Genomic DNA, 130,272 nt, shown 5'->3' on the forward strand with positions numbered 1-130,272 from the left:
ATAAAGACAGCCAACTGCTAGGGAAATGCTTTATCCTGGCTTTCAAATCCTTTTCTCATTCTCCAAAGACTCAGGCATCCACCTCCCTTCCCAGCCCCTCCTAGTCTACACCCCTGCTGTCCTGGGCCCCACCCCAGGCAACCCTCTTTCCCACACAATTTGTGACACTACTGTCCACTCCCAGAGACACAGAGGAAATCAGCCACCTCAGAGACCAGGCAGACTGGTGCCATTCCCACAGCCATCAGACAGTCCCTTCAACACCAACCAGCCGTGCTGGAAGCAACCCAAGAGCCTCCAACGCCCAGTGACTCCAAACCAGAGCCTCCTGGGGGCTTCAAGGCCAGAAGGACCACACACAGGATGTGCACACCCCACCCGTGGCCTCCTCCCCACCCAGACCCCACACAGACACCCACACAGTCATACCTCACACACCATGCTGCTATAAACAGCAGACCCTCTCAGGGTATCTGCTCCCAGCCAAAGACCGTTGAGAACACTGCACAAAACACTCCCAGAATCCTCAGAGCCTCCTGTCTGACCCATAGCACAGTCAAACACCTTGAACTACAACGGAAAAGAGGTGTAGGAACCTAAAGCAAAAAAAAAAAAAATCACCTTCAGGCTACATAACCTCATAGAACAGAGAGAGAGAGAGAGAGAGAGAGAGAGAGAGAGAGAGAGGGAGAGAGATTTTCAGACCCAAGCTAAAAATCAGCTCCCATCCATTCAAGATACTTGCTAAACATGTAGCTTACTTCTATAACACCAACACTCAGGTGATAGAGTTAAGGGCAGGAGGATAGTGAGTTTGAGCCCAACCTGGATATATAGAGATTTAGGCCAGTCTAGGATACAGAATGAGACCATGGTTGGCGGTGAGCTGTGGAGGCAGTACTGGGGAGGGGGAGAGAGAAGAGAGAGAGAAATTAGCATTCCTTCTTTAGGTCAAAGCAAGAAGGAGGAGATCTAGGATCCCACATTGGACTATGCACCTAATGGAGACTCCACAGGCCTCTCCACCTCCCTCCTGGCTTTCCTGTCTATGATATGCAAACTTCTAGGAAGCTTTAGTTGGCTGAGAAAATGTCACAGCTCAATCCCAAGACTCTTATAGCTTCCACAGTTCTATACCCATCGCCCGGAATGGTATCTGGCCCTACCGTCTCCCTCCCTTTCCCCTCCACCCCTCTGCATGCTTGCACACACCAAGCACACATTCATGAATGTTGTCCCCACTGGGCACAGTCTGTTGTTCTTGGTCACAAGCATGCCACTTGTGGGTACAAAGCAAAGTGTCAATGGCCAAGAATGCCATGGGGCCACAAGTCTTTAAAGCCAACATTTTGCCCAGCAAGGACATTTACCCTTTTAGCCTCAAGTCCCCAAAGGCTGAAATTCAGCTCCTGCTGCTTCTTCAGACCCCTCACCTTCGGGTTTCTGCAACCCCTGACTCCGTGCTGGAAAATATGGCATAGAGAACTGGACAGGTGTAATCTTGAGGATGCTGCAGGAAAACAAATGAATGCATACTAAACTCTGAGCTCTCCTCAAATGTGTCTTCCTGCAGAATCTTTCTACTAGGAAAGAGGCTGCATCGGACATTCTGTAAGATGTCATCAGATATCATTGCATGGTACCACTCTTGCGTTGGGTACCAGAAAGGAACTGATAAGAAGGATTTCCCATATATTACAATCCAATCATCCCCTAAAGAAAGAAGATATCTGTTCTCCCAGGTGTATATTAAATGTGGAGATACTGAAGTAAGAACTCAAGAACCCTCATGGGGAAATGAAGCTCCAGTAGGAACAGGCATGGACAGAAATGAGACCAGGGAACATAACCAAATATCCTAGAGAAGACCAGACCCAGGAATGAGGAAGAAGTGCTTAGGAAATACTGAGAACCACAGAACTACACCTGGGCCATGGCCCAGAGCACATGACAGAGATCCAAAAGCTGTCACTGGGTGGCTACTTAGAGTCAAGGCCCTCTTGATCTTGCCTTGTTTAGATAATGTCTCCATAGTTAAAATCACTTTAGGAAGTGGGCAGTGACATTTGCTAAGGCCCCATCCCCAGTGCCGTCCCCTCAAATAGGTCCTCACTTCCTCCTTGATAATTTGCCATCTTATTTGGACCCAAGCTTTATGGCTTTTATGGTAATTAGAAGAATCTTTCTTGTCCTAGGTCTAGAAGGTCCCCAGGGGCAAACTCCTCTTGATTGCTTCCTCATATCATACAAAACCGTTAGTCAATAATGACAGCTTCATGCATGGCACCCGGGGTGAGAGAGACGGGATGGCGAGAGCAAGAGGGAAATCCCTAGGAGTCCTGGTTCCTCGACCCTCAGCTTCCCCCACCCTTCTCATCTACCTCCAAATGCAAGGTCAGCGTGGAGTTAAGGGCCATGTGTCTAGATAAAATTTGACATTCAAGCTGGCAGACTCTTGAGACGGCAAAGAGACACTGATAATAACCACACTAAGGCAACCGGTGACCGTTAGCACTGGCCTGACCCAGGGTATTTGATCCCCCTGGGTTGTGAAGCTCAGGACATCTTCCCAGGGATAGCTATGGGGACTTTGCTTTTTAAAGAAAAATACATTCATTTTCATTACAGAAAGACTTCTTTCAGGGAACTTTTTGGAACTCCCCTGGGTTTTCTCTCTCTCTCTCTCTCTCTCTCTTCTTTGTCCGGAGTCTTTATAAGCAAATGGAATTAGGTAGGAGAGGTAAACACTATCAACCTTGAAATCCGCAAATTTACTGTTGCTTTATTGGCACTGTTTCCCTGAGTGGATTCCAATTAGTTGCCTAGAAATGGAGCAAGCAGAAGTAAGGTAGAGGGCACGGGTCTATCACCTCTGCCTAGATGGTCCCATGTGCTAACAAGAGGTACAGAGATGTCTGATGGGTCCCGGCGTGTCCTCACCATCCTCATCCTCACCTATCTCTTCTGAGTATGGACCATTCCCTGCACTGAAGGCTCCAGGACATATTCACAGGTCTGGCCTCTTGCATACATTCCTACCAGCTCCTATTTTCCCAAGCTGCTTCAGCTATGTATCTTCTCCAACTGACTACTTACTCCCCGACTCTGGCCATCCTGTATAAAAGATCTCTTGTTCCATAGCTCACAGTGGGTCTGCTACTCTCACCAACCCTGGTGGCATGTGAAGTGAGCCACCTGTTTAAACACCAGCATAGGTGTAGGTGAGCTGCACACAAAACTACAGCACCCTCCCTGACTCCCACTCACCCTGGGAACTGGAAGGAAGCCCGGGGCATCTCAGGCAAGGTGCACCTGCGAGTAGGAGTGGAATCCAGATTCCTCAAACCAAATCCCAATCCTGCCACATCACAGCTACTTTAGGCAAATCAGTAGGGTTCTTCCAGGTAGAGTTTCTGCCTTGTTCTATCTCAATCTGCAATTTCCAACTGTACCCCAGGAAAACACACAGGATGTCAGTGTCATTCTCTTCCACCAAACAGCTTCATGCCAGCCACAAAATCTACCTCCAGACCTCAACATCCAAGGATAAATGCAGAGAAGCACCAGGCAGAGCAAGGGAGGCTGTAGCTCCAAGGAGAAAGTGTCCTCACATGGCCTTCTCAGCTACCTGGCCAGCAAGCTTCCAAGGGTGCATTTCAGCACAGAGTGTCGCTTTTCAAGATGGCCATCTCTCTCAGGGACAACCTTCTGTGTGCTCTCCCGGTGTCAGCAATCTGACTCACAGTCCCCAACCAAGCCCAAGCTCGTCCTGCTTCTTCAGCTCTGATGAAAGATTAGTAGCTGCTCAGCCCAGGTTTTCCTTGCTCCCCTTCCCATGAGCACAGATGCTTCAAATCCCTGCATCATTCTCTCAGCCCCAGACGGCGCTACACCCTTCACTCTGATAAGCATGTCTCAAGACAATGCCAGCTTGTTTGCCAGCTATCAGACACTTGTGCAGCAGACAGACTCGCTTTGCCAAGCCCTCGGTCCAGTTCAGGAGCTTGGTCCCAACTTGTTTCTGAAGCAGGTAGCAATGGAGAAGCGGCACTTCCATTCATTCTAAGGATTGGGTGGTGAGAGGAGGTGGTAGGGGGAAGATATCCAATAGCTAAGCATCTCCAGAAGAGCACTGGGTGCTGATACTGAAGTCCCTCTACATCTTCAGAAGGCAGCCTGTGGATCAGATGCCTCACCGTCTGCAATATGGACCCATTCCTGAAAAATCATTGAGCAAGCACACTCATCCATGGAAACCCAGACAGCACAACAGGAACAGCCATCTGCCCATAGGCCACGCTTGGCACTCTTGGGCCAGATTCTGCTGCTGGCTTCCTGAGCTGATCTGGGGCTGGTTTGTACTTAATTTAATGAGGGTGATTTACCCCCTGGCACTTTCTGGATCTTGAGCAATCTATACTCCAGAACAGCTTGGAATTTGGCACTCTGAATCACTTAATCTCTGCTTAGAAATGCCCTCAAAAACTTCTTGCCCAAGTCTACCCTTCCACTGTCTAAGCCTGAAGTCAACCAATTCTCTACTTAGCGACAGAAACCTCGAACCTTTGCAAAGAGATGCCCAGTTCCAGGCTGCTCAAGACCATGCTTTTCAAAGGGTAGCTCCCAGACCACCAGCAGCACCAACACCTGGGAACTTGTTAGAAATACAGATGGTGCCCTGTACCTTAGACACAGCAAATTAGAAACTCTCAGGATGGGACTCAGTGGTGCTTCTATACACCCTTCAGGTTTAAAAACCTCTGGTTTAGATTCATTATAGACCTTCCTTCCTTCCATCAGAAACAGAATAGGAGGGCAGATAGATACAAGAGGCAGGAGAGCCAGGTAGATCCCAGGGGCCCTGCCACACTGCAAGACAATCACTAGAGGTTTAAAATTTTTAAGAAGGCTCTTTGCAGTTGTTTAAGATGGAAGATAGCCACTGAGTGATGGTAGCACACACCTTTAATCCCAGCACTCAGGAGGCAGAGGCACAGGTCAGCCTGGTCTACAAGAGCTAGTTCCAGGACAGGCTCCAAAGCTACAGAGAAACCCTGTCTCAAAAAAATAAAAATAAAGGTGGAGGAGAGCCTGGACTTCCCCATCCATCTGTCCCTCCACGAGCCTGGTCTGTGCTCAAGAAGAGCCTACCCATGTGTCCCTGCAAAGATCACAGCTTGCCTACCACAGAGCAGATGTTCCTAAGAACTGAGCCATTTTAACAGAGTTAATGGGCAGCCATAAACTGTCAGCTGGAACCATGCGGAGGCTGCAGAAGAGATGCGGCCATTTGGCCTGGACCCCAGCATGAGAACTAGGTGTGTGCTCCCTCTGAGCTAGCATGCAGGCACCAGCCCAGGTCAGGAAGGATGCACAGGGCTCCTCCCTTGGCCTGCTCACAGTTCAGACTACAGCCGGCTTTTACCAGTGAAGATGTCCTGAGCTAGGAGCAAGGAAACTGACCCTGGCTTATCCAGCCACTTTAACAACAACAATAACAAAGTCTGGAAAGAACACCATACCCATTCCTTGCTATCCCCTGCCCTCCTGTCCTCTCAAGTTCTGAAGCTCATCCCAGTTAGAGCTCTGTGTTCATTAAGGAAAGCAAAAAGGAGCGACACGTGTATAGAAACTAAACTTGATTACTTCAGGGGATCCAGCCACCTGGAAAAGAGCCCCCTCTGGCATCTTGTCCTCCACCTCCCCATGACAGCCCCCTCTCCAGTTCTCACTTAGTCTGAACACCAGATACCTTACCATTCTCTGTGTGGAAGCTCGGCCAGGGTCTCTGTCCTGAATACTTGACCACCAGACCTGCAGTAGGTCTCAAACTGTGCCACCCAGCAGTTCACTGGCGCTCCCCGCATGCTTTAGCTACACCCACCATGCCCACTTGTTTCCACAACAGATGTCCAACTAAAGCAACATCTTGACCTCTAAGAAAGTGCCACTAAAAACCAATGCATCCATTATGGTCCAGTTCTCCAAAACGCTAGCTAGACCTTAACAACAAATCTCAGCAAACAACAAGGCGGGGGGCAGGGGAGCAAATTCAGCTTTTTAACAGGAAGGCAACAAGAAAGAAATTATCCAGGATCTGGCAGTGAAGGGGCCTAAATTGTTTTAAAATATTCAAATGCTGATCTTTTTCAGGAATTAAAGTTTTGGCAGAAGAGCTTGTCTGTATAATAAGAATCGATAGCACTATGGATGAGGAACTGACTCCTGCCAGCAGACTTCACATAGGATATTTCCCAGGGAAAAAAATTGCATCATCATCATTTATGGACCTTTGAGCCAACCAGGGATGTAGGAGGCCACAAGAGTTATGAGGAAAGATTGGAAAGAGGGTTGTATAAAGGAGCAGGGGCTGAAATACAAATCCTGTCACCACCACCCACTGGAGGCCCCTTCTAAACCCATACTAGTGAGAAGAGATATCTAGAGGATTTCAAAAACCTTAACTGGGGGGGGGGGAGATGTCACCGAGTAAAGGTGCAAGCCCTACAAGTCTCACATGGGAGTCCTGTGCCTACATCTGTAGTCGCAAGATGACCCTCCCAACACCCAAAGATAGTGTGGAGGGCAGAAACAGTCCAAGAAACCCGAAGCTCATCAGATAGATACTCGGCAGCAGCTACAAAACCTAGCAAGTTTCCAACTCGACAAGATGGAAAGCCAGAATCTACTCACTCATGCACATGCTCCCACTCACCATCAGAGAGAGAGAGAGAAGAGAGAGAGAGAGAGAGAGAGAGAGAGAGAGAGAGAGAGAGAGATGCATCCTAAAGAAAATCTTTACTGGGGTTCTTAATATTGGGAGACAAAGAGACAGGGTGTATATATAATTCACTTGTGAGAAAGTAAAGATATGCATGGCCCTGGGGAGGCAGATGGATGGAAAGTAGACAAGAATGCATAGAGTCCCCAGGAATTGAATATTATCCTGGAAGAAAGCACCAGAACTGGTTTCTTGTGGCTTATCAGTGGAGTTCACCTAAGGTTGAAGGACTATTTAGACACAATAGGACAGAATAATATAAGATTACTGGAACCTGCAGCAGGAACTAAAAGAAGCCACCATTTATGGCCATAAGAATACAGACACAGGCAAAGAATCATGACAAATATTGCCTTATAGTACCCGGCATGTCCAGTGGTACTGTACCGTACCTGCCACAGGCTGCCCATCATTCATCATGCTCAAGCCGAAACCACGTGCCAAATTTAGCCAGTGTGGTTTATAAACGTAACGTTTTCCAGCTCCATTCACCACCTCATGGTGCTGACCTGCCTCAAAACCATTTGTGGTTTTGATTTTCACTGACTATATCTGTGCTCTGAAATACATCATCAGAAGAATGCAATGTTTATAACAAACAAAAAGTAGTACCATACAGGGGTCCTTTATTAAGGTTCTTGTCCATTAGAAATACAGCCACTGGTTCAAGGGATTTGCAGAAAGGAAGTTAGCGGAAATCTCTGAAGAACTCACTGTTGGGGGAGGCTGCTTGTTTGTCCCAGCTGCCTAGAACCAAAATAATCACACAGAAACTATTAATTAAATCACTGTTTGGCCCATTAGCTCTAGCTTCTTACTGGCTAACTTTTACATATTAATTTAATCCATCTCTAGTAATCTGTGTATTGCCACGTGGCTGTGGCTTACCAGCTAAAGTTCTGGTGTCCATCTCTGGTGGGGCTACATGGCTTTTCTCTGACTCCGCCCTTCTTTCTCCCAGCATTCAGCTGAGTTTTCCCCTCCTAGCTCTCTTCCCCTATAGCTCTGCTATAGGCCCAAAGCAGTTCCTTTATTTATCAGTGGTAATCACACCACACAGAGGGAAATCCCACATCAACTCACTGTCCACAGAGGAGAGAGCTCTGTGCACACAAGGCTTGAAGTCACTTAGGACCCTTCCTATGCTCTCTTCCCATCTCTGCTTCTGATTCTCCTACCTCTCTCTCTGTCCCTGATGGTGCTGGAGCATCCCTTCTAAGGTTCCATCCCAAAATAAAGGGAGATTAATATCAAGTCTAGTTCAGAATTTTGGTGAATATTTGTCTCTGGACATTGCAGTTTCTGACGTGTTGACAGTATGTACCTTATAGAGTCTCCTTCAATTCAGCAATATTACACCCATAGGATAGCTTCGAAGTGACAATGAGACACAGAAAAATGCTCAAGTTGTATTTTGATCATACCACGTCCTAACAAATGTCTAGTATAAAGGCTCTGATGGAGAATCGTATGTACCAGTGTAACTAGGCTAAGAGGTGCACAGATGGCTGATTAAATGTTACTCCTGGTTGTGTCCATACAGATGTTTCTAGTAGAGATTAGCCATTGAGTCAGTAGACAGAGAAATGTAGATATACTCTCGCCATGTGAGTGGGTATTACCAAATACATCAAGAGCTAAGGAAGAACAACTTTATTCTCTATTTTCTCTGGAACAACTATACAAATATCACACACACACACACACACACACCAACTGAGTTCTCAAGCTTTCAGATGGAGACTGGATTACCCTGTCAGGTTTCCAGTTCCCTGACTCACACATGGCAGATTATAGGATTGCTTGGCCTTCACAATTGTATGAAATAATTCCTACAACACATCCTACTATGCATCAATGGATAAATAGAAGTGGATACCTCCTCTTGGCTCTGTTGTTCTGGAAAACCCTAACTAACACAGATGCCATTGGCTAAGTGCTTACTGGAACCAAGCACTGCTCTTTCACTGCCTAGAATAATCCTCAGGACAGCATCCCTGAGCCACAGGCTGCTCTCACCACTTCTCGGCAGAAGCTGGAACTAAAAGGGTCAAAGAACCTTCCAGATGACACGCGATTACAAATGGAAGAGCTGAGACTGGACCAGTGTGCTCTGATACCAGCGCCAATGTGTTCATTATCTCAAATTCAGCGCAATCTGTCACCAATGATTCCAACACACATGAACCAGGAAGTAAGTGCTCCCATGTTTGTTCGCATGTAACTAACTTTCTGGGGAATTTATCAATTTAACTTCCTATCTGTATTCTAGTTCGCTAATATGACAATAAGAAGAAATGGCCTCTCCGCATTCCCTATAGGCCAAGCCACCTTCTCTGAAAGAACAAGCCCCGCGCAGACCACTCAGAAATGGACTCTCAGTTCCTACTGGGGACGAGGATGTGCAATGTGAAGGGTGCTCCTTTTCTCTGTTCCCACATACTTTAGAGTCATAACTGTGCTTCAAGGAGAACATCAGATTGGTGGAGTTGGTCCAGGTCCAAGACAAATGTTTGGTGTTTGTTTTTAAGCCTGGCCTCCCGCGCTAAAGACTCCACATAGGGAAACCAACTTTCACAGGCATTCCTGGGCACAGTCACAGAGCTGCTTGGATGGAGGAAGACTTTCTTCATCTGTTGTTTAAGGACCCAAGCCTAAGGACTAGGGATATAGACCAGTCAGTAAACAGCTTGCCTAGCTCACACAAAGCTCTAGGCTGGCTCTCCAGCATCACACAAAACCACACACAGAGGCACAAGCCTACGATACCAGCACTCTGGAAACAGAGACAGGAGATCAGATATTCAAGATCATCCTCAGCTACATAGTGAGTTTGAGGATGCCTTGGGCTAGGTAAGACCCTGTCTTAAAAGAAAAAAAAAATCAAGATTAAATTCCAAGGCCCTGGGTTCAAACTCAGGAATGAGGGGTTGGGAGTAAAAGAGTCATATGATGACGGCACAAATCTAGTCAACTTTGAATAAGGTAATCCGACTTTTAATCACCTGCAAGTCCTGCAAAACTATGAGTAGAATGGATCCTTTCTAGGGGAAATGATCATTTAGTTTTATAGACTGGAAACAAAGGCGAGGTGGCCCTGAGGTCCTGGGTCCAACTCAGCCTCTCTACAAATAAGCCCTAAGTATGTTCCTGTTTCAGTGAAATCATGACAGGTGCCAGTGACCACAGCAAGTAAGGTTTTGCCCAAAGCCCTTCAGACGTCAGCAGTCTGTCAGGTCTCTCAGACAGAGAACACTGTGGTCACTAGCATTTGTCAGGGTCCTAATAATCAGGAAGGTATTTCGAGACAGTTTATAGAGAATGAGAGTTGGTCTCAGGATCTCAAGGTCCAGACTTGCCCTTACTTTCTGAGGCCCAGATCCATATCTGTGGATTCAGATCAAAGCAGTGCCTACATAAATGGTCATTGTGAAGGCTGCATGAGACAACACTGGTAAATCAGCTTACAACATTTAGGCTATTGAGTATCAATAGTAAATGTTAAATACACGTGCACTTAAAGTATAGCAATTAAATTTGGGGCTGGGGAGATGACTCAGTGGTTAAGAGAGCTTGTTGTTCTTACAGACAACCTGACAACCTGGGTTTGGTTCCCAACACCCACATGGTGACTCATAGTCACCTATAACTCCAGTCCCAGGGGATCCTGTTCCATACTCTGACCTTGATAGTACCAGGTACACATGTGGTGTACATACCTGCATGCAAGCAAACACTCATACATATAAAATAAAAATAACTTTTAATTAAATTTCAACTTTATTAAAGCTGCCTTTCTCCAGGATCTGAAGCACCAATTTAAATCATTATGCTCACATTTGTGAGGGTTCAAGAGGAACACTGATGGACTGGAGAGATGGGACCATCAGCAAAGTACTTGCCATGCATGCATGGAGATCTTAATTTGGTTCCCCAGTACTTTCATTAAAACCTATGCAGGGAATCACACCACTGTAACATCAGTGCTACATCAGAGGTAGGTGGACCCCAGAGTTCTCTGGCCAGTCAGTCTATCGGAATCAGTGACCCACACACACATTCAGTGGGAGACCCTATCTAAAAAAGTGATGGAAAGTAGATGAAGAAGACCCCAGTGTCAATCTCTGGCCTCTGTGAACAGAAACACACACATGCACACATGGGACACGCCCGAACAAATACATACATACATACATACATAAGCTATACATATATACATGCAAAAGGGAGGAATGCTGCGTTTGGACTTCAGGGAAAGTATAAACAGACATGTTTTCCCTATTCTTTCCACTCTCTTCAACTGAAGATAGTAGATTTGAATGTTGACTTTAATATCAACTTGTCACAAGTTAGAGTCACCTGTATAGGGAGACCTGAAGAATTGTCCAGATTGTCTTGATGATTGACTGACTGATTGATTGATTGATTGATTGATTGATTGATTGATTGGGAAGACCCTACTCAAAGTGTGTACTGCACCTTCTAATAGTAGACTAGAGTTTTGTTTTAAAGAGCATGGCCAAGGGAAAATTATTCACCTCTTTGAGCGTGGCATACCCTCTTGCCTGCTCAGCCTTCCCTGCTGCTGTTGATGATGACCCTTCAATGATATAAAAACAGCACTCCCAGGCTTCCATCCCTGACTAAGCACCAGCAGCTCTCCAGGAACCTTCCAGGCTTCCCATGACGAATTGAGACCGCTGAGACACCCAACACCAGGGACTGAGCAGCTCCAGGGTTGTCGGCTTCTCTAGTGTGAGACAGTCACTGTGGTACTGGTCCAACTGCTGAGAGAGACGCAGCCTCTGGACCAAGCGACTACTGAGTCCTCAACCTCTCAGGCATGGGACAACTGTTGTTACTATTTTAACATAAGCTGATTTAGTAAATTCTTTATGCATTTTGTTATCCTATCAGTTCTGTTCCTCTTGAGAACCCTGACTAATGTGTTTTATATATAAAGCGCATGCCCTGAGGGCTAGAGAGAAGACAGATAGCATCTAGAGGTGGTGTTTTAGTTACTTTCTCCCTCACTGTGACAAAACCCTGACAGATGCAGCTTCAGGACGGGAGGATTTATTTTGGCTCAAGATTTCAGGGAATGCAATCCACCATAATAGAAAGGCCTGGCATTGAGAGTATGCAGTAAGGCTTGTTCACATTCTAGCCAATCAAGAAGCTGCAAGCTGTTTCTTGTACCACAAGTGAGCATAACCTCCAAGGCCCATGTTCATTGACTCATCTCCTGGCTAACAATGTCCCAAAGATTCCACAACCCCCCCCCCCAAAAAAAGCACCTCCAGCTGTGAACCTACTCTTCAAATACAAGCGCCCATGGGGGACATTTCAGACTCCAACCTTAACAGACACCAGCGCCAGTATCATGGCGTTTTAGACAAATCTGTCTGACATAGTAACCAGCATTAAAATGCTTCAGTGAGAATTTCATGAGCACTCTTGAATATCTAAAGAAATTGAAAGTCTAAGTCAATTTTTAAAAGACACAAAAAAACAAAAAGACAAAGAAAAACCTATAAGTCTGAAGACAGAGCCATTTTAAAAAATATTAATAATGGAAAGAAAGTAGACTGAAAAGTGCACAAGGATCCAAGGATATGAGAAATAGTAACAAAACAAAAATATTAGGGAACAGGAAACATTTATGCTATCAGAGTCCTGAAAGGAGAGGAGAACGAGAGCAGAGCTGAGAAACACTTGAAGAAATAAGAAATAGTGGCTAAAAATTTCCCAAACTTAGTAGAAAATGTAAATTTAGATGTGAGAACCCGAGCAAGCTTAAAAAGATAAACACAGAGCATCTATTCCATGCCATATTGTAGGACAACTACACACAAGACACACAAGGCATGACCCTGCTGGAGGAAGCAGCACTCTGCGGAAGGGCCAGAGGGTGATAGTGGTCTCTCTCTCTCTCTCTCTCTCTCTCTCTCTCTCTCTCTCTCCAGACACCAGGAAGGACATCAGAAAGTGGGCTTATATTTTTCAAGTGTTGAAAGAAAACAAACCGTTGACTCCTGACTCTGTGTCTAACAGAAACATCCTCTGGAAGGATGTCATGATGTCACACGATGAGAGCTGAGAGCTAGTCACCAACAGGCCCCAAGGAACAGCCAATAGAAGTGCTCTAAGTGAGAAAGACTACTAGTAAGGGGGAGAATCTGGGAAACAGAGTGGGGTAGGGAGGATAATGTCTACAAAGCAAATATTTAATGCAGCTGTGTCAGAAGAGAGCAAATGTGTGGAAAGAAACACCCGTCAATGTTTTCTTCAAAACTGGAAAAATGACCACAGCAGTAGTTTTGTAAACAGCCAGATGTGGAGGCATACATCTGCAATCCCAGCATTCCGAGCACCAAGATGGGAGACAGAGACTCCCTACAAGAGAAGCACCTATAAACTTGAGAGGCCGGTGTTGGGGAGTATTATTTTAACTAGGCAAAGATGTGTTACATTGTTTATGCCGCAGAATCTTACTTTAACTGTGAAAAGGTGTGTTACATTTGTTTATACTGCATTTATTTCACTATTCAAAGATGCATTTGCTTCACCTTGCCTGCCTAAGGTACCTGACTGGTCTAATAAAAAGCTGAACAGCCAATAGGTAGGCAGAAGAAAGGATAGGCAGGGCTGGTGAGCAGAGAAAATGAATAAAAGGAGAAATCTAGGGTGGAGAAAGGAGAAACAAGAGGAAGAGAGAGGAGAGAACGCAAAGAAGCCAAGCAGCTGCCAGAGAGACAGACGCGAAAAGCAGCGAAAGTAAAATACACAGAAGGAAAGAAAAGTACAAAGCCCTCTGGCAAAAGGTAGATAATAAGAAACAGGTTAATTTAATTTAAAAAGAGGTAGCCAGAAACAAGCTTAAGCTTGGCTAAGCATTCAAAACTAGTAAGTCACTATACCATGATTCAGGAGCTGGTTGGTGGCCTTAAAAAAAAAGGCCTGGGACAGTTGGCTCTTCTGGAGAATTCTGTGTGACCATACAAGAGAAACCTTGCCTCATGAGTTAGAAAGAGGGAACCAACTCCTAAGTGTCGTCCCTGAGTTTCACATGTACACTTGGCACGCCCTCACCATGGCAAAGGTATGCCCACCCTCACAATCATAAATTAATAAATAATTTTTAAACAGAAGAAAACGATTAAAAATAAGATAGAATATAGAACAATTCAATACCATCATAAACCAATAGAATCCAGCTGACATTTATGGAACATCCCACTCACACTGGAGAATGCGTGTTCTCTTCTTCAGTGACCACAGATCATTCAGCCATCAGTTAGACCATGTGCTGGGCTGTAAAACAGACCTCAGGAAAGGTGAACTGAAATCACACAGACTGGATTCTTCAACAACAATGGAATCAAACTGGAAATCAATAGCAGAAAGGTGTGGAAAAACAAACATCTACAAACAATCTATAGTTCAAACAGGAAATTCTAAAGACAGAGAAAATGAAAATATATTTTAGTGAATGAAAATATGGATTTGTTGGGCCTGTTAAAGCAGTGCCCCAAGGGAAATTTATAAAACTAAATGATACATCATTTTTCTTAACGTCTCTTTGGGATGTGGCACACATTTATAATTCCAACACCTGAGAGACTGAAAAGGAAAGGTTAAAACTGGGTGGTGGTGGCACATGCCTTTAATATAGCACTCGGGAGGCAGAGGCAGGTGAATCTCTGTGAGTTTGAGGCCAACCTGGGTTACAGGACAGGCACCAAAGCTACACAGAGAAACCCTGTCTCTAAAAACCAAACAAAAAAAGGAAGACTAAAAGGTCAAGATGAACCTGGGCTATATAGTGAAGCTGTGCGTGTGTGTGTGTGTGTGTGTGTGTGTGTGTGTTGGAATTGATAATCTAGGCTGTTCAAAAATAGAATAAAATGAAGAAGAAGAAGAAGAAGAAGAAGAAGAAGAAGAAGAAGAAGAAGAAGGGAAGGAAGGAAGGAAGGAAGGAAGGAAGGAAGGAAGGAAGAAAGAAATCCAAAATAAAGTAAAAGGAATTTGGTTCATCGTGGTTCTCAACCTGTGGGTCCTGATCCTTTGGCAAATCTCTATCTCCAAAAAATATTTGCATTACGATTCATAACAGTAGCAAAATTACAGTTATGAAATAGCAACAAAAACACTTTTATGGTTGTGAGTCACCACAACGTAAGAAACTGTATCGAATTAAAGGATCACCGCTTTAGGAAGGTTGAGAAGCGCTGGCTTAGAGGTTACAGAGGGGCGATAATTGCTCTGAGCCGGGGGTAAGTCAGCACACGATGACAGGGAGCACATGGGAGAGCAAGCCACTCATTCGGAACAGTGGCGAGACAGTGCAGAGAGAACAAGACTGGTATCCCACAACCCCTTTGAAGGGCACACCCTTTATGTGACCTGAAACATCCAAGGAGATCACATTTAAGGTTTCACAACTTCTCAACAGCACCAAGCTCTGCTTCAACAATGACGGCCACTTGAGAACAGTGCAGATCCAAGCTATGGGAAGGAACAAAATAAGGACAAGAGCATAAAATCATGGAACTGGTAAAAATTAATGAAGCAAAAATCTAGTTCTTCAGCAAATCAACAAAGCAGGCAAAGCTTTAAGACTGACCCATAATCAGGGCTGCCACGTGTGGCCACGTAAGTACTCAAGGGCCATGCCACAGCAGGGATTCTCCTGATCTGATTGCCCTGGGCAGTTGCCCAGGACCATGGAGTCATATGGGCTTGATCTGTGGCCAGGGTCCGTATGTGGGCCTGTGGCCCTCCCACAGCCAGGGCCAGTGTTAGTGTCCATGGTACCTGTCACCATCAGGAGTCGTATGGATACCTGAAATCTGGGTCCCTATCTTGGACCATGTTGGGCCCTGAGGGCCACCCTGCAGCCAGGGTGATGCCAACACAAGTGGCCTGCCCTATCAGTCAGGGTCATGGTGCCATCCCAGTCTGGGTCTGTGATGATATCCATGGCCTAAGTCACCACCAAGGGTCACACTGATGCCCAGATTCAGTCATCAACTGTGGCCATGGTAGCAACTAAAGGGTGTACTGTGGTTGGGACCATGACAATGTTGCCACCAGTGATCATGGTGTTAACCAGCAGAGCTTCTGCCAGGGACTATGTCTGAGTCTGCGGCCCTACCGCAGCCAGGGCCTGTATTGATGTCCATAGTGCCTAGAACCATAGAGGTTGTATGGATGCTCAGGATTGGGCCCCCCCCCCAGAGTTTAGTTGGGGCCCAAAGCCCACCCTGCAGCTGGGGTGATACCAACCTGAGTGGCCCACACTGCCGCCACCTAAACAATGGTGACATTCAAACCTGGGATGCTCATGAGGCCCATGTCTGTCTGTGTCTGTGATTCTCCATGGCCAGGGTCTATGTTGATGTCTGTGGCCCATGGTGCCACCAGAGTCCACATGGATGCCCAGTGTCTAGACCACAATCTGTGGCCACATTGGTGCCCAAGAGCTGTGCTACAACCATGGCCATGCTAACCCAGGTGGCCTGCATTGCCACACTGGTCCATGTTGTATGGGGCAGGGCTGCTGCCTAGGGCTATGTCTGGGTATATGGCCCAGCAACAGCCAACATCTGGATTGATATCTTTAGCTCCATTGACACCGAGTACTGTGCAGATACCCAGAATCTGGACAGCCACCTGAGACCCTATTGGTGTCCGAGGCCCTTCTTGCCTCCAGGGCCATACTGGTCTGGGTGGCCTATGCTGCCACTGGGGCCTGGTGATGTCTGGGCCCGAGCTGCTGCTGAAGTCATGTCTGGGTCCATGGTTCCTGCTGCAGCTAGGATTTGTGATGATGTCCATAGCCCATCTTGCCCGCAGGAGTGGGGAGGGGGTCATAGAAATCATGAATGTTGAAATCTGAGGGCCATGTTGATCCAGTCCCACCCCTCACTGACCCTGGGATGGTTGGCCTCGCCCCTCATTGGACCCTGCAGCCGGGAAGCTGGTTCCAGCCCCATAAAAGAGCTGGCCCCTACACTCAGGAGAGATGACTCCACCTCACACCACAGGATTGGGAGAGCTGGCTCCCATGTCATGGGCCTGGGAGAGCTAGCTCCACACCTCACTTAAGGGGTCAGTTGCAGTGGCCCAAACCGACCAGCTCAACTACCACCTATACCCATATACTGGGCCTTTGATTGGCCCACCCTAACATCTACCACATCTATGACCTGCGTGTGTGCAGGGACTGCTCCTACAACCAATAACCACGGAATCTCCATGACTCAGGGCAACAGCAGGTTATCCAAGGGGAGTTTCACTGAGGGTCCAGTGATGATGGTGTGTAGAAGGCCTTGAATCAGACCAAAAACTCTTTGTGATGAACATGTTGTGGGCAGAGCTGGCCGGACAGAAGGGTGTACTGTGTGACATGCTGCCGTACCCTGTGCTGCTAGGATGAAGGAGGAGGTGTTGGAAAGACAGAGGAGCAAGGTGGGGTTTTTGTGTGAGCATTGTTTTGCTTTTCATTGATTTTGGGAGGTTCTTGGGGAGGATGCTGCATGGGTGAGGGGACTGGGAGGTGAGTGGGATTGGGGCGCATGATATGAAATCCCCAAAGAATCGATAAAGAAGAGGCGCCAATCTGTCATAACTCACTTGATACAAAAATTTAATTTAAATAATTTTACTACTATTAAGGAAATATTATTTGTGATTTTAAAATTCCAGAAAGACAAATTTCCATAGCTAGATGGTTAGAATTCTGCCAGACATTTAAAGAAGAGGTCGCACTGAGTATATCCATTCTAGTCCAGAAAGTCATAAGACCTCAGAACTGCTGCTCAGCCCCTTTCATGAGGTCAGCATCCCTTGCAAACCAAACCAGAGAAGCGCAGTACAGAAAAACAAATGGAAACAGATATAAGCACAGTGGCCCAGACCTACACTAATATGCTTCATGAATATAAGTGTCAAAATACTTAGTGGAATATTAGCAAAGAGAATTAAGCAATAGAGGCCGAGCATGGTAACAATTTCCCATAATTCCAGCCCTAAGAGGTGAAGGCAGAAAAACAGCAAGTTTGAGCCCAGCCCAGGTTACATGCCAAGATCCTATCTCAAAAAAACAACAACAAAGCAAAACAAAAACAGGAGGAATTCAGCAATATTTTAAGAAATGATGCACCTAACTAGGCAGGGTTTATTTCAAATACACAAGGCTTACTCAACTCATGCCAATGTCACCTAGCATGCTTTATGAAGACAGAGAGAAAGAAGGCATGGAGTTGGATGGGTGGGAAGGTGGGGAAGATCTGGGAAGCGAGGAGAGAGTAGAATCATGATCAGAATATATTGTATGAAAAACAATCATTTTAATAAATAAAACGCATATATAATGAAAATATAATAAATTCAATCATTTAAGTTTATGCCTGGAAGACTTGGAAAACAAGAGTACACAAAGAGAAGTAAGAAAAATTAGAGACAAAAATAAATGCAACTGAAAACAAAATTAGTAGAGAATTTTTTTAGAAAAGGCTAGTTGTAGCGGTGTAAACGAATGCAGACAGATTGTAAAAATATATATAGTTTTAATGTAGAAATAGACTTACAGAACCACCGTTCCCGCGGAGACCAGGAAAGCAGAAGAGACAGCTCGGAGCACGCTCGCCAAATTTATAGGCAGACATTAGCCCGAGGCGAACACGCCCCCTAAGGGGCGGGACTTATCCCTACATCTCCCCTTTTTGTCTAAATAAGACAGAACTAAACCAAATACAACTACATACAATAACAACAAATAATAAATATAACAAACAATATTGAGAACAAAAGCTTTGCTAAACATTCTATCTCAAGGAGTCCAAATAATGTAAAGAGTAACTACAATTATATAATCTTCAACTCAGTCAAAGATCTGAGAAGGGAATAAACACTACTCAACAAACGAGATATATCCAAAATGTGCAACAATTGACAGAGACAACTGACTACCTGGGCAATCACCCAAAGTCTCGTTTGCAATGTTGAGTCAACCAATTTTGGCTAAGGCCTAACATAACTGACATACCATTATTAAAGGCAAGGAACTTTTCAAAACTATCTTACCCTGTCTTGGCAGGATATGACAGTCCTGTTTTATCCATTGATGCACGCTCTGTATCTCTGTCAGTGGTTGAGGTATGGGCATTTCTTTGCCCAAAGGCCAGTTCTGCCAAATAGAAGGGCTCCAGGTGGAGTGTCTTTGATGCTCAACATTCTCTCGGGAATAGAGCGGTGTTGCCAGGAGCAATTGTGTCTCACTATCACGAAACTCTGAGTTAGATTAAAGGCCATTTTCTACAGTTCTTTGAAGAGGTTGAAGATTATCTATCTATACTGAGTATAATCTCTATATATCTAAAGAACCTGATTAGTCTGATTATAAATGACAAACTTAGATGACTATTTATCTATATAATTCTCAATATCTATCTAACTTAAAGACTAAGACAATAAACAACTGTGTAACAAATGAGGATAATGACCTCCAAATATAAACACTGTACAAATATACATTGTAATATGGCAAATATATATCAATACACAAACATTATATAAGTATCTTAATCAGAGGTAGAAATGTACATTGCAGTATGGTAAATATATACAATATATATATATATCAATACAATATATGTCAATACATAAAAATGTTTTAAACAGACATAGAAACATGCATGCATACAATAGTCAATATAATTTAACTTTGTTTCAATATACAAGAATTGATACCAATATATTTGTCTAAAAGCAGTAACTCACAATTATAAATCTATTATCCCATCATTCCCTCTTTTTTTAAAAAAAATTGATCCCTGAGCTTATAAAATTCCTCCCCCAACCTCCCAACCCCTAAATGATGTCCCTAAACCCAGGGGTAAACTTTACTGGGAGAGGGGATGTCGTCCTCTAGAATTACTTCCAGCTGTCATGGGAGCGACGTTCTTTCTGGGGGATCCTGTGAAAGTAAAATGATGGTTAAATTTCAAGATCAATGTCTTTTAAAATTGCAAATAGTCTCTGAGTATTTTGTGGAGGTCTGGCCAGAATGTTGTACAAGTTGTGCACCATTTCAGCTAACCAAGTTGGGATCGTCTTGTGCAGCTGGTATCAAAAACAGGTCTTGTAGTAGCGCTATCAGTATCAAGACGTCATATCAACCAGGTAGAGTTGTTGTTGTGGGGCCCCATCTTCTTCCTGGAAACTTCAAATGTCACTTCAGGATAAACTCATTGTTCATTGTGAAAAACTTAAACATTAATCATATAGACATATATAGACATACATATATATATTCAATGAAAGGCATGATAGATATATTCAATGAAAAGTATGATAGATATGAAGAAAAGCAAAGATGTTTTCTAAACTCATATTTCTTTCTGTCCCATATCATGGCTCTTGACATGAGACAGAAACTCCAGAAACTCTGGGTTTTTCTCTTACTAACAGGCTTGGAATTGGAGAGGGACTGAGCCAGAGTCCAACTTCAAAACCAGCTCTATATATTTATAAAGAAATGTTTAATAAGACATATAAATAAAAATTAATACTTACAAAATGTGTCCATCCATCAGTAATTAAATATTCAGGGTCCCTCAATTTCTTTGAAGATGAGTATTTTCCTGTGGAGATAAGAAAAGAACCCTGCCTCCAACCTATCTGTATTTCGTACCATCAGTATGTTCGCCATCCTTATGAAAGAATTGTTATTTATCTTTTCCAAGTGGCTTCTCTTCTTCAAACCGAACCTTTATTAATTTTGATGGTATCCACAATTTTTCCTCACCTGTGGAGATAAGAGCAAAACCCCTTCCCCAACGTAGCACATATCCTGGCTTCCATTGTGAGGTCAGCACATCCTTGAAATAAACTGGTTGATTTAGTTCAGTAGAATTTTCCATTATCCAATGTCTTTCTGCAGCCGTTGTTCCCTTCTCATTAGCGTTGAGAAAATTCAAGGTTAACAAAGCATTATGTAGCCTATTTCTGGGGGTGTTTTCCACCCCTTTCTGTTTGTTCAACATATCCTTTATAGTTCGATTTGATCTTTCTATGACTATTTGACCTGTAGGATTGTATGGTATACTTGTAACATGCTTGATATTGTAATAATCAAAAAACCGTTTCATTTTCCTAGAAACATAAGCAGGACCATTGTCCATTTTTATTTGTGAGGTATACCCATGATAGCCATGACTTCTAATAAATGAGTGATTATTGAATCAGCTTTTTCTGAACTTAAAGCAGTTGCCCACTGAAAGCCTGAATAAGTGTCAATGGTGTGATGAACATATTTTAATTTGCCAAATTCTGCAAAGTGGAACACATCCATCTGCCAGATTTCATTCCTTTGGGTGCCCTTTGGATTAGCCCCTGCAGGCAGTGGCGTTTGGTTATAGAAAGAGCAAGTAGGGCAATACTTTACAATCTCCTTAGCTTGTTGCCATGTAATTGAAAACTCTTTCTTCAAACCTTTGCTATTAACATGATGTTTTTTATGAAATTCAGAGGCTTGTAGCACACTACCAATCAATAATTGATCAATTTCTGCATTACCTTGTGCTAGAGGACCTGGCAGACCCGTATGGGATCGGATGTGTGTTATGTACATAGGGCAAAGCCTGTTCCTGATCAAATCTTGAACCTGGAGGAACAATGAGGTTAGTTCAGTATCATCAGGTATAAATTCAGCAGTTTCAATATGTAAAATAACTCTTTCTGCGTATTGTGAATCTGTAACTATATTAATAGGTTCTTTAAAATCCCTTAGCACCATAAGAATGGCGTATAATTCCGCCTTCTGGACAGAATTATACGGACTTTGTTCCACCTTATCCAAGTCTTCTGATTTGTAACCTGCCTTCCCTGATTTATTGGCATCAGTATAGAATGTACGGGCTCCAGTTATTGGAGCATCACAGATGATTTGAGGAAGAATCCAAGAAGTTCTCTTTATGAAGTTAAGCCGCTTGCTTTTTGGATAGTTGTTATTAATGTCCCCCAAAAAATTAGCACAAGCTCTTTGCCATGGTTCATTATCTTCCCATAATTTCTTTAGTTCATCAGCAGTGAAAGGCACTATAATTTCTGCTGGGTCTATGCCTGCTAGTTGACGAAGTCTCAGCTTGCCTTTTATAATTAACTCAGAGACTTTTTCCACATAAGTTTTCAGTTTCTTACTTGGTTTATGTGGTAAAAAGATCCATTCCAAAATAATATCATCTCTCTGCATTAAAATTCCTGTAGGAGAAATTTTTGATGGTAGTATGACGAGAATACAATCGAGCTCTGGATTCACCCGGTCCATATGTGCCTGTTGTAATTTTTCCTCAATCATTGTCAGTTCCTTTTCTGCTTCAGCTGTTAATTCTCTGGGACTGTTTAAATCTTTATCACCATCCAAGGTTTTGTACAAATGAATTATTAGATCAGGTGTTATCCCAATAGCTGGTTGTAGACTGGAAATGTCTCCTAACAGTCTTTGAAAGTCATTAAGAGTCCGTAGGCGATCTCTCCTAATTTGTGCTTTTTGTGTCTTAATTTTTTGCAAACCTATTTTATAACCTAAATAATTAACAGAATCTCCCTTCTGAATCTTTTCAGGAGCAATTTGCAATCCCCATTTAGGTAAAAGTATCTTTATTTCTTCAAACAGTCTCTTCAAGGTATCCATGCTTGAATCGGATAACAAGATGTCGTCCATGTAATGGCATACTATAGATTTGGGGAATTTCTTGTGTATTATTTGCAATGGTTGGTTCACAAAATATTGGCACAGGGAGGGGCTATTTAACATACCCTGGGGGAGGATGGCCCAATGGTACCTCCTCGAAGGTTGAGAATTGTTATAAGTAGGCACTGTGAAGGCAAATTTTTCTCTATCTTCTTTTTGCAAAGGTATAGTGAAAAAATAATCCTTTAAATCAATAACTATGAGAGGCCATCCTTTTGGTAATAAAGAGGGCAAAGGAATTCCAGATTGCAGAGGGCCCATAGGTTGAATAACCTTGTTGATGGCCCTGAGATCTGTCACCATTCTCCATTTACCTGATTTTTTCTTAACCACAAATACAGGAGAATTCCAAGGGCTGGTAGATTCTTCTATATGTCCAGCATCTAATTGTTCTTGTACCAGCTGTTCTAAAGCCTGTAACTTTTCCTCAGCTAAAGGCCATTGCTTTGTCCATATTGGTTTCTCAGTCAACCATTTTAGAGGCAAGGCTCTTAGTATCTCTGAAGGGACATCAATTGCTTGTTCTTGTACAGCCCGAATGGCCGGTTTTCTCCGTTTGTAATATCTTTTAATATTATTCTCAGAAATATAGGCTCTAGATTTAGCAGGAATGTTAATTTCGGTATTCCATTGTTGTAATAGGTCACGACCCCATAAATTCATTGCGATATTGGCTACATATGGCTTTAATTTTCCTATTTGTCCCTCTGGCCCTATACATTCAACCCATCTCGTGCTCTGCCTTACTCGAGATAGGGTTCCAATTCCCAGGAGCTGAACATTTACATTCTGAAGAGGCCAATACGGATGCCAAGATTCTGGGGTAATGATACTTACATCAGCACCTGTGTCCAGCAGGCCAGTAATAAAAATGCCATTTACACACACTCTCAGTTTAGGTCTTTGATCATTTATAGAAGTTTGCCAAAACACACGTAACTTATCTTTCTGATCATTATTGCTTGTAACAGTAGGCATGGGGCTTCCTAATTGTCCTGATGAGGCACGTTCTCTGCAGAAACTGGATATGACTGAACCATGTTTGCCATGGGGGCCTGTGAGGCCCCCCCTCTCACGTTTCCCGACTGTATCAGGTTGCCTTGTCTATCTCTTGTAGACCTGCATTCATTCGTCCAATGTCTGCCTTTTCCACATCTTCTACATAAACCTGAAGGCTGAGTCCTCCTATTCCTGTTATTTCTAGAAGGTGCATTAATATTATTATTTCTGAAAGATGCATTATTATCATTATTATTATTTCTGAAAATCCGTTGTCTACAATTCCTTTTCATATGACCCATTTTGCCACAATCAAAACATTTGGTATTCTGGTGTCTCCTTTTACCATTGGAAATTGCTTCTTCTACCCATGCTTCAGTGCCATAATCAAATGTATCAACATTGAGTGTATGCAAGACCCATTCTTCCAAAGGCGCTGATCTGAGCTTTAAAGGCCCCAAAATCCTTTTGCATTCCACATTTGCATTTTCATAAGCCAAAGACTCAATCATTATACGTCTTGCTTCTGGGTCAGATATCCCTATTTGTACAGCCTTAGTTAATCTTTGTAAAAAGTCACTAAAGGGTTCTCTCTGACCCTGTTTAACTCTGACAAATGATTCCATTCTCTGTCCTGGGTCTTGTACCCTGTCCCAAGCCCTTAAGGCTGCTGTAGTACACATGGAGAGTGTGTTTTCATCCAAATTAGCTTGTTCCTGAGGGTCGGAAAAGAGCCCTTCACCTAGAATTTGATCTAGGGAAATGTCAATTCCCTTTGCTTTTTCCTGCTGTTCTAAGAGTCTAGCCTCTTGCCTGAATAAGCATTGCCATTTCAATTGTGGTCCACTCTCAAGTACTGCAGAGCTCAGCTGGAGCCAGTCCGAGGGGGTTGCTCTGCTTGTCGTGGCCCAAGATCTTAGCATCTCTTTAACAAAGAGGCTTGCATCCCAAAAGTCATGACAGCCTGTTTAATTTCCTTGAGGTCATTCATACGGACAGGCTCCCATGTATCCTCTTTGATGACCCTAGGGTTTCTGGAACCAATCACCTTCTCTGTTGTTATTACTGGAAAGGCAGGTAGAGCTGTAGGTAGAGCTTTGTGGAAATTGTCCCGGAGAGATTTACCCACAGATGTAGTTAAAATTTGCCTTTCTACCCTATGCTCTTCTTCATCAGAATTTAGAAATTCCTCAATCTTTTCAATTCTATTCACCATTGCCTTCTGCAATGTCTGAATCTCCTGTCCAGAATTATGTTCCAAAGCCTTCATTGAGGATTCTAAAGTATGAAGTTTGTCCGTTAGAGATAACATCTCATCTTTGGACATAATTTTTATGGCATAAACCGTGCCTTCTTGTATTGACAATCTTTCCGTCAATCTGTCATAAGCTTTAGACAAAATCCGATTGTCACATTCAGCAGATTTGATTCTCTCCGTTAATGTTTCGTTTCCTACAGAAAGGGACTGAATCTTATGGTCCAGATCAGCTGTTCCCTCTTCCATAGTAATGAATTTCTCCTTAATACCAGCCACTAATGTTTCAGTTCCTACAGAAAGGGACTGAACCTTACGATACAAATCAGCTGTTCCCTCTTCCATAGTAATGAATTTCTCCTTAACATCAGCCTGGAGAACTTCAAACTGATTCTTGAGAAGATTGTTATCAGCCTGGAGAACTTCAAACTGATTCTTGAGAAGATTGTTATCAGTCTGGAGAACTTCAAACTGATTCTTGAGAAGATTGTTATCAGCCTGGAGAACTTCAAACTGATTCTTGAGAAGATTGTTATCAGCCTGGAGAACTTCAAACTGATTCTCGAGAAGATTGTTATCAGTCTGGAGAACTTCAAACTGATTCTTGAGAAGATTGTTATCAGCCTGGAGAACTTCAAACTGATTCTTGAGAAGATTGTTATCATTCTCAATTGTTTTTAAGTGTTCAATCTCTGCCTTAAGAATCCTGGATTCATCTCATAAAGACTTTATCATATTTCTATTATCAAACCATTTGGTGCCAATGAAAACTACGAATCCCAAAAGGATCCATAGATGTGGGGTGATAGACACCTCTTGTAAAATCTCCCACATGGTACAATTAAAAAAACTGTTAAATTCTTGAACAGTAATGTGTTCAGACATTTTATTTATAAAAGAAAAATTTTTTACCTGCAATGATCGGTCCTGCCAGTGGTGGTTTCTGTGTTTTTGGAGCCTGTCCTAGAACTAGCTCTTGTAGACCAGGCTGGCCTCGAACTCACAGAGATCCGCCTGTCTCTGCCTCCCAAGTGCTGAGATTAAAGGCGTGCACTACCACGGCCTGGCAGGCCTCAAACTCACAGAGATCCGCCTGCCCTTGCCTCCCAAGTGCTGGTATCAAAAGTGTGCGCCACCACTGCCCGGCCAAGTCACTTTGTATCAGACCAAATCTGACGCTGTGGCAGCTTCTGTTGCAAAACCGCAGGTACTTGAGCTTCTGCTAATTCAGGCAGTGGGGTTCCGCTGCAAAACTTAGCCAAGGCAGGCAGAATGGGCCTGTGTGGCTCAGTATGTCTCGGACTCGGCACTGGGGCCGGAGTCACGAACTGAAAAACAGCACCCGGGAGGGTGCTGTGTTAGCTAGCGGGCTACCCGCTTAAGTCGGGGGCAAAATAGCCCGATGTTGGACGCCAAAATGTATCGGCGTAAACGAATGCAGACAGATTGTAAAAATATATATAGTTTTAATGTAGAAATAGACTTACAGAACCACCGTTCCCGCGGAGACCAGGAAAGCAGAAGAGACAGCTCGGAGCACGCTCGCCAAATTTATAGGCAGACATTAGCCCGAGGCGAACACGCCCCCTAAGGGGCGGGACTTATCCCTACAGCTAGATCTTCGAAAAAGTCAAGAAAGTTAATAATTGCAGTTAGACTTCCTGACGGGGGGGGGGAAAGAGAGAGATTACACACTTTACAGTATCAAGACTGAAGAAAGGAACATCACTACAGATCCCATGAACATTCAAATGATAATAATCCTGAGCCAGACATGATGATGCACTGATGTGGAATTCCCTTCTGTATGCTGTGAATATGTTTTATTACCATTTGTTAATAAGCAGAAGGAAGGAATATTTCCCAATTTATTTATGATGCCAGACAAATACTGAAAGAAGAGAAAATTATAGGTCAATACTTATAAACATACGTGCAAAAATTGTCAACAAGATCCAATTCAACAGAGTTGGAGTTACCCGAGGTAGCTATTCTCAGTTCACCACTCATTAAGTCCAGAGCCACAGAACCTACAAGTTTGAGTAACCAACCACATTTATGAATAATTGGGCCCAGCCTTTAGATGCTGTGGAATCAACCTTTGACACAGGCTGTAATATACAGTTAGAATAAAATAACTTCTAACTGAGGAGGGCAGAAACCTTCCTCTGAACCGATTTTATCCTCTGTAGAGTGAAGATAATAGTAGACAAAGCAGTCCCTATATCTATATCTCCTCTCCTTTAAGAATGGCTGTCATCCCTTGGAAGCCTGTTCTTTTCTGAAGAGGAAATGAAGGGGGAGTAGGTCTGGGGGAAGGGGAGGTCAGAGGAAGCTGGAAGGCATGGAGGGAGGTGAAACTATAGTCGGGATGTCTTGTGTGAGGAAAGAATCCATTTTCACTAAAAAAACAAATGCATACATACATACATAAAAATAAAGCAGCTTACTTGCCAACCATCTATACAAAAGCCATTCTCATTTCTCATTTCCAAATACTGTCAGTTCTCCCTCCTCTCAATAAATTTTGTCTAAACACTCCCACACTTCTTATCTTTGTTACAATCTGATGAACTTGTATGGGATTCAACAGTAAACTATAAATTCTTTCCAGATAAATGTTTGTTTATCTTTATTGGTCCACCTATAGCACCTAGTATATAAAGTGGAAGCGAATCTATGTTGAAATAATAAATCAAGAACAAATTGAATCAAGGCTCAAGGAAGCTCTTTTAAAGGCTTAAATCATTCGTGATAAAGCACAAACGCTCTGCAGGCTTGAGAGCTCTGATAATCCCGCATTTAGCCACCATTAATCTTAGACTAAGAGGCGGTGGCGGGGAAGAGACAGAAATCTTTAATAAATAAACAAATTTAAAAAATAAATAAATAAAAAAGAACTTTAGACCCTTTGAGTTTCCAGCAAACAAGACTCTACAGATAGAGTCTGTAGGAAAGGCGCAGTTCAATTCTGTTTGCTTTTATTTTTCCTTTCTACCACTCCTAATTTTAAAGAGATGGAAATGAAGCCCAGATACAATAAAACCTCTGTGCCCTAGGCTTATAAAGATAAGAGAGAAATCGGAAATCATATAGAGGAAATGTGCTGAGATAAGTTCACTGCAGTCATAGGTGAAATAGTCACTCTAATTAAGCCCTAAATTCAGCAGAAAGCTTCCTGGTAGTCAAAGCAAGAAGCAAAACACAACGATGTTATTTTTTTAAAAAAAATCATGCCAGTTATCAAGGAAGATAAGCCTTTCCTGGCGCTGCCTTCTAGGAGGAACTGCAGTGTCATTTCTTTAAGAAGGCCAATGGGTAACTTGTGGATGGCATCATTAGACAAACCATTGACAAATTAGCAAGGCTGGGGAAAGGCTCCGAATCTACAGGGGCTCTGCTTTGGTGGAGGGTTGGAGAGATCTGGCAGTAATGAGCTAGTCCTTAGCTGATATCCAACACCAAGCAGCTGCCTAAATTGCCAGGCACATCATCCTTTGATGTTGTCTGATTAAATGTAGGAAAAACTCTGGCTGGAACAGCCCTTCTCAACTCGGCATTAGGTCAGGCTGTCCTTCCTGACAGTGATTGGCCATCGGATTTAGATCCTTAGTAAAACACAGACTGTGACTCCTGAGTGTGAAAAAATGAGCCAACATAAAGAATCATAATAATAGCACTGGCTTCCTGTTTACTGTGGCAAAAAGGGATGTGCCAAGTTCATCCAAAAAGTCATGACTGTTTGTTTGTAAGTGAAGAGGAACCTATCACTCAAAGCTGAGAAGGGATGGGTAAGTGGGGAGGGAGCCCTGAGACTGAATCCTGGTAGCAAGTACTTAAACTCTCAGTACAGCATCTCTGTTTTTGTACATGTTTAAATACCCATAATAGAAAAAAATTTTGAGACAGGGTCACATTATGCAGCCCAGGCTGACCTCAAATTCGTGATTGTATTAACTCCACCACCCAGAGCCTAAGATTACAGAGCATTCACCATATTCAACAGTAAAAATATTTTATGCAAGTTATATCTACAATGAGATGCCATCTAACTCCAGGTAAAATGGCAATTATCATAAAAGCAAAACCAACCAACTCTGACAAGATAGAATGGTGAGGGGAAGACTCTTAAATGTGGTTTGGAATCTAACTCAGCACAACCATTATGGAGAACAGTAAGGGGTTTCTTAGAAAAGCTAAAAACAGATTTACCATATATGTGATTCAGATATCCTTCTTTGAGGTGTATGCCCAAAGGAAATGAATTTGGCATCCAAGGAGACATCTGTACCCCCAACTTTATTGCAACAGTACTCTCACCAGTTAAACACAGAAAGAACCACAAGGTAGCAGTCAGCAGATGAATAGATAATGAAAGTATAGCAAATATACACAATATACACAAAGGAGTAGTATCTGTCAGTAAAAAATGCAGAAAAATGGATGGAACTGGAGAACATTATGGTAAATGAAATAAATCAGACACCAATGGTCAGAAGTATCATGTTCTCTGTGTGGACGAAAAGTGAGGGAGGGGAGGGGGTGAGGAGGAGAGGGGAAAGAAGAAGTCAAGCAGGAAGTAGAATAAGGAATCATAATTCCAAGAGATTAGAGAAGGTGAAGGTGGGGGATTGGATTTGATCAATATAAGTCATAATGCTAATTAAAAATATCACATAGTGTCCAATTAAAGGATACAACTAATACATGAAATAAAAATAAATTAAAATACTTTAAAATACTTTAAACATTTCATAAGCAATATTCTAGATATGAAAAGCAATGTGAGCGTCATAAAGCACCATCCAAGGAATAATACATGCTCACTGATGCTCTGATCCAACAGATCATAACACTCAGCATGGCTTTCCAGAGTTCACCCATAAGCTTTGCCCTACTCAGTTCATAGCTGAGGCCACCTAGGAACCTAGTAGTGTCTAAGTGCTCCTGGAAGCACCTCAATTAATAGATTGTTTTTATCCCAGTGGCTGGACTCAGCTCTGGCAAATGCCTAAAAAACAAAAAACAAAATACCTGATCCTCAGTAGAGACAGAAGCAGAAAGTCTAGGATTAGTACCCTTCCTAGAGAGGGGATGGAGGAATGTGGTACTGGCCCCAGGGATGAGAAGAGAGACAGAGAAGAGTGAAGGAATAAACAGGCAGACATGTATAGTGGCATTCCAGGAGGGTCAAGGCTGTCACCTGCAAACACTATAGAACAGAAGTAGTAACCAAAGGTGTCTGAAAAGCCTCACAGTTTGGTCCCTGGAATGTTAATTAGGGGCATCGAGCAAATGAAGAAAAGACTGTTGTGGAATATTAACTATGTAGAGATGTGTTTTTGCTGCATTTGTTTAAATGTGTAAAGATGTATTGCATTTGTTTGGCCTTTCCTGCCTACAGTATCTGATTGGTCTAATAAAAAGCTGACAGCCAATCACTAGACAGGAAAGGGATAGGTGGGACTGAGAGGTAGAGAGAATAAGTAGGAGGAGAAATCTAGAAAGAGAGAAAAGAAGAAAGAGAAAGAGGGAGAAAGAGAGGAAGATACCCAGGGCCAGCCAGGCAGCTACCAGCCAACAGACACAGAGTAGAACATACAGAAAGAAAGGTAAAAATACTCCAAGGCAAAAATGTAGATAAAGAAACAGGTTACGTTATAAGGGCTAGCAATAAGCCAGTGTAAGACAAAGCCAAACATTCATGACAAATAATAAGTCTCCATGTCATTATTTGGGAGCTGGTTGGTGGCATAAAAGAAAAGGCCTGCTATAAAGAACAGACTTTCAAACATATGTACAAGAAATCTAGGGTCAGAAGGATCAGCCACCGTATAGCCCTGAACTCAGGTGTTTATTAAGCGGGTGGGGGGGGGGTAACTAGTCTTGGTAGGAGATCTCTGAAGGCATGTAGTCTCAGTCTATAAACTGAGAGGCCCAGGCCCCCACAAATTCAGTGAGTCTGTAGCCGTAGCACAACCCCTGAGAAGCCTGGCTCCAGGTTCACAGCAAGGGAAAGAAACACCTTGAAAATGGGATCAAAGCCAGGGGATCAAAACACTTTGTCCCCACACTAAAGTTGGAAAAAAGTCCCCAGACCCTGAAACCAGAACCAAAAGAATGCACTAAGGGCCTAAATTCAGAGCATACCAAAGAGAGTCTCCCTGGTCCCAAAATTAGAATCAAAAAAGTAAAAAGAACCAAAGGAAAAAAAAACACAGTTTGGCCCCAGAATCACAGCTATCGCTGCCCCTGACACAAAACCAGCCAATCCCTGAGCAAGGAAAACAAACCAATCACTGAGCCCCCTAGAGGCTTGGCCTGCCCCTCAGTCAGTTACTGACAGTTGGGACTTCCCCTTAGGCCTGGCAATCTCCTTACATCATAGGGGGCAGCCAATCCCATGCCTGGAAGTCTGGAATTCCCCTCATTCCACTCAAGAGCAGCCAATCACAAGTCCAGAGGCTTGGAATTCTGCAAGTCTCTTCCCTTATATAAACCCCTTCTTTTAACCACTCGGGGGTCTCTCCAGCAATGTTCCTGTCGTTGCCATAGTTGTTGTTGTTGTTGTTGCTGCTGCTGCTGCTGCTGCTGCTGCTGCTGCTGCTGCTGCTGCTGCTGCTGCTGCTGCTGCTGCTTTGGACAAACGGAGGGACCTGAGTTAACTCGCGACAAAGACCCTTCGCTCTTGCAATGGATACGATCTCGTGGTGATGTTTTGGGGATCCAGACTTTGGGTGTAACATAAACATTCAGGAGGACGAAGCTGCAGTTGCTAGTTTTTACACACAGTGGTCACTCATTCATAAACACTCATACTGGGACCCCCCAAAGAAAACTTGGTCACCCCCAAGTTGCAGTACCTCTCCTCTTGCCATGGCCAGCATTATTCTCTTCTTTCCTATGATGAGAGCAGAAAAAGAACATGCTTTGATTTTCTTAAAACAAACACTGGGCTGAGTCGCGAGATAAGGCCAGCCCGGGCTGGCTCAGGCTTCACCGGGCAAGGGAAGTCACACTTCATATTTCCAACATGAATGTCCAACAAGGGCCAGGCTTAGTTCACCACTGAAGGCTGGAGGAGCTGCAGGCCCTCTGTTCCAGGAAGCAGCCTGCCCAGGGACGGGTGCAGCTGTGTCGCAGTCGTGTGCCCTCTGAGGGACTCCGTAGCTGATGGTCAGGGAGATGCCACCTCCTGCGCTAAATAAAGCCTTGAGAAAGTGACCTTCCTGGGAAATGAACCTTTTCCTTAAAGAATCTTCCCAGGTAGAGTTAGATCTGGAAGGCGGGAAGGGAGAGGCTTGGGAGTCGCAGGAGGTCCAGCCCCGTTGCCTCCCCACCGGTGCCCTGCTCCCTATGGTTGAGCTGTGATGAGTACCTGGGGCAATAGGAGTTACAGTCAGGCCCTCCGTGTGCCTAGCACCTTTCCAGGGTTATCACATTTAATCCCCTCCGCCAGCCTAAGAGGTTGAAACAACCCTTTAACTCTATTTACAGATAAGGAAACCAAACACAGGGCGGGGCAAGGATCCCCCAAGGTCACCCGAAGTTTAGGACGAGGGAGACTGAACTGAGTCCCCGTGCCTCCACCCTCTCCCTTGCAGCTGCAGTCCTCCCACAGACCCACCACACACCCATCCAGGCATGTTCCTGCCCCCAGGCTCTCACCTTAGCTGCCTTTCACCACACTATGCCCAACCCCAATACCTGTAAGCACAGTCTTTTTCCACAAAGGGGGCAATTCGGCCAATAGCTGCAGCCGAGGTCCCGTAAGATTAGAATGGTGCTGAAAACTCTTAATCACCTAGTGAGGTCATAGCTGTCCTAACACCAGGGCAACCCACATTAGTCACACCTTCGTGATATTGCAACCCCAGAGGAACAAATATGTAACTAGCACCTGTGGTTTTGCGTGGTACTTAAGACTCAGTAGCGATAATAGAGGGTGTATGCAGTCACTATTTACGGTTCTATAGTTTTGCCTTCTAGAATATTTCCTCCATTTATTTAAACAAAAGTTTACTATAAAGCAGTTTACTATAAAGCACAGTGCAACTAGCGAAGCCTATGCTGCCTACCCGGCATTGTCTTCTCCCAGGCTGCGCTCACACTGTTTGGTTCATTCTGACTTTGGAGGTGACCAGCTGCACCACAGATACACAGCATACAGCCCAAGTGCATAGGAGGCTAAGCTAAGTGTGTAGGCTTGTGTAAGTGCACGCTATGATGTTTGCACAACTACAAACACGCTTGACATCCTTCACAGAAGAGCCACTATCAGTGACACAGGCAGACATGTAGTTATTCCTCCTTCCATATCTCATTCACTTAGAGAGTCAATCCCACATAACTTCCCCAAAGGAAAAATGAAGACACAAATGAAGTGTTCCCCTATGTCTCACCCAGGTACTCTTTCGTTTGTCCAGCTGCACTTGATTAAGCCGAGGACTCAGCCTCCAGCACAGTACATGGGTTGTGACTCATGCAGTGAGTACACGTGGTCAGACATGCACTCCTGGCGTGAAGTTACGAACTGAGGCCAATTTATGACCCCGAGAGGCTCAGGAGCAGAACCCCACTATCATCACTTCCGAGAGATGACCAAGGACTAGTTGACTGGGGCCCACAAACAAATCACATTTCAAGACTTGGAGATGGGAATCTGCAGAATTCAGAAATACTTCACTGTGTCGGGAAGTGAGGGAGAAAAAGAAGCCAACAGCCAAAGCAGTAGCACAGGTCTTTCCGAGATACCAGCAAAGAGGGAAGGCTAACTAATTGCAACCTAGCTTCTCTGAGCTAGCAAGTTTTCACCCCAGCCTTTGAATCTCGAGTCTTATTCAGAAATAGAATGATAGAAACTTTGTTAAAGCTTCCTTTAGCAACAGCAACAGGGCCAGTGTGTGAAGGAGCAGAATGCCCTCCAGGCTGCGGCCTGAGTGGCCAGGTCACCACTAGAGAAGCAGGCTGGTAACTGTGAAGTTGCAATTGCTGGCTGAGATAGCAGTAGATTAAGGCACAGCCCCTGTGCCGAAGTTAAGACATCGGATCATCCTTCTAAATCTACTTTCCAGGTTTATTTTACTAGAAAAGACAAACAAACAAGCAAAAACCAATTATTATTGCCAAGTATTGAATTCTAAGTAATTTATTTCCTCATGAGGCAGTCATAATACCATTGAGATTATAAAGATGTGATTGTATAGATGAGTTCATAGCTGGCCATTGTCAAACTGTAGAGAAGCAGATTTTGGTCTAATCCCTTTTTCCTCTGCAGATTTTAGCAGTGTGCATTGCATGTATGATAGACTCTCCGTTGTTTGATCAGTTAAATTGCACAGTATTTCATTCATAGCACCCTGGGATTAAGAATACCATGACTGTTGCCCCAGCCTTGCAAGTGAGAGTTTTTCTCCTTTGCTATCATAGTAATAAAAATAATTACCAGTTGTTAGTCTTACTGGGTACTGTCTTATGGTTATTATTGCTATGACAGAACACCATGACCAAAACAACTTGGGGAGGAAAGGGGTTTATTTGGCTCAGAATTCCACAGCACTGTTTATCATCAAAGGAAACCATGACAGGAACTCAAGCAGGGTAGGAACCTGGAAGCAGGAGCTGATGCAAAAACCATGGAGGTGAGCTGCTCACTGGCCTGTTTCTCATGGCTTGCTCAGCCTGTTTTCTTCTAGAACCCGGCCCACCAGCCCAGGGAGGGCCCCATACATAATGAGCTGCATCCTCTGCCATCAATCACTAATTAAGAAAACGCCCTACAGGTCCCTACAGCCTGATCTTATGGAAGCATTTTCCTGATTGAGACTCCCTCTTCTGATGACTCTAGCTTGTGTCAAGTTGACATAAAACTAGCTAGTACAGGTACCAAGCATTGTGCCTAATGTATTGCTTTCATGGTCTAGTTGACTGTCACACAAAGTTGTATTATTTTCCCAAGTGCAAATGTGAGTCGGATGTTTAGAGAACTCATTGCCAAGAAGAATGGTGTGTGTGTGTGTGTGTGTGTGTGTGTGTGTGTGTGTGTGTGTGGTGTTCTCTGGTCTCTCTCTTCTTTTATAACAATTAGGATTCAATAATATGCTCTACTCTGGTAAATTTATCTAACCAAATGGCCTCCCAAAGGCCCCCACCTCTCAACATTTTAGTCTGCATAAGTTTCTGAAGGCCCAGATCAAGCCATGGCAGCATATATCCGTCCAGGGAAAGCAGTGCAATGAGAGAGGGAGAAGGAAATCAATGAGATGGAGACTCAGAGTGCAGACCTTGTCAAGTGTGGCTCGGAAGCAACCTGCTGACACCTCCCTCTCGGTCTTGTGGCGTCCAGTATTGTAAGAAGCCCAACTCCTGCTGTTGAGCTTCCTGGCAGGTCCAGAAAAACCACACGCAGCTCTACTGTGTTTCTTTTTAACTGCTACATAGGATTCTATTTTATGAATGGACCATAATTATTTAAATAATTCTCGTTTTTGTTAGATATCTAATCTCTCTCTTCATTTTCAATTATGAAAATTACTTTTAAAAAAAGAAGTGATTGTTTTTCTGAATATTGTTGTGTTTCAGGTCCAGCAGCAAAGAGTTCTCATGTGGATTTTTATCTTATACATGTTTCCTGGGATCTTTGACTTTTACTTGCATAATTTTGTTAAATATAATCCACCACAGTTCTTTCCCAGCAGTTAAATATCTTCCTACTTTCCTTTTTAGGTTGCCCGCTTTATTTCTTAGACTGAACTTGACCTTCCTAGAGAGAGGCAGTGTTCAAAAAGGAGGATGGAAAAAGTCATTCACATGCTTAACCCCAGACAATGACAGAACCTCCAGCTCCATTGCCACCAAGAAGTGATGTTCTAGAGATTACAGTGTGTCTCTAGATTCAGGGTGGGTGGGTCATCATCTTGTCAGGTGCCTGAGAAATTCTTAAACTCATGGAGACCACGTTAAAGGACCTAGGAAGCAATGCAACTCTAGCAGTCGATCTGACTGCCAGCGCTAAATATGTCACTGTTGAATGCCACCAGGAATAGTTCTGGGCGGAGCAAGGCCATGCATGGGGTGGGGGAGAGTTCTCCAAAGTTGGTTTCAAAGACCACAGACTTGTTTTTGGCACATACCATATTCCTCTCTCCTCCCCTAATTTCTCTTACCTAAAAAAAAAGGTCACTGCCACATGGTTTCCGAATGCTATTCCCTTGTTTAGAAACCAGACTCTCCATGGCTGTGGTTCAGCATCAAGACTCAATTTGGGGCTCGCTCTGCTCCCCTCCCACCCAAGCCTGTCAGGCACGTGGCGCCCTGATAGACACCTTCCTCATCACCCACAAAGAGGCTTCAGAAAACACCTGTCTCTCACTTCAGTACATGGTCTCACCATTGGAACCGTCTGGATTCCATACTCCTGGAAGAAATAAACATCGAACAGGAAGAGGAGAAAAGGGAGAGGAAAGGACACAGTTCCTGCCTCAAGATCATCCTTGTAAGTCCCCCAGCCACTGGCCATCCACTCTCTCTTCTGAAGCCTCCAAACTCAACCTAACTGTCTCTCCCTCCTCCTCCAGGAAACTGCTGGACAGCCCTGTGGTGTTTATTTACTTTCTAGCAAACTTAAACTCTACCCCTGAACTGAGGGATGAACGCATGCCGACACAGGCAGTTAGAAACAGAACTGAAAATAGTGTCTACACTGATCCACCCAAGCAGCTGGGTCAGAAGCCCACTGTTGAGATTCTCGGTGGGCTCTGAAGCCCAGGAACAGCCAGCCCACTGTCACTAGCCCTGAGTCCTACCACGCTTCAGTCACTTACCAATTCTTACAAGAGTCAGTTTTCTTATGTGCAAAATGGGGTTAATAATATAATGTACTTTCTTGAGTTGCTATGAAGGAAAACCATGTGTGCTTTACACACACTTGCAATCTATAAACACAGTTAACATGTGCATATAGAAAACCTCCGTTAGAACCTAGACAGCAATGAGGACCCTAAGAGAGACATACATGGATCTAATCGACATGGGAAGTAGAAAAAGACAAGATCTCCTGAGTAAATTGGGATCATGGAGACCATAAGAGGGAGTTGAAGAGGAGGAGAAAGGCAGGGATGGGAGCAGAGAAAAATGTATAGCTCGATAAAATCAATTTTAAAAAAGAAAGAAAAAGAAAGCCTGCTGATAGCTGAGACAACAGCCGTATTATGACACCACCTTCCAAAAGGAGTCTACATGTCCCTCCTCGAGGCCTGAAAGAGAGATACCCACTAGGCCACAACACAGAGTTCAAAGTAGACCCCTTTGCTAAATATGGTGGGGAGAGCATGGTAAATAAACCAGCACAAGAAGAAGAAAAAAGAAACATTCAAGTATCATTTTCCTGGTCCCTGACCTCAAAAACTTCTTTTAGCATTGAATGAACTAAGAAAACCCCAGAGACAGTTGCAAACCCTTCTTCTGAGATTTCCCAATGGTTTGTTCTCCCACAGAAGGACAGCCTACAGATGGAAAAACAGGTAAACATGCCTTGGGCAAGGAACATCCCAAAAGGAGTGGAGAGACATGGAAGTTTCCAAAGTACAACATCAAAACGACACATCTTTTTTTGTCTGGGAAGCTGCAGACCAAAGCTCCTGAAAATCCCCTTGCAGGTGATATTTTGAATGTGTGGAGTCAATGAGTCTTCACTTGGAAGGGAGACTGTGAGGAGGATTGGAGTCTGAACCTCATCTAATCACTGAAGTAGAAGAGCCTTCAAAGAACAAGTCCTTTCCACAAGGTCACTGGCCACCAGAGCTGCGAATTTTACCTCTGGGAAAGCATGTCCAAGAGAATTCATTTAAAGGACAAGGCATCCTGGAGCACATAGTTTTAAAGGGTTTCATCCACAGTCAGCTGATGCTCCAGGTATTAATAAAACAAAACGTGATGGCGGGCATGTGAGAGGAGATTATTCACCTCATGGCAGCTGGGAAGAAAGGAGGGAAAGAAAAGACAGACGCAAAGACACAGAGACGGGGGGGGGGGGACACAAACATGGTGTAGGGGGTCCTCTGTTTATGTGTTGCTTTCATTGGTTGAATAAAGAGACTGCCTTGGCCTTTTGATAGGGCAGAACTTAGGTAGGCGGAGTAGACAGAATTGAATGCGGGGAAGAAGGACAGAGTGGCAGACACCATGGATCTCCTGGCTGAGACAGACGCTGGTTAGAATCTTGCCGGTAAGCCACAGTCACATGGCTATACACAGATTAATAGAAATGGGTGGAATTAAGATGTAAGAATTAGCCAATAAGAAGTTAGAGCTAATGGGCTAGGCAGTGTTTAAATGAATACAGTTCCTGTGTGATTATTTCAGGTGTAAGCTAGCCAGGCAGGCGGGCAGAAGACAAGCAGCCCGCTCCTCCTGTTACACAAGCAGTGGAACTTTCTGCTTACCCTTCTTGTAGTCCACCCAAGCCCTTCAAGGTATGTCTTTGCCACACACACACACACACACACACACACACACACACACACACCGTTACATAACTGCCTTCTCAGATGCACCCAGAAGCGTGCCCTGCTAATCTCTGGGGAATCCCTAATCTAATCAATAATCAAGATTAACCATCAGAGTAGTTGTCCAAGCCACTAGACCCATCTCCAAATAGGTAGGTTATGAATAAATAAAAATAAAGCAAACATAGTACCCAGAACTCATGGAAACTATGAGAAATTTCCATTGAGCAATATAAGTATTTATCTAATGATCTCCAGGGCAGTGTATGTGGGTCAAATTTTCTCAAGATGGTGGGACAAAAGGGCAATGTCCCAAATGAATGGAAATCTCCATTTCATACAGAGGTTGGGCAGCAGGGAGATTCAGCCAAGTTACGTAAGGAAGGTCTTCTGACCCAAATATAATATATAGCACTTCTCATTCTGAAGATCTTCATTTTTTCAGCCTGACTCCAATCCACTTAAGCAGTCCAGTCCGGACTATATTCCACATTAAATCCCAGCGTTCCTTATGGGTAACATATGTTACTGAAACATGTAGCCATAATATCTCGTAACTCAGTGATATTGTCTCCAGAGTTAATAGAACTCGGCTAACATATGCTTCTGCTATTCCCATCCTAAGAGATGAACATTGAAATAGATTATGTACAGCATATAGTTAAATGAAAGATACAGGGGGTATATTAAAAAATAAATATGTTTGTATGACCTGTGATGAAATACATTTGAAATATCATCCAGTTGCCTTTGCAAAAATATACGTAGACGCTCTTTGACATTTTCTCTGATCTCTCTATCCTCCTTTCTTTCTTTCAATTTCCCATGACTTCTTGTACATTTTCCCAGAGTCAAGCTAAGCACAGAATACTAAGACTAGAGCGCTGGGAGGTGTGATAGAGGAAATTGAAACAATGTGTAAAGAGGTAGGGTGGGATCTGGGAACAGCAGAAAAGTCAGTCATCCCCTCTCCCTGAATTCTGGCAGTATTGGGTTTTAGAAGCTTTGTCCCAAGAGGTTATTAAACACGCCAGCTATTCTCCTCTCATTACACAACCATGTTCACAGTTAAGGAGTCTCCGGGATTGTGTATCTCTTTCATAAAGCGGAGAAGTTTTTGAGATGGGAAAAAATTATCTGCAGTGCTATTTTGTAAGTTTCCTCAGAGATTGGAGCTTTCCATCCTGTAGGGGAAACTCCTTAAAGCAGCAAGGTAAACAATTCAAAACAGCTTCAGAAAGTCCCTGAAACTAATCAGACTCATTAGACCCCTCCCGCCAGGGTAAAGAAGCCAGGCTACAAAGAAGACTCTCACATGAACGAAGTTGCAAAGACCAGCCAATCTACCTGGAAAGGAGCGGGAGCCAGCTGAGCCACCTGGAAGAGAGGTATAGACCAACTGAGTCAGCTGGAAAGGACACGTTATAACCTGTTGAGCTGCCTGCAGGCTGCACAGTGTACTCCAGATTTCCCAGATTTTGTGAGCTGTCACCTATGCTAGGTGAGCTTTGGAGATGCAGCTGTCTTTGAGTCCTTTCTGCTCCTATAAGTAACCCCTCACCCATACTCCTGTAATAACCCCAATAAAACTCATTGGTTTTCCAAGTTGGACTTTGGTGGTGTCTGTACTTTGGTCTGTCATGGGATTCCTGTCTAGGGTGAATAGATGTGTGTTGTGTCTCCCCAGGGAAAGTTTTATCACACACAGTGTTAACTCAGGCTTGGGTCTCTTACATGGTCTTTCCACTACATCTTTTCTTATCCCAAACCAGGCTCACACCAGCTCACCAGCTGATAGGCTGATTAAATTCTGATCTGATTTGAGGAAGAGATGTAAAATACTTTTGTGGGTCCCTGTTGTATACCAAACAAAACAAGAGCTCCCTATATGCCATATGAGCTCTTCCTGATCAGACCCTAGCCCAGCACTCAAGCCTGTCCACGTGTCTTTTGTGTGTTGTATTTGTCTGGCCATAGCAAGTTCTTTGAAAACCAACCTTCCCGTGACGTTCAGCAAGCTCGGAAGCCTCCTAATCCTCACAACTTCTATCCACTGTCGAAGGCTCAGCTTAAGCATGAGTTCTTCTGGAAGATCTTTCCAGATCACCTCAACAGTCCTGCAGTGACTTCTTCTGGTGCCACATACTCAACCCACAAGCCTTACTCTAGACCCCATCACACTGCTGCCTAGGCCTTGCTTGTACCTGCCTTCCCATCCAGATGTCCTTTGAGGAACAGAAGAAAGGACTTCATTCTACAACTCATTCCATAACAATCAGCTCATATTTCTAACTCTGCAATTTACAAACGGCAGAAACAATGTCCCTAACATCTTTGGTTGTACGTTTCTTCATGTATAAATGGGGGCAATGATAGAATATAATTCAAAGCACTGTTATAAACCAAAGGTGTTTATCTTGATTAGGGTTTTTTTTGGGGGGGGGGGGTCAGCTTTACATAAGCTCAAGTCGTTTGAGAAGAGGAACCACAACTGAAGAAATGCCTCTAAATATTGACCTATAGGTAAGCCTGGGGAACACAATGATTGATATGGGAGGGCCCAGCTGCTGTGGGTGTTGCCACTTCTCAGCAAGTGGTCTTGGAGTGTATAACAAAGCAGGCTGGGGAAGCAAGCCTATAAGTAGCATTCTTCTATGGTCTCAGCTTCGGTTCCTGCCTCCAGGTTCCTGCCTTGAGTTCTACCCTGACTTCCTTTGTTGAAACTATAAGCTAAACAAACTCTTTCCTCTTCAAGTTGTTTTTGGTCATGATGGTTTATCATAGCAATAGAAACTCTAACTAAAATAGCCCTTAATATACTGTTGACATTAGGGGTTGACCTTTATTGTTCTTGTTTTGTCTATTCTCGGTTCTCAGCTTGACTACATCTAGAATTAACTAAAACCCAAATGGCTCAGTACACCTGTTAGGAATCTTTTCTTTTCTTTCTTAATGGGTTTTTTGAGACAGTGTTTCTCTGTCCTGGAACTCACACATAGTGAGAAGACCACACTGGCCTCAAACCTGAAGATCCACCTGCCTCTGCCTCCCAAGTGCTGGGATTAAAGGCATTCACCACCACACTCTGTTGAGGAATATTTTTCTTAAGTCCATAATTTGAAGCGTAGCAGGGCAGTGGTGGTACACACCTTTAACCCCAGCACTTGGGAGGCAGAGGCAGGCAGATCTTTGTGAGCTTGAGGCCAGCCAAGTCTAAAAGAGCTAGTTCCACGACAGGCTCCAAAGCTACAGAGAAACCCTGTCTCAAAAAAATAAATAAATAAATTTTAAAAAAGTAAAAGAAAAATCGTTTGAAGTGGAAAGAGTCACTTTTAACCCAGATCTTTTGAGGTAGGAAGATCCACCTTTGGGTCTCTCCTTCTGGCGGCAGCCTACGAAGAGGACATGGAAGAAGGAAGCCCTTGCTCTCCGCCTATTTGCTCTCATTCTCCCTGGCACGTCCATTCCTTCACTGGTGTCAGAGCTTACTTCTTCAGGAGTCAGCTTTCTACTGAAGACCAGCTGAGACACCCAGTCTTGCAGACTGAACAACCATGGGATTCTTGGGCTTTCTGTTGGTAGACAGTCACAGTTGGACTAGAAAGACCACAGCCTGTAAGTCCCTCTAATAAACCCCTTTCTATATACAGATTCATTCCAGCATCTCTGTTCCTTTAGAGAACCCTAATAAAACAATATTACTTCTGTGTGCCAAACACTTACTTAGTGCAAAGGCAATTAAGTCTCAGCTTCTCCGAGTATAAGCTAAGGCAAGCAATGCCTGCAATATCAGGGACAGAGGATGGAGAGGGGACCAAGAGAGCTCAGGATGGAACTCCTACTGCTAAGGCTGTAAGACCTTCCTAGGGGGAGGGTTGAAAGGGGATGGAACTAGAAGCAAAGGAGGCTGTGGTGGTTTGAAAACAAATGGCCCCCAAAGGGAGTGACATTATTAGGAGGTGTGGCCTTCTTAAAGTAGGTGTGCTCTTGTCAAAAGAAGTGTGTCACTGTAGAGGCAGGCTTTGAGGTCTCATATAGGCTCAAGATACCACCCGCTGTCTCAGTTAACTTTCTATTGCCTTTGGATCAAGATGGAGAATTATCCAATACCTTATCAGCCTTCAGGCTGCCATACTCCCTGCCAACATGCTTCCGACCACGATGATAACTGGCTAAACCTATAAACTGTAAGCTGACACCTCAGTTGAATGTTTTCCATGATCATGCTGTCTCTTCACAGCAATAGAAACCCTAAGACAGAGGCAAATATGGCATATTCCAGATAAGGTGTACTGGCCTACATTACAGTAACAATGGAGAGGAAAGGAACGGACACTCTGCAGATAATATCATGTTGTGAGGGCAGATGTGGTGTTCTCCACCATGATGCCATGAGGTAATGTAGCCAGGGGAAGCCATCACCAGAGCCAGTGCAGGCTGTTTCAATGTTCACTCCCCAAAAGAATGAGTGTCTCTAATTCTGTTCTCATAACCTCCAGCCGCCCACACAGATCAGCTGTCAGCCTAGCGTGCTGACCATGGGGGTCTGAAGAAAGCTAAGTAGGCATATTTCAGGAGCTACTGATAGACTGGTTTTACCTCAAGCCCTGAGTGAGCGTAGGAACCCTCTAGGTGTAGTAATACGAGTGGCGTGGCTGCATCCCAGTACCCTGGCTGCCTGGCTACCTTATGCCTGAAATAACAACACACAAACTGTATTCATTTAAACACTGCTTGGTCCATTTCTATCTAGCCTCTTCTAGGCTAACTCTCGCACCTGGACTAGCCCATTTCTAGTGCAGCCCATGAGGTGGCTTACCAAGGAGATTCTAGCCTATGTCCATCCTGGGTCGGAGCTTCATCGCATGTGTCTGCCCGGGAGCGGGGCATGGCGTCTCTCTGAGGAGTCTGCTCCCAAGAGGAGAGCTGTCGAGTCTGAGTTCACTTCCTCTTCCTCCCAGCATTCTGTTCTGTTTACTCCACCCACCTATGTTCTAAGCTATGAGCCCAAGCAGTTTGTTTATTATTTAACCAATGAAATCAACAGATTGATATATGACACTCCCACATCATCTAGGAAAGTGTGTGAGGCAAGCTACATTTGATTCTGATGCTAGTCTGTCTTAACATTTTTTTTTTTTGCGTTTTGCTGGCTTTGTAATTCCATTTCACCCTTCCCTGCTTTTTGGAAACAGTGTAGCCCAGGGTACATATCAGGATCTTCTTGTCTTGGTTCCTGAAGACCACATGGTGCCCAGAACACTGGCAAGTAAAGGCCAATAGAGAAAGAAGATCTCCTGGGGAACTGAACTTAAAAAGTCCACAGGAAAAAAAAATAATAACTCCAGCTCAGAAGCACCAAAGAAGCAAAAGGAACTTTATTCATATTCTCTGTGGTTGGCACCTGGTAGATGCATAGATGATATTTATAGGATATATGAAGGGGTAACTTTATTCTTCTTTTTGTGCTAGAGATTAAACTTGGGGCTTCATGGATGCTAAGCATATGCTCTAAAAATATCTGAATTAGAAGCCAGCAAAGTGGCTCAACAGGTACAAGAACTTACCACTAAGCAAACTGTTGTAGGATTTCGATCCCTTTAGCCTATGGCTTTCAGGGATTACACATCCAGGGCATGGTCTTTTCTGCAGACTTGACAGTTAGAGGGAGGGTCTAAGTTAGCTTGGAGGGGAGGGTCTTGTGCTCTCTTGCTCCCGCACTCCTTTGAGTGGTTAGAACAGAGCAGGCGGCTTGTTCTTTACCCCTGGAAAGAACGACTGGACAAAGACAGCTGGATCAGCAGCAGCATCAAGACCATTCTGTATCAGTGAGTATTTGCCCCTGTTTTATACCTAAATAAATCCTTGAGCACTCTTAACAGACTCTCGTGGCTTCTCGTTACACATAACAACCTGCGTGTGAGCCTCAGGACCCACATGGCAGTAGGAGAAAACCACTCCTATAACCCCTGACCTCCCCACACAGTGTGACATCACACATACACACACTAGTCCAAGATAAATAAAGACGCAATCTTAAAAATAGTTGGATTTAAATGTCCACTTAAATCCAAAAGTGTATAAAAGACCCTTCACAAGAGCAGGATCCACCTATTATTTCACCTTGCTTGTCTTCGGCTCTTCAACATCGAGGAGAGACAGGCCTTAATCTTCTCCATCTCAAAGACTTTGTGCTCAGGAAATACAGGCTTAGCAGAGTGTCAGCCCGCAACATTCCTGCTTGTCTAAATAAAGTCTCTCTATGAAAGGGATGGATCAGATATGATAAAATTACAAGCTGTGAGGGAGAGACATGTGACTGTTGTTATTCCATCAAGATCGTTCTTTAGAGACTGTTCTTTCAGTTTACAAAATCTGCTATTTTTTTTTTGCAATTAAACACTTGAGGAAAGTGTGAGAAATTTAGTCTACATAACTTTGGAGAGGCGCCTTCCCAAATCAGATCAGCAATGTCCAGGAGGCGGGCTTCCTGGTAACGCAAGAGAGCCAGAGACCAGAGCAAGCAGAGCCCCAGACAGGTTAGGGAAAGAACTATAAGACTAACCTTCAGTGACAGTCTTGTTGGGTTGGTTGGTTGATTGATTGATTGGTTGGTTGATTTTTTTTTTCAGACAAGGTTTCTCTGTGTAACCCTGGCTGTCTTAGAACTCACTCTGTAGTTTCAGGTTGGCCTCAAACTCAGGGATCTACCTGTCTCTGCCTCCCGAGTACAGGGGCTAAAAATATGTGCTTTCAAGCCTGACTTTATCCACAAATTTAACACAGAACACAGACTGGAAGTAACAAATTCTTTCCCTGGGAAGTTCTCTCTGTTTGGAGTAGTGTCTATCCTAGGCAAACTGAACACTCCCTTTATGACAAGCCCGCACTGAATCTCTAATCCCCCTGGCTTCGCACACTATCAGGTTTCGTGAAGCTATGTCTTCTAGTCCAAAGTCTCGCTTTCTGCTACGGCTTGAGCATGTTCTCCAAGTCCATGTGTAGGAAGCACGGGATCTAATGTGGTCACGTGAAAAATGGTGAGGCCTGCTGGGAGGTCCTTGGGGATGTCACCCTCAAAATAAGTCAGCCTAATTCTCCAGAGGCCCTGGTTAGTTTTTACTGGCCCCTCACCACTATCTTGCTTCCTGTCTTGTCTTGCTGTGTGAACCTTCTCATGTGTTCACCACCATGATGTCATCTGTCATAATGTAAAGAAGGCAGGGGCACCATCACCAGAGCTAGTAGGGCTGTTTCAGTGCTGTCTCCAAAACCATAAGCAAAATAAGCATGTTTTCTTCATAAGTGGTCCACGCTCCAGGATTCTGTTACAATAGTGTGAAAAGGCCTAATACAGCTCCTGTCTGGGAGCTCTATCTAGAGACTCCTCTAACTCTGTCCTCATAACCACCTATTCTTCAGCATCCTGGGCCATTCAGTTACCAGCCTAGGTGCTACTTTAAGCCATGGAATATTCTTATCCCTGCCTCCTGCATTTTTTGTGAATTGCTCTCTCTCTCTCTCTCTCTCTCTCTCTCTCTCTCTCTCTTTCTCTGTGTGTGTGTGTGTTTATATGTATGTCAGTGTATGTTTGTGATGCTACGCATACATGCACTGTGTGTGTAGAAGCCATATGTCAGCCTCAGCTGTCATTCCTCAGGAGATATCATCCTGTTTTTTGAGAGACAGTTTTTCAGTATCCAGAAAGTCACAAGATTGGCCAGCCTGCAAGCTCCGGGGATCCACCTATCTCTGCCTCCTCAACTGTAGGAGTATAAGCATGTGTTACCAAGCCCAGCTTTAAAAAAACTTTAAAAAAAAAAAACCACAAGTTTTGAAGATTAGACCCATGTCTTCATGTTTGTATGGTACAGTCAGCACTTTACTGACCATGCTCTCTGCCCAGGTCCATAAATTGTTCCTTATTCAACTCTCTCCTCAGCCCACTCTTAAACAGCATGCGGCATGTGTCCTGGAAGCCTGGCCGACAGTAGAAGAGGTGGAGCAGGAGGTGGGGGAGATGGGAGAGAAGGAGGAGGAGGAAAAGAAGGATGAAGAAGAGACAGAATTATGAATTGAAAGACCTGGAAAATAAAAAGCTATGGTCAAACATCTACTCTGTCTAAGAGCTGGGGTGATGTCCTGCAGAACCAGATGTCACTTATGAATAAGGCAGGTCCTAGCAAGCAGGCCATCCGCCAGCGTGGAACCACTGTGGCTGCAGCCCACGCAGCTCGCCCTGCTGGGAGACAGAGAACACAGTGGTGCTGCCTGCAGGCTACAAGAACAAAGGTCAAGCGTCACAAGCCTCGGGATGTCCTACACTGAGGATGGGGAGGTTTGCAGCAGCCTGTGTCTCGCACACAGCCTACCCCAAGAAGCCCTACCTAGCCACAAGATCACCCTGACTCTGAGCAACAGCAGGATACCCAGGATGAGTTTCTGCGATGGTCCAGTAATTATGGTGTGTCAGAAACCGGAAACCTTGAACCAGAGCAACAACTCATTGCAATGAACATTTACATGTAAAGCTGCTTGAACAAAAAAATTTACTATGTGACACTTAGCAGTTTGCAGTGCCACTATGACAAAAAAATATGAGATGGAGGATGGAGTGGTGCACGCATGGTGGCGAGAGGCAGGGGTGAGAGAAGGCTACAGTTAACTGGGGAATTGTCGTGGGGTCGGGTCAGCAGGGTGGTATGCAGCAGACTGGACTCAATCCACCGGGCTCATGAGCACCCTGGCTCTGAGCAATGACTTGATATCCAAGAGGAAGAACAGTTCGTTTTCTGGATTGGGTCCCCCTCAAAAGACCTCTATTGTTTTTGCTGCCCCTGAAGGCCGTGTTGGTATCCATGGTCCACTGCCCAGGCTGTGTTGAAGCCCAAGGTTCATGTGGATGTCCCTGGTCTGGGCAGTCACTGAAGGCCATATGGATGTCCATGGCCCATGCCACCCCAAAGATCAGGTGAACCTCTGTAGTCTATGCTTCTTCAGGAGGCCATACTAGTGTCCATGGTCTATGTTGCCACTGGGAGCCATGTTAAGTGTGAGTGGCCTGTACCGCTGCCTAAGGCCATGCTGATGTCCGTGATGCATGCTGCCACCAAAGGCCGTGCAGATGTCCACGGTCTGTGCTGTTACCTGAAGCCATCTTGACGTCCACGAGCCCAGTTGCACCTGGAACCATATTGGTGTCTGTGGCCCCTGTTGCCCCATGCTGCCTCTGAGGGCTATGATGGTATCCGGACCCATGCTGAAGCAAAGAGCTGTGTTGATGTCCATGGTCCACGGTCTGTACTGTCATCAGAGACCATGCATATCAGGTCCGCAGCACATGGTGAAGCTATAGATCGTGTGGATATCCATGGTCTGTGCTGTTGCCAGAAACCATGTGGAAGTCCATGATCCATGTTTCCACTGACTGTAAACTTCTGCAGTGGTAATGGTGACTGCACACTCACAGCTGAGAAAGAGGGACATAGAAGGCTTCTGCGACATCCCTAGCCCCACTCCCACTCCCCAAAAGTAAGAGCCTAGACAGAAAGCCAAAGAAGAAAACTCTTTTAAATTGTGAAAGGATGCTGAAGTGTAGCTCTTCACAACTGACAGCTTCTGGAGAGGAGTTGAGGGTGGGAAAGAACTCAGTTTTATTTAAGGGACTGGGCACTTGACCATTCTCCAGTAAGTATATGGCAACGCAAATCCTTATTTGGAGTTGGGGGAGAAGTCGCAAGAGTGAGGAGCAGACTTGGGAGGATTGGGAAGTGAGTGAGTATGATCAGGGTGCATGATGTGAAATTCCCAAATAATCAATAACCAATAAATATATTATGTTGGGGAAAAATCTAAAAGATACTGGTAAGGGTAATTTTAAAAAGGTAGATATGGTGGTTCGGATGAGAATGACCCTTGTCAACTCATGTATTTGGATGTTTGGTCCCCAGTCAGTGGAACTGTTTGGGAAAAAATAGGAGGTGTGGCTTTATTGGAGGAGGTATGTCACTGTAGATGGGCTTTAAGGTTCCAAAAGACTGGGACCATTCTCGGTCTGTCTCTCTCTGCCTCCAACTTGTGGGTCAAAATGTAAGCTCTCAGCAGTTCCTACTACCATGCCTTTGCTCTACCGTCATGGATTCTAACCCTCTGAAACCACAAGCCCAAATGAAATGCTTTCATTATTGTGATTATTACTATTATAGTAATTTGGAAGAAAGAGCATGTAACATGCTACCTTGTCTGTCCATGGGCTAGAAGCATGCAAAGCAGGCCATCTGTTGCTTAGGAACACATATGTGCAGCAAAAGACGATGGTGGGAAGGGATAAACACCAAACTGAAGATACTCTTTACCTTGACAGGAGAAAGGCAGAACTCAAGAGGCGTCTATGAAGGTCTTAACTATTCACTGTATCCGACTAATAGATTGAGTGATTGATTGATGCTTTGTTTGTTTGGTTTGGTGTGGTTTGGTCAAGACAGGATCTCACTATGCAACACTGGCTGGTGTCCATCTCATCATCCTCCTACCTAGCCTCCTAAGTACTAGAATTACAGTTACAAACTACACACCCAAGAGCGTTTTAATATTTTGCACTGTGTGATTGGTACCTAGGTTTTATTTGCTTATTCTGTGTACCTTCTGTATATCTCAAATATTTCATAATTGTTTTAAAGGAAGGAAGAGGCAACCGTTCTAGATGTTTCAGGGAAAATCGGGGGCCCTGGACCCAGAATGCGTTCACTTCTCACACTTTTCTCATCCTTCATCGTCACTCAGAGCAATTCAGACTAATCCAGCTTCCGGGGCTTCTCTGAAGTTAAGGTTCATTTGGTGGTAAAGTGGTTTCCACGTGTCAGTTCTCAACCCTGAGATGTCAGAAGCCCCACTGGGAATCATGCCAAGAAAGCAATTAAGAGAATATGTTTCCTACTAGGAGATATTACAGGGATCTTGGGCAAGTTCCGGGTGTGTTGATGGGCTCTTCGGGGGGCCACAGAGGCTTGTATCAGGAACGTGCCCCATACCAGAAATCCTTCAGGGAAAAACAAAGGGTCAGGCATCTGGCTCCTTGCCTCTCTAAGAAACTGAAAAATACCCCTAAGGTACATGGGAAACACCTAGAAAGAAGCTCAGGACACCTCACCCAAAGCGGGCCCTCCAAGAGGTCAGCTTCCTGGTCACATTTCCCTGGGACACCCAAAGGCTGTGCTCTCATGGTCTTCCCGACAGCAAACCCTGCCATGTTTGCTCACTCTCCAGCTTCGAGAGAGGTCTCTCTGCCATCAGAACAGTTGGTCAGTGTCAAGGGCAGAGTGTCCAAAGGCCTGCATTTTGTCTGAGACTATAGCAGGGTGTGGAGGGGACAAGGAAGCAAAAGCAGGATTTGACATGCAACTCTGGTCTCACCAGCCTCCAACCATTTACCAGGACCGTGTTCTCTCCATTTTCCCCAAAATACAGTTGTTATTTTTTTTCCAGCTGTCTTTATCTCACCATCTCCCTCTGCTTTGCCCTTCCCTTCCAAATGGTCTATTTCTTCCTTTAGAATGTCACCTATCTCCTTAACCACATTCCTGTCAATTCTTAGAACTTGATTTGCAGTACTGATCATCGCCCAGACAAGGCGCTGGAACTCCAAGAGCAGACTGGGTGGGGCGAATCCTCCAGGGCCTGGGGTGGAAGGAGAAGGATGAGAAATGGGTTTCCTCTCTGCAGCAGTGTGCTGCTTAGCAGCCTCCCCTGCTTGAAAGGGGTGAACATTTCATGGCAACCTTCTCGGGGCTGTGTGGAGGTGACACGGTGGCGTCTGAAGGGCCCGAAGGGAGACTCGTTCTTCTGGGATTTGTTGCCAGGGTTGCAGCTTGAGGGCTGACTCACCCAGGGAGGGCTGGGTACAAGCCAAGGATCAATGGAAAGACTCTAGGGTCATACACGCTGCCCTTGGCTCTGCCAGCTCAGCCTGCTGGGGACCTGCCAGGACTCACTAGGCAGGCAGAGCTCAGCTCAGGGAGTCAAGAATATTTTGCAAAGTTACCTAGGCTTTTTTTTTTTTCCCTACTGGGACAAGGATACATTTTCTTCCTACAGATATATCACAAAGCAAACTGTCCTTGCTCCTCATCAAAAGTCAAAAAAGTTAGGAAAGTGCCATTTCCTTCTCTAGAAAGCTTAGTCACATGCACAAGCAGGTCTGTCTGCTCCGGGAGGCAGCCTGCATGGGTACTGGTCTCTGTGTTACCTTGACTGTTCTTCTGAGGCTCCAGGCCTGGTTGCCCAGTGGAACCCAGCCCCTTTCTGTTTCCTCCATTTACTGAGCCCTCTCCCTGAAACCAGCCCTCAGGACCTTTACCTTAGATAAGTCCTACCAGCAATTGCTGCAATGGAAACCAGAGAGCAAACAAAAATTACCCTCAAGAAGATAAACATGTTATGAGCAATTTTACAAAGTTGTTACAGTGATCCGTTAAGCTTAGGCATTGACCCAAGCCCCTCAGTGCCCTTTCCAGGCCTCTGGTACTTCACAGATTCTTGTAGATTCATCCGGCCTTTCCCAGAATCCCTAATTGCTGAAGCTCTGTGTAAACCTCTCTGTCCTCACCAGAAAACCTAAAGGGGCTGCCAAACTAATGGTGAAATTATTCCCCACGGTCTTGCTCAACCAGAGAGTCAAAAAGACAAAGCCATCTATTTCTGATCCCAAACTAAAATTAGATAGCCACCAACATCTCAACCATTGCTGTCCCTAGAAGTCAAAAGGCTATAGCCCCAGGCATCATAAAGCATGGTTCAATCTTCACTTCCCTCTCTATACATAGGAAATAAGACTTTCTGGATGCTTTTTAAGATGGTTGGGTTTCTTCTTCACACTGCAGCCTCTTGTGATACGGTCCCTTTGCTTTCTGGCCTGGGCTCCACCTCCTGCTACTCTGAGATTTTTTACTGGGTTGTGTGGGGCAGCTACTGCCACTGCTGTCTCCATCACCCCGCCATAGCCCGAAGAATGTATCCATGGATGAGCTCCAGTGACAGAGACTAGATGCAAGTTTTAAATACATCCAACTTTATTAGGGGTAGGTTGCTGTCCCCTCAGCAGCCAGCTCTCATGTATACACAGTATACACACTCAGCTAGTCCCCCAGACCCTCTCATCCTTCTGCAGTACACAAAATGCAAAAGAAACAAGCGCAAAGGGGAGGGACGCTCCCAACAACAGTGCCTAGAGTCTCCAAGGACTGACTTCCAAGCCGGACTCCTTCCAACCCCTCCCCAACATGATGAGGTCCATAAGAGGGTGTTTGGGGTCTAAATCCTCCAATCAGTGCACACAGTAGGCAAAGGAGGGTAGGGGATCCCGAACCCAAAGTCTTATTGGTCCATATCCCAGGGAAGAAGTTCCTGGAGCCCCCAGAATGTTCTTCTCTTGTAGGCATGGGACATCATTTTGACTTTTTATTCCTCCACAAGAAACCTATGCCTTGACCTCATCTCTGCTCAGCACGGGTTGACAGAAAATGTTCAAAGGCAAGACAACCTTCCCAAGTTGTCTCCGTCATACTTCTTTTAAAAAGAAGAAATTTTAAAACGAAAATAAAAACTCTTGTGAGGGAAAAGAGCATAGACACCTGGCATGCGCAATAACAAGAGTGGCCCTCCCTCCTTGGAAGAACTTGTAACATAGCTGGCAGCAATTCTGCTCCATTGGAGGCCGGTCACCTCAAGGAGGGCACCTCATTTCCCACCCACCCGTACCCCTAACCCTTTCTGCACATCCAGCACCACCTCTACTCATCGGGATAGACTGCTCCAAGCACAGGGCACTATGCTGTCACCAGCTAGCAAGGCTCCCCTCCAGTCTCAGGCCCCGGGGTCCTTTTGTCACTACAGCTCTTAGGCACTCCTTGCTTCCCCTCATGCTGTCCTTCAGTAGCCCAGTCTCAGAGGCTTGCATGCTCTTCACCCACTAGGAGCTTTATCCAAGGTCTCCAGCCTAGAGATTGACCAGGGTTAGAATAACTCCCTAGAGCAGTGGTTCTCAACCTTCCTAAGGCTGGGACCCTTTAATACAGTTCAGGTTGTGACCCCCCCCAACCATAAAATTATTTCCATTGTTACTTCACAGCTGTAATTGTGCTAGTGTTGTGAATCGTAATGCAAATACCTGCTATGCAGGATATTAATATGTGTCCCCCGTGAAAAGGTCACTCCATCCCCAAAGGGTTTGCAACCTGCAAGTTGAGAACCACTGCCCTAGAGGCTAAACTGGCCGCTGGCCAGTATGTAGATTTTGACTACTAAGGAACATGTCAAAGAACTGACACGGGACCCCCCTCCCCTGCAGTTAAAACAAGGGTTTTGGTCTTATCTCCATCAGATCCTCCACTGAGGTCCTAGACATGCTGCCTATTCTTTGAAGGTACCCTATATACACTGGAGCTTCCAGATCTTCCAGAAGTACCCTGCTATAAGAAACACCTGGATTCCTATTTCCCTGACATGTCTACAAGAATGACAAATGGGTCTCCAGTAGTTCTGCTGATGGCTTCCAGTGTCCCTGGGTCAGGGCTTTGATTCTTAGTGTTTCCAAGAAAAAAAAAAACTGATCCTAAGGAACCTGAAGAAAAAGACACTCCACCTCACTTTGTCTTCGTATTCAGAGCCCCAGCAGATAGCCAGGACGTGGGAACCGGGAAGTCATGCGCATACTCATCTCTATGGGAAGATCCAGCTATGAAGATGGTAGCTGAGTGTGGTAGAAGCATCGAGTTACTTCTCTCCTACAGAGCATGATCTGAGGTAGCACACAATGAGCCCCATTGACCTACAAGAAAAAGTGAAGGCTTGGAAATGCAATGTAGCATACCCACAGGAGACAGCAGGAGCTGCCAGGGAAGAAGGCTCACTTGCCAGCATCTCAGCCTCCCAAGCACACCTGCTCCTCTCAATGGGTACAGGGCTATGGTCACTGTGGAAGTTCCCTGGGGCCATGAAGCATCTTCGTCATTGGCCTCACTTGTATATTCCTCTCAAGATGACAAAGGCAACAGAATTTCTTTTCCCCATCCCAGAGTGATGTCATCCCTAAAGCCAGATCCCAAAGCTCAGCACCTACCCATCCTCACCCCAGTGAGAGCATTACCTTCTAGCGCTCTCGTATTCCCGGCTTCAGCCACCAAATCATTTCCCCTTTTAAGTGGCAGCGTCTGTTTGCAATACATGCTCTCTTGACCAAGAAGAGGGTCCTGCCGTTTCTCTGGCTGCCCACAAAGCATGAGGGGGCACATCAGTGCTACCTCCTGCTGATCTAATGCCCTGGTCATCCAGGTTGCACAGTCCTAGTCTTTCATGGAGTGTCACAAAGGAAGAAGAACAAACATGGAACTCCCTGTACACACCCACCTTTTCCCAAACAGGAAAGTTGCACCCAAATGAACCCAACCTCATTCATTGTCCCTTTGGCTTCTAGTAACTCCTGAAAAATTTTGCTGCTAGGTCCACATCAGTCAAAAAGAAAGAAGGCCGAAAGCACCATGAGACCCCTGCCATGTCCAGGGATAGCTCAGAGCTCCTGGGATCACCTGAGGGTGCCAAACTGCAGGCCACGGCTCTTCCGGCAGCCTGTGGCCTCCATTGGGGATGGGGGTAGCAAGGTCCCTGAAGTTCTGCCTAGAAGGCACCCAACTTCCAGGTTCCTCGGAAGCAGGGCTTCAGCACCTTCTGCCCAGCACCCATTTGTCGAAGCCTCTCCGAGCCACAACTGGGCCCCGAGGAGCAGGGCATGAGGTAGACTATGCATTAGTTAGCTTCCCCCTACCCAGTCCAAGGAAGAAGGAACCTCTCGCCCAGACCCATGGTCCTCGTTCTGGATGTGAGTGACACTGTGACACAGGCCACTGGCCACCGTCCTCTGCTCCAGCTGACCGCAGCACCAGCACAACAGCGGGTGAAGAATTAAGGAGTAGAAGGGACAGTCCCCCTCAGCAGGGTCTCAAGACACAGAAGTCCAATTCTTGGGGCTTACGGCGTAGGTCACACTGATCCCGAGCCAGCAGCCTACCTCCGTGGCCCATGCACTTGAGCGGACGCCTCTTAAATCCGCGGCCACAGCTCTTAGAACAGGGTGACCAGTTGCCGAGTTCCCAGGTTGGGCAGGGTTCTCCACAGGCTCGTTTCTCCACGGGTCGATGGGCTGCGTCGCAAGCAGAGGCTCCTCGCTGCCCCGGAGAGCCCCGACAGTCCACTGCTCGCTTCTGTAGGCCACTGCCACAGCTCACGGAGCAAGGCCCCCAGCTGCCTGCCACCCAGCGTGCAGGAGGCCTGTTGTCTGGCTGCTCCACTTGGTTGGAAAGGCTGAGAACACTGTTGCGCAGCACTGGGGAACTCCGAGGGTCCTTGGGGCGAGGGGATTTGTCCTCCCGAGGTTCTTTGGGCAGATAGAAGGAGTAGCGCACCCGGGGTGGTGTCATCTTCCCCACGGACAGGACCTCCACGGTCAGTGGCTCCAGGATGGGTCGAGAAGCCTGGAGGCTCTCTACCGCGGTGCCAGTGCCACTGTACCGCAGCAGGCTGCCCTTTACCGCCAGGTCCCGTTCTACAGCAGACACCACGAAGTGTCCATTGAGCAAGTATTTGCCTTGGCTATTCTTCAGAGCCAGGTAGTTGTCATCCCCAATGAGCCCCTTGTAGCCACGCTGGCGGATGTCAATGCTGGAGGCACCCGCAGGGATGGCCACTACAAAATTGTAGCCATGCCTAGAGTAAAGAGATTATAAATTACACAGATGCTTGAGCCAATTAATATCCTTTATCCCCTTCAAAGTAATAAACGATTGTGGGTTTGGAATACATCACAAAAATGGTGGCAGAGGGTAAGGCTGCTTAACCACCACCATCCAGGGCTCAAGGAGTTAGAAAGCTGAAAGCCGGACTCGGTTAAGCTGAATGTCAGGCTATAAGACCTAGTAACCTTTTTGTCCTTCAGTAAACTTGTCTTTTGGGTGGATTCAAAGTATAATAAAAACACAAGTTTGAGGCTTAGAAAGAACCACTCGGCCTTGTGTTGCTGTTGATCTTGGATATGTCTCAGCATCTCTAAGACTGCTTCCTCATCCGTGGAAAAATAGAGCTCATAACCACACATACCACAGAACTGTCCCAGGATAAAGAAGCCCACAGAACATCAACCACAGAGCAGAGCACCTGACACAGAGGACTCCCTAGGCATCGGTTCCTTGGAGGAGAACGGAGAGGGTGTTAGGGTACAGTGTTCAAGTCCAAGGTTGGTTATTGGATGCAGTCAGAGTAAAGACCTTGGAGTAGGGGTTAGGAATTGGGCCTTGATTCAGATACTAACTCCCTTTAAGTAAGACAGTTAGTTGATCTGGGTTCCTGCGTCCTCATCCACACAGGGTGAGTTAAGGTAGATGCTTTCTCGGGCTCCACCCAGTTCCTCCTACACCTCCTACACCTTGCTGCATGTCCTGCAGAAAAGCAGCTTCAGAAACTGCATCAGCAACAACTGAGCTCTGAGAAACAGAGCTGGGGGCTTCCCTGTGCATCACCCCTAGGGGCTCAATGGAGGATATCATGTCCACAGGGGACAGTCCACCTCGAGGAGGGCCATCTGGTCTTTCTATCTTCAGCACTCGGACCCATGAACTTTTAGGCTAACCACACATACTGCTCCCAACTGAGATCTCCAGGGCACCGCTCACCCTGTTTCTCCAAGAACATAGGTTGGGACTTCCACAGGAGGGTGTGGTCAACCTCATAAAGCTCCAGCTGCTGAGCTGCAGACACTGGAGTTTGAACTAAAAGAAACTAATTATGGGGCACATTTCCCTGGAAACAGAGGCTCCACTCATTCTCTTCTCAATGCAACCCCCTGGGCCAGGACTCCAAGTCCACAAGAGCATGGTGGCCCTCACACACCACCTCTTTTCCCTAGAGAACATGCCATAAACATTTATTATATACCAGGTACTGCACTAACTTTTTAAAATTAAGTTCCTTAGTCCTCATGAGACTGAATATGAAATTCATCTACAAATAGGTCTCGGGAAATCTGAAGAATAAATCACTTGCCCGAGGTCAGGCAGAAATCAAGGAACTGAGATTTGAAAACGCCTCTGTCCTTGTCTTGGTTGGGGTTACTATTGCTGTGGTGAAGCACCCTGTGTAATGATTGTTCTGTCTCTTTAAGAGACAAGCCATGCCCACTCCCTCCCCCACCCGCTGCATTTTTAATTTTTCCATTACACCCTGAGCAAAAGCAGTTAGAGGAGGTGGGGGGGGTGGCTTAGGCTTCCACATCACTGTTCATCATTGAAGGAATTCAGGACAGGAACTCAAATGGGACAGGAACCTGGAGGCAGGAGCTGATGCAGAGGCCATGGAGAATGCTGCTTACTGACGTGCTGGGCTTGCTGTCTTAGAAACCAGGCCCATCAGCCCAGGTGTGGCACCACCTACATGGGCTGGGCTCACCCCTATCAGTCATTAAGAAAATGTCATAGAGGCTTGCCTACGGCCTGATCTTATGGGAGCATTTTCTCAGCTGAGGCTCCCTCCTCTTTGATAACCCTAACCTGAATCAAGTTGAAACAAAACAAGCCAGCACAATCCAGCTCTAGAATGCTATATGGAACCTTACAACATTTCCATCTCCCTGAGTCTCAACTCCTGTTGGGGTGTGTCTTCATGCATTCACCTTGGAATTCATCCGTGTTTGCTGGCTGAATGATACATGGACACACGGACAGATACATAGATGGATTATCAGCCCAAAAAGAGAAATAATACAGCCATTCTAACATTTGCTCTGCTCTAACCCTAGCTTTCAACACGTAATTCCACCCCACCCGGCCACAGCTCCGTTCCTCTTGCCGGTACCCTCCAGGACTCAGAACTTACATGGGCTTGGTGAAAAGTCCCGTGACCCTCTTGCAGCTCTTGTTGTCTCCACCACACACCCCGCATTTGTCAAACTTCTTCTTGGAGCCCAGGTTCCCGTCGCAGCCAGCCTTGATGCACTTGCCTTGGACACAGACCGAGGTGGAGTCGGGAGTACACAGTGTGCCGTCCACCACCTGCAGCATCCCCAGAGAAAAAAAGACAGGGCCAGCTCAGTGTGGTGCTCCTCTAAAGACCAGACTCTGCCTCTGCCTCTTGTCCCTGCAAACTCACCTTAGGCGCTAACACGTAGAAGTAGCCAGTGCCATTGGCTCGGCAGATGAGCTTGCATTTGTCACGTGGTGACACGCCCGAGTACTTGGGTACCCATGCGACAGCCAAGGTGAGCCGGTTGGTGCTATGATTGTAGCCATTGAAAGCTTCACATTGCTCCTCCCGGAAGCTCTTGCCAGAGGCTGAACAGGAAGAAAGCACATAAAGGAAGCTAAAAGAAGGAGCCAAGGAAGGTACAGAAGACGGTATCCCTCCCAGAGGAGCCCAAATAAAATCCCTCTGCCATGTGATAGTCATCCCTACCTCCAAATAGTAAAGCAGCCTGGAATCAAAAGGCACAGTGCACAGTAAGACATCCCATAAGCAATGGACCACCTTCTCCAGCATCTAGCCTCAAATTCCCTTTATAACAGGTGTCCTAAATATTTTTTGGATGATGAAACCCTTCAGCAGCCTATTAAATCTCTTCTCATTACTTTGTTAAATGCATTATACAAATCACATCATTTACCAATTCTATTGATAAGAAACTATCAATATACTTTGAAACATACTTCTGGCATGTGTGCTCTTTGTAATGCACCAAAAAATGCTCAAAAAAAATGCTCAATGATGACTCAAATAACTGCTATGATTTTGAGGTCAGGATGAACATAATGGCGTCTTGAGAATTCTTCCACACTTAACGTACCCTGTAAAAATATTCAGAGTTCCAACTAATGACAAAGGCACCGGTACTTATGCTGCTGTTGTCCCTTACTGCCCAAGGGAAGAAAATAGCGAATTTTAGATGGAAAGGTGAATTTAAAAGCACTGAGTTGGGCATGGTGGTGCGTGCCTTTAATTTCAGATCTCTTTAGGCAGATCTTTGTGATATATAATAAGTCAGAGGTATATAATAAGATATATATATAATTATTATGTATAATAAGCCAGAGATATATAATAAGACTCTGTCTCAAAAAAAGAAAAGGGCTAAATTTCTAATTCGAAGAGAGACTAAGCTTTAGATAGAAGCATCACTGGAAATTAGAATAAATATTTCCCACTGACTTCATGGACCCTGGATTCCTGCTTACAAGATAGGCTAGTGAGTGATAAAGTATGAAGACTTCTAGAGGCCCATCCCTGGAGCCAGTTAGCCTTCATCTAAGCAGCTAGAAGAAAACACCCTTGCCAGAGTTGGACAGCTAATGGAATGATGCCAAGGGGAGTCTGCACCGGACTCATTGTGGGCTCTTTCCTGGAAACTGAGATCTTGATTGCAAGATTTGTGACCAACAGTCACCTGCAGGCACAGGGCCCAGAGGCCCAGGCTGCTGCTGTCCTGTGTCTCACCTGAGCTGGGGCAGGGCTCCAGGTTGCAAGATCGGTATTTCACTCTCACTCCCTCGCAGTACTTTCCCCCGTTGGCAGGGGTAGGGTTGCTGCACTGCCTCCGGGCCAGCTGCACGCCCCCACCGCAGGTGCGAGAGCAGGGACCATACGGCTCCCACTTGGCCCAAGAGCCGTCCACCTGTGTGGAAGAGCAGGTTAAACTCCAGCAGGCTCAGTTGCCACACCCAGCCCCTCACCCACAGAAGCTCCCAGTAAAACCTATCAGTTCCCAGCCCACCTCACTAGAATGAAGTCCACTTTGTATCATGAGATTACAAAAAAAGATAAGCTAACAGTCTGTATGTTCAAGACCCACCCAACACTTAAACTGATTCATCAGCAAACACCAACTGCTCCCAGTTAGAAACGAGTTCTGGGAAGAGGCATCGTAGGCTGTGAAGCCAGTGACAGAGTTACAGCTGCATGGGCCAGCGCCACAGGAGTGGGCTTAGCTGGTAGCCAAACCTTCTTGGGTTTCATACTTCACCTGCATGAAATGAGGCCAGAAACATTCCAATCTGAGGTTGCATGAAAGATTCAAATTGGGTGGCATGTATGAAAGCCCCTGGTCTACCTCCACGAAGGATTTCAAAGTCTTCCCTGCCTGCATTAGTGTGTCTATAGTCTCCAAACCTTGGGCAGGTGCAACCAATAGCCAAGTCAATACACAATGTTGCCACGGGTGTTGGAACATTTTTAGGTGTAAATGGTCTACCATTCTGACTTTCTACCAAACCAGAATGATTTTGACCTCCGTCAGGACTGCCTTTGAGAAAGTTCAAGGCACCACGTGTACCAGCAATGCTAACATTTGTGCCCAGAGACAACATGGGTTAGAGAGAATGAAGCAACCCTAAGCCACTGTTCAGCTCTGGGATAAATTACAGTGAGTTTGTTGTTCTCATTAGTTCATTTAAGAGGACAGAGGATTTCTAATCTTCATTGTGTTATTTGTAGGATGATGGCAGAAAGGCTTCTCACTCCCTGCACACATGTCAGATGAGCATAGAGAAGCACATGCGTTGGGAGCACAGCTGTCACTCACAGAGCATCCATAGATGCTGAACCACATGGCCCTACGCAGAAACTGCTTACATGAAGTTCAAACAGTCCATCCTTCATGTTCTGAGAGTCATCTCTGTGCCTACCCTTCTGTCATCTGAGCTTCTCTGAAGCCTGCATGTGGTAGCCTTCTACATGTGGGTAGCCCCTCACTAGTATGCTCTCTCTAAAGTCAGCAATGACCATCTAAAAAAACTATACTACACCAAGGCCTTCGTGTCTCAGCTTCTCTACAGTGTCCAGCACTGTAGACAAAATCTACTTGAGAGAATTTTTTCCACCTATTTGTACAAAAACTTTCACTGTGCACCTGCCATTCATCCATTCGTTCACTAAATATTTGCTGACTTCCTACTATATACGTGGCACTAGGTGCAGCAAGTCCCTGCCCTGAAAGCTGCAACAACCCAGTGAGGGGAAGACAGACAATAAAAACAAGTTGGAGTTTCTGTGTATCTGAGGAGGCAGTAGTGCTAACAAGAGCCTTTGTGAGGTCGACTGCTCCATGTAAGAGGCTGCTGGGTTCTCAGATATGCATCTGCCTCAAAGAATTATGGGTATGAGTCAGGTGGGTATTATAGGAAGAGTATTCCAAGCCTGGTGAGTAAGAGATGTGGCCAAGAAAGGGTGCATGGAGGGCCAGCAGAGTGAGCAGAAAACTAGAAGTGGGCAATAGAGGCAGACACTACGCTGTCTCCTTCCAGGCTAAGTATGAAGGTCCTGTGGGGTGCAAGCAGAAAAGCGGCAAAACCTAACTCCTGTTTTAAAAGGAATCCCACTGGCTGCTCTGTTTGTCACAGTCTGTAAGATCAGAAATGCAGAGAGCAGATGTGGAGAAACTGCCAAATTCCAGGGAAGAGGGAATGTGGCCTGGAACGGTTTGACAGCAAGGAAGTAGAGAGAAATGAGGTTCTCGGTCGATTATGAATGCAGGGTCAATGGGAATTGCTGAGCTATCAGATGTTAAGTGTATAAGCAAATGGGTTTTGGCATAAACAAGTGGAAGGTGCGGTTGCCAAGGCAGGTTTAGGGGATGTGGTGAGGAGCCCAGTTTTATGGCTGCCATGTTTAAAATGTTTATCAGGTGTCCGCACGGACTTGCCAAGATTCACTTAAACACAGAAGTAGTTCAGAGCTAGAGACGCGGCTCAGAGGCACACAACTTATCTGGTATGGACCCAAGGTTGACCTTGGTCCTCCACATGCACTATTGGCCCGTTTGAGTTTCCAAGGTTTTTATTTAAACTGAGACCAAGGAGCACAATTGTCAATTTTACTCCAGCCATGTTCATCAACACAGGCACACATGAGGAGAGTGAACAGGACTGAACCAAGGAGGTGACTAATCTAAGAAATCATGACACATAGAGATGGGGCAAGGGGATCAAAGAGATTTTTAGCAATGGGTTGCAGTCCCTCAGCAGCACAGGGAAGAAGGGGGGCATGAGAAGGAAAACAAAGAAAGGCCGCTGTATGAGTGACTATAGGTCCAGACTGAAGAGTTTCTGGAATTCAAATCCTAGACGGAAAAAAATGCAAGGATGGGACACCGTGGTCAGATGGCTGCTATAAGCGGGAAAGCAGAAGGACTCCCTCAAGGCTGCAGGCATTTATAGGACAAGTCATTGGTAATGGCTGATCAAAGTACTGTCCCCCATGAAGGGACAGGTTTCAGCTCACGGGATGGTGAAGTGGCCACTCAGTAAAGTAGCTGAGACGATAGTGGAAAGACTGTATCCTGGCAATGTTGCCTGCATCCAACATGCTCTGGATTCCTCTTCACGAGAGAAGAAGCCGATCATGACACACCTGTCCTCAGAATCTTCCAGTCTGAGCTCATCAGCTTGGCCATCAAGTCAATACAGCCTTCCTCCCAAACTGTCTACCTAAATGTATAGCAAACAAGCCTGCTGCCGCCATCTTTCCCTCAGACCACGTCTGGCCTTGCTCCTGCTACCCACCAACATCCTGCTGCCCCCCCCCCCAAGCTTTCCTCCTCCTCAAAGTTTCCTCAGGGGCGTCCAATTGCTCTTAGTTTCTCGCCCTCGGTTCTCCTATAATGTACTCTTGCCCATCTTTTCCAACACAAAACACATGCCTCTGTCTTGAACTCCAATGACAACTCACACTATACGATGGTCTCTCTGACAGCCTGTGTTGTGTTTTTTTTCTATCTCGAATGTTTCCTAAACCCTTGAACTCAATGGATTTGGCCTAGTAAGTAGCTGAAGGCTTAGTTAAATATATATTCTCAGGTCACAGAAAAGGATTCTAAGAAAATAATTCTGTACCACACCCATTTCCAGACAATGGATGGATTGGGTCTTGGTAAATGCTTATTTGTAATGTTGAATTTTTTGAAGCACTGTACTGTGTCTTCTCCCAGCTACAAACAAGGGTAAGAGAGAGGCAGTCATCTCCAGGGTCAAGGATGGACGTCTTGTTCCTGACTGGGAAAGTACAGATTTCTTTGCTTTCCTAACATGAGACCTAAAGATTATACAGTCAGAGAATATTTTGGTGCTATTGGTCCAGCTTAATTGATATTCTTGTTTACCTCGGGGAAAATTTTTGTTCAATTATATTTCAGCTAAAAAAGAAAAAAAAGAAAGAAAAGGCACAAGTGTAGCTGAGCTCGGGGTGTGTCAGGTGACTGAAGCACACTCAGAGGTTCACCTATTTCATTCCTACACCTGGTTCATCTGTGGGGTCCACTTCCCTGAATACAGAAGTGGTTGATGAGGGAAGAAAGACAGAGTGAGCTTAGACTCATGTTAAGACTTTCAGCCTTATCCCAGAGCATCTCCCTATGCAAGAAAGCCCAGGGCTTGGAGCTGAGAGTCCCAGTCCTACCGAAGGCTTTATCTCGGGCATGCAAAGCCTTATGACATGATTTGGCTTACTATAGTGTTCCTCTGGTCTTTGTGTCAAAAACAAAAAGGACAGGGGACTTGGAAGGTGGCTCAGTGGATAAAGAGCTTGTTATGCAGTTTAGGACCTAAGTTCAGACTTCCAGCACCCACACAAAAGGTGAGTGTAGTGGGTGCCTGTGACTTCAGTGTTACAGAACAGAGCTAGGTGTAACCCATGGGCTCACTAGAAAGTTCTAGATTCAATGAGAAACCCTTTCTCAAACAAAACAAAATAAAATAAAGTGGAAATTCAATTGAGGAAATCTACCTGACATAAATCTCTAACGAATGCACTTGGAAAAGCACACAGATGCATATAAACCCCCCCACACACACATACATACCACATGAAAGAGAGACCACGGACAGAAATGGAGGCAATATGGCATAGTTATAGTGTGACCAGCACCTTCCATAGAAGACCCAGGCCCATCCCTCTCTCAAGCATTCCCTCACATAAGAGCTCACCCGGTACTTATTTGGATTGTGTCGCTCCACGCAGGCCCCCTTGAGGCAGAACTTTCCCTCACCGCAGCTGGTGCCATCTGCCCAGGGGAAGTGGCGGGTCTGGCACACCATCTGCCCCTTGGCCTTGCCAGTGCACCACAACTTTGTACAGTACTGCATATATGGACAGGGTTTAGAGCCCACCCCAAAGGCCAGCTCACACTGCTGGCTCAAACTGTAGCTTGTGCCGGGCAGGTCCTCAGGCAGGGTGATGGGCTTGCTGGGCTGGTCCAGGAGGCAGTCACCTGCATAGATTCAAGGACATTTATTAGGACAAGCCAGAGAAAGTGAGGCCTGGCTGGCTTAGAATCTACATAAAAGGGGGAAAGTGAAGTAAGGGACAACTAGAACAGACCCAAATCAGAGCCCAGTTCTTTGTCATCTTTCAGGTACAAAGACCATCTGAAGAGTTGGCAGAACACTGCCACCAAGGACAGCAGTGAAGGATTTCCCGCTCAGCCCTCCTCCTTTCTGTCTCCTGGCTTACCATGCCCACTGTCCAGGAAGTCAGTGATGATAGCAGCACTGCAGGCTGACCAGGGATTGGCACGATCGATTTGGATGAGCGTTGGAGACATCATGTGGTTGGCTCTGAGCTTCCCGAACACCTCCTCGCACACCTTCACGTTGTCATGAGGCATGTTGAACACATGGCCTGTGGGATGAAACAAGAGGACTCAGGAGACAAGAGTAAAGGCTTGAGAACAGGTAGGAGGAGCACAAGAGGAAATGAGAGAAGCAAGAAAACCCTATGATGGTTTTTAAGTTGGTTACTGTCACCTATTCATTGTCTTCTTTGTGATGTCTTACAGACTAACTTGTATCTTGTAGGACACAAGCTTGTATCTCTTATCTCCTCCATCAGGTTGTGAGTCAGGTAAGGACAGCAGTGTTACCTTGTCCTTAAGGTATTCCCCACCAAAGTATCCAAGTGTCAATGGGGCTACAGCAATCAGAAAAAAATTAAAGCCAATGTCAAGGCAGATGCTGGCCCCAAGAAAGGATTCCTAGAGCTCCAATATATGAGAAATCAAATATAAGCATTCCCTCTCCCACCAAAACACCCAGCACAAGTCCAGATCAAGCCCAGAGGCACCTTCCCTCTGCCTCAGTCTTACCCAGCTCATGGGCAGTGGTGAAGGCTGAGGGAAGCCCATCGTCCTCGATGACAGAGCAGCTTCTCTTGGGATCACACATGGTCCCCACATCAGCCATGCCCAAGGTATCACAAGTGGTAGCCCCGCATAGGTCCTGCCAGGTGGAGGAGAAGCAAAGCCAGGCTAAAGTTAAAGATGGTAACAGAAGGGGCCCAAAGAAAAGAAAGGGCCTCCTACAGGCCTTGCCGCTGCCATCCAGCCCCAGCGTCTTTCAGCCAGATCTTGCTTGCTAAGGGCTCACGGGGCTGTTCATGGAATGAGCCTAGGCTGAAGGAAGTGGCCCCAAGTAGAAAGCTCTGTGGCTCACTGAGAAGACCATACCCCACACAGGAAAGTACTGTGGGAGGAAATTAGGAGGTACGAAATTAGACCACAAGGGCCACAGCTTTATATATAGAGAAGGTCAGGAAAATAGTGACTCCCACAGTAGGGTGGAGTTCTGATCACAGCTCCCTGAGCCATGTGGGGGTAGAAAGCAGCCACGTTTCCCCATCCACTGGCAGCTCTGAGCCGTCCCTGTCTTTGTTGGGTGACTGCCTTTTGGACAACTATGAATTAAGTTCAGATTCTCAGTCCCAGGCCGGCCAGCCAAGGATCTCCCCCAGTCAGAGACTTGGCTTCCTAGAACTGACAGGAAGCAGAGAGAAGTGGACCTGGGCCACTGTCTACACACAGTTTAATGAGCTACCAAAGCTCAAGGGGAATAGAGGCTGAAGGGCTGCTAGGGATAAAAGATAGAGATCATCACCTAAGTGGGAGGCTCCCTCTTTTTTTTTTTTTTTTTTTTTTTTTTTGTCCTAAAAGCCTGATGCTGCAGAAGCTAGGCCTCCCAGCCACACACTGTATTAGGAAGTATCTCCAGGAGATGTTAAAGAGAAAAAATGGGATTCCGTGGATGGGAATCTCAAAAGCCTTGCTCAATATTATAGGCCATGGATGAATCTAGAAACCCTGAGAACCCAGAAGCTGGGAATGGGAAGTTGTCCAACCTTCATGGACAACTGGTTCCTCTCAGAAGGCGGATGCTAAATCAGTCACACCAACATACTTTTCTTTATATCATTGTCTTTAAAACCTATGGAGATCTGGTCCTCACAATAGTCTTAGGAGGCAGACATATTATCACATTTATTTACAAAAGGTAGACACTAAGGCCCACGATCATAACTAATCATGGCCATGATCCACTAAGAGCCCACACAATGCACGAATATCACATGTATGACCTGATCTAACCCTCACTACAGTCCACTGAATTGAAGACCAGTTATCCCCTCCCACAGACAAAGAAGCTGATGCTTGGTGAGGCTCCAGTAACACAGAAGAGTCACAAACTAAGGATTTGTATGGCTAGGGATTTGGATGTCACAGCCAGTGGCTCAGCAACACTTGAGAATAAGTTGTCCTGCTCTCCTGTGAAAACCAGGAGGTCACGGAGAGCATACATGCAGAGCAGTGCTCAGTTCTGCTCCCTTTGTGCGTCTCTGTCTTTGTCTCTCTGTCTCTGTCTGTCTGTCTGTCTGTCTCTGTGTCTGCATGTATACATATATATATATATGCTGACCTTGGGGGTGGTGGGAAGCAACAGGGTTAGTGGGGCCAGAAGGCAAGAGAGGAAAGTGGTCATAGTACAGAGAGAATCAGCAAAAATTAATCCAGAGCACTCAGAAGTTTACCAGCCGAGCAGTCAACTTGGCTTCCCACACTCAGGTGATAATCACACCTAATGAGTTCACAGATTTTCTGGCCAGAGAAAACCATGAGGGTGACCAGCCTGAACCCAAGGTGCCAGAGTCAGTGACGGGTGCTGTGCATGCTCTACCTTCGTTTTACTGCCTATGTGAATGATGTACCACTTCCCGGAACTTCATAAGAGACCTCAAATTCCCTTCCTTTCCTGGCGCCCTTCCCTTTTCAAAGACTTCGTCTCCCAGAGAGTTCCTCCCTAGAGCCCTAAAAACCTAAGAATCAACCCCTCTCCAAAGATCACAGACAAGCTTGGGACAGGAAGGAATGTGGAAGATAGGAAAGAAATACATAATAATTCTTTTATTTCTTAATATATAACTTAATCCCTTCAGACAAAGGGTTGTGCCAAAGCGCCATATATCTATGGACACTAACGCACAGATCCCAGTGGCTGGAGGTGGTGATCTGAAGATGTCAGCCCTGTGGCTGAAGCCTACAGTCTCTAGGGCAAGCACATTCTGTGGCTTCCAGGCCACCCACACACTTCGGCTGACCTCAAGCAAGAGAGTGGGCACACAGGGATAAGAACCAAGAGATCTAGGTCCCATTGCTAAGTGGCTGTGTGTCTTTGGCCAACTGCCTCTTTTCCTGATGGCTCTGGGGAAGAGCCAGTTCTCAACTAGAACTTGAACCATCCAACGACTTAAGCCTCTTCTCCTCCCTTTTCCAGTCCTAAGTGCTCAGCCCCTTCTGGCCCTGTTGGTTATGACAGGAACACACAGCGTGACCTACTTTTAGAACAGAAAGAACAGTAAGGGGCCTCTAATCTACTGATGCATGCTGAGCAGCGTAACTCAGAGAAACACAGGCTCCTTTCCCCTGCCTATTCCCACACTGCCCCTTCAAAGTGACGGAACCAGAGGAAGAGCTGACATGGATCCTGACTTCCCTGAGGCAGCGTCTACAGCTGGAAGGTCTCTGCAGCAAGGCACATTGCCTCTCTAGAGAGCAGATCCTCCCTACCTCAGATAAGCAACTGTAGGCCCTTCCTGAGCAGGAGCAACCTGGTTTTGTATCAGGAAACCTCAGCTCCATGGATTAAACAAAGGGAACAAGAAAAGCCAGCACAGTCCCTGCGGGGAAGGATGCTGCAGGGAACAGAGGACCCCCTATCACCAGCACCTTCAGGGTGGAAAGACCTGCTGCCAAGGTCAGAAGTTCTGTCCCCCTTCACCCAATCGAGGGAGCAAATGACCCTTCTGGGATTTAGAGCTTAGAACGCCCACAGGCGCTCACAGGGCCCAGGCTTACCTCGTTTATGGCACGGGATGTCTCCACCCCTCGTGAATGAACTCAGACCCACTTGAATTGCTTTAACCTCTTTGGTTCAAGCACCAGTCTCTAAAATATAGACACTGCCCAGTTTCTTTCTGCCCAGAAAATGCAGGCATCTTTCAGCCCAGTCTCTACCTGATTCATTATTTCTGGCAATTGGCCATTTCTCTTACAATCACAGCTGCTTCTCCAGAGGGTCCAAGAATCTTCTTAGCCAAGAACTTGATCCTCCTAGACTCCTCTTTCCTAACTTTTCCTAGTTAAGTTTGGAGCTTTATGTAAATAAGGCTGCACTTTGTGGTGACCAGATACCTCTTTAACAATGTCGTTCACCATGCACAACTGCAACCAAAATCCCCGTCTCGCTGCCTCCCTTGCTCCTCTTCCTCACCTCCTCTGCTGCACACACAGGTACTGAGACACTGTTTCCCAACAACACAGAGAAAAAGGGAAGGGCAGCCACAAAATTCAAGCACGTTAGTTTTATTTTTTTTTTCAATTTGGCAGTGGAAAAATATCTATCTTTTCTTATGTAACCAACACCTGAGCCAGAGCTCCTTGTCAGAACCACATTCCAGTGTCCCTAACCATCACAGAACCTCAGAACCAGCCTCTCACTTTGCAGACAAGCTGAGATTACACACCCAAGGCCATGTTCTGTTAAGTGAAGCTCGGGGTCTTGACTTCATAGCTTTTGACACTCAGACCAACAGTGTGCTCCGAATTGGATCCTGCTAGGAATGATACCATGATCGCCAACAGAAAGCATTAACTGGACCCCTGACTGCTTTCCCGCATGAATCTCACCATACATTTTGTCCATCACAAAACCCATTAGTTTACAATTTCTAATGACAGGTTGGCTTTTCAAGAAGTAAAATCTAGCAATTCAGAGCTTACGCAGCTAAGAAAAATAGATAGGCAGTGAAGCCTGGAAGGTGGGCTATTCCTATTAACAAATGTGGTATCGCATCATCTAAATCCTTCCAAAAGTAGAAAATGTGGTATCGCCATCATCTAAATCCTTCCAGAAATAGAAAACGGTATTACCACAAGAGACTAGAATAGTGGACAGAAATTGCCTCACTGAGGAAGAAGAGAAGCCAACACTTGCAGGAAGGCTGATCCTCTCTAGAAACTGTGCTTCAAGAGAGGCTACTTGTCAACTATATGATGATAGCCAGCAGTTATTGAGTGGCTACAGAGTCCCAGACACTGCAGCAAGAATTTTACCTGGATTACTCAATGAATCCCCCTTTGAAAGAGATACTAAGTTCTGTTTTACAGAAGAGACCCACATAAAGTATGTAGTATCCCAAGGTTGCAGAGAGCCCCAGCTTAGGCAGAGTAGAGCTTCAAACGTAGGGAATGAGTTCTAACAGAATGCCTTATTGCTTCTGAAGTGTGTCTACTCCAAGAATGAAGGTGTAGAAGACACTCACATGGGAAGTGATCACCCCCCCACCCCCAGACCACCAGGTCAAGGCAGTGCTGGTGACCTAGGTGAGGAGAGCCCCAGGGAGAGGGGACTGGCTAGACCAAGTGCTAACAGCAGCATCTGCTGAGGCCATGCTGGTTGAGCAAGCTGCTGGCTCCTCACCGCACACCTGCACTGACACACTGACCCTGGCCCGGCTGTGCACCCTGTCTGCTGACTCCAGGGTGGATTAACGTGCTCCTCGATGGGGCCCCACCTTTCTCTAGGGCAAAGCCTGGCGGCAGAGTGCCAAGAAGAAATGCCAGAAGAAATCGACACTGCAGCCTGACAGCCTAAAAGCTGAATTAATGGTCCCCGGGCAGAGGCAAAGTACCCAAGCACCCAACAGCTTCAGGCAACCCACATTTTCCTCTGAACCTTCCTTCCATGTACTTGATGAACCATCAGATGGATGGGCCTGTGCAGGGGCTACCAAGACAGGAGGTGATGCCTGTCTTAAAGGGATTGGCAAGTGCTGGCACCCACAATCCCCACACATACACAAGAGTATGAATCAGGCAAGTAGGATATGCCTGTAAGGGCAATGGTACAAAATGCTTTAAATCAAGGCTATCCCAAATTTACATTTTGGCAAGGGACCTGTATGTACTCATCCAAGAGCAAGCAACACAGTCAAAGCAACTGCTAAAGTAGCAGAAATGATGGCTGCCACCTTTAGACACCTATGTTAAATGACAAGACAGCTCATGTTCAAAATAGTCGCACACATTGAATATGATGCTACGCCTTCCAAAGATGAGGACAGTGGCGTTCAAATGGCTGACTTACAGTCCGTTGATAGGAAGTTCACGTGCTGAGATTGAAACTCAGCTCTGCCTGACTCCAAGCCAGTTACTCTTTCCACTGTACCATGTGTCCAAGTCAAGGAATCAGGACACAGTGGGAAGAGTGCTGAGGTGTGGAGGGAAGGACACAACCACAGTGAAGTTCAAAGGAAGGTAGAGAGCAAGCCCTAAGGTAGGAGAAATGATCTTAGTTAACTAACTCAGTGGTGGAAAAGAAGGCACGGAACTAGAGAGATGGCTTGGTGGTTACTGCTCTTACTTATTGCTCTTGCAGATGACCTAGATTCAGTTCCCAGCACCCACGGGTGACTCACAACCATCCACAAATCCAGTTTTAGGGGATCGAAAGCTTCTTCTGACCTACAAGGGAAGGAAATAAAAGAAGGGAGGGAGAACAAGAAGGGAGGGAGGGAGGAAGGAAGGAAAAGAGGGAAGGAGGGACGGACGGACAGACGGACAGAAGGCAGGCTAAAGCTGAGGCAGTTGGATCCCATGAGCCCATGCACTCAAACTAGCCTTGGATACATAGGAAGATGCCACACCAAGAAAAAGGATTCCCCACCACCCCATCTTCTGCCACTAATATTAGGCTTACTTATTTGGAGTAGGATAAAAACAAGAGGAGTACTCACTCTATGAGACACGGAACAACTACGTTCCACTGTTCCTCTCTTTCCCCACCTCCCTTTTCTCATTTCAAAAGCAGCAGTGCACTGTCATATTGTGACCAAGAAATGACAATACCAATCGTCAAATGTCCCCTCTCTCCTAATATCTTTCAAAGTCTGACTTCAGAACACAGCCTAATGAAATAAAGACTCCTTCTTGCCATGCTGGGAGGAGGATATAACACACACACCATCATCTACCAGTCACGGCTTTTCGTCTGAACTCTGAAGGCACTGCCCCGCTGCATGCATTTGCTCTATAGAAAACCTTAGGCTCTATTTCCTGAAAGAGGCCACTTTCTACCGTGTAGAAAACACCCCATCCGGTGCCCCACACAGGCTCTGGGAAGATGACTTAGCATTAAGAGCACATACTGCTTTCGCAGATGACTTGAGTTCAGTCCCCAGTCCCCAAGCCAAACTGCTCCAAATCACCTGCCACTCCAGCTCTAGGGGATATCTCACATATCTGACCTCTATAGGCACCTACACTCACATATGCACGTGTGCACGCACACGCACACACACACACACACCATGGTACTGCTCTAGACTGGAAACACAAAATCAGTGCCAGATTTTGTGGTTGGGAGAGGGGAAAGTTCAGAGTCTGAATGAAAAAAAAAAAATAAGGCAGTTGAGTGCCCTTGGATAACCCCAGAAGAGGAAGGAGAAAAGGTTCAAGAAGGGATGGAGGATTCCATGAAATGACTCTAAGCAAAGAAAAATAAAATGAGTGAAAGCAGGAGGAAAACATAAACTACAAGTCATAAAAATGAAAATGAAGTCATGTCAAGAGAGGAAATGTCACAAATAGTGAAGCAGATGGTGGAAGGCGTGAAGGTCATTTACAACACAGAAACAGACTTCTCTCCCTATTCTAGTGCTCCTCGGGGCCAGAAGCCCTTTCTGCACCCAGGCTCTTAGAGAGCATCCTCCACTCCTGGGAAGAGAACACACACGTGCAAGCATGTTGCATGCACACGCACACATGCGCACACACACAGAGAGAGAGAGAGAGAGAGAGAGAGAGGGAGGGAGGGAGGAAGGGAGAGAGAGGGAGAGAGAGGGAGGGGCTGGGGGCTGGGCCTACCTTATTCCTACATACAGCTCCAGTCAGAATAGTATCTAGAAGTCATAGATGCCCAAGTACCAAGAGAATGTATGAGCGGATGGACAAAAGCCATGTTACCACAAAGGGTTACTGAAGCAACAGAGGCACTGAACCTAAAATCAAGGAAGAACTCGGGGTCCACTGAGTCACAGCTGTAAATACCTGGCACTTGCAGCCGGTGCAGCGAGAAGCCAGAGATGTTGTGCTCCTCATAGAAATAAGTGAGGATGACTCTGGCTCGGATCCCGGCAGCTCCTCGCTCCTTCCCTGGGCTGACCTCACCCTGCTGTTATGAGCCCGGAGGCTGGCTGCTTTGCAAAATCAGATGTGCACTCTTTGTCCATGAACTTAGTCTGAATCTTTACAGATACTCTTCCAATTGTCAAAACACTTGTTGTATGATCAATGTATTCTCTCTTCCGGACAGCTAAGGTTCCTGGAGATCACATTTGTCTTGGTCTAGAAAGAATAGCTGTCTGCCCGTGTTCTCATCCAGTACTGTACCTTCCCCAGGGAGACTGGGGGTAGGGGGTGCCTCAGGAATGAGAAGTTCCTAAGACTCTGAGAGTGGAGCAGGCCCCAAAATCTGTGCTGGCAAGGAGTTGGGGGAGGAGCTGTCCATACAAGCATGACACACGTACCTTGATGACGGGCCTGCCAACACAGACTCCCTGCTCTCTCTGTCTTTGCCCTCTACATGCCTAAGAGAAAAGCGGCTCCTAACAGTCACAGCTTGTACACCACCGCTTCTGACCCCAAGTGGTCACGCAGCTTGTACCCATTACACACAGAAGACATGGCCCCCTGAGGGTCTAGCACACCACTGAGAAACAGAAGCTGTCATGCTCCACGCTGTTTGATTGCTTCTTCAAAAAGGCCATCTCCTTCCCATGGCATGGCCTACTTTCCCAGCAGGGGATCTTCTTCTCAGGGGCCGGGTCCAAAACTCAGCCTGAACAACTGGACTGAGGTCTGTGATTCTAGAGCCAGAAAGCGACCTCCACAGGGGCATCTCAGGTAGCAGATGGAACAACAGCTGCTTTCCCCATTAAGAGATCCTGTTCTTGGCCTTTGCTTTCTCTCCCAGAAATCTGACTGCGGAGCTGGTCTGGGTGCAGAAGTTGAGGCTTCTGCTGCAGTTTCCCCATGACTCAAGCAGGGCTTGTCGGGCTGGGCTGTGGCTGCTCAACAGAGCCTCAGTTGGAAGAATGAGCACAAGGAAGCAAAGCTCAGGCCAAAGACCTCCCAAGAGAAACCAGGTGGTGGGAGGAGAAGAGGCTGGGAAAGGAGGAAGTTCCATTGCAGGAAGGGATTAGCTGTGCCAAATGGGTTACTGTGGAAGACTCCAGCTCCAGCTCGTGGGCGCCAGACCAGCTCTAAGTGGCCATTCAGTAACAATGAGAGTTAGCGGCATGGAGGTAACCAAGAACTCTCAACTGTGACCATAATTCCATGATTATATTAATGAAAAAAACAAGAGCACTGCAGGGATTCAAGTCACAGCCCCCGGAATCAAAGAAAGCGGGGCGCTTGGATGACTCTTTCCTCCAGTGTCTGAAGAATTTCAGGACTCCGGATCCTCACAGTGCCCAACTTTTAAGTCAACACTTAGGGCCCTAAACGTTCACCAGTTGACAGCTTCTTGAGACAGAAAGTCAGGTAAAGACATGAGGAAGGCAGGGCTATATTCTCCCACCTGGGTTCATCTCTCTAGTCCCAACTTAGTGTCTTGCCAGCCCTGCAGCTGGAATGTCCAAACGCTCTCGACTATACTCACACACACCACCTTGCAGGGCAAGGGCAGAGCGGGAGCCCTGCCCTCAAGAGAGGGTCTTAGGACTGGAACATGAGCTGTCTTGCCTGCTCTGTCCCTTAGAATACAACTGGGTAAACAGGTCATCATTGCCTACTAACAAGGAGCGGAGAAAATTGGAAGGCAGTTTCCCCAGCTCAATTCTAAGTGAAACTCCACATGAACAGTCCCAGTTCCAAACAGGTTACTAGATTGCAAGCTCAGAATAGTATGGAAGCCACTAGGCAAGGCCCAACAGAGAAGGATTTAGGGAGAGGCAGCAATGGAGTCGATGCCGTATAAGTCTGGCCTTTCACAGCATCCCACAAACTATTCTGTCCCTCTCCATCTCAATCCAGGATCCAAAACCCAAGACGGAGAAAGGATGACATGTTGCCCACTAGAAATGTAGCAGGCGCTGACCTTGAATCACCTTCCAGTACTACACCCAGCAAAAGTAAGCCTGCTAGGAGATGTCAAAAAAATCTTAGCCACCCACATAGGAGAGGCGGAGGTTCCCACTCCCACCATCTACAACACCATCCTCATAGCGCTTCCTATCGACCATGAAGAGGAACTGCAGCTCGGGGGCGGCAACTTCCCGGGTTCCAGCCCCTCAGCGCCTGGTCCAGAAGGCACTGATTGGCTGCATCCAGACAACACCTTCGGAAGAAGGAGACTCTCCTCCAACCTCTCAGAAGCACGTGAGGTGGAGCTTTGGTGAGCTGAGGAGAGGACTCTAATCAGAACTTCCAACGCTAGAATTCGGAAGAAACCAATTTAAAGGAGGTATTGAGGTATTGAGGTATGGGGGCTTTAGAGAGCTAAACACAATGCCCCTAAGAAAATGGGATTGAGTCCTAAGAGGTGACAGATCAACTCACCTGTCTGGTAAAGAGGATGGCTGTGTCCCAGTACTCAGGGTGCTTGTCGCTCACTTTGTTCAGTTTTTTCTGCCAGGCACAGAAGTTGCGTAGAGTCAGGGCTGCGTTGCCTGTGACCTTGGGCCCGGTGTCACGGTCTCCTAGGAGTAACACCTTGACTACAACAATGTTGATAGGGTTGAGGATGCTGGGGTGGCGGTAGAGTCGCGCCGCCGTGGCCAGCAGTGTCAGCAGATAGTGTTCCAAGTCCGCGCCGTGAAACTTGACCATTGACTCGTCTGCCACCACCAGTGTCTCCACGTACCGTGGGATAGACACAAAACGCTTGGCGCGCCCCGACCTGAGCCGGCTGTGACTCTCCCCCACGCCCGTCCGCCGTGGCTTGTAAGGGTCCAGGGCCCTCAGAATGGCGGGGTTCCAGCCCGAGGCCACCCCGCAGCGAGAGGTGGGGTCTCCGGAAGGCCCTACCGGAGCACCCCGGCGCTGGAGAAGGTGTGCGCCCTGGCTGTGACGCTGCGCCGCCGGCGCGCTGGCGTTGGGCAGAGGGCTAATAACGTACTCCGCGCCTCGGTAGCCGAAGGCTCCGCGGAGACCCCCACACAAGCTCACAGCAGCAAAGGAGTCTGGCTCCGCGTTCACGTACCCGGAATAGAAGCACCGTCGCAGGTCTAGAGAGCTTCCAGTGAGCCTTTGGAGGGGGACACCTAGATACTCAGTAGCGAAGGCGGGAGCCAGGAACTGGGCATCCGGCGTCAGGTGTAGGTAAAAGTCCTGCTGGAAAGCTGTGATCTGAAAAATGAGACCCTGATCCCCGGAGTCCTCCGTACCCCTCCTGTAGTAGTGGCGGCCATTGATGTCCGGGTCCCGTCGGATTGGAACGACCACCTCCCACTCTGGCTCGGAGCTGCCAGCAGGTCGCCAGGCGAGAGCCAGGATTGAGATGCCCAGCAGAAGCATGGCGCCGGGCTGCGAACAGCCGCACTCTGGGATGAGACTTAGACCGGCTCCCACGGCAGGCACTGTCCCCTTGTAGCCCACAAACCAACGCCCGGGACAACGGGCAGCTACCAGAAAGCACAGCCAACCAAGTCGTGGAGACTCCTCCCAGAGCTGCAAGCGTGCACAGGGCAGCCCGCGCCTCCTACCTGTTCCTCCCTAAGCAAAACGCGCTCTGGGAGCTCTAAGTACGATCGCTGTCAAGTGCATAGGCGAAAATTTGTCGTGGAGAAGTGGCGCGAGGTAGCGGGCTGCTTCGCTAACCGCAGCCACTCGCGGTGCAGCAAACCAGGCGCTGGGCGAGCCTATTAAAGGCCCCCTTCTCTTTTGGACTGCCCAGTCAGCGCCCCTCCCCTCACTCCCCTCCCAGCCTCCCAGAGCTCGCAGCCTGGAGCCTCCAGGGGCCACCGGAGAACTCGTCCCGCCTCCAGAACAAGAGCCACTTGGCTGGAGGGAGTGGCGTTATGCAGAGGCAGGAGGCGTGGACCGACCTAAGAAACCAACGCTGGAGTCTATTTGCCTTTTGCCCTAGGACCCCAGTACCGAGATGCATCAATCACAACCGCCTGGATGAACATCTGTGAGCTCCTTAAGTCTTACCCTTCCACTCAAGGCGGTTGCGGTCTGGAGTCTGGAACCAAGACAGGACTGACCCACTTTCCCAGGGCCACCTCTTTTCTCCAATTAAAGCAGCCCCCACCCCTGCTTCTTAAACATCAAGTCTTCTAAAAGACCTCAAACCAAGGAGGTCCCCTTTAAACGTCTTAGTGTTGGGAGAGCAACCTCCAGGGAACAAAACCAGCTCTTCTTGAATCCAGAGTCACCATGGCTCACTGACCCCTGTGGGTCAGTGCTGTACTCTATGAGCCCAGACAGGGAGTCATATTTTTCAGGAATTCTGCCAGGCAGCTGTTAAATGCAACTATTGTTTAAAATTAAATTAAGTAAACTTGCAATTAAATAAATTGTATTTTAAAACAAAAATGATAAACTCTCAAAACTTCATCACTAATTATCTGATTGTTGTCTCTGGCCTTGAGCCACTGAGACCTTCAATCCTTCGGCACAGCCCAGAGCACCCAGGGAAGACATTAGGAGAAGGTGGGAATACAAATAGCCTGCCACTTAATGTCTCCATTTCTCCTACAAGGGCATAGCATTAGGCCCGCAAAATAGGTCACGATGGAGTTACTGTTAACACTAGCCTTTAATAAACATTTAGCAATACCCTAGTGCCTGAAGGAGATGGACCAGCAAATAGTGATTGTCTTCTACCAGGGAGAGCCAAGGGACTGTGGGCAGAAAAGTAGACCAGGCATCTTCTGCATGTCATTTGATCCTAGTCCAAGTAGAGAGCAGGGCACTGGGGTGGGAGAGAATGGATCTGCTGGGGAAAGCACAACTGCTCCCATCCACCTTGGAGATAAGCCTGGGGACCTGTGGGTGGCACTAGACTTCAGGATTCTCATGTATCTGCAGAATCTGGACTAGGAGCGGTGGCTCCGTGGTTAAGAACACTCTTTTCATGCCAAGGACCCAGGTTCAGTTCCTAGCACCCACATAACGACTCACTGTCATCTGTAGCTCCAGTGCAAGCGGATCCGAAGCATTCTAACCTCTTCAGACACAGGCATGCATGCAGGCAAAACACTCATGTGCATATACATGAAATCAATAAATCCGGGCAGAATCTCTTTTTTTCTCTAACAAGGAAGAAACCAAAGAGAGGAAGGGGGCTTTCCTACCTAGTCTCTCTTGATAAGCTGAAGGTCTTTCCAGAAACAAAACGCTCTGGGTTTCATTGGGAAGAGAGTGCCAGAGGGGAATAGCGGCAGTTTTAAGGATGAAGAAGGTGGTGAGGAAAGGCTGGGGAGCTGTGTTAAAGAAGCGCTGCTCAAGCAAACAGGTTCCATTGTCAGAGGAGAGAAGGTGGGAGAGGTCCGTCAACAAAGAGTACCTTTGCCCTTTATCTTCTCCCCTCTAGGGCCCTGGAATGGGGAGACTGACAGATGCCCATAATTCTACTGAGGCCCCTCCTTAACTGAGACAAAAGATCTGAAATTCATTACGTGAATGAGTAAGAGATGGGTGTTTGTCCTCTATAAATGAAAGGGAAAGTAGGCATAAGGAGAGGAATGTGTGTAAGAGGGAGTTACAGTTTACAAAGGCCTTGTGTTTGAGTGTTCAAAGGAGGCCTATAATTAAAGAGCAACTCCGCAAAGAAAAGCCACTTATTTAGAGCAAGCAGTTCCTTTCCTACACCCGACAGTTTGAAAGGTGGATTACAAGACTTCCAACCACATTTTACTCTCGCTATGATGGTTTGAACAAGGTCTTGCTGCCTGACAGTCAACACTGCAAGCCCAGGGAGAGGAAACCTCCTCCCCACCCAAGAACTTCCGATCTCCCTTCCCCAATCACAGCCCAAAGAGCTCACCCCTGAGCACGGAACCTGACCTAGTGGACTTATGCAAAGACACTAGCGATGTGGCACACTTACTAGGGACCAGGCACTGCACCAAACGTTCTATGTGTATTATCTTATTTAGTACTTGTGTCTCCCCTCTTGAGAAGACAATTCTATTCAGTCGCTTTTGCCAGGGGTCTCTAGTGAGGAAATCAAGGCAGAGGAATATGAGGGTGTAAAGCACAAGTGAGTGGAAATTAGGAGAACTCAGAATCCACCCTGCTATTATTACTGATCTGATTCTCAGACTCTGAGTTTCCTTGTCTGTCAAATGAGCGGGGACCAATCTAGATAAGGGGTCCTCTGTCAGAGAACCGCATTGGAAAGCTCTGGTCTCTAAAGATACTGCTACATCAGCTATCGATGACTATCTGGCTGAGGCCTACAAAAGGCACAGAGTGTAAGGGTAAGAGCACAGACTCAGTGCAGTGACACATAGATCAATAGATATAGATAGATGAAAACTTGATGGGATGGAACGCTTTATGTGTATTATAACTGAGAGAGGAGACAGATAGACAGACAGACATGGAGAGACAGACAGGTACAGAGAGAGACAGAGACAGAGAAACAGAGACCAGAATCACAAATCCTTTACCAGATGCCAGCTGCACAGTACATGACAGTGTTTTCCTAAGCTTCAGCTTCCCCACTGCTAAAACAGGGGAGAGGGTAAGGATAAGACCTTAGCACCAATAGCTGTGAAGATTAAATAAATAATACTTCCAAAGAGTACAATAGTGTTTGGAACACATAAAAATTGTTTCTTACAACAGTACATATTAGTACTGGAGATATTATCTGCTGTCATCATCATCGTTAGCATTACCACGCTTTACTAAGTCCTCTGATGGGCATCACGGCCTTCTGGAGTTTTCCATATTCACAACAGGTGAGGGAAGAAGGCTATGGAAACATCCTCCCCAGCTCTGGGAAGGGTCTCCTTCGTGGCTTCAGCCGACCAGTTCCTATGCTAGGACCTCACAGCTACCACCCTCGTGCTTTTCTCTGTCCTCTGCTATGCGGTTGTCCTTGGAAAGTAAAAGGTACCACCACCCCCAGAGAGAGACTGGAAGCCTGACTCTATCTGTTTGGCCTTCAATACCCTTGAAGTCTCAGCCAACAAGCAGCTTCTCCGAGGGTCATCTCCAAGTCACCCACTGTCACAAAGTAATTATAATGGCATACTTTGTTTAGATCCTGGAATGTATCTCTATTTTTAAAAAACTAATTTTCTTATCACGTTTATTTGTGAGTGGATAGATGTGTATTTGCGTGTGTGTATGTGTTTGTGTATGTGTGTATCTGCCACAGCATACATGTGAAAGTCACAAAACACCTCTCAGGAATCTGTTCTCTCCTGCCACCTTGTGGGGTCTGAGGAAGGACCTCGGGTCATCAGGCCTATGCAGAAGCACCTCTACCCACTGAGCCATCTCTTTGGCCCTGGATCTTCTTTATTTACTGATTCCCTGTGCCCTGACAGAGTAAGAGTGGAACCCCACGTGTCTTGTTCACTGTTCTTTCCCTCGGGCCCCGGCATAGTGCTGGGCACACCAGACTCTCCATATATCCTGAGTGAATGATTAAACCTATGCTACGCTCGGTTTAATTATTCTAGTCTATTAAACATTTGGCAAACATTTTCACCTCCAAAATGGACTAAGCCTGCCCCATGAAGTCGACTCCCCAATGTGCTGCTCCTGCAATTCTTCATGCCCCCCCACCTCTCTGAAACAAGTCCACTACCTCATCACCTAACCCAGCATTTCAGAGTAGAGATGTCTCGAGTTCAAATCAGTCAATGGTTGATATAAAGTCAGCTGGCCAGCCAGCTTCCTTACTCAGCTCATGAACTCACCTCTCTTTATTCTACCTGAACACTGAACACCTGCTCCAACCTAAGCGACCAGCTTAGCTGCTTCCTTAGCTCTTAACGCATGAGGAGCTCTATGGAAGCCATTTCTCCTGCGTAGGATATCGTCTTAATCTCGCCTACGCCTGTCTAAAGATGGCAGAAGCCCCTCATTTATTACACTCATGCAGAAAGGAGTTCCATTTGCTTGATTTTTCTAATTGTGTGGAACCACATCTTGAGACAGGGCTACATCCATCTTGCCTCAGAAACTCATCAAAATCAGGGTTCCCTTTCCTCCTGTGTCAATCTCCATGATGGTCTCCAGCACAGGTGTTGACCATGTGGCTGCACCAGGTTCATTCAGAGGGTTCCAGGCAGACGATCAGCCCAATAAGCGAAGTGCTGAGGCCAGAGATGGCAGCCACAGTCGGGTTAGATTTTACTTCCTTCAGAGGTGAGGCTGGTGATTTTCTAACATCAAGACCAAGAATGACTCTGTTGGCCTAAAACATGCTGGGAGTTCCTCCCAAAAACCAAGATGAACCCTACAGAGACTAGGGTCATAAGCACTGTATTGGTTAGGCAAGATTTTTCTGGAAAGGAAAGTGATTAGAAGCATTTTGATTTCTCCGATTATTGGCTTGCCAAGTTGGAATTCAAATCATGTTTTATACCTTAATATGAAAATAAATTGATGAACTTATCAATTCATCCCTTGTCCCCTCATGTCTTTTATCATTCTTTGTCAAAGATCCTTAAAAGTCACGGGTGTCTCATCTTCTCACCATGGAATCTACACTCCAGAGGAAAGCAAAGCAAACAGAATGTCATCGGGCACAACCTTGGAGAGCGCCTTGGGGGACCAAAGGGATGAGATCTCCCACTGTTTCCCACTACTCCTTGAGCCTTCCAGATGTGGGGACAGCTGCTCGAGGTTCATCTGAGGCCCTGTAAATTACAGCTCTGAGCCTGGCTCTATTCTTCATTGCTCAAGGAAATTTTGAACATTTTTTTTCTCTGAACCACCCACTCTTGTTCTTTTCTCTGGGTTTAAGAGCTGAAGTAGAAGTTCTTCTGGCACGTCCAGTACTAGTTCCTTTGAATACTAGATTGGAACAAAGGGTCTTGATTTGGCTTAAACAAACTCAACAAGTAGTTCCAGACTGTATCCTTCTTCTGACCTAAATTCTACTGGTGTAGTTTGAAATACCAGCCTCCACCCCCGTAGCTCAGACTCCCCAATTTAGTCATTTGTTTTATAGCTCTGCGTGTACACACCCCAGTGTCAATGACTTTGGACTTCTTGGCTCTTCACTACATAGCCACACCTTTGCTTTCTGTTGGATGGATGCCTTCAGTGGACACAAACTGAAGCATAAGTTCTCAGCTCCTCTCTAGAGACCTGCCAGGACAACTTCCATCTCCTCTGCTCATCCTCTATGCTCCTTTCCCTAACCAGCATCCACAATAGAACCTCTGAGATTGGTCTTGACCTAGAGACTCAGGCTCCATCCTGATAGTGATGAAGGACAACCTTTAGACTTTGATGAAGCTCCAAGATAAAATCCACCATTCCAGAGGACGAGATGATGGGAAAGGGACATACTGGGGAGTGGGAGTGAAGAATGGGAAAGATATATTATATACATATGTGAAATTATTTTAAAAAGATAATTTTTTAAAATTTTTTTATCATCCTCCAGAAGGAAATTAATGTCTTCCACCAACCCATTCTTCTTTCTAATGAGACACTAGGAACATACAAAATTCCATGCAATTTAGAATTCATACATATTATCCCACTTTACCCTTATAAATAACTTTGGGGAAAGGACTGATAGGAGTTATTGATACTTCTACTTTGGGTAAAATACACTTAGCCTTGGGCTAGCAAGATCTCTCAGTGGATAAAGAAATTTCTAATCAGGTACAATGCATCCTGGAACCCACATTGGAAAGAGAAAAAGACTCCAAGAAGTCCAAAGTTGTCCTCTGACCTCCACAGCCATACCACAACACACATGGCACACACATGCTCTTGTTTGCTCTCTCTCTCTCTTTCTCTCTCACACACACACACACACTCGTGCATACACACATTTTTATCTGCTGTGGGAACCAATAGACTTTAAGACACCGGTCTACTTTGGGCATGGTCTCATATACTATAAATGCAGACAAAAAGCCTGCATGGGCCTCTTGGCTGCTGGATTCAGTTCCAGTTCCCAGTGCACTCAGAGGATTGTGAATCACTACCTTTTCTGTGAGTTTACTCCCAAATAAATAAACCTTTGTTATACCCCATCCCTGGCGATTGTGGAACTCTTTCGTATGCCAACAAATTGGCACCCAACATGACACCATTGCCAGGCCCTGCCCAGACCCCCATGGCCTCCTCCCACCCCATGCAGCTGGGGTGTTCTACACTTATCAGATACACATCACATGCACACTCATTCACTAATAATAAACAAAAATAATAAAAGTTTTAAATAATAATTTAGGCAGAGACGAAATAAGATTCATAGAATTTGAATGACTGACAAAAATCTTGGTGAGGAGTGGCGGAATTAAGACTGAGGCACTTATTTTACATTCAATCCACCAAGAGGACTCCTCAGCCCACAGTGTTCCCCATTTACTATTGACAGGACTCATCATGGCAGCTCTAGACTTTCCTCCCTCACATATTCCTTCTCACACCCCTTATCACATACAAATTGGCTTAAATGGAATTCTTAAGAATCCAATGAGTTGCCTGGGTCAACAATTGTCATAAAAGTCTTAAAGTGGCTTAGTCTACCTTCTTTGGAGCTTCTGCAGAAATCTACAATGAACCCTCAGAATAGAATGGCACCATTCAAGTTGGAACACAGAGCACATTGTCCATGGTATTCATTCCCGCCCTGCTCAGTGCCACCAAGAGGACTAACTTCCTGGAAGTCACCATGACTCGCCAGGACACCATGGCAAAGATTCTTAATGATCTGGTAACCTCCAAGATCATAAACAGTGAGGTGCCTCCCCCTGAAAGACCACCCAAGCACACACATACCCATAGATATTACCCATAGCTTCAGGAACGTGCAGCCCCTCAGAAGCCCAGTCATTGACTTCTAGAAGGATAGCCAGTCCTGTCCTTGTCCAAAAAGTGGAAAACAAATCTCTTCTCCCACAGCAGGTAAGTTGATCAGATATTTGAAAAATAGGAAGGGTTTGTGCTAGGCCTAAGCTCAGTGAGCCAGCCCATCCGTGATGGGGAGAGAAGGGCACAAAACAGGCCAACTCACAGGCCAACTGCAGTTCGGCAAGCCAGGGCCTAGGCAGTTAGTTATTTGATGCTGTTCCATTTGGAAGCACCTTGCTCCATGCTCCAGTCTCCTGGTGCTTTGAATTCCTTATTCTATCCCCTTAGAGACGATATTCTTATTATCACAAGCACAGACACAGATGCGCAGAGTGAGTAGCACCATTTGGGCCTCGTCATTAGGAAGTATGATACAGTTCTCACTTCAGGAGCTTGAAATTTATTTGCTCTGCCAAGAAAAGCTGAGATTGAGTCGTGAATTCCTGCTCACTTCATTTAGGTAAAATTAGAGATAAGGCCTACAGCCTGTGCAGACCCAGAAGCGGCAAACACTTCCTCGCTCCTCTGTTCTCCTCAGAAAAGGCCTGCCTCCCCCCTGTGCACACATTCCCTTACTGGCCCCTCCACCACCATGCTTTCTGTGGCTCTCTCACTCCCCACACACCTTCCCTCCTTTTTCTCCAAATCGTGCTGCCAGCATTTCCTTCACACTGATGTGAAGTCAGTCCTGGAACCAGCTTGAAAATGGCTCCCGGTAGTGTATGTTTATTTACAGCGTAAAAAAATCAAATTGTTTTTCAAAGCCAAAGGTAGAACTCCAGATAGTGCCCCGGAAGGGAAGGAGAAAGAAAGGCCCTCGCAGGAAGGGTTGCTGCCAACAGATTCACGGGCCGTACACAACTCTAGGGGGCACGATTCATCAGTGAAGACCAGCAGAAGCAAACGCATATAGCAACAGCTGAGCCCACTGGCTGTGTTCCATCCCTCCGACATTTCCCTGACACCAGCAAGGCTGTGACAGGGAGGCTCCCAGTAAGTAAGTTACTGCCCTCAAGTTGCTTTTTAATGGTATGAATATTTTTTTGTTAATTAAATTTTTCATTTATTTTACATCCCAGTCACAGTTTCCCCTCCCTGCTCTCCTCCGGTCCCCATCCACCCTCTCCACCTCCACTTCCATCTCTCCTCTCCCACCTCTGTTCTGAAAGGGAAAGGCCTCCCGTGGGCATCAACACAACGTGGCACACCAACTTGAGGCAGAATCAAACTCCTCCATCCCCTGCATAAGGCTGGGCAAGGCAACCCAGCATGAAGAACAGGTTCCCAAAAGCCAGCTTAAGCAGGGGTAGGTCCTGATCCCACTGCTAGGAACCCGCAAACAGACCAAGCTACACAGCTGTCACACATATGCAGGCCCTCAAGGCTTTCGGTCGAGCAGCTCATTTTGAACTGAATCGCCGGCTGCTTATCTCTCGGCATTCTGTTTTTGGCACTAACCTGACTGATGCACATTGCTTTCCTCTAGGCTTCATGCCTCTCCATTTCACTCTGGGAGCGGAAAAGAATGTAAACCATGGGAACAAGCCTCGTGCATGGCCGAAGTAAAAGCACAGCCCAAAGTGGAGTTAGAATTTACTACTGAGCACCCACAACCCCATATGGATGAGCCCTGCAGGTATGAATTCTCTCATCTGCAGAGAGACTGGGAATTAAGGGGCTGAAAACTGGCACTAGAGAGACTGGCTGGCAGTTTTAACAGTGAAGGCTGCTCTTCCAGGGGACCTAGGCTTGATTCCCAGCGTTCGCACAACAGCTCACAACCACCTGTAACTGCAGTTCCAGGGGATCAGATGCCCTCTTCCGGCCTCCACAGGCACCAGGCCCACGAACTGTGCACAGGCACACATGCAGGCAAACATGCATGCTGACCTCCCTCTCCGTGCTGGGACGTGGTCTGACTTCACCTTGCGTGGGACTTATGCACGGTTTATAATTGCCAAGGTTTCCTATGTGCAGCCACTTGTGCTGTGTGCAGGACACTTTCTTGTAGTCACCCACAACCTCCGGCTCTTGCAGTCTTTCCATCCATTCTTCCTCAATGATCATTGTGTCTTGGGAGGAGGACATGTGATACAGACGTCTCTTTTAGGACTGAGAATTCTGCAGTCTCCTATTCTCGCCTCCTTAGCCAGGAAAGGTCTTCAGGTTAATCACCAAGTCCTGCCAGGCAGCGGTGTCGTTTCCCTGCTTAAAAGCCCTTGGTGTGTCTATGTTGCCATCAGGTAGAGAGCTCACAGTACCCTGAGCAAAAAACACATCCTTTCACACACTGGCCAAGCCCCGCCCAGCTCTTCCAACCGGGTTCCTCTGTGATCCTTTGCACTGCAGACTGTGAGGCTGTTTTCTTTTTCTAGTGCTGAGGGTTTAAGCACTAGAGCGTGACTAGAGAGTGTATCCCAGGGCTACATTTCCAGCCCTTAGTTTTCAATCAGGATCTTCCTCCATCTTCAAGCCTGGCCTCAAACTTGCAATCTTCCTGCCTCCGACCCCTTAGCACTGGTAATACAGGCTTGCTACACTACATCCAACTAATGCTCTTTTATCAGACACACCAGGCACTTTAATGTCTTTGTATGAGAGAGCATGTACATGCAAGCATGCTCCTACACCTTTCTAAGAGATGTTCTCCTTCTAGTACCTAGTAAACTCCTACTCATCCATTCAAGTTAAGAAGAACAAATATGGAATCTTTCACAACCTGCTCTCTATGCATCAAAGTACAGCTTCTCTGCGATCATATAACTTATTGATTAAGTCTACCCGTGAGTGTTCGCTGGGTTCCCAATCTCTGTGTCAGGCTTTCACGCAGCTTTATTCTTTAATTTTTTCTTTTGGTTTTTTGAGACAGGGTTTCTCTATGTAGCTTTGGAGCCTGTCCCGGAACTAGCTCTGTAGACCAGGCTGGTCTCAAACTCCTGGAGATCTGCCTGCCTCTGCTTCCTGAGTGCTGGGATTAAAGGCGTGCGCCAACACTGCCCTGCCACAACTTTATTCTTGCACCTGTAATATCACATGACAGTTACTTGACTATCTTGAGGCAGACCATGGGCAGTCTTGATGAAATAAACATTCAGAACACCAGAAATGTCTTTTGTATTTCTTTTTCCCAATATCTAGGACCAGTCCTGGCACACAGTGGATTTATGGAAAGACTGAAAATGAAGATATAGGTGATAAGCAGTTGGGAGAGGAAAGGAGAAATAGAAAAAGTAAGCTTTGTCTCCTATCACCACTCAAATGTCTTTACACATGTGCACACACGTGCGTGTGAGTTTATGTACATGTGGGGGGGGGGTGGATGGGTATGTAGGTTGAGTTTAAATGAGCATCTACACACACACATAATGCAGTATTCCAAGAAAAACCTTCAGCATTTGAAGCTTCAACATTATTTAAATGTTTGTATTGATTACACAAGAAGCCTTGACTATCTCCACCTCCGCCTTCCTCCCCTGCTGCATTGAGGCTGTAAACCCCATTCTCCTCCTGTGTCTTCAGGCCTGGCTTCTTTCCCAATAACCTTCAAGGCAAACAAAAGTAGTTTCACATTCTCAATGAATTCCTATCAACTAAAGCACTTCTTTGTAGGTCACTAAATATGACTAAAACCAGAAGACCTCAAATTCTTATGTATGGGAGATTCTTTTAATGAAACAAACATAAAAAACCTAGAGAGACGGCTCTGCAGTTAAAAACACAGCACCCATAGACGAGCCAGGTTCATTTACCAACACAGTATCAAAAGACCCGCAGCTACCTATAGCTTCAGTTCCAGGGGATCCAACATCCCATGGCCTCTCCGAGAACCTGCATGCATGCGGTGCACACAAATGCATGCAGGCACACACACATACACATAAACAAAATCAGAGAATGAGTCTTATTTTTAAAAGAAGGCAATCATAAAAGGAAGAGGTCGGGATGACGGTGCACAGTCACTGTGGCAGGGAGATGCTGAAACCCATCTGACAGCACCTGAATCCTGAGGAGCCAGTTCTGATGGCCCCCCACCAACAGACATATGTGGGTTCTGGGTTACACTACGCCCAGATGTGACCTTGAGAACCCAAAGTCAACCAGCTGTATGACTCTGTTCAGATGGCCGCCTCATAAGTTCCCTTCATAATCTTGACTAAGGACCTTGCCATATCTGAAAAACATCATTCTCCATCCTGAGGTGCCCAACTCCTTCCGTTCATCTCCCCTTTCCTTTGAAAACAAGGCTAAATTTTAGAGCCGCTACAAAGGCAAATGTAACAAGACTGCCATCTGGTGGCTGCAATAAATAGTGACAATTTGGGGAACTGTATTGTGTGCATGAGTAACTAATTGCGTGTACAGGAGCCAAGGCATTCTTGAGATTGAGGGGGTCTCAGGAACTGGGAACATCTCAGCTTTTCCTGTCCTCCTAGACTCCCTTTTGAGTTGAGAGGTCTTAATGAAGCCCTCAGACGGAGGTGAAGAACAGATAGTAGGAGAGAGAGCACACTGGCCGCACTGACTAAGATGGGCAGTTTGCCTCCCTCAACGAATGGCTGTCGGGAATCTGGTGAGCACATAGTTCCCAGGTGTGTAAAAGTGGGAAGAACTGCTCCTTCTACTCTTTGACAAGATAGTTACTCTAGAAACACCAAGTTCCAGCAATGCCACCTTCTGGCCACATGCGGCCCAAGAGTAGTCTCCCTGTGCCCATAGTCATTGCCTGTATTACTCAAATGTCCAACTCTTACAAACCAGTTTCCTAGTATTCACAAACTGTAACCATGGACGCATTCTATCTGGAATCCTGGGTACCTTTTATGTGTGTGTTGAAACACACTTTCATTAGACTAACTTGGAAGGCAGGGACCATCTCTTAAGCAATTTGGTGCACACATTAGCAGACACTGAAAACGTCAATATCAAAGTTACTGGTGCTTGCTTCTTGGTGTATTTAAACTCTTGTTAGGAAGAAAATGTCAGTATCACCATAATGTCTGTGTTCGTCTGCTTCTCACTGGTACTGATAACACAATTGAAAGCTTGCCTGTGGAGACCGAGAATACCACGGAAACCAGGTGAAAGCAGGAACTGATCAGACTGATTTTTGGCCAGGGTAGCCTTGAGAAAATGAACAAATGGTTTTGTGAATACCAAACTCTATGCCAGAGGTTTCATTTAGGACTGAGGAAGAACTGAGCACGGAGAGATGCTCATGGAGCCCTCTTACACATGTGTGGTAACACCAGAGCCCAAGTGCTGAGAAAACAGGCATGAATCAACACGAATTGGTCAATGGGATATGGCAAGCCTGCGGTGTGTGTTCAATGGCAAAGCAGAGAGGGACCGGGAAGTCCTTTGTCCAGTGACTGCTGGGTGAGGTTGTAGACATCATATCATAGCTAAGATGCCAGAAAATGGATATGACTTGTGGCACGGAAAAGTTTGAAAGGAATGAACTTTCCTTATGTTTAAGGGTTATAGCTGAACTTTGAGAGAAATCATTTTATTTCTTTCTTTGAAACTTTGAAATGGCCAGGCTCCAGAAAAAGGGACTTCTAAGCATCCTCCCGAAGAAGGACACTGGCCCAGGGTACCCCCAACATTCCTCTCTAGCTCTCTAATACCAGGGTCAACTCTGCGAGAGACATTCTTCCCCAAAAATGTTCTACTCAGTTAGCACTTAGCCTTGGTGAGGAAGCCTGTGTCTACCACATGTTAGCCAAGCCTACTTTTTTACCTGTGCGGTTTTCTTTTCAGCTGCATGCTCGGCACACAACAAGCACTCTAATGACGACAGCTACCACTAATGCTGAGCAAATGAAGCAGCATAAGACAGTGCCTCACCCACGGTTTGCAGTGAGTGTTAATGAAAAAGTACAAATTGTGAAGGAAACTTTGGGGTAAAGCAGGCTTTATCTTCCTGCAGAAGGTACCATAGCATTCGTGGTAGGAAAACTATCACCATTTACACAACTTTGAGAAAAATCACTGAAACCTGCATTCGCCCTCCTCCTCAAAAGGCAAACAGAAGTGGATTAGTTGATCATTAGCATTACTTCTAGTTTTGAAAGAATCTGGACGCCTAGAGGCTACCAGAATTTAGTGCACACTACAGATTTGTGGAGTAAGCACTGTATAAGACTCTAGTGGTTAATGGAGAAATAGTATGAATTGATTAAAAACTTAGAGTTCGTGACTGCAAAGATGACTCACCAGTTAAGAGAGCCTGCTGCATAGTCACGAGCACCCACAAAAGTCCAACATCCCTCATATCCAGTTCCAAGGGAAATGGAGACAGGAAAATCTCTGGGGCTTGCTGGCTTCCAGCCTAGCCAAGAAAAGGTAAGTCCAGGACTGAGGAAGAGAGCCTACCTCAAAAGAGTGGGTAGAGGGTGGTAAGGTAGGATAGTCAGCACCTTCTTCTGGCCTCCACACACGTGCAGAATATGCATACACACACATGCACTCACACAAACACACACATAATAAATGAATACTTTTAGGAAATTAAAGAGGCCAGAGAGGAAGATCAGTGGTTAAGAGCACTGACTGCTCTTCCAGAGGACCTCTGTGTGATTTCCCAGTAGCCACATGGCAGCTCACAACTGTCTGTAACTCCAGTTCCAGGGAATCCTATGCCCTCTTCTGACCTCCATGGGCACACATGGTCCATATACATACATGTGGGCAAAACAGTCATACCTATAAAATAAATAAATCTAGATAAATTTTAAGAAAACCAAAAACAATTTAACATTTGCAATAGCCTTACAATAAAAACTGGTATAAACTAATTAATTATTTAAATGTTAATTAAATGATGAATGGCTGCTAAATATAGATTTAAAAACAAAACAAACACAGCTTTACATATCATTTCCCATTCATATTCAAAGCAAAAAAAATATTTCTAGTCTTCTTACCCCTAAGAATCACATATGTGGCACCTGATGTGGGATGTCCTTCTGCATATGTGTTGCTTTTATGAGTTGATAAATAAAGCTGTTTTGGCCAATGACTTAGCACAGTAAAGCCAGGCAGGAAATCTGAACAGAAATATAGAGGGAGAGTAGGCAGAGTCAGAGAGACACCATGTAGCTGCCGAAAGAGAAAGATGCCTATCAGAACCTTACCAGTAGGCCACAGACTCGTGGTGATACACAGATTAATAGAAATGGGTTAATTTAAGATGTAAGAGCTACTAGCTAGAAATATGCCTAAGCTATTGGGCCAAGTAATTAATATAGTTTCTGTGTGATTATTCGGGTCTGGGTGGGCAGAAAATGAACAAGTAGCCTCTTTTCTACAAATGGCAGTCAACATGGACACGAACCCATGACCCTGAGATTAAGAGTCTCATGCTGAGACTGAGCAGCCAGGTATGAGACTTTCTACAGCCAGGCAGTCTCCTTTCTACAAAGAGTCCATGAATGTCTGTTGCCAGTAAACTGTCTCACAAACACTGAAGTTTGAGTTTCATGGCATTTTCAAATGTTGTAAAATATTAATAATCTTTTATTTGAATTTACTGCTTAAAACATACAAAACCATTTTATTTATTATGTGGGGTGTGCAAAAACAGTCTTAGCCCATGCATCACAGTTTGCTGACCCTTTGGCAATTATATTCTTTGGGGGGGACAAAAATGATAATAGAGGAACTCCATGATTGGTCCATTTGGGATTTTCAGCGGTGGAGTGTGATAGTGTTAGTTTTTACTGTTCTGCTCCAAGCCGTCCACCACCCCTGCAAGGCAATGATTAAGCATAGCTAAGGTACGGGAGACACCTTGTGGTTGCACTGCAAATGGCAGGCACTTCCCTGGAAGTTACCATGGATGTGCGCACCCTCTCAGAAGGATGATCCAAGCAAGCAGAGGGAGGCTCCTGGGAAAGCTTGCCAGCCCACAATTGTTGTGTTATTATAGTTGTGGTTGTTGATGAAATGGGGCACGATAAAGTCCAAAGTTCAGCAGCTGACTGTCTCCAAAGAGGGCATCCAAAGGCGGTTCTTCTTCCTATTTTAAAACAGTGGCAGCTGCAGTTTCCAAAACCTTCCTGACGGAAAGCACCAACAACTTCTAGTTTCCCTAACTCGGTTATAAGCGCTAATGTCTAAGGAGAAAGGAGGAACTGGGCACTCTTCGCAGATGGTCACAAAGGAGAAAGAAGTCACAGGTGAAGGACCTAATTACTATTGAAAATCAAAAGTTGAAAGCCAGGCATGAGATTCCAGCACATACCTGTGACTTCAGAAGGCTAAAGTGAGAGACTAAGACGTTTGAGGCCAGCCTGGGTTGTGTAGTGGAGACCTTGCCTCGAGAAAGGAGGAAAAAATAAATAAATAAATAAATAAATAAATAAATAAATGGAGTTCCACACTGGAAAATGGTGAACAAGAAACTTAACGACAAAGACCAGTAATCGAAAAGCCACCAGAGCCCTGAGGCAGATGGGATTACTCATTTATCCGTAGAGGCCACACTGTCCCAGACTTTTGTGGGATACGCAATTTGTTCATTTTTGGTAAAGAGTTGAAACAGTGACGCCTTGCATTCCCCCTACCTCCAGGAGTGCATCACCCAAACTTCCAATTTTCTGTGCTGGATGAAGGAAATTTTGCACCTTGAAAGTTCTCAACGGGTGTTCATATTGCTATAAAAGCAGAGAGAACTTGAGGTGTCAGGGCTTCTCTCGGCTGTGGGCACCTTCAGCCGCATAGTTGGAAGTAGGTAAGCTGGCAAATAGTGTGTCCTCCGTGCTGGCCGCTCAGAAAGGGCACGGAGTGGGGGTGGGGGCTAAGCCTTGGAGTGGTACTGAGAGAACAGGCTTCCCAGTCCAATCTAGCCCCGCACCCGTAAGACCGAAGTGGATACAAATGTTGATCGCTCTTCCTGGGTCCCACTCTTCTACCAGAAAATATGGCGTATGGCAGAGTGAATTAGTTTCCCACATATTTATATGTATTTGGAGCTGAGGGCAATGCGGTAAAAGGGACCTGACCACCTTTCTTCGTGTCACCAAGGCAACTGGCAGAACCATATGACAGGACAGGCTGGAGAAGCACTTCCTCGCAGGCAAAGGAGGAACTGAATGGTATTGAACCCACTTTGCCTCTCTGATGGTTTACTGCTCACTGCCCCACCCTCCTCAGAAGCGAGCAATTGAGAGTTCTTTCTAGCCTTGACAGGGCTTTTTTTTTTTTTTTTTTTTTTTTTTTTTAAGATCTCCAGTGGTCTTAGTGACCAGCGTCATTTCGGTGTGACTTTCTACCTCATTTGTGTTTTACCATTAAAGGCTCTGGAATCGTCTCCAAAAACCTCATTTAACACTGCCAGGTCTGTGCAGGAATCTGAATACTGCCACTGAGACCAATGCAGAGGCCTCTTGGAGAGAGTGTGTCTGTCCCCTGTACCTGACTCCAGCACAGGAAGAGGCTTGAGTCTCTCCCCCACCTCCACCCTCCACCCTCCACCCTCCACCCTCACCCCCACCCCAGGACTTGCCTTCAGGGGCTGCCCAGCGTTAGAGAAATTGGCTTGGGCCTTCACGTGGAAAGAAAGAAAACAAACGCTGAAGTTGACACTTAACTACTTAACTATGGGGAGGGGCTCACTGACTCCTGATTGGTTTTACATTTCAACCTTTTTTTCCCCTCCTCTCCCTCTTTTCTGTTCCTGTCTCTGACCCCAGGGGAGGGAAAACGGGAATAGTGAGAGATCAAAAATAAACCTCTTATGTCAAAGCCGGGAAGGAAGTATAAATACGAAGGGCTCAACAGCCCACTCGGTGCTTCCCGAGGAAGGAGGTGACTGCACGGGGCAGCGCGGAGGAGAGCGCTCGCGACCCGGGGCGCCAGCTGCTGGAGCTTTGCTAGGCTGGCTGGCTGGCGCAGGAGGAGCGGGCTGTGCGAACCAGAGGGGCCGCCAGGGGACCGCCGCGCCTGCAGCCGCTGGCCGAGTCGGCCTCCCCATCTGATTGATCATTTTTCCTGGAGAGAGCGGCCCGGCCGCCTTGGGCCACCAGCACCTGCCTGCGCGCGGCTACCTTCTTCCCTCTCCCGCGCTCCGCAGCCCTCTGCCCTCATGCTCCGCGACCCCACCGCCGCCCGGTGGCCGCCCCTCCTGCTGCTGCTGCTGTTGCAGCTGCCGCCGCCGCCACTTGTCTGCGGCGCCCCGGCAGAGCCGGGAAGCGGGTCGCAGGCCTCGGAGTTACTGGTGCCCACGCGGTTGCCGGGCAGCACGAGCGAGCTCGCCTTCCACCTGTCCGCCTTCGGCCAGGGCTTCGTGCTGCGCCTGGCGCCTGACGCCAGCTTTCTGGCGCCCGAGTTCAAGATCGAGCGTCTCGGGGGCTCGGGCGCTGCGACCGGGGGCGAGCCAGGGTTGCGCGGTTGCTTCTTCTCTGGCACAGTGAATGGGGAGCGAGATTCGCTAGCTGCGGTGAGCCTGTGTCGCGGGCTAAGCGGCTCATTCTTGCTGGCAGGCGAGGAGTTCACCATCCAGCCACAAGGCGCTGGGGACTCCCTGGACCAGCCTCACCGCCTGCAGCGCTGGGGACCGGGGCAGCGCAGGGAGGACCCCGGGCTCGCTGCCGCCGAAGTCTTTCCCCTCCCTCAAGGACTCGAGTGGGAGGTGGAGATGGGTAAGGGACAGGGACCGGATAGAAGTGACAACGAAGAGGACAGGGAGCAGGACAAAGAGGGGTTTCTCAAAGAGACAGAAGACTCCAGCGAACTGCCACCACCCTTAAGATTCAAAACTAGGAGCAAACGGTTTGTGTCCGAGGCTCGCTTCGTGGAAACACTGCTGGTGGCTGATGCGTCCATGGCTTCCTTCTATGGAACCGACCTGCAGGTAGGAGAGACTTCCACGGACACTAACAATCCATAACATCCTTCTCTATCCAAATGACTTTCAATTCTTCCCTTCCCACTGGGGCGGGGGGGGGGGGGGATCTTCTAGCTCCCAAGCCCAACCCCAAAGGGGACTTTCTCCTTTCTGAGAAATAGCAGGAACTCCATTAACTTCTGCTATCCCTGCTTCCTACTTTCCAGCCCCTAGATCCCTTCCAATTTACAGTAGAGGTGCTGACTCTGACTCTCCGGAGATGCATCCCGAATCTCCCGCAGTCCCCAGGCACCTGCTTCTCCCAAAGGAGATGAAAACTGCACTTTTTTTTTTTTTTTTAAAGAACGCTGCTGCTCCTGGGTCTGCTTCCCACAACTCTCTACTGTCTGTGACTCTCTGGGGCTCCCTAGGACAGGAAGCTGGGTTGGGACAAGGTGGCTGTGACTGTCTTTGGGTACACAACCGAGGTTCCTGTAAGTGAAAGATGTTAGAGGAACCTGGAAGCAAGCTGTCCAACTTCTGTAAGCCCAGCTGGTTCTGATCAAGGGGCACGGGCTACCTTGCCAACCTGGCGCTCAGCCCTGGCAGAACTTGGCAATGCCAGCATCCAGTACAAGAAGGGAGGAGAACAGAATTTCTGCCTTGGGGGCTCAGCCCAGAAAACTGAAGTTTCAGTGAAAGGGGAGGGAGCTGGGCTAAAGGATGAACTTTTTCTGTCTGTGTCTAAAGGACCCAGAGCTGAGCTTGGTCCACTCAGACACCCTCAGCTCAGAATCAGCTTTCAAACGGCCTGGGCAGAAAAACTGAATCCAAGAAGTAGCCGAGTGTTTTTTAATGGCATGCAGTTGGTGCTGACTCAGCAAGATGCACCCACAATACCTCCCTCCCAAAATCTTACCAGAAGGAGAAGCGATAAGGGTCGCATCTTCCGGAACATATAGAAACAAATGTTAACTCAGCTAGAAGAAGCTGACCTGCTCAGAGATCCCAGTTCCCCCAGTCAGGGATCCCAGCACTATAGCAGCCCAGTTTGTGGTTTTCCTTGATTAGGGTCCTCATCCTAGACTCAAACTGTGCCTGACTGTTGCGGGTGCCAAGGACATGGGCATTACCTTTGCAGAATGGCCAGACAAGGGGACAGCCAGCCTTCTGCTTTTCATCTGGTCCACCTTTCTGTTATGAAGATGTGCTCGATGAGACAGTCCCAGTGAAAACCGGGAAGAGAGGGCAGGAAGGGCTGTGGGTGGAAGTCTGCATGATTGCTCGTCTATCTAGTGCACAGACCCATTAAACCCGGGGCAGGCTTCCTGCATGCTTTTTGTGGTATTGGCTTTGCTCAGAGCCCTGCAAGACAGCCCTGAGCCATCGGAGCCTTGAGGTTTAATCTGTGCTGATGTCATATTTGATTCTCTGCCTACCCTAAGAGGAGGCACCAGCCACTTCTTCAGACTCCTTTCCCCCAGTAAGTATTGGAAAGATAGAATAGGGTGAAGAGAGGACTTCCCAATTCACCAAGACCTGTACACCTGGCTCTAGGCTCCTTCAGGAACAAACCCAGAGCTAAAACTTACATCTATGCCCAAATTAGACCAGTCTCTGACATCTGCTTGACAGCCAAAATGTAGAAAGACCAACAAGAACACGGAGAAACTGCAGGAAAGTCAGTTTTTCAGAACTCAGAGCCAAAATGTCCTCCCTAGCACCTCTCCCAGCTCCTCATTTAAACGCTGAGATGTTAAACATTTCCTTCAAGGATGTACTTGGCATCTCCAGAAACCACAGCTGTCCAGCCTCCAGAATTCCCGAGCTACTGAAGCAGGACATCTGGTTCTGGCCAGCTTATGCTGACTTCTGCTTTAGGTCCAGGTTTGTTGCTCATACGAGTTGACTTTCTCTGTGAAAACCACCAAGTCCTGATATTTCAAGATCTGGCTTGTTCAACCCTCGACCCCAGCCTCCCTACAGAAGCCAATCCTTAAATGAAACCTGCAGGGATCCCCTGAGCGATTCATTCACACCGATAGATTGCACTTTGGGGTGTCTTTGAGTCACAAGCAGGCAATGGTGATGACAAGAGCCCCTGATTTTCCAAGGAACAAGAAGACACTTTGACAAGGTAATGGATTCTGGCCTATGCATCTGTGAGACTGCTTCATGATGAGCCAACTTCTGGAAGATTCAGTCATTCCCTGACCGTGTTTCATTTACAGGATGGTTTTACATGCATGACCTCAATGGAAATGCTTGTGAGAGAGGCAGAGGAGGAATATGCAACTCAAAGAGGACTTGTGACTACTTTCCTAAGGTCACACTGGTAGGTGTGGCAAATCTAGCTTGCCACACCTCCTGGATTTCCTGAGCCAAAGTCTAGCATTCTCTGCTGCTGTACCATGCTGCGTCTTCTCATGAGGAAGACCTGTGATTCCAGCCACACTCTCACGGTTGCCTACTTTGTGGCATGGCTCCTTAAATCTGGCAGTCTCGGGATGTCCCACCAAGGTGCCAAGCCCTGTTCTGAGAAGAAACCACCTTTGTCTTCAAAGCTTCAAGAAAGAGTCAGCTATGATCCAGACTGGTGTCACTGCTGGTGACAATGACATTTAACAGGACTCTGCAACTGAGTTCACTTAATCCCTTCACGAGGAGGGCCCCTGCCCCCCACCTTATTACCTGGCTTCAGAGTTAAGGGCTCGTCATAAAACAGCCTCAGAGATGCATAGACCAGAATCCATTACCAAGTGTCTTGTTGTCCCTTAGAGGATCAGGGACCCTTGTCATCACCATCGCCCGCCCAGTGACCCAAAGACCCCCCCAAAGTGCCTTCTATCTGTGTGAATGAATCGTCCAGGGAATCTCTGCAGGTTACATTTAAGGACTGTCTTCTGTAGGGAGGCTGGCGGCGGGATGAATAAGCTGGGCCTTAAAGTCTCCAGACTTGGTTTTCTCAGAAAAAGTCAACTCGTATGAGCAACCCACCTGGACCTCAAGCAGAAGTCATCATAACCTGGACAGAACCAGATGTCCTGCTTCAGTAGCTCGGGAATTCTGGAGGCTGGACAGCTATGGTTTCTGTCAGAGTTGGGACAACTGGGGGCTTTCTGAAAAGAGGGACCACCTCGGGACCGTCCATTAACTTTGTCTACATCTCAGGTGCTACTAAGTGTCCCCTGGGTAACCTTGGAGCAGAACAAAGTTCCGGCAGTGAGCAGACCTCCTGAGCCTTCTCTTCAGCAGGGAGGGTCTAGGAGTGGTGCTCTTCTTCCCCAAAGCAGACTGGAGCACTCCTAGATGTCAGGGTCCTAAGAGATGATTCCAGGAACAGGCTGTTGCAACCGTCTCATTTACCTCTACCTTCTAGAGTGAAGGCTTCCTACCAGCCCTAGTACTATAGCTATCCTATACAATGGATTGCCACAAGGATCTCTGCCTGGTAGCCTAAATAAAAAAAAAAAGACAGTGTCATCTCTTGATGTCAGCAGTGTGATAGTTTGGGTAATAGACAGGTATTGGCTTCATCAGCTCTGTAACTATGTCAGTCTTCTTGGGTGGAAGACTGCTATGTGACATTAATTATGTTCAGCCCATCTTCTCAACAGTGAGTCCTTTCTGTCTCTCGCATCTGCTGCAGTCAGAGTGAGCAAAGATACTATTTCCCAAAGAAAATGTCCAATATCCTAACCTTGGGGGTGGAATGTAGATCATGGCAGGGTAGCTCGGCATTCTTATTTGCTTGCAAACTTTGGGTTTGGTTTTCCTTGTAGCAGCCAAGACTGATAGTAGTGTGGGGCCAGGAATATAGACTTAGGAAAGACGAAGTCACTGAGAGTTTCTAAGCAAGCATCTATCTCTCTGTACCTTGATTTCTTCACCAGGGAAAAGGGAGCAGGCATACCCAAGCGCTGAGACTGTCTCGAGAATGTAGCAAAGCATGGAACCCATCTGTGCTCAGCAAGGCACAGCTATTCCTAGGGTTGTCTTTGGTGATAAAATCCACTTGTCAGCATGAGTCTACTATGTGGCCACACATATTAGAATGTGCTTAGCCACTGCTTTTTAGCTTTGCTGTCCCGCAGGGCAGAAAGAAAATCTTTGCGATTGCCCCAGCTCTGAGTTCAAGGTCGGTTTCTGGCAGTTGTGAATAAAGCTAGCTTTTGCAACAACACTTTTTGCTGGTTGGGGAATATGGTGAGATGAAGGACGGCTATGTGAGCCTCACTCTTTTCTCTCCCTCTGCTTCCCCCTCTCCTCCTTAGACCACTATCCCCAGAACCTAGCATCACATCTAGAAGTAAGAGTAAGGATGCCATGTGTGGACATACATTGCCACATCCCCAGGCATGCCACACGGGATTTAGTTTAGCATCCATCCTGTGCGAGCAAAGAAGCAAAGTGCTAAAGGTGGCGCTGTAGACAGGATGAGAAGCCACTGACAGTGCACTTTGCCGAGGCTTAGTCTCTCCAAGGATCCCAAAGGTAGACTTTGACTGCCATAGGAACATCCAAGAACCTGGGGAAGGAAAGGTCTTGCTTGTAGCTCAAAGAATTTTGGGGATGGTGACAGAGAAGACTCCCACAGAAATGCTTCATTTACCTAGAGAAAATTAAGTTGTTTGACTTTCCTTGAGTGTAGTGGTTATGGGCTTCTGGGATAGTTCTGAGAGTTGCCCGCCAAACACCAGGGGCCTCAGTCAACAGGGGGAAGAATCTCATTCCTAGTCTTTAGCTCACAGTTTGTGCTTGGGTAGTAAGCAGAAAGGTATAAATAGACACCAGGTGGCAGAGCAAGCAAGCAAGCCATCTGACCTTTTCTTTGACTGGCACCTGGGCCTGCTCCCTGTATCTGTAAGTCAGGTCTGTCCTTCAGGACCCGGAGAACAGATGGGGAATCAGAAGCTCACAGGCTCCAGGTGGCATGCCTCGCCCAAGCTCAGTAATCCTTGTCCCTGGCAAACAACGCCGTGACTATGATGCAGAGTCCTGCCACTAGAAGACCCAGCTGGACATGGGAGATGGCAGAGATGTTCTGCTCCTCTGTGAGACTAGGACTGCCGGTTCTGAAAGGAGCAATGGATCACGGAGTCTTTGTGCTCCTCCACTACGTAGATTGTCTTCTGAGACAGTGACAAGAAAGGACTTAAGGTGTCTTCGTAGCCAGCTGTTGTGTGGATGTCATGATTCCCTGGCCATCTCAGCCTGATAAATGCTCAGTGTCTGGAGGAAAGGATCTCATGGATTCCCTATACTGCACTCCCTCCACATAGCCATCTGCCCGTTCCCTGAAGGACTAGCGCTTCATCTCTCGCTCTAAATCTGGTTTGGTCTGGTCAATTTGTGCATACAGACCATTCTTGGACCCTCAAATCTTTCAGTTCCTCGTAGTAGACCCCCTTGGTTGAGTACCTAGAAGCCAGCATCTAGGTGTCACACTGTTTTGAATAGACCTCATCCTCCCTAGTTTTCCGATTCTGAGCTTGAACTCAACAGGAAGAAATCCTGAAAGGATAGTTGCAGATTGCTCCAGAAGAGATTCCCAGGGGTTGGTCCTCACTAGGTAGACCAGGAGACTGTCTGTCCTCTCTCAAGAAGCAGTGAGGATCTGGCCAGGAACTTGTCTCACAAGCTACCATTCCTCAGGACTCACCCCGAGTTGCATAATGATGTGGTTGCATTTTTCCCCTCAGCCATCCAACTCAGGGAGCAAATGCCAAGTTGCAGCTTCGCTGATAAGATGTTTACATCAGCCTAAACAAGCTGGGGCGCATGGCATGCCAAGTAACCTGAGCTCAGAAACCCGCCAACCGGTTTGTAGGACTAAGGAAACATCTGTTGCCTGCAGGATGCACACACAGGTCCCATTCACAAATGGAATACACCTGGAACCCCCACACATGACCTTCCTCGATGACTGTCCCTGCCATAGCCTTTCCTGTCCTGCTCCCACTGTTAAGACCACAGGAGAACAGAGAAAGGGGGCTGAGGGGTGAGGGAGGGGGGGTGAGACTCCGGGGAGCTAAAAGGGCAAAGCATGCCAGCGACTGCTCAGCTGGCCACACCATGGGCTCAAGGCATGCCAGCTTGTCAACCTTTGTCTCTCTGCCTCTGAAAAATAATCCATGAGGTCCCCAAGGCAGGACAATAAGCTCCCAGCTGGCCTCCCCTCAAAGTCTCCGAATGCAGCAAGAAAGCAGTTGGCAGCTCAAGGATAGGCCGGAGGCCAGCTAATGACGTAGGCCAGCAGGCCCTTCGGTCCGCCTGGGTGGAGCTGAGAGCAGGTGGGAGCCTCAGCATGTGGGGCTCATTAGTCCCTCTGGCTTCTCTCAAGCCCTGTATAGGAGGGAATAATTCTGGAGGAGGGTGCAGGAACTGTCCAGGCAGAAGGCAGAAATCTGAACTCTAGGGACCTCTAAAGGGGAGTGTGGACCTCAGACACATACCTGGGCTGGTAGCTTGACTTTAAGGGTAGTGTGATCTACAAGGACTTTTTGAACTGGACTGACTCATCTATAAGCAAAATGGCAATGCCTGGCCTGTAGTTACTGTGAGAAGCTAACGAGGTAGTGTGTCAACTGTGGCCAAAGACTACTACAGAGTAGCTGCTGCTAAGGGTAACTATTGGAGCAAAGTCTTCAGAGTTAGCAGTTCCCATGCTAAAAAGTAGAAATTATCCCCATGAACACAGGAGAATGCTCGGACAGATCCTAAGAGGGAAATTCCACTGACTGCGAATCTTCAGACTGTTGCTTCTGGAGGGAAGCCAGGGAAGATGGGGGTGTTTGGCCAGCAGCCACCTGGTGTGCTGGGCAGTCAGAATAAGCCATCCAACCCAAGAGAACTTTTTATTTACAGTTCCAACGCAACACCCATGCTCCACGTACAGCTGCTGATGTGCTCGAATCATGGCTGGTGCAATGGTAGAACAGACTGTGTTGAATTTTAATTAATTACCAGAAAGCAGGTGACCCCATGAGCTGGTCTGGATGTGAAATGCTTACGTTTTGTGACCAAACAGGTCAGATGATTGTTCGTTAGATTTGTGATCTTGGACTAGCCACTGAGCCTTGTACTTCTTCTCTGGGGAGATAACACTGAGCCCTCAAATGTTCGCCCAATGCTCACGAGATGCTGCACGTCTAAGACTCAGCCCAGAGTCTGACACGTGAGATAAGTGTCTCCTAATAGGAGGCGGTAACATTGGGTCGTCAAGGACGGGAGCGTGATTAGTGTTTTCCCACTCTTCCCCCACCCTGGCAGAACCACATCCTCACAGTGATGGCAATGGCAGCCCGAATCTACAAGCACCCAAGCATCAGAAACTCCATCAACCTCGTGGTGGTAAAAGTGCTGATAGTGGAAGAGGAAGGCTGGGGCCCCGAGGTGTCTGACAACGGTGGGCTCACCCTGCGCAACTTCTGCAGCTGGCAGCGGCGCTTCAACAAGCCCAGCGACCGCCACCCGGAGCATTATGACACTGCCATTTTGTTCACCAGACAGGTGTGTGGGCTGAAAGCCCGGGGGAGATGGGATGGGCAGATCAGAGGGAGAGCTTCAAGGCCTGCCCAAATGTGGGAACTGTCTCCCTGCTGGCCCCAGCTGGACGTCGGAGGCCTCTTGCTGGGATGACGAGAAGGAGGTCATGAGGACAAGTGGGAGGCCATTGCAAGGGGAGAAGAATCTCAGAAGGGCTCTTTTCCAAAAGTTTGTGACCAGCTGTCTGCTGAGGTCATACCAAAAGGAAACAGACTCAAGCTGCCCTGGGAGAGGTCTGGAAATGGAAATGGGAAAGGGGTTCCGTCTCCATTCTGGTTAGGCACAGAGATGATAACCTTGGGATCCCCAGGGTTTTCATATAGGATGGCTGTGGTGACTTAATTAAACCGCTTTCCTGAAGGCCATTGGGCACAGCCATGTATACCAGGTCCTGCCTACTGCATTAGTCCTCACATGAGTCACTAGTGCAAGTGAGGTGGTGGCTTACCCACTTTGCAGCTGAGGTAACTGAGGCACCAAGAGACCATACAGCAGAAGTGCCCACAGTTAAACCCAGGCAGTCTTACAGAAGGGACAGACTCCAAGCAATCATGAAGGTCTGCCTCCCAAAAGCAAACCTTTGAAATCCCAGCCAAACCAGTTGTCACTTGGTGCCCCCCTCTTGCTGCCGTGTGTGTGTGTGTGTGTGTGTGTGTGTGTGTGTGTGTAGTGCTGGTGTTGATGTTGGTATTGTTTTAGCAATGATGTGTTTCTTGGGCCCATCTTCAACTTAGAAAAACAAGGATAGGTGAACTAACTGTCACAACCAAGACAGAAAAATCAAGAATACAGGATACCTAGGCAGGATGTCTAGATGTCTAGAAGCTGAGCTCTACTGATTATCCCATTCTTTTTAAAAAGCTTCAAATGGCGCAGTAATGTGTATACCATCAGGTAGTGTTTCTCAGAAGGCTAAGTGAGACACTAGGCACGCACTTCTGTCCTCCATGCCTGTCTCTACAACCTAACGTGCTCTCTTCACCAAACAGAACTTCTGTGGGAAGGGTGAGCAATGTGATACCCTGGGGATGGCAGACGTCGGCACCATCTGTGACCCCAACAAGAGCTGCTCCGTGATCAAGGACGAGGGACTGCAGGCAGCCTACACTCTGGCCCATGAGCTAGGTAAGACTTATCACACCAGAGCTTCCCTCACACGTCAGAAGAAACTGCCTCTTTCCCGTCCCCAACTGCCCGGATTCTGAGACGAAAGCAAGCTCACAGGTAGCCATTGACAACATGGTTCTATGTAGACAGACATTGTACTTGATATCAGTGACTCCACTCCTACTCTGAGCATAAGACCAAAATGCGAAATTGGTGTCCTGGACCATCAGCACCATTACCCAGAGAATGCCAACACGTGGAAGAAGTGTTAAGTTATCATGATGATGTAAGTAAGCTAAGTAGGTAGGCTTCGTGGGGAAACAGGTTATGTAGAGAGAGCTATGTTAGACGACCAACAGTAGAAATGAACAAAAGATCCAGAGAAATCGCCCAAAAAGTAAAGGGATCTCAAGACCTGAGAGAAAGACCCAAAACAAAACTGTTCAGGGAATCTGTGTGGCCATACCAGTGGGAACATGGTGACAGGAAAGGACCCTCAGCACTGCTGGCCACATAGGGAACATACGGGCAGGACAGGGCACCTGGAGGTGTGGGCAGCTGGAATGGACCACAGTTCTCTGCTCCTCCCACCCCCATCCAGGGCACGTTCTCAGCATGCCCCACGACGATTCGAAGCCCTGTGTGAGACTGTTTGGGCCCATGGGCAAGTACCACATGATGGCGCCATTCTTCATCCACGTGAACAAGACGCTGCCCTGGTCTCCCTGCAGTGCTGTATACCTCACGGAGCTCCTGGATGACGGTCACGGTAGGCCCCACTCAGCTCCCCCTGGCTTCTCCCCACCCATCAGCTGTAGAGCCTCTTTCATGACTGCTGGCACCTGCTCTGCCCTGGGGACTCCCTGCAGCTGTGCTTTCTCACAAAGCCCATAGGGTGGGGAGAGACTTCAGAGGCAGTCATTCTAGAAAGGCATGCTAAGCATCCTCTCGGAATGCTCTTCCTTACCCCCATCTTCCCATAGCCCGAGCTCCGGGCTAGTAGATTTATTCATTCCAAAGCAGAAGGAATTAGTCTGAGAAGGTTGGCTGGAAGCAGTGAGTCTGAGCAGAACATAGAGGAATGGAAGATTGTTTGTAGTTTGAAAGAGCAGGGAAGAGAATGTTCCAGGCTGGAGTGGTAGACGAGGAAGGAATGGCAGAAAGACTGTGGGCAGGTCACACGCGAGCAAGGATCTAGGGCAGGAGTGCCGGGTTCAGGAAGTTGGGATTGTAGAACAAAACAGTGAAGCAAGTGTTCTAGATTCTTCTGAAGGAGGCAGGGATATAGCTGACGTAAAAACAGTAGGTTGTACAGATATCAATAGTCAGGCTTTATTTGCATGTCAGGGTTCTTAAGTGGGATGTGCTTTAATGGAGCAAGTAGCTGGCCATCACTAGATGCATGAGCATCATTGGGAAAGTGTCTAACATGTTCTGGACAGTAAAAGAAAACTCATCCTACAGAAACCTTTGCTACAACTACCCAGAATTAAATGAGCTCTGTGTACGTGGTTGGATGTTGGTGAAGTTTAGATCAAGGTTGAAGAACCCGGGATGCCCAGACACTAAAGAATGATGATTCAGAATTGGAGCTTTGTGCAGGAGACCATGAGCAGCTGAGAGCAAGGCCCTGCCCTTGTTCTGACTTTTTTCTTTCCTCCTGTTCTCAGGAGATTGTCTCCTGGATGCCCCCACCTCGGTCCTGCCCCTCCCCACAGGCCTCCCAGGCCACAGCACCCTCTATGAGCTGGACCAACAGTGCAAGCAGATCTTTGGACCCGACTTCCGCCACTGCCCCAACACCTCTGTGGAGGACATCTGTGTGCAGCTCTGGTGCCGCCATCGGGATAGTGATGAGCCCGTTTGCCACACAAAGAACGGCAGCCTGCTCTGGGCGGACGGAACACCCTGTGGCCCTGAGCACCTGTGTCTGCACGGCAGCTGCGTGCTCAAGGAAGAAGTGGAGAATCCCAAGGTGAGGAAAGTGGAGAGCAGTTAAAGGGCAAAGAGGAAAGGCTGGAGGGGGAGGCTAAGGCACCATATTTGAGAGTCAAGCTAAGACCCTTCAGGCCAAGCTGCCACTTATCAGGAAACCACTCATCTTTTAACAAAACAAACTCTAATCACCCCCACGGGTGGGGAGCTTGGAGGCTTGCTCTGGGTCAACGGGCTGTGGCCAGGCTGTCTGAGTTTAGCGTGTCCTCCTGGGGTCTGTTTTAGAGCTAATTTGAGAGCGTATGAAGACTGGTGAAGGTGTGAAGGCCAGAAGGTGGGCACTACGCAAAGGGAGCCTGGAGGAATCCGCTATAAATAGAGTGACATGGGATTAGGAACATTCCATCAAGGTCTGGGTATTCGTAGCCTACCGTGTTTAAGCTGAGTCCCTTAGCAGAAATCAGAGGATAAGTGTAATAGTTAGAATGTCATACTCCCAAAGGAGAAGAGAAGGGATCCGAGTGGCCTGTGTCCAGAAAAGAGAAAACTTGGCCCGGGACAGAGGAAACTTGCATGAAAAACCAAGGCAATGCCAGTGAGGGTTTTAAGTGGTTCACTTCTTCGCCCTGCTCTTAATACATCCGAACAGCAAGGCTGATCACATTTCTCCTACTGCAAGTCATGGAGCCTTCATGATGAAATACCATCCGATGAGTTTCATAGCCTGGGCCCTGCCCAGCACTGAATCGCCACGGTGGCCCAAGCACATTCCAAGGGCTGTCCTTCGTGGCATGCTCCTGTGCTGAGTTTGGGAGCCTTCCTGGGCTGTGGAAGCCACACACTCTGATCCAGAGCCTGTGCTGGATTCCAGCTCGCTCAGCCAGTTCCGGTTCTCCCATTCATTCTCCTCTCATGGTGTCGAGAAAAGAGGAGGAGGGTCCAACCACCCATCTCAGTGACATTAAACAGCCACAGGATCCTCTGTCCTTAAAGTGAAAAGGCAGGATTGGAAACTAGCTTTTGTATGCAGTGTCGTGCCTGTCAAATGAAGGCACCACGGCTGTAGGATTTTATATTCAGAGCAGGAGAAGGGAAAGATGCTGTGAAAATCATGGGAGTGGCTTCATTCGGGGCAGTGGTGCCCTTTGAAAGTTTGCTTTCTTTTTCTTTCTTCCTTTGTTTATTTCTTAAGTCTTCTGCTTTCATTTTTTCTATGAACAAAGCGTTGATTTAGTGATAGAACAAAAATTAATTTAGAACTCTCTATGGAGCTATCAAAGAAAAGGCTTTGTTCTTGTAAGTCAGTTGTAAACTTGGAAGCGATTCTGTTTGTTGCCCAGCACTGTCCTATCCCTGGAATCAGCAGCTGATAGAATCGTGGCAAGACCTCTCACTGGCCATGACTTCAGATCAAGGGTTCTCAGCCTTGCTGCTTGTGACATCTGGAGCTGGAAAGGCTTTGGGGGGATTGTGCACTGCTGGTTATTTAGAAGAATCTTTGTCTTAATCCTCTAGGTGCTAGTGACATATTATCCTCCCTTAGTGAGGCAATCACACTGACTCCTTGCTCCTCCCATAAGGAACAGCATAGGGCCCAATGGATACCTACTGCACCAGACCCAAATTTATCCATAAAAGACTCTCCCTCATACTCATTCAGCCCCTATGGTGTTGAGCACTTGACTAGGGTAAGGTGCTGTTTTATATGAGAAGTCACAGCAAACAAACCCACCACAGTCTCTGTTCTTCCTAAGCCACACCCAAGAAAGCTACACTGTCTTTAAACAAGCAGTTGAAGTCATTTACAGAACTCCATACATTCAGATGAGGATAACTAAATGAGGAAGTCAGGTCCGCAGTCAACAAGTGTCTGCTCCGCTTTGGTCCTGATTCGGTGGCATTGTGTGTTGCAGGCCGTGGTAGATGGGGACTGGGGTCCATGGGGACCCTGGGGAGAATGTTCTCGCACCTGTGGAGGAGGAATACAGTTTTCCAACCGTGAGTGTGACAATCCAGTGCCTCAGAACGGAGGAAGGTTTTGCCTGGGTGAGAGAGTCAAGTACCAGTCCTGCAACACAGAGGAGTGTCCACCAAATGGTAATTACCTGCCAGAATAGCCCATGGTGTAAGTGCAACAGATTTCAAGAGGAGGGACAGGGGAGTCTTCCCAGGAGTAGAGTTGAGTCCTGATCCAAATTTACAGATTCTGCAAGATGCCAAGCTTGGGAACAGTCTTCAAGCACCCAGGGCAGCTCCTCCTTTAGGAAGAGGCTGGTAGTAACAAAGAAGGGAGATTACTCCTATCCTGATCTCTGAGCTGTAGAGAGACAAAGCATGCCACTCCCGACCAAATCTGCCCAGAAGTGACCTTTGGAGAGGGTCATGCAGAGGGTAATAATCATCTTAGAAGCATCTGAATCCTTTTCTATGCGCAGATGGAAGACATTTCCAAAGCAAGTGTCAGTCAAACCTCCCAGGTCTCTCCAGTCAGCAATCAGCTCAGGCAGGAGAGAGCATCTCTGAGTGTGATTCCTGGGCACGTTCCTTCTGCGAAGAGCTGCCCATCTTCCTGTGGGGCCATGGTGACTGCCTGTCAGAGCCTTCCCAGGAAAGAACACCACCTCTACCCGCCCCTGCTGAGGTCTATCCCCTAGGTCATGCTAGAAGGCACGCACGTGAACTCGGATGTGGAAGAAGTGCAGTCACCAACTTAGGAAAGGGAATCAGGAATTAATTTTTTTGCCCCCATCCCTTCCAGCACCAGTTTGGGCAACTCCAGGAAGTTTTAGCAGTGTGAAAAGACAAGGAGAACTTTAGGGGAACTTCTCCTAAGTGCCAAGATGCTCTGGCATTGGGTTGGGTGTCTAGTAGGGAAACCTGTAGGCTCCGGAGTTGGGCTAAGCAGGGAGGATCAGCAATTGCATGAGGCTTTCAACATTTCTCTCTGGTGTTGAGAGTCTGCAGAGTAGGCATGGAGGGCAGGTGACAGTATGATTTCACATGCCCTGAGATCAGCCAGTGCCTCTATGTGTCCATAGCTATAACCGATATAGAAGCTAGAAATAGACAAGGCATGGTCTCTGTCCTCAAGGACTTTGCAATGTGATTAGTGGTAAATTCTTTTACATAGTAATTATGGCTTCGTCTTTGAGGCAGCAACTCTGAGCTTATGAGGAATTCAGGGAAAGAAACTCAAAGACTTTAGGTCAAGGAAGGCCCAGAGGATGATATATTGATGAGACAGGAGGGAGGTACCAGGATAAGGAGGGTATGAGATGTACTATCATTTGCTCAAGTGGAGCCAAGCAAAAGGTAGCAGCACAATGAAGCCAGACCACAAAAGTCCTTAGAGCCTGAAACAGCATCTGCGAGTTGCCCATGGCAGCTGTCCTATCACTCTGAAGCTTTTGCAGATACAGCAAGGACCCCTTCAGTGGTATGGACTCTCAAACTCAGCACTGTACATCTGTGTTTAGAAGTCTCCATGGGCCATTTGGATGCCCAGCCAGGGAGGAGAGGCGTGGAGGAAGAACAGGCTTATTTCAGGATTGTGCTAGGGAATCACTCACATCGGAAGGGTGGATTTCTCTGAAGGCAGTGCACATACACCTTCATGTATGAGAACTATGGAGGCTCACTGGAGCCTAAGCACTGGGGCCCCAGAGGGTGGCGTGAGGCCTGGGCCTGGGATTATGGAAGTCGTATGCACGTATTTGAAATCACCAATTTCCTGAATTTGGCAGAGGGTGTCATGGTACATTAGAAACAGCACCGAGAGATGCTTGAATGTTCAAGATGCCAGGGTGCCAGTCTCATTCTGGAGCATAATAAATGCCAAATCAAACCAGTTATCAGAAGAATAAGACAATGCTGTTGGGGGGGGGGGGGTAATTATAGTACCTGTAGATGGAGCTCTCCCATAGATATTCAGAATCACAGAAAATGAGATGTAGAGGCAAGACCAGAAACATCAGTGAGTCTTTGCCACCCATCCGTCGTTACTGGGGAAATCAACACAAAGCATAGTTAGCAAAGTCCTGAAAATATAGCTCTGTAGCAGTCACACGTGCCAAGATGGAAAGGGTGCTTGTACCAGAAAGCCCAGGGTGAGGCTGGACGGCCCCTCCCCTTGGATCTTTGAGGGAGAGTCCCTCAAAGCACCCTGGTGTGTCTAGAAATAATGGGCCATGTCTGTGTCCAAAGCCTAGAGAAAGAAAGGGGCCCTGCAGGCAGAGCTTTCTCTACCAGAGCCCTTCGGCGGCTGTGTTACTCCCATGCCATTCCTTGCTCTTCTCAGGCAAAAGCTTCAGGGAGCAGCAGTGCGAGAAATACAATGCCTACAACCACACTGATCTGGATGGGAATTTCCTGCAGTGGGTCCCCAAATATTCAGGAGTGTCCCCCCGGGACCGATGCAAGCTGTTTTGCAGAGCCCGGGGGAGGAGTGAGTTCAAAGTGTTTGAAGCCAAGGTAAGAATCTCCTGGATTCAGACAGGGATGGGGGCACAGGGACATTTTGTCACCCCTGCCTGCAGACTGCTTCTGTGTGCAACGTGTCCCATCTTTCCTTTCCCAGGTGATCGACGGCACTCTGTGTGGGCCGGATACTCTGTCCATCTGTGTCCGGGGGCAATGTGTTAAGGCTGGCTGTGACCATGTGGTGAACTCACCTAAGAAGCTGGACAAATGTGGGGTGTGTGGAGGCAAAGGCACTACCTGTAGGAAGGTCTCCGGTTCTTTCACCCCCTACAGGTGGGTCTCCTAAGTGGCTGTACCTAGGCAGAGGAACATAAGGGGCTTTGGGCACTGCTGGCCTCAAGTGGAAATTGTGGTTGCTAGTTAATAGATGTGTAGATGGGAGGTGGGGGATCGTATAAGTGCTTCAAGACCCTGGTTCTCTGCAGAATGTCAGTACCCATCTCTCCTCACAGTGATGGTCAGGAACTCCTGAGGTAGGAGGTGTAGAACACGTGGTATAGGATCTGACCACGGAGAGGATGGTACTGGGGCAGTCGCTGTTTTACTAGTGCTGAAGACCACACAGTCAGGAATGTGTCCGCTCTGAGTTGGAGGAGAGCGGCACTGAGTAACACAGGACTCAGACACAAAAGACTCCTCCAGGCTGGTTATGGAAATGACGTCTAATCTTAAAGCAAGTGAGCCCTGTCCTTCTGTGACGAGCTCATCATCAGAGAAGAGAGCACAAACCAGTGCCTCAGTAGCCTTGGGAATCTAAGGACTCAGAGCGTCTCACATCCAAGCACCCCACATGCCTTAGAGCTCCTGGGGTGTCCCAAAGTGCTTTCATTCTACTGGGCAAGGCCAATACTGTTATTCCCTACCTTAGGGTCGGGGAACTTACACATGAAAAGATCAATTGACTTTTCTAAGGTCACATTGAGAGCTAGTTATAAACAGAAAGAAAACTTGGAATTCTTTCCTCCCTTCCGCTGTACAAAGATTAAACCTAGAGCATCTCTGTGTATTCATGCGGCTTTACAGCATTCGAGTTTCCAGTCCAGCCCCAGTACCTCGGAGGTTTTGCCACTTTGCTAACTAGTTTTCTACCTAGTGAAGTTTGCTCTGTCTTTCTCTGTGCTTCTCCCTCTCTCTTTTCCTTCCCTTCTCCTTTCCCCTCTCCTTCCCTCCTCTTCCATCTTCTCCTTTCCATGCACATATTTTATAGTAGTGCCTATCTCAAAAAATAGAACCACTTCGTTGAAGCCAACTTGGAAGTATTTTCAAATTTAAGATCAAAATAAGTAGAGAAAAAAGCATGAGCTATTCAGTTCCTGGGTCCATTTGGGCCCTTCCTCCTAGGTCTTAGACATATGGCCTTGGATACTCTCGCTAGCCTTAGACTGGCCCCAGCTGGATATAGAGAAAGAATAGCAAGAAATCCACCTGATGGCCCTCCTCAATAGCTTATCTCAACCCCGTGTAACCCAAATTCCCAGTGGAAGACAAGGGACTAAGTTCTGACATTCTACATAAACTACAATGAACTGGAAGCATTTTCCCCAATAAAGATGGTGCTCATGTTGTCTGGAAACACTCAAGAGATGACTCCAAAGAAGCAAGCTTTATCCCACATCCTTCCCAAGTCCATAGTAACCAAATAATGTATAATGGTTGGCTCAAAGAGGCACTTAATCCTCTGCCCTGGTTGGGTTCTGGCATGAGTGAGGGGAACATATTTTTCCACAGGAGTTTGAGCTTTGGGTCTGGAGGTAGCCATGTCTACCTTTTTTTTTTTTTTTGAGATAGGGTTTCTCTGTGTAACCTTGGCTATCCTGGAGTTCACCCTGTAGACCAGGCTGGCCTTGAACTCACAGAGATCAGCCTGCCTCTGCTTCCTGAGTGCTGCGATTAAAGGAATGCGCCGCCACCACCCAGATCCATGCCTACTTTTACCACTGCAATGTAGCAAATGTATTTGAATTCTCACCTGAACCAAGGAGAGGTCAGGTTGCTGGCACTTTTCTCCTAGGCTCTCCTGTGTTGCTGTCAAGATCTACACATCTAACTGCCTCAATATCCACGGTAGATTTGCCAAACGGAGCAAAAACCCATGGAAAGCCCAATGCCCAAGACGATTCTGTCTGCGTTGGCAACTAGTCTGTTTAGAACTTTGCGGCAATCACTTTAGCATTTGCTAGTTGTTCTGCTGTTCACTCCCAGCCAGCTGGGGGAACCCATTTTAATTTCCAGGCTAGGAGGCCACCAGCTCTAATAATGTTTTCATCTCTATCATAGTTATGGCTACAATGACATTGTCACCATCCCAGCTGGTGCCACGAACATTGATGTGAAACAACGGAGTCACCCCGGGGTCCGGAATGACGGCAGCTACCTGGCACTGAAGACAGCCAACGGGCAGTACCTGCTCAATGGCAACCTGGCCATCTCTGCCATAGAGCAGGACATCTTGATGAAGGGGACCATCCTAAAGTACAGTGGTTCCATGGCTACCCTGGAGAGACTGCAGAGCTTCCAGGCCCTGCCAGAGCCACTCACCGTACAACTCCTGACGGTGTCTGGCGAGGTCTTTCACCCCAAAGTAAAATACACCTTCTTCGTTCCCAACGACATGGACTTCAGCGCACAGAATAGCAAAGAGAGAGCAACCACCAACATCATCCAGTCGCTGCCCCATGCGGAGTGGGTGCTCGGGGACTGGTCTGAATGTCCCAGCACTTGTGGAGGTGGCTGGCATCGGCGGACTGTGGAGTGCCGGGACCCCTCAGGTCAGGCCTCTGACACCTGCGATGAGGCTCTGAAACCTGAAGATGTTAAGCCCTGTGGAAGCCAGCCATGTCCCTTATGATCCCCTTGGTGGAAATGTCACAGCCTCCTGGACTTGGGCTACCAGGGTATATAGACAAGGGTCCCCTCTGAGGTGATACGACATATCAAGATGGCTTGGCCCTTCCCGGCCTCCTGTTACTGCAGCTCCTTGAGTACTGCCTAATTCATAAGGGAGAGGAGAAGAGGGTACGAAGGTAACAGATCCAAAAGTTGACTGTCCGGTGGACTGGAACTTGCTTAGGTTCAAGTAGAGGGTATAAGTTAAAAGGTAAAAGTGCACTTACTGATTCAAATGGGAGACTTCAGAGCCAGCCTTTTTGCAAAGGACTAGCAACGTTAAATGAAAAAAGAAGAATTTGTTTTCTATCTGGTTTCCTCAATAATCAATCTACCTCACCATGGGGGGGAAATCAGTACATGAGAGGTATGAGGGCAGATGTTGTAAATATCAAAGCAAGTTCTGTGGCTTTCTCCCAGTTATCTTCAGAAATGACCATGAATATCTTTTGTGTGTCCCAGCACTCGGGAGGCAGAGGCAGGCAGATCTCTGTGAGTTCGAGGCCAGCCTGGTCTACAAGAGCTAGTTCCAGGACAGGCACCAAAAACTTCAGAGAAACCCTGTCTCAAAAATCCAAAAAAAAAAAAAAAATTCAATGTCTAACGGGGGGGTGGTGTCCATCACAGGGTTATGGAGAGCCACTTGTCCTCAGGCTGCCACCTGCTGGGGCGGACCCATTTCAACTATTTATGCAAATATGTCTCTGAACTAAAGCGTGATCTTATGCCAATGAAATTGTCTAGTCCAGTTTATTACTTCTTTGGAAAGGGCAGAGACCCAGCATCCCAAAGCAAAGGCTAAAACAAGCTTTCCTGGAGCACACATGGGGCAACTATCATCTTCCCTGGGTATCTTCGACTCTCAGTAAGAAGGCAACTGCCTCAGGTTCTCACAAGCCTACTACACCCATCTCATGCAGGCAACTGTTCATCTGTGTGAGCTACACCAGTGGTTCTCAAACCAGTGTCTTCAGAGGGTTCAATCCAGCATGATGGTGTCTGTGCTTCCTCAACCACCCGGGGAATATGAAGGCTGCTGCTTTAGAGACCGCATTTCAAGAACCCTGCATTAGAGAAAATTTCAACCTTTAAGTTATGGTAGTTTTTAGTCCCTCTGGGATCCCTATTTTTTTCATTTCTGTTCATTTTGATTTTTGGTTTTTTGTTTGTTTGTTTTTGAGAGAGGTCTCATGTAGCCCAGACTGACCTCAAACTCTCTATGTAGTCAAGGGAGGTCTTGAACTTCTGACCCTCCTCTCTCTGCCTTCCCAGGGCTGAAATTGCAGGGATACACCACCGTGCCTGGTTTCTAATTGTTTTTATTTATTTTTGAGGCAGGAGCTTGCCATTCTTCAGAAAGAGTATCATTCTATTCAGCAAGCTGCCCATCAACCTTCTTATATGCTGGCCTGCTAATTTAAGGTAAACACACACAAACACACACAAGAGCCTCTCACCTTCTGCCTAGGGACCATCACTCCAGTGACATCTGCACCTGCTCAACACCTGACCCCCACCACATCTCATCCATATCTCACAACTCCTTTAGTCCAACTCCCCAATAAGAACTTATTAACCTGGAATAACAGTGCCAATCTGCTACCCACTGGAAACCCCGAGAGCCTCTAAAATCCTGTCTTCAGAGCTCATTTTTCTCAAGGCTCAGAAAAGCTCCCTGGATCAATCAACTCAGTCCTTGGTCACAAATGGATGAGAAGAAATGGGCATTTAAGAAAAAGGCGGCGTCCTAGGAGCCGAAGAGATGGTTCAGGGGATAAAGTACTTGATGTACAGGTGTGAAGCCAGATCCCCTGTACCCATGAAACAAACCAAGTGGCATTGGCAGCCTGCCTGTAATTCTGAAGCTTGGGAGGCAGTGACAGGAACGACAAGCAAACGGAGTAGAGTTTACAGTAACTAGAGGAGCTAGATTATTGTAGATTAGTAGTAGATTAGCTAGAATAAACCAATCATCAAGCTCCAGGTTCAGCAAGACACCTCAATAAGGAAAGTGGAAGGTAATCAAGAAAGACAGCTGATATCAACCTCTGACCTCCACATGCAACCACACACATACACACACACACACATACACACACACACACATACACACACACACACACACACACACACACACACACACACACACACCACAAAGACAGACATGCAAAAAGAAAGAAAGAAGAAAGAAATGACAATATAGCGATAGAAGGGAAATACCTCCATTTACATTGTCCTATTTTACATTACCCTTTTTTCTTGCTTCCAAGTTTCTCTCAAGACATGGGACATGGGCAGACAAGCTGCTAAACTGAGCCCTGGGGCATATGCCTTTAATCCCAGCACTTTGGGAGGCAGAGGCTGGTGTATCTCTGTGAGTTCGAAGCCAGCCCAGTCTACAGAGCTAGTTCCAGGACAACCAGAGCTACACAGAGAAACCCTGCCTTAAGAAAACAAAAAACAAAACAAAACAAAAACAGAAAAAAAAAAGGTCTTAGACCTTTGGGGCACAAGGTAAGGCTAGTAGGATTGCAGCTACTACTGTCCCCTTAACTGGTCCCCAGACCGTGGCAGTTGACATCTGCTTTTTCCTGTCTGTCTAGTTTTTAGGTGAGTAGGTGGCTGAGCTTACCTAAATATAAACATGTGGGCACACACAGGCATGTGGTTGATGAGTGATAAACACTGTTTCCCCACCACCACCCGCTTTGGTGCGCCCCAGTTTGCTGAGCCTGATGTGTGTTTCTGCAAGTCTTCATGCCCTTCCGCTTCTCATCCTCCCCCGGATAATCAAAGACAAGTGTGTCGCCCTCACTAACTCCCCTGTCAGGCAGCTGTGCCATCCCGGCTGCATGCATCATTACCAGACACAGCTCTTGCCCTGGAGTTCAGCTGGCAGCGGAGCTGCCGATGTGCAAAGCAGAATGGAATCCAGCTTGGCTCTCCCTTGACGTGTGGGCTCAGCAAGGCTCACAGAATACATACTTGTTTGTGTCTGGAAATTCAACAGCTGCGGCTCAGTACTCAGCAAACAGAGCTACAGACGGAGACCACACCATGGTCAGCCCTGGCCAGCCACGGCCACCCTTTAGCTCACAGGAGGAGAGGCTGTATTTCCTCTGCTGAGAGTTTGTCTTCTCTAGCCATTGCTTCATTTTCTAGCCAGTGCTTGAAAGAGGCCCAAAGGCCCTAACTCGGCAGGTAACTCAGCCATTAATCTGGATAGTCCAAAGGTAATGCATTAGCATCGAGTGCTCCCCCCAACTCCTGCCCAACTTCTCATCCTTAAAGTAAGTAAACCCAAAATTAGCCACAGTAGCACACCTATGCAATTCCAACACTCAGGAAGCTGAGGCTTGAGATTAAGTTCAATGCCAGTCTAGTACTTAATCAGAGCCCGTCTCAAAAGTAAAAGATAAATTAATCTTTGCCTGGGATTCTTCTCTGCCCTTCATTCCTGAGTAGCCAACCAGAGACTGCAAACTGAGAAGGAGTATGCCCCTGCCAGCAATCCGTGAGTGTCATCACCCAACCCGAGTCTCATCATCAGTCAGATCGCTGGCACCTCAAGGTCACTCAAATGAGAGAAGTGGGGAGCAGCTATCCTGTGATTGAGGCAGATCAGCTGGGACTTACTGTCCTTTGGTGGCCTATGGCAGGAGGACAGCATGTCTTTATGAGGAAATCCCTTTTCCATGAAACATAAAAGAGAAAGTCACCCATGGAAGCTGTCGGTTTTTTTGCTGGCTCATTGTGGGAATCATTAAAAGAATAAATACTATGGTCTTATGTGCTTTAGCATAGGAAAATAATGTAGGGGTCTGGAAGTGTACTCTGTGGCTGAATGTGTGTCTAGCATGACTGAAATCCTGGGTTTTGATCCCCAGCACAGGAAAAGAAAGTGGGGGGGGGGGGTGATGACATAGGCTGGATAAAACAGAAATATAATATTCTTTTTTATCTTTGGTTTTTTCGAGATAAGGTTTCTCTGCAGCTTTGGGGCCTGTCCTCAAACTCACTTTATAGAACAGACTGGCCTCCAACTCAGGGAGATCCACCTTCTCTGCCTCCCGAGTGCTGAGATTAAAGGCATATGTCACCACCACCTGACTGAGATATAATATTCTAAACATACCAGCTAACACACCAAAGGAACTAACTAAGTTGGATTTTTGCATAAGCTATGAGTGAGCTGCTTCCTTGGTGGGACTGGGACGCCTCCTTGGTACCTGTCAGTTTTCTAGACCAACAAAAACTGTATTGGCCTTGTCAGACTTGGCAAGATAGATGTGCCCCATTATAACCTGCGACACATTTCCCTGGTTTGCTCTTCAAATGGGAAGATTCTCTGACAGTCCATTAAAGAAGTAGCCATCCTTGCTTAACATTGCCTTCCAACCCAGAAACCCCATAGAAGAGAGAAAGGGGTTCCTGTCAGAAAACTGTTGGGAAGAGAAAGAACACACCAATATGGAAAGCACAGTCTGACATTGCAAGCCAAGGAAGAGAGGGAGAAAGACACCTGTCCTGTTTGGAACATTTTCCTCCCAAGCATGGGCTCTGTGAGGAGAGATCCAAACATCCCAGAAGATGATGTCCAATTGCCCCAGCAAAGGAGAAAGTAAAGAAGCCTTCCCCAGACCTCACCGTTCCTCATTCCAAACATCTTTTAAGTCTCAGGAGCACTGACAGAGTTGTCCTCAGCCAAACACAACTTCCTGTTTCTAAGAAAGGGAAGGGAAAGAAATAGTTGACAGGGTATTTGGACACTAGAGATTTCAAGTTTCTGTAAACGCAAGTGAATCAGACACATGTGGAATGCATTTCCCCAGAAATAAGAAAAGATGCTGTGAGTTCCTCTTGCTGGACCAGAGAAATGAGAAAGGGGAGTTGGGAAGGGAGGTGCATCAGATGCTGCAGGGAGCGAGAAGAGCCATGTGAGTGTCAGATCAAAGAGGTGGTCCCAGTGATGACAAGGGCCAATAGTGCCCCTCCCAAGACCACTTCCTGACTTATGGATTACTCAGAGCTTCTCCACCTCTGAAGTCATAAATCCAAATATCCTGCTCCCTGACCACAACTTGCCATGTTTCCAGATCTTTCTCTAGTCCCACTAAACATCCTTCATCCTTGGGGTTCCCATGTCCTTGACCACTCCCAAACATTCTACATCCTTCATCCTCGGAGTTCCCACGTCTTTGACCACTCCCATGTATGTACTTTCTTCATCTGTCTTTACTTTTCCTCTATTCGCTGCATCTTTTCCTGGGTCATTTAAACTTCATGTTCGAGCACCTCAAGGATGTTGAAATCTCAACAACCTTAACCCATTGACTTTCTTCTTCCCGATACCCCAGGCTCAGATTGGTAGGTCCAGCCACTCCAAAAGTTGCCAAATTCCCTTACCTACCTTCTTCTAATATGCAAGAGGCTATTCACTTTGGAGACCTGCCACAGATATATGTATAACCCAGGATGAGATTTATGTCTGCTCCAGCTCATCAAGAGCCAACAAGAACACAGCAGATCTGACTGGACCCCCGATGCTTTCCAAGACACAGGTTCCTCTCCCAGGGTACCTGCTTCATTGACCTTCTCTTGTCCTCCACAGCAGAGGCCTACTCGACTCATCCAGCTCTCTCTTCACTCTCATATGGAGTTAAGCAGAATTCACACAACTGGGGAGATTACCCTATGGAGCACTGATGTGCCACTATAAAACTATGGTGTCCACTAGAAACTGTCCAGCAACCCAAGCACACAGCTCTAGTCCTAGATCTTCAGGAAATAATTTTGGGCTTTCTCCACTCTCCTCAAGTTCGTGACGATGCCACATTTCACTATGATGAGAAGCATTGGACTCTACTGCTCATTAGAACCCAGTGGTACATCTCTTTTCACAGTAGACAGGGAAGGACCAGCCACTGTCAACAGATCTGGCAGAGACAAATCTAGAAGAACATTACAAGTCTACATTATTCTGGAATAAAGAAGCATATTATAAATTCTGTCAATCCTTTTAAATAAGCATCAGGTCTAAAAGTCTTTTTCTTTTTCTTCCGCCTCTGTTCTTGTTACATGGAAGGGTAGAATATATTCCTCCTATCAAAACTGGAGACCCAGCTCTCAACCTCCTCAAGGTCCTCAGTCCACCTACCCATCCCTTTCTCTGCTGATCATTCCACCGCCTAGAGTGTCTGCAGGCTGAGTCTACCCACTCCTGCCTTTTACAGTCGTCTCTTCCCATTTCCCAGTGCCCCCCATGCCCCCCTGAAGCACATACTCACTCTCCTTCCGGACATTTACATATACTCTTCCCTTTCCAGAACGTTCGTTTCTTCTCTACACTCCTATGTACTTCTGCTCATTATTCAAGGCCCAAAGTAAAGGTCAGTGTCATCCTCAGGTGGGCTAAACACTCCATCGTGTGTGCACTTTGCTTTCCAGATACCTTCCTGCCGTTGGTGCTGGACCGCATACTCGGAGCCACACAGAGCATCTCGCATTCATTTGTATTACTAACTCTAGCTCCATACCTGTCACTTTTCCTTCTATCTTCCAAAATATGTGTACCCTTCCTTCACAGGCCTCTGCCCCTCCCACCCTTGAAAGGACGGCTTCCCTCTCGTGACCCCTAATGAGCTAGTTCTCCCTACAACTGCCCACGGGGACTGTCTGGCCAAAGTCATTAATGATCTTGGGCTACATCCAGCCGACATTCCTCAGTGAGATGCCTGAGTTCTGGGGCCCCCCTGTGTATGTTGTCTCCTTTTGTTTATCCCTCAGTTGTGGAATTCCTCAGGCTTCTACCTCACCTTCCTGGAATAGGCTGATGTCATCTGTTCCTCTGGGTTTGGTTTCTTGTAGGTTGTGATTCACTTGTTAATGAAAACCCTGAAACTTTGCGTCAAGGGTCCCCCAAGAACTCCGCAGCTCGTGAAGATTCTCCAGGACTCAGGACGCAGCCTGTAGGTGGACTCTGCCTAAGGTTTGTCATAGGGGTGCAGCAAGGATACCCAGCTGGATTGCAAGGGTGATTCACACACAGGCAGGATCTGAAGAACCCCCACACGCAGCCTGCCTGTACCAGTTCCCTTCTGAGAAGGCTGAACTTCATTCACTCTCCCCAGACCTCAAAAAACCAGCGGCACAGGGGTGATATTGCTAGTGGACTGTACAAAGTCCATTAGATACCTGACGGCAGAGGGCTTGACTGAGGTTGAGCATTCATGTGGGCCCCTTCTGCTTTATATTGTCAAAAGTCTAATGGACCTTCAATGTAAATCTTGCAGCTTGTACAGTCTAATCGCTTTATCAGTAAACTATGTGGGAGCCAGTCTAAGAGTAAAGTTCCCAAATGCTGGCCTAAGAGCATCCCTGAAGCCAGGTGATGTGGAGAAGTGCAGTCAGGCCTGCTGCATGCCCTTCTGCAGTGACTAGGCTTGTCTCCTTTTCTGCAGACTCAACACGCTCTACCTCCTAGCTCTTGCACCTGTGGTCTCTCTTCTGTTTCCCCTCCTTTCTCAGCCACCCAGCCCACCAACACTTCTGCATCCCTCATCACTACCACCTTCTTGGAAGCTCTGGACCCCAGCACATTCATCTAGACCTCCCTGGTCCATGTGACCGCCCTCAGAACCTATCTACCTTCCCTCTGTTCACCCTGATTGTCTAAGCGTGAAGATCAGAACATTTCACTTCTCTGCTAAACCCTTCAATAGCTTCCCAATACGCTAAGAATAAAATTCCCACTCCTTGACAGTTCCCACGGGACTGCTGTCTGCTAGCTGACAGTCTCGCTTCCCATCACTCTCTTTCTCTGGTGACAATTTCTCCTGTCTGCTGCTTGCCAAAAACCCTTGTCGCCTCAGTGCTTCATGGATGTTGTCAGAAGCCTAAGAGCCTCTCTCAACTGCACGTGAACTATCTCACCTCGAATTATCATTTCGGTACAAGGCTGATGGCCATGCCCTTGGGGGATGTCCTCAGAGGACTCTCCGAGCCCCATAAGGCACCTGTTAATCTTTCATAATTAATCACTCCACCTCTTGACTCAATTGTTTATTTAGTGCCCCCTTGCTTCCCACTAGACTACAAGTTCTGTGAGGGCAGGACATTCACTTCGCCCCTGGATTATTTAAAACCAACCTAGCGGTGGTCATATGACCATAGACTCTACTCAAGCTCTGGTTATTGCACTTGACGATCAACCTCAACATCAGGAACTCATCTCTCACTGCTCTGAAGGCTGGAAGCTCAAGAACCATACGCCTGCAGGAATCTTGGTTATTTTTTTGTGCTGTTTTTTTTTCATCTTCAACAGTTTCATTCTCTTCATTTTGAAATTAAACCTTTTTTAACTTTAGCATACTTTTATTTTATTAATGATTTTGTCAGCATACAAAGTAGCGGTTTTCATTGTAATATTTTCAGGAATATAAATCCTTCTTTGTTCTTATTCGCCTCCCCACACTCCTCTCCTTCATGCCTCCTCCCCATCTCTTGCTGGGATTCTTCCCCCTCTGCAGGGAACCATGGAGTTGGGCTAGTCAAGCTGCCTTGAGAGGCATGTTTAATAGGTTTTTCAGGTTAGAGTCCTTGGCTCCTGGGACACAATGTGCCTTCCAGTTCCGAGAGACTGACCACTCCCTCAGGCAGTGGCACATTCAGGCCACTTTGGGTGTCTCTGTAGGTTCCTTCAGATGTTCAGGAAGCATGAAGCTTGACATTAATCTGTGTACCCTGTAAAGCCTGCAAACATCATTGTATCCTGGCAGCTAAGACTGTATTGATCTTGGCAACTGACATTATATTCTGTTTCTGATAAAGGTATGAAAAGTCTGATTGCTCTCAAAAAAAAAAAAAGGTTGCCACAGCTTAAGTTCTGCAGTGGGCCCTCCAGCTGGCCTGGTTTAATTCCTCTCTGCCATATCAGGTGACCTTGGCCTGGTATAAGCACAGGTGCTTGCAGCCCTCTCCTCAGATAATCCCTTTACTTCTTTCCTGTCACAGATACTCCATTAGGACCACCGCTTCACCTGCTCAGCTGGCCCCTACTCAATTTTTGTTTGTGTGAGAGGAGGGGAGAGAGAACACACTCTGGTGACTTCTTACAATGGTACTGATCTGGTCCTGAGGGTCACCACCTCAGCCTCCAAACTGTGCCGCACCATAGAAAGGGTCTGAGAATCAGATTTCACTCTCTATGGGAAGTTAGTAGAGGAGGTCCTGGAACCAAACACCTGCAAATACCAAGGAACAACTCCACCATTCTCCTGGGATCTAATGATTCACCATTTGAGCAGATGTGTTACTGGTGTTCAGAGAACAAGTGTATTAACCACAGATAAGGGACAAGGGATCTGGGGAGATCGCTTTATCACTCTAGAGCACTGGCTGCCCTTGCAGAAGACCCAGGTTCAATGACCCCACATGCTGACTCACAACTGTCTGTAACTCAGGTCCCAAAGGGATCAAACACCTCTTCTGGCCTCTTTAGTCACCAGACATAAAAGTGGTATACAGATGTACATACAGGCAAAACATCCATACTCATGCAATAGAATAAAAAATTAAAAACCCTACCAAATTCAATAAACAAACAAACAAAAGGATGCAAGATTTTGTCGAACATTTACTCAAAGTTCCTCGGTAGAAAGTTCCTTTCTCAAAGATTCTGCTTCCTCCTGAAGTCTTCACTCAGTTGCGGAGTCCATAATCACCCAGCCACTGGCTCTTCTCTGTAGGGTCTCTCACAGTACCCCCTAAAAAACGTAGCCGTCTTCTGCAGGCTTATGCTCGCTGGTCTCTTCAGCAGCACACGCAGCAAGAGCAGTGCTTCTGAGCATGTGCAGTAGACACAAGTGGCAAAACTGCCAGAAACCTGTGCTCCAGTAGCTTTGAAGCTGCGAAGAGAAACCCCATTCTTAAGGAATGAAGAGTCCCACACTCTGAGCTTGGCTTAGTCCTTGGAGAGATGAGGTCATTTGAAGATGAACACTGGGCCTCGCACTCTGTCCTGGCACCATCAGGTTGGAGCCCTTTGCCTGTCTTTGGGAATTGCCCCACCTGTTGGGTAGAGCACCGCATGATCTGGTGTGAACTGGCTCTGCCAAGGTCCTTTCCACGCTCTGCAAGTACTGGCAAGCATGTTCAATGCTTATCTACACATACGCATGCTCTTTCCTTCTGTCCTGGTTCCCCAAACTGTAGGCCGTATCCTGACCTTCACAGTAGACACAAGCTCCCAGTCAGAGGCTTCTAGTCTGGTCCTCCTCTCTAGACAGATGGCATTGTGCACTCTCCTAGGAGATTAATGTGACTGATTAATAAATTGGTCCATAATTCCTCCTGTTTGAAGCCTTTAATTGTTCATGGAGGTAAATCTTGGGAAGAATCCGCTAGTATTCCAGTCTCTACCATATTCCAAAAAATATTACTTTGATTTCACAAATATAAAAAAAGAGGAAGAAGAAAAGGAAGGTAAAGTGGGTTGGTTAGTTTCAAGTTTTATCTCTGCCATTATCAAGTGGAATTTGGAAAAGCTACGAACTAAGACTCTGTGAACCTTAGTTTCCTCGCCCAGATAATATCCCATGATTAAAAAAAAAAAGCAGTGTACTAAATGAATAAAGCGTTGGGATGTGAAGGCAATCTGCAAATCACAGCATGAGTGTATACAGTTCAGCACCACATGACCTGAGGTGACTTGTCGGAACAGCATTCCAGCTGCAACAACACCCCTGCATGTGGGCAGGAGGAGCAATAACTCACAAGAGTTACATAACCCAGCCAACAGCAGACTCTGCAGCACAAATGCTGGGTATCACAGCCTGTTGGAGAAAAGACAGCAGGAAGAGGAAGCTGATGATGAATAATGCCTCTTATAAAACATGAAAATGTTATAAGATCCGTTATCAATGATACCCACAATTAAGGTGTATTAATAAGGTTTTGGGTGAAACAACAAAAGGCAAAGCTGCACGTGTCTGGCTCTCCGGGGTGGCTCTCTATTCTAGGGTTGGGCTTGGCGGGGTTATGACACTCTACCACTCTCCTCCTTCCTGGAAGAACGGAGGCTCTGGAAAATAAATGTAAGTTACAGGGACTATTTGACCAATGATGTTTGTTATAACCAGTTAGAAACAACGTGGTGCCCTTCTGAATATGACTAATTGCATTATAAATTTATAGACATTAGTCAATGAAATACGATGCAGCCATTTCAAAGGGTGAAAACACGGTCCTGAACAAAATAAACAGTTTGCCATGAACTGACAGGGACTGGGAGTGCCTGCACAAAGCCTGTACAGTACCAAGCCAGACACACCCCACCATGGTTAAGAAAGAGCTTACGAAGTCCCACCACTAGCCAAAGAGCTTTTGACAATTGATAATTGCTATGGTTGTTTGAATGAGAATGACCCCCCATGGGCTCATATGGTTGAATGCTTAGTCACCAGTTAGTGGAACTGTTCGGGCAGGATTAAAAGGTGTGACCTTGTTGGAGGAGGTGTGTCACTGGGAGTGGGCTTTGGGGTTTCAAAAGCCCCAGGCTAGGCACAGTCTCATTCTACCTCTGCCTCCTGCATGAGGATCAGGTGTGAGCTCTCTCCTACTGCTCTAGTGCCATCCCTGCCTGCTCATCTGCCTGCCTGCCTCCCACCATGATGGAAATAGATTAAGCCTCTGAAACTATAAGTAAGACTAATTAAATGTTTTTCTCTCAAAGTTGCCTTGATTATGGTGTCTTTTCACAGCAATAGACAGCAACTAGGACAGCTGTTGAAAAAGGGAGCGTTTCTGTTTTCTTCAAGGTTTGCTTTGTTTTGGTTTTGGTTTTTTGGTTTTTTGTTTTTTGGGGGGTTTTTTGTTTTTGTGTTTTGTTTTTTGTTTTGTTTTGTTTTTTTGAGACAGGGTTTCTCTGTAGCTTTGGAGCCTATCCTGGAACTAGCTCTTGTAGACCAGGCTGGCCTCGAACTCACAAAGATCTGCCTGCCTCTGCCTCCCAACTGCTGAGATAAAGAGTGCGCCAAGGTTTTAACATCTAAGAGGATGCCCACATTTCCAGTGGATGACCCCATGCCTCTACTGGCAGTCCTGAGTGGACTTGGTGGGTTTTAAAAGGCATTCCTTAAGTTGAGAGAGAAAAGCTGTCTTAGTTATGGTTTCTAGTGTTGCAATGAAACACCATAACCAAAGAGCAAGCTGGGCAGGAAAGGGTTTATTAGGCTTACACTTTCCCAAGGTACAATTCATCATCGAAGGAAGTCAGGACAGGAACTCAAACAGGACAGGAACCTGGAGACAGGAGCTCATGCAGAGGCCATAGAGGGGTGCTGCTTATTGGCTTACTTATCATAGCTTGCTCAGCCCACTTTCTTATAGAACCAGGGACCACTCACAATGGGGTGGACCCTCCCATATCAATCATAAATTTAAAAAAAAACACCCTACAGGCTTGTTAACAGCCTGATCATATAAAGGCATTTTTCTTAATTAATGTTCCCTCCTCTCAGATGACTTTAGCTTATGGCGAGTTGACATAAAACTATTTAACACCAAAGTGGTTAGGGGACAATGAATGAAGTTGGGGGGGGAGGGGAGGATTATAGTATAGATTTGCTCCAAACATATTGCATGCAGGTATGAAATTCTCAAACAATGTTTTTAAAAGAAGAAATTAATTTTAAAAATAACAAACTGGTGATTGTCTTAGTTGGGGTTATTGTCATTGTAATGAAACACCAGGACCAAAAGCAAGCGAGGGAGGAAGGGTTGTGTGGTTTATGCTGCCACATCACTGTTTACCATCAGAGAAAGTCAGGACAAGAACTCAAAACAGGGCAAGATCCTGGAGGCAGGAGCTGGTGCAGAGGACATGGAGGAGCTCTGCTTACTGGCTTACTCCCCTTGGTTTGCTTAACCCACTTTTTTATAGAACCCAGGACCACCAACCAGTGGTGACACCACCCGCAATGGGCTGGGTCATCTCTCATCAATCACTAATGAATAAAATGCTCTACAGGCTTGCCTACAGCCCAACCTTATGGAAGCATTTTCTCAATCCAGCTTCCCTCCTCTCAGGGGACTATAAATGTCAAGTTGACATAAAGCTAGCCAACACAGTTACCTAATACCATGTGGTCCGATGCCAAGTGGTCAGCCTTGAAATCATATGCATACAATCAAATAACATTATATGGATTGAATAGGTTATATTTATACATTTGAGAATATATACACATACGTATGTGTAACATTTAAAGAAATGGAGTCTATGAATTTGAGCGAGAACAAGTGGTCGCATCAGAAGGACTAGAGAGAGGAAAGCAAAGGGGAAAATGATGTAATTTTATTTTGATTTCAAAAGTAAAAAATATTTTTAAATATAATAAAGTGAGTAAATATACACATGCATATAATAAAGCAATGTGCTACTAGTGTTAGAAACGTGAGCATATGTGTATATACATGTATATATACACTTTTTATTTCCTTTGTGCATATGTGTTGGGAATGATAGTGGATTTGTTTCAGCATGGGCTGCCTCTGAAGAGAAACACTAGAAAGAGGGGAGATAAAAGCAGGGAAATGTCTTATGCATGTCATCTTGTACCTTTTGGATAATGAACTATGTTACTGTAAGACTGAGTTGAATGCATGTGATTGTGTGTGTGTGTGTGTGTGTGTGTGTGTGTGTGTGTGTGTGTGTGTTGGACTGTAGGTGGAGCAATAAATAAGCACCATGCTACAAGGTGCGGGATCTGAGCAATAAAACTCCTGCTGTCTGTCTTGGAGAAACACAGAGAATGGGGCCTGGTGGCAGTAGCCCCTTTCTAGTCTGACGGGAGAAAGAAAGGAACTGCTGTGTCTCCAGCCAGACACCCTCTCCCCATGCAGCAGCGCTGTGAAGAGTGGGAGACTGCAGACAATAGAGCCTCCAGTGGGAGACTAAGAGCTGGGGCACACATGGCAAACAGCGGGGCTGGGAGGTGGTGGAGGGAGCAGGAAGCAGCCCAGAGAGCTTGCAGGGTAAAACTGAAGACTTATAAGGAGGGGTGGGTGGTGTCAGAGTTTTAGGAATGGTATGCCCTCATGACGACCAGAAAACAAGAAGATAGCCCTGGATGGGACCCGACATTTTATATAGTACCCACTTGTGGACCACAGCATAAAGGAGACAGGACCCTAGTCTTGCGTAATTATCAAGGATGCTGATAAGGCGGTGTACAGTGGTAAACCTCCACCAGAGCCTGATTCCACAGGACTCTGAGGAAACCCCTCACTCTCCTGCCTACTGCACTCCCTCCCCCCACATTTAGAAGACTCCCTAGCTTTGGCTTTCCAGTGTTCTGTTTTACATTTGGCTCCGTTCCGCAGCAGCTTCCACTTAGCCAATTTCTGCCGCACAGCCCCAGTGCCAAGAAACTACACAAGAAGACAAGGCCTGGACAGGATCAGAAAGTGCCAGAAATTTTGCCACCAAGCCTCATCCACGGAGGCTGCCAGGAGAGCTTTGCAAATGGAATCAATCTGAATGCGGTTGATGAGAACCATCTGAACGAAAGAAGCCAGGACAAACAGGAGTCATGGAGTTTCCTACTGCCCTGGGCTGCTCTGGCTTTCCCAGTTTCTGTTCCTGTGAGTGGACTTTCCCATCCCAAGGAAGTCCTCCTACTCCTTGCTAAAAGCCTGTCCAGGTCATGTTGATGAACCCTGACCTCACAAACCCTGTTTTCCCTCCACTTCCTCCTGCGTGTGTGTGCCAGTCTTCCCACGGCCATTGGGCCTTATTGTGGTGTTTGGTATTGTTTGATCGAAGTAAACATTTGGTCATAGTGTGGTTCGTTCTTTTCCTTTTCCTTCTTTTCGAAAAGGTCAAAAATCTCCTGTGCTAACCAGATATGTCCTCCTGATCATAATAAAAGTCCACAATATAAAACCAAGGGACCTCTTCAACGTGGTCAAGAAATTTGCAATATTTTTCTCACTGTTTTCTCAGGAAAACATACCTGATGTCAAACAAGAAGGGACTTAATTCATGGTAACACATCTCAGATAATGCCATAACTAAGGACTGTTATTATCATCCTCAAGTTGATCCAAGAGAGGGAGAATTAGACAGGAAAACCTGGACATCTGCAGTCTAAATATTCCAAGGAATTAGAACCAAATTGGATCTTGGACTGGTGTAGACTTCAGAAGGAAAACTCAGAATATCCCCCAAGAGACTACCTTTAGATAGATGTTAGTTCATCTGTACCCAATTTCTTTTCCCTGCCTGTATTTTTACTATGTAGGCTTTCGATTTTCATTCAGGGCAGTTGGCCCTCTGTACTCCCTCAGCAGAGAACAGGCATTAGATACACTAACAGGAGCCTTATCCATCAAGTGCTCTACAGTTAGCTGGGTGGATCTGAGCTAGTGCCAATGAGAGGTCTGGCATCCACAGAGCCTTGGTCCAGATACGGGACAGTGATTGATGGTTCTGTGATTTGATAATTAGGAGCTGCCAAATGGCCCATCCAGAGACGTTTACGCGGTTGGTCAAGGAGTTGCCCTGCTTCTTAGTTTCTTTGAAGGATAACTTAGCTGTGTATTGCACTGAGGATAAACACTGTGCTGACCTTGATCCAGGAATTTAAACAGTGTCATTTAACGTAAACACTAACAAATATCTTCTTGCTGAAGTGCTCTGTTTTCAGGATGGTTAGGGCTTCTTCTCTATAAAAGTACTTTGGGTTTTTTAATTGGCATCATAATTGTACATCTTTAAGGAATATAAAGCAATTTTTGGTACTCTATACATTGTGTAATGGATAACTCAGGATATTAAAGCTATCCATCACTTCAACCATTTGTCATTTCTTTACGATGAGAACATTTAAAATTCTCTTTTAGCTATTTTGAATTACATGATACAATGTTGTTGACCACAGTTGCCCTTCTGTGTAATTCTACACCAAAACTTAATCTTCCTATCTGGCCACAATTGGTACTTTTAATCACTATCTCCCACTTCCCCCATTTTCAGCCTCTGGTAACCACTGTTCTTCTCTATATTTCTCTGAGGTCGGCTTCTTCAGATTCCACAGATGAGTGAAACCATGTGCTATTTGTCTTTGTGCGCCAGGCTTATTTCACTTAATTATGATCTCCAAGATCAGGAACAAGCAAGGAGACCCACTTTCGCTGCTCCTTTTCAGCAGCGTGCTGAAAGTGCTAGCTGGAGTAACTAAACAAGAGAAAGAATCAAAGAGCATGTAGGTAGGGATGGAGGAAATCAAACGGTCTTTGTTTACAGATGACTTGGTCGAATAGAAAGAGCATTCTAGCATCTCTGGGGGAAAAACATTAGCATTAATAAGCATAAAGTTACAGGATCAAAGCCAATATTCAAAATCAAGAACTATGCTCTTATTTCAAACTACCTTAAGAAAGAAAAAAGGGAAGGAAGGGAGAGAGGGAGGGAGGAGGGAACAGAAACCAAGGGGACTAGAAAGATGCTTCAATGGTGAAGAGCACTTTCTGCTGTTCAGAAAAACTCAAGTTCAATTCTCAGAACCCAAAATGCTTCCACATACATGCTATGACATTTATGCACACACATAATATATAAATAAATACTTAGCAAAAAAGTTTAAGATATTTGTTTCTAATCATTCTTATTCTAGAAAAACATATTTTATATGACCAAGGAGGTAAAAGATCTCTACAATGAAAATCATTAAATATTGACAAAAGAAATTAAAGAGGACACAAGCGAAAAAAATTCCATAATCATGGGTTAGAAGAATGAATATTGTTAGTGTCCATGTTATGTTAACCCACAGTGATCTGCATATTTAATGCAACCCCTAACAAAATATCAATGCTGTATTTCACAGAAATAGAGAGAATGCTCCTAAACTTTGCATGGTACATTAAATTTAAAATTCAGTCAGAGCTTCGCCCACTTGCTTTGGTTAGCCCTCCAAGCATCCTACCAGCTTCCACGGTTGAGGGAGCCCTCTGCTGATGGCTTGACTAACTTCAGAGCACAGAAAGGGAAAACTGGATGAACTCTAAACATCTCCTGACTCTGGGAACTGTAATCTGTCTCAGGACCTAGAGCAGACTTTTATTATGAAAAACTTGCACTAGAAATGCTTTGATCTGTCCAAATTACTTTAGGTTTTATTCTTTCAAGTAGTAGAAGAAAGTAGGTCCACAAAATGCACACAAGTTTCTAAACACACACACCCGCATACATGCATGCACACACACACACGCACGCACATGCATGCACACACACACATGCACATGCATGCACACACACACACACACACACATGCATGCACACACACTCTACAGTTATGGCATCACTACTCACTACTAAAGAAAAAATCTGCTTTCTGCTTGCTTGTGCCCTCTCTCTCTCTCTCTCTCTCTCTCTCTCTCTCTCTCTCTGTCTCTCTCTCTCTCCCCTTCTCCCTCTCCCTCCCCCTCCCCCCTCTCTCTCTCATATGTGTGTGTGTGTCCTGATATAAATGAGTAGGAGGCACCAAGTATTTATAGAATCTCAGAGTCATGGGATTAGTTAGACGAGACATTTATCCTTTGTGGCATGTCTAGATGAAAGATTCTGACAAAGCCACAGCTTGAAAGAGAGGAATTCTCTCCAGTGGCTGTGGCCTTGATTCTGGAGGTTAACAGCTTAACACCAGAGTATGGTGCCTGATACAAACTCTGGAAATTAATAACGATAAGGGTGGGCTGCCCGCCAAGATCTAGAGTGTGAATCCTAAGAGAAGCACCTTCTATTTTGAGATCTCTCTCAATCCACTATGTACTGATCTATGCTCTGACCCATACCCCACCTCTGCCTGTGTGCTTCTTTTTCCCAACTCTTTTATTCCTAGACTTACCTGGGTTTCCAGCTCATAAACAATAACTACTGAGTGTGTGAGCCTTCTGATTCACCAGAAAAAAAACTCAGTCCCTTGATAGTGACTGCTAAAGCAAATACTTGACGTAAACCTCAGCAAAAAGAACAAGCAATAGACCACCTTTCTTCTCTTGCCAAAGATGTCTGAGGAAAGACACGGGAATGGCGAAGGACCAAGCAGAAGTTGCGACAAGAAGGAATGGCAACATAAATTCATTTTCCTTGAGAGAGCTGCTTTGGAAAGGGAAAAATAAACATGCAATCTCCCACCATGTCATGCATCCAAGACTGTGTATGCAAAGGAAGCCACCTTCAGGAAAAAAAAAATATAAGAACCCACAATTCCTCTGCTCAAAAGCCTTCTTTCAACAGTGCCCATCCCCCCCCACACCCCAATAAATCTAAACTGTTGGTCTAAGGAGATGGCTCAGTCAGTAAAGACTTTGCCTTGCAAGCATGAGAACTTGAGTTTAATCCCCAAAACTCACATTTTTAAAAGTTGGGTGTGGTGTGCTTATAATCCCAGAGCTTGCCAGCCTGACCTACTTGGTGAACTCCAAACCCGTCTCAAAAAAGAGTGTTGACGTATCTGAGGAACGATACCAAAGACTGTTCTCTTGCCGTCACACACACCTAGAGAGCACCCACACATCATCAATAATATCATTTTAGATTTATTTATGTGTACGTATGTCTGTGTACAACATGCATGTCTGATACCCTTGGAGACCAGAAGAGGGTGTTGGATCCCCTGAAACTGTAGTTATAGATTTTTATGAACCACTATGTGGGTGCTAAGAATTGAACCAGTGTTCCCTGGAAGAGCAGTCAGTGTTCTTAACTA

General features: G+C 46.4%; 2 protein-coding genes across 3 annotated transcripts; one reads left to right on the plus strand and one right to left on the minus strand.

Moving 5' to 3' along the window:
• Positions 1 to 51,352: 51,352 nt before the first annotated feature.
• Adamts15 (ADAM metallopeptidase with thrombospondin type 1 motif 15) lies at positions 51,353 to 75,356 on the minus strand. Of its 2 annotated transcripts, none has more exons than XM_041657402.1 (8): positions 74,269 to 75,356; positions 64,465 to 64,597; positions 63,834 to 64,001; positions 63,308 to 63,591; positions 58,827 to 59,004; positions 57,489 to 57,670; positions 57,216 to 57,391; positions 51,353 to 55,055 (listed from the first exon to the last, which is right to left on the minus strand). In XM_041657402.1, the coding sequence occupies exons 1-8, from the start codon at positions 75,223 to 75,225 to the stop codon at positions 54,281 to 54,283; spliced, it is 2,853 nt and encodes a 950-aa protein (XP_041513336.1). In that variant the 5' UTR covers positions 75,226 to 75,356; the 3' UTR covers positions 51,353 to 54,280. The 2 variants fall into 2 exon arrangements, with proteins under 2 accessions (XP_041513336.1, XP_041513337.1); XM_041657403.1 differs by lacking the exon at positions 74,269 to 75,356 and adding an exon at positions 71,755 to 72,323.
• Positions 75,357 to 92,471: 17,115 nt separating this feature from the next.
• On the plus strand, positions 92,472 to 112,224 carry Adamts8 (ADAM metallopeptidase with thrombospondin type 1 motif 8). The gene is made up of 9 exons (XM_041657323.1): positions 92,472 to 93,571; positions 100,817 to 101,056; positions 102,082 to 102,217; positions 102,801 to 102,968; positions 103,870 to 104,174; positions 106,048 to 106,231; positions 108,432 to 108,604; positions 108,711 to 108,886; positions 110,891 to 112,224. Exons 1-9 carry the CDS (start codon positions 92,804 to 92,806, stop codon positions 111,459 to 111,461), a joined length of 2,721 nt encoding a protein of 906 aa, XP_041513257.1. The 5' UTR covers positions 92,472 to 92,803; the 3' UTR covers positions 111,462 to 112,224.
• Positions 112,225 to 130,272: the final 18,048 nt, after the last annotated feature.

The sequence above is a fragment of the Microtus oregoni genome, unplaced genomic scaffold (genome assembly GCF_018167655.1).
Source record: "Microtus oregoni isolate MIOR12 unplaced genomic scaffold, Mior012 000008F_ref0000371, whole genome shotgun sequence".
NCBI classification, from domain to species: Eukaryota; Metazoa; Chordata; class Mammalia; order Rodentia; family Cricetidae; genus Microtus; species Microtus oregoni.

Bases quoted from the DNA above. Each gene is read 5' to 3' on its own strand.
- Adamts15 (XM_041657402.1), bottom strand. From the start codon at position 75,225: ATGCTTCTGCTGGGCATCTCAATCCTGGCTCTCGCCTGGCGACCTGCT. The intron at 63,592-63,833 runs GTAAGCCAGGAG...GAATCTATGCAG, and splicing joins CTTCCTGGACAGTGGGCATG to GTGACTGCCTCCTGGACCAG. The intron at 55,056-57,215 runs GTAAGTTCTGAG...TCTTTACTCTAG, and splicing joins GGACTTTTCACCAAGCCCAT to GCATGGCTACAATTTTGTAG.
- Adamts8 (XM_041657323.1), top strand. From the start codon at position 92,804: ATGCTCCGCGACCCCACCGCCGCCCGGTGGCCGCCCCTCCTGCTGCTG. The intron at 101,057-102,081 runs GTGTGTGGGCTG...TTCACCAAACAG, and splicing joins CCATTTTGTTCACCAGACAG to AACTTCTGTGGGAAGGGTGA. The intron at 108,605-108,710 runs GTAAGAATCTCC...TTCCTTTCCCAG, and splicing joins TCAAAGTGTTTGAAGCCAAG to GTGATCGACGGCACTCTGTG.